Source organism: Oryctolagus cuniculus, chromosome 12 (assembly GCF_964237555.1).
Source record: "Oryctolagus cuniculus chromosome 12, mOryCun1.1, whole genome shotgun sequence".
In the NCBI taxonomy this organism is placed as follows: domain Eukaryota; kingdom Metazoa; phylum Chordata; class Mammalia; order Lagomorpha; family Leporidae; genus Oryctolagus; species Oryctolagus cuniculus.
In genome coordinates this window covers 32,904,809-33,048,987 of record NC_091443.1, presented here as the reverse complement: position 1 = coordinate 33,048,987, position 144,179 = coordinate 32,904,809, and the positions used below count along the sequence as shown (strand labels likewise).

At 36.5% G+C, this 144,179-nt stretch overlaps 2 pseudogenes; both read left to right on the top strand.

Moving 5' to 3' along the window:
* The first annotated feature begins 50,289 nt into the window (after positions 1-50,289).
* On the top strand, positions 50,290-88,260 carry LOC100350191 (phosducin-like protein 3 pseudogene; annotated as a pseudogene).
* Positions 88,261-88,316: 56 nt separating this feature from the next.
* LOC100350433 (transmembrane protein 11, mitochondrial-like) lies at positions 88,317-126,482 on the top strand (annotated as a pseudogene).
* Positions 126,483-144,179: the final 17,697 nt, after the last annotated feature.

The window sequence follows — 144,179 nt, the reverse complement described above, 5'->3', positions numbered from 1 at the left end:
ATCTCAGCATAAAATGAAGGTGGAGGTTCACAAGAGATTATTACTAATTACATTTGGATTGATTCATCTTTGTTGTTCCAGACATTAGAGGTATAACTTAATCTACTGCACAAATGAATAGCATAAGATGTACTGTCTTTTATATTGTCAACTCTTTCTTCTCTATACAACTGGCATCTAAGAACCATGCTCAGCATAGGAAGGCTTGCAACAAATAGTTTAGGATTCTCTCAGGAGTCCTAAACTTCCCTTTCCTTTACCTCTACTGGCTAGGTTAGAATTTAATATGAAATCCATTAGAGGCTGGCGCTGTGGCGTAACGGGTAAAGTCGCCACCTGCTGTGCCGGCATCCCATATGGGCGCCGGTTCGAGTCTCAGCTGCTCCACTTCTGATCCAGCTCTCTGCTATGGTCTGGGAAAGCAGTAGAAGATGGACCAAGCCCTTGGGTCCCTGCACCAGAGTGGGAGACCCAGAAGAAGCTCCTGGCTCCTGCCTTCAGATCAGCACAGTCCTGGCAGTTATGGCCATCTGGGGAGTGAACCAGTGGATGGAAGACCTCTCTCTTTGCCTCTCCTTCTCTCTGTATAACTCTGCTTTTCAAGTAAATAAATTAATCTTTAGAAAAGAAAAGAAAAGAAATCTATTACCCTCAGCTATTAATACTTGTCACTATATAAATATCTTAAATGGCAAAACAGAAGCTTCCATGTCCGCAACTTCAACTGATTATACTAACCCTCCTCCACCTATAAGGAAAAGTGAAAACAACTGACAAAAATCCATGAAATTGTTTTCAATTTTTTGAAGATTTATTTATTTATTTGAAAGTGAGGTTTGCACACAGAGAGAGAAGGAGAGGCAGAGAAAGAGAGAGATCTTCCATGAGCTGGTTCACTTCCAAATCAGCCACAATGGCCGGAGCTGAGCCAGTCCAAAGCCAGAAGCCAGGAGCTTCTTCCAGGTATCCCACATGGGTGCAGGGGCCCAAGGATTTGGGCCGTCTTCTACTGCTTTCCCAGATCGGAAGTGGAGCAGCCGGGACTGGAACTGTCACCCATATGTGATGCCGTCCCTGCAGTCGGCGGCTTTACCCACTACGCCACAGCGCTGACCCCTACAATTTTTTTTAAAGAACTATTTATTTCAAAGACAGAGTTAGAGAGAGAGAGAGAGAGAGAGAGAGAGAAATTGATCTTTCATCCTCTGGTTCATCAATCTCCAAATGGCTATAACGGCCAGAGCTGTCCAGTGTGAAGCTGGGGACCAGGAGCTTCATCCAGATCTCCCAGATGGGTGCAAGTGCCCAAGCACTTGGGTCATCTTCTGCTGCTTTCCCAGGCACATTAACAAAGAACTGGAGAAGCAGGGACTTAAACCAGCACAAATATGGGATGCCGATTACCTGCTACACCACAGTGGAGGCTCCCTGTTTACAAATTAAAGTTTATAGGAGCTCAGAGGACAGGTTCACATTGCCAGTTTTTTTGACAGTCAGGGAAAATTATGCTACCTTTTCAGACTCCACCACCTAAAGAGGAATCTATTGGATACTTGAGACAGTTTATACATTTTGCCTGGTCCTTTATGTCAGTGAAAGCTATTCAATATTCTTTGAGTGGGACCTAAACTGACAGGTTATGCTATAATCTAGGATACAAGCTTAACACAGGCTCTATTTTGGGAATCTCCAACTCCCACATAATTCCATATGTATAAAATGCAGAAATATCCAAAATTTATGTATTCTGTTAGAATGCATAAATAATTGGCTTTGGAATACAAAAACTGTAAGGAGATATAAGAAGAAAATATTTTATGAATGTAACTAACTTTTATTGCAGAAAATATGCTTTCTTTACTTTAATTGCTTAAAGGATTAATTTATAAATTTACTTGAGGTATGGATTCAAGTGGAAATTAAGTGTGGTTAGGAGAGGGGATGGGCTTTGTGAGTTTTGTCATGCCTTGGATTTTGCAAGTTGCTCTTGGATTACATGCCAACTTTAATTTATTTACATTCTAATGTGATGATAAAATGATTTGGCTCTGGAAAACCTGAAAATGAGCAAGACTTCTGTTATGGTCAAAAATGCCACTGCCTTCAGTTTGTTTTATTCAAGGCAAATCTGCAGTATCATTTCTCTAGCTATAGTTGAGGTACTATTACTTATTACCATTGAACTATTAAATGTGGAAAGAAATTGTGTATGCATTGAGACCAACACTTAGTGTTGATATTCTCAACTATTTTGCTCATGTATCCCCAAATGAGTAGTTTAAACTTGCTGTTTGGCAAAAGGAAAAAAATCCATGGTGTTTTCTGACCTACTTCCTATATGAGATAAATAGCTGGGAATCAGCAAGAGAGGTACCTGCTGTGTGACTAACAAATGGAGGGGACATGAAAAGGAAATCCAAAAATGAAGCTACAATATTTATTTAAACATGTAATTGAAATATTACATGTACATTTAAAAGCTTCTTCTTAGATATCCTTCCATGTTCATTATCTTCAATAAAAATATTTTTCCCAAATTAAATAGAGGTGATAGAATTCAGTAAGATAGCAGCTGAGTTGAAGACAAAAGCTTGGCCTACCACAGAGAACATGAAGAGAGTTGAAATAGAAACCTACACTAAGTAATAGAATCCATTATTTTTAGTTTCTCAAAATATGCATTTTATGTGAATATAATTTTTGAAAAAAGATCAGACATCTTAGAATTCTCAACAAAATACCCATTTTTAAGTGAAAGGCTACTTCTTCAAAACATTATAATTTTTTGCATTAGGAAACTAAATTTGTTTAATAACATTGATTTCTCAAAACAGAATAATGTCTATTTGTGATGTACAGATTTTGCATATTTTCAAAACTCTACCAAAATATCACCACCCTGTGTACATAAATTTATATGCTTTGTTACTCAAGGAACAAATGGGTTTACTTTATAAGGGTTATTTTTGATACTGGAGAGCATGGCTGGCTTCTCTGAGGATTTTAGCATGGTTTCATTTCTCATGTTACCTGCCATTTTACACTGCTATTGAGGTAAAATCACTGCTCTCAATTAACTAGATAACAATATTGAGGCAAAAGAGAACATGGAGATATCCAACCCAGTGTTTTCTTCAGATATCTCCACATGTCTGGCTTATCTGAGAACTTTGATAAAATGGAGATTTTGATTTAGCAGATAGAGTTGAGGGTGAGACCTGCTATCTGGGATTCCTAACAAATGGCAAGTAACGCCAGTACTCTAATCTACACATCACATACCTCTTATTTTCCAGTAAAATTGAAAATAAGTTAAAAAATACTGCTTTCTGCATGAGGAATGTACATCATGCCTGAGGAGACTTCAGGGCCATGGAAGTTCATTACCTCAAATTTTCCGGATGATGAAATGACTTCACAACCCAACCTGGGACAAACCCTAGATATAACGGGACAACACCTACATATAAAGTTCAGTGTCTCAGAAGGGTAATTCTCATCCTAAACTTGGATCCGTTTTAAATTGAAAAGTAGTGTTTTTTAGCTGTGTCTGCTGCAAGAAATTTCCATTACCTGAAAGCCACAACTACTTCAGTACCAGTGGTGGTGCTACACTTGTGTCAGTAGTAGATTTTTTTAACTGTTGCATGGTTTAAAAGGAGAGAGGCAAAAGGGTAAAGAGATAAGGGAGAGGAAAGTTGTTCTACCTTTTTCAATTTTCTAGAATTAATTATGAATTAATTATCAGTAAAGTCAAAACTGTATCTTTCTCTAAGGTTTCTAAAATGCTGGCTGTCTATCCATGTAGCAAAGAAATCAATTTTGTTGGACTGGGGTTTCAGTTCTGGAAACCCATTATTCCCAGTTATTTTTTGAAAATTAGTTTTTGAAGAGTTTGAATGCTCAAATAATTAAAGCAATTTAAAATTATCTGTACTTCCATTTTTGAGTTTTTACTATTTAGATAATGCAAACTTCCAATTCATATATTTTTAATTTTTGTTATGGATACATATTGTGTATAAGTGATAAATGTTCTAATGCATGTTGCTTATGTTGAAATATAGGAATTGTAATTTTTTTAATTTTTCTTTTTTTCCTTCTTTATTTTACTGATGGCATTAGTGCACGTCTATAGACTTTGGAGGTTTTTACTAAATGGTTATGGACATACTGAGGAAAAGTCCAAACTTTATGACCAATCTATTTTATATCTGAAAATTCTATGCTTGGTTTTCACAAGGTTTTAAAGCTTAAGGGAGTATGAAAAGAAACAGCTGCCATATCTATTATTACACAACCAGTTGCTGAAAATCGCTGGACAGGTAGAGTTGATGGATCCAGTGGAAATTCTGGATTCAGTGTTAAGGCTTAAATTATGTTAGGTCACTTTTCCAAGCCCAGTGTTTCCCATTTGATGCAAGTATCAGAGAATATTATTTTGTCTTAAAGTATATAATGTGCTCAAATCATTCTCCATAGATAGATTGGGTGTTAACATATTTTATTTGAACAAAAAAATCAAATTTGTGGGCTTTTTCATTTATATGTGTGCATTCTCCCTCTCCTCTTTTAATGCACTAAAGGTGAATTTTATCTCATATATAAATGGAAATATTATATGTAATATAATTTATATATCACATTTATGTATCACATTATATACACATGTAATTTATACCTACTTCATTACTTGTGTTTATTTCTTATCATTACTGAAATGATAGAATGTGAAATCATAGTAAATGTCATCCTTTCAAGAGGAATCTTATACTTAAAATTATTTTTGAAGCTTTATAATAGCCCTTGCACACAAAGTGTTACTTTTTTATTATGAAAATAATGCCTGTTTACCAGGGAAAACATGAAAAACATGTGACAATAATAAAGCCTATGTTACAATTTCCCATTGATGGGCATTTTTAGAATTTTCTTTTATTCCCTCCATGATTCCCATCTAATATATACAAACATATATACTAAGCATTCACATGTTTTGCAAATTTATGTCTCACATGAAGACTTGAATAATGATATTATTTTATCATTACCATATGGCATGAAAATCATTTACAAATTGACTACATCTTGTTTTCTCTTTTAAATGAAGTATGAATTCTACAATTATCTTTGTACATTTTAAATTTCTATGTAATTATTTTTTATTTAGACATTATGCATTTCATATATTTAGAGTTTAGGACTTTATTGAAATTATAAATACTACTAACTTTCTGTGCAGGAAAGTCATGTCATTGCATTTTTCTACTAATATTTGTTATAGTGTCTCATTCAACTCATCATAATAAACAGAGAATATGAAATATCTTTTAAATTCATTCCTACTTCTTTACAATTACATTTTTAATTTTTGGAACTTTTCAATTATTGAACATATTTATAATCTTCATTAATTCTTTCTATTATTTGTGTTTCAAGACAGTTAAGCTGCTGCATGCAATGCCAACTTCTCATTTTAGAGTGTATGTTCCATTCCTGGCTTCTCTGCTTCTGTCCAGCTCCCTGAAGATGCACCTGTGAAGCAGTAGACAATGGCTCAAGTATTTGATTTCCTGCCACCCACATGGGTATCCTGATGAAGTTTCTGGTTCCTGACTTCATCCAGGCCCAGCCCCAGGTGTTGTGGCCATTTAGCAAGCCAATGAAGATCTCTATCACTTTCTCTCTTTCTCTCTCTGTGCCCCTCTGTGTCTGTCACTCTGCCTTTCAAATACATACATACATACATACATACTTTAAAATTATCATGGAAAATGGTATACATGTTATTATTTGGTGTAATGTTAAAATATTTTAATTGATTCATATTATACCTTTATTCAAACTTTGGTATTGTTGATAAATGCCTTGCAGATAAATACACAAATCATTTTAAAGATATATTTCTCCAGTTAAACACTGTGCAAAACAGAAACCTATAAAACTTTAATCCTTCAAAGAGTGAGAAACTCACAAAAGTGATGAAAAACTATTGCCAAAGAAATATGAAGTGTCCTTCAACAATACTGGCAGAGGCTCCTAATTGCAACATGGATCTGCTTCTGGATGGAACTTCTCAATAAGCTTACACTGCAACACATAATATGGTCAGTAGAGTTTATGAATCTTTGGATGCAGGTTATAAGGATCTTACAATATACATTGTGGGTCAAGTTTGAAAGCCTCAAGTGTTGCTTTAGAAATCGTATGAGAGTGTGTGTGTGTGTGTGTGTGTGTGTATGCAAGTGGCTGTCTATACTTCTGATTACTTGAAAAATACTTAGTGAATGACACTTTGGTAAGAATGGATTTGCAATTATTGAACTCAGAGAAGTGGAATCTCAGAAAGAGCATCATCCCCATCCTTGAAATACATAAACAGAAATAAATATACAGAAACATAAAATTAAGGATGTCCCTTGAACCAGTTGGAGAACTGTAATTACATGATGTACAATTAAACTGAAAAATGGAGGGAAACAACTATGTACAGGGAAAAAATATTAAAGCATTTACTTACCTAGTCCCAAAATTGTACAAAATCATATAATTCCATAGTTAATTCAAGTATACATCTTTAATCATCTGCTAAAGAAAGGTGAAACACTGGGGTGGTGGTTGGGGTAAACAGACATAAAATATCTATGCTTCTGTGTAAACTGTTGCATCCGGTGTTTTTCTCTTCATCCAACATTTTCCCTTCAACAAGTATTCACAGGGAAGACTAGAGAAATCCTTAAAATTGTTTCCATGGCACTGTCTGAAGAAAAGAGATAGACGTTATTGCCAATAATCCATCCCAAACAGCCCTGCAGTACACTGTATTGAAGCAATATCTAAATCTCCAGGAGAAAGGAGGAGTTGTTGGTTTCCTTTTGGTGTAAGTGATAATCTAGTGCAGCCAGAGGAGAGAATTAGAAGCAACAACAAGGCCTACTCAGATTATGTCATCTATCTCCACTAGGTCACAAAATACTTCATATAATAAATAGTCAAGTGCAATAAATTTGTATTCTGAGATGGTTGTCACAAAATCTCTGCACTGTTAGACAAGAACAGAATGAAGATGATACCAATTCTAGCCTATGGAAAGACAGGAATATGCTTTTGTACGAGCATTGCATCTGAAGGAAAGACAGCCAGGCAGGTTGAAAAATGCTCTCCAAAATTTTTCTATATTCTGAATCCAGCATTGTGAAATATTATATGGAACAGTATGAGATTTAGAATGCATGATTAGCTTAAGAAATTCTTTTTAAAATAGAGTGATTTTTTTTTCCTTGTTTATTTGACAGTGAGACACAGAGAAATACAAAAAGAGAGATTGCCTGTCCACTGGTAAACACCCCAAAAACCACAATAGACAGGATTAGGTCAGGGAAACAATCCAGGTACCCCATGTGAATTGTTGGAACCCATCACTTACTACCTCCCAGGGTCTGCCTTAGGAGGAACCCAGAATCTCAGGCAAATCAAAAGAAAAAATACAATCCAAAGGGAAAACACAAAATTTGGGATTGGAATAAAATATAATATAGATGTGAAAAAAATTAGAAAGGGAACTTAAAGAAGAAAATATAAATACAAATGACAATAGAATTCCCAACATAAATCAAGTAAATAAGAATAAAATAGAATGAAAATATCTGTAAATCAAATATCTGTAAAAGAAAATGAGGCTTCCAAGTAAAAATAGTCACCTTTCTATAGCTTTCCAAAGGAAATTTAAAAAATCAAGAAAAAAGGTAAATTTTTAGAGATATAAAAATATAAAACTGAAAGGAAGAAATAGATGTTGTGGTTATTAAAAACACAGTAAGTTAACACTCATTGCATGCAAAACTTTTCGCTCTTAAAAGCAAAAACTTAGAAGAAATAGACCAAGTTATCCAAAATTAAGATATTAAAACTAAATGAAAAGTAAATAGATAATCTGAAGAATAGTAAATAAATTAAATTTGTAATTTTCTATGAAATCAAATTCCAGGCTCAGATAATTTCTGCAGGAATTCTTACATCATGTAAAAGACTTAGTACTGATTTAGGATTATTTCTTCTAGAATATGAGACAATAAGATTTCAACTCATTTTATGATGCTAATATTATCCCACTATCAAAATAAGAAAAACCATGGGGATAACACCAGGGTACATCCCAATATCTTTCATAGGATTCAATGCACAACTATCAAGAAAATATGTCCAAAATGAAACCATTATAGTCTAAAAATAATTATACAGCGTAACTAAGTTGGATTCATTCCTGGTATACAAAGCTAGTTCAGTTTTTGAAAACCAAAGTAATCCACTGAAACAACACATTAAGAAAAAAATCATATGAAATTATACAGAATAAACAACTGAAAAACTTTATGATAAAACTAAGTAAACTAGTAAAATGTGATCCCTGTTAAACATAAGAGTAGGAATAAGAGAGGGAAGAGATGTACAATTTGGGACATGCTCAAGCTGCCTTGCCCCAAATGGTAAAGTTAGAAACATACCAGGGGACTCCAATTTAATCCCATCAAGGTGGCATGTACCAATGCCATCTCACCAGTCCAAGTGATCAATTTCAGTTCACAATTGATCATAATGAAAGGACTAAGAGTCAATGGAAGCACATAAACAAGTCTAGTACCTGCTAACACTAACTGATAGAATAAATAAAGGGGAGAGTGATCCAACATGGGAAGCGAGATACTCAGCAGACTCATAGAATGGCGGATGTCCTAAACAGCACTCTGGCCTCAGAATCAGCCCTAAAGGCATTCCGATCTGGCTGAAAAGCCCATGAGAGTATTTCAGGCATGGAAAGCCAAGACAATCTGGCAAAACAACAACAACAACAAAAACCTAAATGAAAGATCTCTGTGAGTGAGATCCCAGTGGAAAGAACAGGTCTTCAAAGAAGGAGGTACCTTTCTCTGAAGGGAGGAGAGAACCTCCACTTTGACTATGACCTTGTCTAAACAAGATAAGAGTCGGAGAACTTAAGGGGCTTCCATAGCCTTGGAAACTCATGACCGGTGCATAGGGAGATTACTGATGCCATAAACAGGAGTGTCAATTTGTAAAGTCAACAACAGGAGTCACTGTGCACTTACTCCTCATGTAGGATCTCTGTCCTTAATGTGCTGTACATTGAGATTTAATGCTATAACGAGTACTCAAACAGTATATTTCACTTTGTGTTTCTATGGGGGTACAAACTGTTGAAATCTTTACTTAATGCATACTAAACTGATCCTCTGTAAAAAAAAAAAAAAAGAAAAAAAAAAGAAATTATCAATTCCCAACTTGACTCTCACTGGGATTAAACATGACAATAGGTCTGATCTGATTTCATCATCATTTAAAAAATCATCTATTATTTTTCACTTTATGTTTGTGTGGGAGCAAACTGTTGAAATCTTTACTTAATGTATGCTAAACTGATTATCTGTATATAAAGAGAATCGAAAATGAATCCTCATGTGAATGGAAGGGGAGAGGGAGTGGGAAAGGGGAGGGATGCGGGTGGGAGGGACGTTATGGGGGGGAAGCCATTGTAATCCATTAGCTGTACTTTGGAAATTTATATTCATTAAATAAAAGTTAAAAAAAAAACTAGTAAATTTGGGAATACGATCTATTAAAAGCTAAAACAGAAACCAACATTGAACATTGTACTTAAGGATGAAAGACTGAGTGCTTGCTTTCTGAATTTCAGAACAAAACAATAATGTCTTTTTTTAGATGTATTTATTCATTTGAAAGGCAGAATTACAGAGAGAAAGGGAAAGGCAGAGACAGAGAGCTCTTCAGCTACTGCTACACTCCTAAGTACTTGGATTACCATTTGCTGCCTTCTTCAGGGTACTTACTGATATAAACCTTGATCAGAAGTTCAGTAACCTTGATTCCAACTGGCACTCTGATACGGGATACGGGCATTGCAAGATGACGTAGAACACTACACTACATCGCTGGCCCAACGTAGTTTTTTTGTTTTGTTTTGTTTAATAAGGATTTACAGTTGCTTTAACATCATTTACTCAAAAGGCTTTACTTCCTCTATTGACACTACTTTTTCATTGATGTCAACATTTAATCATATGTATTAGTGCCTATTTATTTCTGAATTTTCGTTCAATTACACTATAACACGTCTATCTTCCATAAGTATCACACTGTCTTAATTACTGTAGCTATACATTGGACTCTAAATTCAATATAGTGATTCCTTCACTTTATTGTTTTGCAAAATTATTTTACTATTCTAGGACCATAGTTTTTCCAGAAACATAGTAGAATTGGTCTATTCATTTAAGCAAAAAATATCCTTAAGGATTTTTTAAAGAATAATATTAACGTGCACATCATCTTTAAAATAATTGCTATCTATACTTTGCTAGTCTTCAAGTCACTGATTATAGTATATATCCATTTATTTGGATATTATTTAAGCTGTTTAGCAGGGGCTGGTGCTGTTGTGTAGTGGGTAAAGCTGTCATCCACAGTGCCGGCATCCCATATGGGTGCCAGTTTGTGTCCTGGCTGCTCCACTTCCAATCCGGCTCTCTGCTATAGCCTGGGAAAGCAGTAGAGGAAAGCTCATGAAAGGCTGGGGTGAAGCTCCTTGGCTCCTGGATTCGGATCAGTGCAGCTCCAATCATTGCATCCAACTGGGGAGTGCACTAGAGGATGGAAGACCTCTCTCTGCCTCGTCTTCTCTCTCTGTGTAACTCTGATTTTCAAATAAATAAATAAGTCAAAAAATAATTTTAGCAGATTTTTGTTATGTTCTCAACATAGATATCGCATAAGAGTTTTTAGGCTAAAACCAAAAGATTTCATTGCTCATAAATGTTCACTAATGATACTATGCTTTTAGCTTTGGCCTCCATATCTTTGTCAGTACATGCAAATGTCATTTTATGGTTGTGTATTGAACTTATATTTTGTGAATTTTTCTGAAAAAATGTACTAATATTTGAAGGCTGTTGAGATTTTTTGTTTTGTTTTGTTTTTATTTTTACAAAGACCAAATCATTCCCTATAAATTTAGAAAACAGATTTATGCTTTAGTTTTCAATCTATTGGAATTTTATTTAAATTATTTACCTTACGTCACTGCCTAGAATATCCAGTACATTGTTAAGAATGGACATTCTTGGCTGGCGCCGCAGCTCGATAGGCTAATCCTCCACCTGCGGCACCAGCACCCCGGGGTTCTAGTCCCGGTTGGGGCACCGGATTCTGTCCTGGTCGCTCCTCTTCCTGTCCAGCTCTCTGCTGTGGCCCAGGAGTGCAGTGGAGGATGGCCCAAGTCCTTGGGTCCTGAACCCCCATGGGAGACCAGGAAAAGCACCTGGCTCCTGGCTTCGGATCAGCTCAGTGTGCTGGCCGCAGCGGCCACTTGGCAGGGGGTGGTGGTGAAACAGGGAAAAAGGAAGACCTTTCTGTCTCTCTCTCTCTCACTGTCCACTCCACCTGTCAAAAAATAAAAAAAAAAAGAATGGACATTCTGTGGTCAGTGTTGTGGTGCACTGAGTTAAGCCCCTGCCTGCAGCTACAGCATCCTATATGGATACCAATTTGAGCCCTGTTTGCTCACTTCCTAATCACTCCTTGCTGATGCACCTGGTAAAGTAGCAGAGGATGGCCCAAGTGCTGGGGCCCCTGCACTCACATGAGAGATCATAATGGAGTTCTGGCTGCTGGCTTTGCCCAGGCCCAGACCAGGCTGTTGCAGCCATTGGGGGATGAACCAGCGAATGGAAAATAGCTCTTTCTTTTTTTCTCTCTCTGTTCAAAAGAATGAATAAATAAATAAACATTTTCTAAAAAATTCCACAGTGCTATTGATAGATTAATCCATTGGGAATACCAGAAGAAGGGTACATGAGAACTCTAAGCACTGTCTTTGAAAAATCCTATGCATCTGTAATTTTTTTCAAATTAATTTTTTTGAATAGGCAAATGGTCTGATTAGGTGTTTTCTACAAAAAAGATAGATGGCAAATGGGTACATGAAGTATATCAATATCACTGTTATTAGGGAAATGCAAATAGTAACACAATGAGATACCAATACTTATGAGAAAGGCTACAATAAAATAGGCAGACGGTAAGTTTAGGGATGGATCCCAGATAACTGGTACACACAGGCATGGCTATTGGAACACAAAATGGCAGAGTCATTTTCAAAAAAGATTTAATTCTTTATAAAATCCAACATGTATCTATTATGTGGCCCACAATTCTTATCCTTGATGCTCCAAGGGTAATACAAAGTTATATTCACACAAAGGTCTTTGGGTTTCCATAGTAGGTTTTACCACGGATTATGAACAACTTGAAAGGAGCTTTCCTTCAACAAGTGAATAAACAAATTATTGTGTGCATGTACACAATGAAATATTGATAGAAAAATTGATGATTCATATGTATTTTGTTGTCAAAGAAGACAGCCCCAAAACTTTACATATTGAATTATTTATTTTTTTAACATTTAGAAAAATGGAAAATCAAAGGAACAAAAGCAGATCATAATTTCCGGAAGTTGTGGGGAAAGCTCTACACAGGCCATTTTAGGTAATAGAAATGTCGAAGGCTGTGTTTTGGGGTGATAGAATCGTTCTGGTAAATTTTGGCATGATACATTATGATGTTGGATACATTCCTATGAATCTGTCAAAACTTATAGAAGTGTACATCAAAAAGAGATCTTTACCATATGCAAATGGACAAAAACCATCAGGGGCTTGACAAGCATTGGGGTTAATGAAAACTGTTACAAACAAAGCTAACTCTGTTACAAATATTTAATGATATCTCAATTGAAAGGGTCGGAAAAAGCAGAGGCTGCATAAGTAATTTCATAAGTAACTTATTTTAACTAGATACTACAAACCTAAAGTCAAAAAGAGGGCCGGCACCAAGGCTCCTTGGTTAACCCTCCACCTGCGGCGCTGGCATTCCATATGGGCTCTTGGTTCTAGTCCCTGTTGCTCCTCGACCAGTCCAGCTCTCTGCTGTGACCTGGGAGGGCAGTGGAGGATGGCCCAAGTGCTTGGGCCCTTGCACCCATATAGGAGACCAGGAAGAAACACCTAGCTCCTGGCTTCGGATCAGTGCAGCGCCGGCCATAGCAGCCATTTGGGGGGTGAACCAACAGAAGGAAGACCTTTCTGTCTGTCTCTCTCACTGTCTATAACTCTACCTGTCAAGTAAAATAAAATAAAGTCAAAAAGAGCATACAAAATAACTATACTGTAGTTATTAAAATTATTTCTTCAGCAGTATGGATAATTTTGACCCTAGTTTACATGCATACAATGGTTGATCAAATAAGTAAAACAGTATAGTACTATGTAAATTTAAGGATAATGGGATTCAAGTTTCACATTGTCAGAGCAAATAACTGCAACAGGCAAGAGGTAAGTCTAGAAAAATCCTTGTGTAACTAAATATATTTGGATATGTCTATGTGAAATCATTTAAATTGTACATAGATGATAGATGAGTAGATAAATCCTGAAATAACTATATAGGTATTCAGACATTCATTAATTAGTGAACATATATATGTTTTCTAGCTTCAGTTACTGAAAAGGTAAAAAGTAATGACAACTTAATTGCGATGACAATATTAAAGGTCCATTTCTTGGTTTTTAAAGATCATTCTATAATAAAATCTAGTCTTTCTATGAAAATTATTGATTCTAAACTAGGGCAGAAGCTAAACAAAGTAGGCTTGGGGTATCTTCTGAAGCAAAAACAAAAAGATGGAAACGTGAGAAAGACACAGGAGATATTAAAAGAGCTTGAAACTGAAAAACTGGCAAACCTGAGCAAACAAATATCTATAGTGTCATACTACTACCATAAGATAGAATATATATCCATATGTCTATATTTGTTGGATGATTTAATGAATAAAATATGTACATAAGAGGGATGGTAATTGTGGCACAATGGGATAAGCACCAATTAGGATGCCCGCATCTGCTTTCTGAAAGCCTGGGTTTGAGTCCTGCCAATGTTTCCAATGCAGCTTCCTGCTAATGTGAACCCTGGGAGGCAACAGATGTTGGCTCAGTTACTTGGATTCTTGCTACCCATGTGGGAATCCAGAAAGGATTTTTTGGTTCTTGGCTTCAGCTTTGCTTAAGCTCAACCATTGAAGGTGTGAGGGAGTGAAATTGTGTAAAAAAGATCTATCTCTCTCTCACCCTGACTCTCTCTTTCTTACTCTCTTTCTCATTGCCTTTCAAATAAAATAAATGAATAAATAAACTTTTATATAGCAGACAAATAGAGATAAATCTTCCTGATTGAAGGAGTCCAAATAATAACAGTAGAAAGAATGAGAGAAATTGAAAATCAGCATTAAGACAAAGAAGTAACCATTTACCTGCACCAAACTCCTGTACAAATGCCAAATTAATATGTGAGACTATTTATTAATTTATCTATTTTTATTTTAAAGGCAGAGTAAGAGAGAGAGAGAGAGAGATGAAGAGACACACACACACAGAGTATTCTTCCTTTTGCTGGTTCATTCCTCAAATGGCTGCAATGGCCAGAGCTGGGCCAGGCAGAAGCCTGGAGCTGGAATTCCATCTGAGTCTCCCACATTGGTAGCAGGGGTCAAAGCACATAGGCCATCTTCCACTGGTTTCCCAGGGCTGTATCAGGAAGCTGGATAAGAAAGAAGTGGGTCATCGAGGACTTGAACTAGTGTTCATATTGGATGCTGGTATGGCAGACAGTGGCATAGGCATAACCCAATGCAGCACAATATTGACCCTAGTGTGTGAGACTTTGAGAAACAGGATATTTGCAAAGACTTGCGTTATGTTCCCCAAATGTTTACTAATTACCATAATGATTTTAACAAAACCTCCCAAATGTTTAATATTCATCATTACAGAAGTTGGACCTGTTAAAAACAGAGACCCATTCAATTTAAGAGTGTTTAATTGGCCAATAAATGTGTTATACTTTAGAGTAGTATTCTGGGCCAGAGTTGGTTCCTGACACCTGCTCTTGCAATAATGGGTGAACCACTTTTATAACCTGAAGTATTGGAAATGTCAAACACAGAACTAGATTGGTACAGTCTAGCATTTACCTCTGTGGGAGATAATTTGGCAGCTTCCAGCATGGAATAGCTGAGGAATTTGCCAGCGCAATTAACTGAGGCTTGGTTGTTTAGCTACAAAATATACTGGGAGTCACAACTTGCCTGCACATCAGGCTATGTTGTAGTCATTATATGTAGAGTTTCCTTTGGGCCAACCCATTGTTCAAGTGTGGACTCTTGTTTAGGCCAATCTTTTCTGGTTCAACAGTACCTTAGTTCCTTCTTAAGTGTGGCCAGGATTTAATCATGTTCATCTGATGTATTAAAATTTGGAGAGGAAAAAAGAGTGACTTTGTAGCTGAGAAAATTGAGACACCTAGCTATTCACCAAGGAAGTCCCCATCACATGATATTATGTGTCCATAAGTGTGACACAAAGAAAGGGCATCTACCTATATAATACTTTCCCTCCAAACCATAACCCCAGTCTAATGAGAAAATATCAGAAACTACCAGAATGAATGGCATTACAGAAAACAACTAATCAGTACTTTCTAAAGCATAATATTCAAGAAAAACAGGCAAAATTGAGACCAGAAATTGTCATAAATTGGAAGTGATGAAGGAGACATGATGATTCAATGTGATGTGTCACTCTTGATTGGATCCTGGAACAGCGAAAACAAATGTTAGTGTAAAATGGTGGACGACATTCACGAAAAGTCTACTGATTAGTTAATACTTTTGTACAATTTTAAATTCTTTGGTTTGATATGTGCACCACGGTTATGTAAGATGAACATTGACATTAAGGGAAGCTGTCTGAACTATTGAAATTAACCCTTAACCCTCTGAATTAGCTTTACAAGTCTCCTGTAAGTCTAAAATTATTTCAGTGTAGAATGTTTGTAAAAGTAGAAAATCCTCAGATTCTGTTATTTTCATTTAATGTGCTGCTAGCAACACAGACTTTTTTCCCCTGAGATATAGGTGTCAAGTCTGTTTTCTTGCTTTACTTTATTGCCATCTGTCTTTTCCTAATTTAAGAAAAAATTTTGAGCCATGTGAAACAATTGCCTGTGTAAGAAGTCAACATACTTGATTACAACTTTGCCTCAAGGCCAGAACTCCTTATTTTCAGGAAACTCGTAATGGATTTTCTTTGCTCATAATTCTTTTCCATCATTATTTCACATTGCGATCCAGGCAACGTTAGCATCTCTTGTTTTGAAAGGCCCCACTTTATACTCTCCTTGAAAATGGGCTACTTCTTGACTCTGATAATCTCGTCCTTACAATGTCCTGCTAACCACAGCAAGTCAATGTTCAATATTCAGAAATATTCAAGTCAATATTCAGTAAAGTATCAAGTTTTTCCAACCTTTTTTCCCCTAAAGCTATAGGCTGAGTAACCAGTGGGTGTACTTTCCTAGTTCTCGCTGTGATACAATCGCCATGTCGGCAATGTTGGCTCTGTTTATGGAGGCCCTGGTGAGAACCTGGTTCCTAGTCATTTCCAGCTTGGGGCCACCACATTCCTCGGCTCATAGTCTCCATCCTCCATCCTCAAAGGCAGCTACAACACATCATGTCTTTCTCCTTCTGGACCATTCTAACCTCTACTCCTTTTTATTTCTAATCTAGGGCTTCCACATCATAACATTATCTTATACCACAATGACTAGCAGGACACTTTCATATGATTTTTCTAATTTAATGTCACTCATAAAACATGTTAGTATGCTAGATAACACCATTTTAATTTTTTAACTTTTGCTTATTTTATAATGTCATAGAAATTGGGAACAAGATGAACTTGGGTTGAAGGATGGTTACTGTTAGTAGCGATGAGAAGTAGATTCGGATGATAATTTAGAGTCAGAACTTCTAATGAATTGGCTTTGGGAATCAGGAAAATAGAAGAAATAATAATAGGTTCTTCTGTGATTTTCCCTGATCTATTGGGTGAAGGCTAAGATTCTTAATTGAAATAGAAATGACTAGAGAAAAGAGTTGTATCTGCATTTTACAGAAGTGATAATAAATTGTGTGAAGGATAGTAAAAAATGATTGAGAAACACATACATGAGATAGTGAACAAGTAATCAGACATAGAGAAGTTTAAAATGTAAAAATGCTAGGAAAATGAGATGATTGTAATTTAGAAAAATTCAAAATTATTATTCAAAATATACTTTGTCAAATTTCATGAGAATAATTTAATCAATTAGTGATTCTATTTGTGATTTCTACATTGATGTTAATAAACTGATTGTATAAATCAAATATTTAATGTGTACAAGACAATTAATATTAAATAATATTGAAAAGCAAAATGAGCTACTTTAACACAGTATTCAGAAATTTAAAGCATATTTTGTGCAGCTTTTATTAAAGAAAATATATATTCTTTACATGAAGTGGACAAAATAGTACATTTTCACGAACTCAGACTTTAATATATTTGCTTTCTCTAAGTAATTTTTTCTGTGATCTTTCACCTGTAGGGCAAATGAAAGGCAAGGTATTCTTGCCACTACAATGCCTTAGCTATTTTTTGTTTCTATTTATTAAGTATTTGTCAACTTCATTTGTTCAAAAATTCAGTCAAGAGACTTTGTAAATCAAATAATTTTATATGCTATAAAATTTTATTTGATTCTATAAAAATTTTAGAGTTGTCTTTCCAATTCTACATGTTGCTACAAAAACATAAAAATCACATAGGCACAGTAAAATTTAAGTATCTTTTGAGGTTTTGACAATCTACTGTTTCATGTATTCCCTAAGGCAAATGAGAATACATACAGTTTATATGCTGTATGTAACAAAGTATTAAAATCAAAATATAAACTTTTCATATCATTTGATATCTTAGCAGATTGCACTTTGTGATACCCAGGACACATAACATGAATACGTGTTTGCATCACTTGACTTATTAAATATATGCAGTATATATGTTTCAAAATGCCTGGACCATTTCATACCGTAATTAAATATGACAGAATGGAATTTTTAAGTATTCATTGATGATGCTAGCAGTTACAGTGTAAGGCATTTGAACAAATATATGGACAGAATAAATAATACATTATTATTAAAATTAATTCTGTATTTATATATGTTAACAAAATATAGGAAAACCCTATGCAATTTGTTGTTGAGGTATATTTTAACTTAATAACCAACCTAAACAATAATAAGAATAATGTAGGCCACTCATATACTATGAATTCTAAATTAAGTCTTAGAAAAATGAATCCACACTCTAAACAGTAAAAACAAGTACAAATGTTGAGGGAAATTTCTATACAGATTTCGTTATTCTCAAAAAAAGGAATAATATATTATTTTACATTCTGAAATAAATTGGTATTTTACATTATGTCAGTAATTCCCCTTGGGGGTTCAACCTATTTCATGTTAATATTAAGATATTATTTTTGTTAAAATGCACAATGTCCATCGTAACTAACTTTGTTAAGTCATATGTATATTTAAAACCCTTTACACATTACATTATCTTTATGATAAATATGGCTATAACCCACATTAACAAAAACTCTTTAGGAATTTTAATTTATCAAAAAATGTGATGGAGACCAGAGACTGAAAAAAAATTAGAGATTCAATGCTGCAGAAAAATTACCATTTCTTGAAAATAAAAGATTATGCATAATCATGTTCTGTCAGTACTGCTCCTAGGATACATTTAATTATATATGTTAATTAAGTTTGGCTAAAGTAACTAAGTGCTATTTTGCAGAGAAAAACAGAAGAGTAAAGGTAAGCAAATGGGAACTTGCTGGCATACACAGGTATTGTAGTAGACTTCTAAGTCAGAGGTACAGATCACACCCGATATATGTCATACACATCCTTGTTTTCAGCTTCTTTCAGTGATAAAAAATCATGAAATTCAGTAATATGACAAAGAGGAAATCTTTTCATAGAATTTAAAAATAAAAATAAAAATGGAAATATTCCCACTACAGAAAGTTTTCCTTGCCACCTTGAACAAAAATAAAAAGAATAGATCATCTTGCCCAAATGCAGAAGAGCTAAATTCAAGATGCCATCAATTAAAATAAAGATCATGAATTTTAAGATACAACACTTATATTCTGTGCATTTAACATCAAACATGAAGAGCTAATTTCAACTCTTGTAAGTGCAATCAGTGATGATGGAATGTTACAAGGTCAAATACCAAGCACTGGGAATAAGTAAATTAACATATTTTGGAAGATATAGAATGCAAAGAGATGACAATTTATCAGTTTCAAAGTAAAACTTTGGGAAATTTGACAAAATCTTAAAAGACTAGAATTTAAGTACTAATTTTTTCATGTATTATAAAACACTTGCTATTATTAAACAAAACCTTTTTGGGTTTTAGACTGCATTTCAAAAAATCAATGATACTTCAGATAAATTATTCCTATGGACAGCTAAGTACAAAGAAGGTCTTCAAGCCGTGCATTTAAGAGCACCTGCAAAGCTCTCAACTGAAACACACTACACTAAAACCCTAATCACTCACTCTGGTAATGGGGCAAAATAGCACAAATATACATGTTTTTAAATCTCTAATCTCAATTATAATTTTGACTTCACCTTGATAAGCATAACAACCATATTATAAAATGTTTGGCATGATCCTGTATAATTTATAAAAAAGAACTTGGGACAATAATTGCCTAGAAGCACATTTCAAAGTAAACACCTGTGTCACATCACTAATGGCATTTCTCACTAGGACTCAGAACTGGACAGCTCCAATATTATGGACAAAACCTGCTCTATATACATTCTACTTTGTAGACAGTATACAGTGTGTCACAATGGCTTTACAATGGAATCAGTTCGACTAGTTGAGAAACAACTTTTGTATTATATTTTAAGAATATTTTCTTAAGTATTCGAGCCTTAAGGAGCAGAAAAAATCATTTAGTTTTCAATATCCTAATTATGACAATCATTAAGCTTATTTTTAGCATTTATACTTAAATTACTATGCATATAGAATTGAAAAGACTGAGCCCATCCATTCAATGAAGATCTCTCTCTCTCTCTCTGTCTCTCTCTCTCTTTCTGTAACTCTGCCTTTCAAATAAATGAATAAATGCTAAAAAAAGAGAGAAAAAAAAGTTTGAATTTCCTTAAAAAAACTCACAAATTATCCATAATTTAAAATATCATCAATTGACATAATAGAATTGCATATTAACTATGATAGCTTTCTATTTTCTATTATCTAAATTATTATATACTCTCAAAAATAATAGTTATATAAAATTTAATGTATAAAATCTACTGAATACAAGATTTTAACTGCAGTATAATCTACAAGTGTATTAATTGGTACTGTAGGTAGTGCTTTTGTAACTTGAATATGAATTCATTACAATATATGTTTGTTGAAATCTCCACTTTTTATTTTATAAAAAGGCAAAAATAGTTTCAATAGCTTAAAGTATAATTTCAAGTTAATTTTTAGATTAATAAATTTTACTCCAATTGTTAATTTTGAATTCTGGTCACAGAGGAGCATCTTATATACACTTTTTTTTCAAAGCAATATTGATAAATGATTTTTACAATGCTTATTCACTGGGCAAAGTTATACAAATTAAAAGGATATGTAATGTTTCATTCAAGTTGTTGTATATTTAGATTATAAATTTGATGGTATATTGAAAATTATTTGAGTGGTGTTAGATACTCCAATTAACAGGTTTATGGGCAGAAGATCATAAAGTCATAAAGTCAAAAATAAAGATCATAAAGATCATAAAGTCAAAAATAAAAAATGCACAGCATAGTATTTTTCAAATTGTTTCAGTTTAACATTACCATTTTTCAGTCAAACAATTTAGAATCCAATGTGGTGAAATTGTTTTAGATCACACAACTAAGACAGAGATGCACTTGACCAGTACCTTACTGTACCCTAGCCTCTGTGACTTCTAATGTTCTCCATATCATTTCATCTTTTCAAATTGTTTTCTCTTTGTTACATAAAATGTGTCTATTTAAACAACAGTTGGTTTTTTCAAACATCAGGTATTAACTCCAAAATATATATCTATTGGTAAATATGCAACACTGACCAAAAATGTTTTGAATATTGATGTATTTATAAAACTAAGTAGATCAATCCCATTCACAATAGCTACAAAAACAATCAAATACCTTGGAATACACTTAACCAAGGACATTAAAGATCTCTACGATGAAAATTACAAAACCTTAAAGAAAGAAATAGAAGAGGATACCAAAAAATGGAAAAATCTTCCATGCTCATGGATTGGAAGAATCAACATCATCAAAATGTCCATTCTCCCAAAAGCAATTTATAGATTCAATGCAATCCCAATCAAGATACCAAAGACATTCTTCGCAGATCTAGAAAAAATGATGCTGAAATACGTATGGAGGCACAAGAGACCTCGAATAGCTAAAGCAATCTTGTACAACAAAAACAAAGCCGGAGGCATCACAATACCAGACTTCAGGACATACTACAGGGCAGTTGTAATCAAAACAGCATGGTACTGGTACAGAAATAGATGGATAGACCAATGGAAGAGAATTGAAACACCAGAAATCAATCCAAACATCTATAGCCAACTTATATTTGATCAAGGATCTAAAACTAATTCCTGGAGCAAGGACAGTCTATTCAATAAATGGTGCTGGGAAAACTGGATTTCCACGTGCAGAAGCATGAAGCAAGACCCCTACCTTACACCTTACACAAAAATCCATTCAACGTGGATTAAAGACCTAAATCTACGTCCTGACACCATTAAGTTATTAGAGAACATTGGAGAAACCCTTCAAGATATTGGCACAGGCAAAGAATTTCTGGAAAAGACCCGGGAGGCACAGGCAGTCAAAGCCAAAATCAGCTATTGGGATTGCATCAAATTGAGAAGTTTCTGTACTGCAAAAGAAACAGACAGGAGAGTGAAGAGACAACCGACAGAATGGGAAAAAAATATTTGCAAACTATGCAACAGATAAAGGGTTAATAACCAGAATCTACAAAGAGATCAAGAAACTCCACAAAAACAAAACCAACAACCCACTTAAGAGATGGGCCAAGGACTTCAATAGACATTTTTCAAAAGAGGAAATCCAAATGGCCAACAGGCACATGAAAAAATGTTCAAGGTCACTAGCAATCAGGGAAATGCAAATCAAAAGCACAATGAGGTTTCACCTCACCCCGGTTAGAATGGCTCACATACAGAAATCTACCAACAACAGATGCTGGCGAGGATGTGGGGAAAAAGGGACACTAACCCACTGTTGGTGGGAATGCAAACTGGTCAAGCCACTATGGAAGTCAGTCTGGAGATTCCTCAGACACCTCAATATAACCCTACCGTTCGACCCAGCCATCCCACTCCTTGGAATTTACCCAAAGGAGTTTAAATTGATAAACAAAAAAGCGGTCTGCACCCTAATGTTTATTGCAGCACAATTCACAATAGCCAAGACCTGGAACCGACCTAAATGCCCATCAATGGTAGACTGGATAAAGAAATTATGGGATATGTATTCTTTAGAATACTATACCGCAGTAAGAAACAACGAAATCCAGTCATTTGCAACAAAATGGAGGAATCTGGAACACATCATGCTGAGTGAAGTAAGCCAGTCCCAAAGGGACAAATACCATATGTTCTCCCTGATCGGTGACAACTGACTGAACACCAAAAAGGAAACCTCCTGAAGTGAAATGGACACTATGAGAAATGGTGTCTTGATCAGCATAGCCCTGACTGCTAATGGACAACTTAATACATTATCCCTCATAGTAAAAAAAAAAAAAAAAAAAAAAAAACTAAGTATCAACATATACCACTATCATACATGCAAATAAAAACTTTGCCCACTGAATAATGTTAGATTAAAGAGAATAACTAACCAATATAACTAGGTAAAAATTTAAATTTGCATATGTAAATGAATAGTAGTATATATTGACTATAATTTGGGAATTAATAGCATTTTCCCATTTTGAAAAGAATAGACTTATTCCTACAATTCACACCAATGGTGAAAAGGCAAGGAGAGGATTTCTTAAGAAAACTCAGTACCCAAAAACTATTAAGGATTGATAAATTCGAATACCCATAATGAAAATTTCTGCTCAGAAATTCACCAGAAGAAAATAAAAATAAAAACCAAGCCATGGACTGTAGAAGCTGCTTCTAAGTACAGTTGTTGGCCTCTGATATTTTGGGTAGAAGGAACTACTCATATTACTAATATGTTGTTCCAATAACTAGTTTTCCTTGTTTATAAGCCTCCTGGACTCAAGGTCTACCTGAGGGCATTGCAATCAATTCTCCTTCCTTCTCTTGCATGACACTGGATGACAACTATTTACTGTGTCCATTGCTTTCCATGTTGCCACTTTTCTTAAACCTGGTTTTCATATAAATACCCTAAGAAGCTCTTCTAGTCATTATTTCTTAGACTTCTGAAACTGGAGTTTCCTATTTAAAAAAAAAAAAAAAACACACAGTCTTTGATGTAGCTTTCTTCAACATTTGTATTGGTTTTGTTTTCTATTGCTAAAAATTTAATCAAAGTATACCCATTAAAGACACATGTAAATTTTCTATTTTCTATATTGTTTTTAATACTGATTTTTTTGTTAATTTTTTTCATTTCTACACTTTTTAAACAAGGTAAGAAAATATGGGTATTTTCTGAAACCTCAAAAAAATTTCATCCTTTTGGAATACAGTGAAATAGTGACATGTATTTCCTTTGAAAAATTAATGGGCAGAAGGGCCAGCATTTTGGCGTAGTGGATTAAGCCACTACCTGTGATGCTGGTATCCCATATGGGTACCCATTTGTGTTTCAGCTGCTTCACTTCCCATCCAGCTCCCTGCCATGGCCTAGAAGAGGTATCAGAGGATGGTCCAGATGTCTGAGTCTCCCATGGTGGGAAATGGCCAGTGTTTGGGCCCCTGTCACCTACCTGGGAGACCTAGGTGAAGCTCCTGATGCCTGCCTCAGTGTTAGCTGTTGTAGCCATCTGGGGAGTAAACCAGTTGGGGGAGAATCTCTCTCTTTCCTCTCTCTCTGCAACTCTGACATTCAAATAAATAAGCCCCTTTTTAAAAAAAGAAAATTAATGGGCAGATGGAATATCTAGAGTCGCATACTTCTTTTTATTAATGGAAGATATTACATAGAATAGTATATTAGAAATTAAATAATAAAAACTACAATACATAGAGCCAGCAGTTACAAATTACTCTTATGTTCAAATTACATTTTATTCAAAAGGCTCAGATAGAAGTTAATGTTTTTGTTATAGGGTATAATGTAATTTACAGTATTTTAAAAATATATTTGAATAAAGGTTTTCTTTGAATTATAGTTTTCTAACTAGAGCAAAATTCAAAAATCATTGCACTTAGAAAATATTGTAGAAAAGATGATGCTGGTAAGAAGTTCTGGCAACCACTTCCCCACAGAGACACTGATGTGAATTGGTATATGCACACTGCTACCCTTCACAAAAGATCCAGGAGATAGACCAGTGAATGTGGACAGTTTGTGGACTTACCTTACTATCAGAGGGAGGCCTAGGTACCCTGATGAGACACACTTGTTTTTGCTGGTAGCACCACCAGCCTCTTGCTAGTCAGTGTGCACCCTGAATATTGTACAGGGCCTGGTGACCAAGAGACCAATGTGTGACCCACTCAGGGTCTGCCTAAGTAGATGAAGTACTGCTTCTTTTACTCCCCCTCCTATCTTGGGGAGAACACAGGGAAACACAGGACTGCTATGGAACACGGTGCCACTCTGATAAAACCTAACATTGAGTAGCTTCTAGAGGTCTTTGTCCCCAGGACAGTGCCTGCAGACAGAGCCTCTGGCCCTGTGTCCATGCCCAGTGGAGTTCCATGGTCCTGCCTGAGTAATCTTACGTCTCAGCAAGCCATAAGCCTACCTTGGCAGCAGAGGATCATGGCACACCTCAGCAGCAGAACAGATTGCCTACAGTTCCTAGGACAATCACAAAGAAAGCCAGTTACTAAAGCAAGGGCTGCAATGCACAGAGAAGCTTGGAGCTCAACAGCATAAGGAATTTCTGGGGAAACCACAACCTCTCCGGAGGACAACTATCTGGGAATTACGACCTCCCAATACTTAGATGATGATTTCAAAAGAGCTGCTTTAAAGAAACTCAAGGAAATTCAAGAGGACTGAGAAACATCTCCATATCCTAACAGAGAGATTTGATACAGAGGGTAGTAATTGAAGAAACCAAGCAGAAATCTTCCATCTGAAAAATACACTAAGTGAAATTTTAAAATGCAATAGAAGGCATCAACAGTAGAAATGATCAAACAGGAAAAATAATCAGTGAGTGCAAAACCAGCTATTTGAAAATACAAATTTGGAGGAGGAAAAATTTAAAAAGAAAGTTAAGGGTAGTACAGGAAGCTTATGAGAAATAAGGAATAACATAAAAAGAGCAAATATTTGAATAAAAAGGCAAAAATGCCAAGGAAGTAGGGAGCACATTCAAAGAGAAAGTAATAGAAAAATTCTATGAAATACAATTATAACAATAAAATGCTAAGAAGCAGCAATATTTGATCTTTCTAAGAAAGAGGTCAAATAAAACATCAAAAATTCAAACTGCAGGGAGGAGTGGAACATAAATCTAGGGTGCTTTCTTAGGATTTCTTGTCTCTAGTTTTTGAATGTCTCTTTTTCTATTTTTATAAATAATATTGATATAATTTCATGATAGCTTATTATCATCAAATGTGTTTTTTGGAAGCTTCAAAAAAAGCACAAAGTAAAGTTTATACATAAACATTACATAATAAGCAATTAATAATAGTACACCATTAGAGATAAACACTTAAACACAAACAAAGGTGGTAATTTAGGATCACAGAACAGAAGTAAATAATAAAAATATAAAACAATTTTTAAAGTGGCAGTAGCAATAGCTTATCTATTTATAATTACCTTAAATGTCAGTGGATTAAATTCTCTAATTAAAAGACATACAGTGACCAAATGGATTTTTTAAAATGACCCAGGTATATTCTACTAACAAAAAATTCATTTTACCTCAAAGGTGACATATGGCCAGAAAGTTAAAGGATGGGGACAGTCACTGTGGCTGGTAAAGCCTCTGCCTGCAGTGCCAGCATCCCATGTGGGCGCTAGCTTAAGTCCCAGCTGCTCCACTTGCGTCTTGCTCTCTGCTATGGCCTGGGAAAGTAGTGGAAGATGTACCAAGTCCTTGGACCCCTGCACTCAAATGGGAGACCCCAAAGAAGCTCCTGGCTCCTGGCTTCAGATCAGCGCAGCCCTGGCCATTGTGGCCATTTGGGGAATGAACCAGCAGATGGAAAACTCTCTCTCTCTGCCTCTGCTTCTGTCTCTCTCTAACTCTGTGTTTCAACTAAATAAATAAATCTTTTAAAAAAGAAAGAAAGTTAAAGGGTGGAACAAGATATTTGACTCAAATGAAACCCAAAAGAAATCAGGAGTAACCATAATTCCATCAGATAATGTACAAAATGTAAACCGAAATCAGTAAAAGAAACAATGAAGGCCATTACATAATTATAAAGAGTTTAATTCAGTAAGAGAAAATTGCACTTACAAGTAAATATGCACCTAATACTGGAGTATTCAAATTCATAAAGAAAATATGATTAGAAGTGAAGGAGGATTTAAAAGGCTAATACAATAAAAGATATAGTTTTGTACTCCACTTTTAGAAGCGGACACATCTAAGGAAAATCATGAAATAAATAGCAGGATTAAATTCTACCTTGGATCAATTGCACTTAACAGATATCTTCAGAATTTTCCTTTCCACAGCTTCAGAATGCTCATCATTCTCAGCATCACATGGCATTTGCTAGCAGAGATCATATGGTAGATCATAAGACAAGTCTAAACCAATTTAAATTAAATATTTTTTCAGAATACAATGCAATGAAGCTAGAAATCAAAGAAAGAAAAATGTTCTAAATCACATAAACACACAGAAATTTAAGAACTTACTCTTAAACACAAATTGGATCAAGGAAGAAATCAAGAGAGAAATTTTCAAAAAAATCTTCAAACACATCCAAACTTCTGAAGCACAGCAAAAGCAGTGCTAAGATGGAAGTACACAACAATCAATATCTGTTTCCCAAAAATAGAAAGATCTCAAATGAACAATTTATCACTACACCTCAAGGAACCAGAAAAAACAAGAACAAATCTAATCAAAAATGGTAGAAGGAAAGAAATAATAATACCCAGAGCACAAATAAATGACATAGAGACTCAAAATACAATACAACAAAATCAATGAAACAGAGTTTGCTCTTAAAAGATAAACAACATTGATGAACCCTTAGATTAAAGAAGAGGCATGTTTCAAATAAATGGAATTAGACATGAAAATAGATACATTATCTCTGGCATTATAGAAATACAAAGGATTATCAGAGATTACTACAAACAACAAAAAGGCAACAAATTTGATAACTTTAGAATAGGCAAATTCTTAGACACATACATGCTAACCTGACTGAATTGTGAGGTAATAGAAAAATTAAACAGACAAATAACAAATAATGGATTTTAAATATTCTTGTAATCATACATTCGCTAAAATATACCCCTTTCACCCTGTAACATAGACAAAAAGTACATTGTTAAACACCAAAATAAATAGAAATATGCAACTTTTGGGCCCTCTAGAGTTTGTATTTTGACCAAACTAAAGAAAATACAAAGTGTCCATTTCTGGTTGACAAAGTAGATAACTGATATAAACTTTATTTCCACAGACGATATTAAAAATGAATGAAACGTTTGGTTAGTTGTCTTAAAACGTGATATCAAAGACACGACAGAGCGGCAAGAAATGACTGTGTCACATCAAAGGAGAGGGCAGAAACCTCAAGACATGAGCCTCCCATGAGTGTTTCACGTGCCCCATGGGTGTTTGATGACATGTGTGAGGCAAGCGAGAGTCTGCACTGCACTTTCGAGGTCTTAAGGGATTACAGGAAAAAAAATGACAATATCCAGAGCCTGACACAAGTGATAAATTATGAATGAACTTAGCACCAGGATGCCAAAGTGTTGCAACACTCCAGAGAATAATCCATATACTTACAATTTTGGATTTAGGTATCTGGTATTGCAAGTGATTCAAGGTATCATGGACGAATAAAGATAATTTACTTCTTAAATTATGACAAACACATTTTAAGTAAAATACTGTGTAGTATTCCAATTTGGCCTGACAAACATGAAGCTAGTTAAAATTAGCAGGAATAAGGTAAATAGCAAACCTTTAAAACCATTAACAGAGAACTAATACATTAGGTAATCATTTTGCATGACATAAATAATTTCATATGTCACGTTAGGGAGACAACATTTAGCATAAAAATTTAGGAAACAATCAAAATTATAATAGGTAGTGAAATAGATTTTAAATTGTGCCAAACAGGCTCAAGACACATTGGTTAATATCACAGTAGATTTTCCATGTAAGTGCATAAATAATCACAATAGTACCTAATTTGAAGTCTGGAGAGATCTAAAACTGGAATAAAGTTTACATATTATACAGTGGAAAAGATAAAGTATGTGCAAATGGAGCCTCATGGGAGGAAGGAAAAATATAATTGAGAAAATATTTGAGGAGAAAATGACTGAGAATTGTATAGACATGGTGAAAGACTTTGAAGACAAAGAGTAAGAAGCTCAGAGAGACCAATAAAAATGAACTAAAATAACAATATAGCTACATTTTGCTGATACTCCAGAAAAACAAACACAAAAAGAAAAATCTTTTGTGGGGAGGATATAAAGGAAGTATGCTTGTTTTTTGTTAAAAGTTTCCAAACTGACTTAAAAAAATAGAAGCCTTTTTGCATCACCAGCAGCAATAAGTCCTTCTTGTAGAATTTGGTGTTGTCAGTGTTCTGGATTTTGACCATTCTAATGGGCTTATAGTGGTACTGCCTTTGTTTTTTTTTTTTTTTTTAATATGAAAGAAACAAATTTCATTTATACAGTATTAAAAACATAATAATTCCCACCCTTAATCCCTCCCTCACTCTACCCCCTCCTTCCTTTTGTATTTTTCTTTTAATTGTTCATGACATACTTTCAGTTTATTATCACTAGCTTAATCTTTCAGTAAATAAAGAATACAGTGAATAGCCAGTGCTGTAGCATAACAGGTTAAACAAGTTATGAGTCCTGGCTGCTGTACTACTCATGCAGCTCCCTGCTAATTCACCTGGGAAAGTGACAGAAGATGACCCAAGTGCTTGGACCCCTGCATGCATGTGGCAGACCCAGAAGAAGCTCCAGGTTCCAGGTTTCCAGCTTCTGCCTGCCCCAACCTGGGTCATATCAGCCATCCGGGGAGTGAAACAGTGAATGGAAGATTTGTCTCTCAGTCTGCCTCAGTTTCTCTCTCTGAAATTCTGCCTTTCAAATAATAAATAAATAAATAAATAAAAACTTAAAAAAATTCAACAAGAAAAAATAGAAAAACCACTGTTCCTCAGGAGTACAGACAAGGGCTATAAACAATAATCAACTTTCAAAATGTCAGTTTCACTCAACTACCTTACATTTCTGTACTCTGTATATTAGTTACCACAAATTAGAGAAAACTTATGATATTTGTCTTTTGGGAATTAGCTAATTTCACTGAGCATAATGGTCTCCAATTGCATCAATTTTGTTGTAAAAGACAGAATTTCATCTTTTTTTATGACTGGTAGTATTGCATCCTGAATATATACCACATTTTCTTTATCCAATCATCAGTTGATGGATATCTGGGTTGATTCCATATCTTAGCTAGTCCTTCTAAAAATTTTAATTGATAGTCTGTTTAATTTTTAATGATTTATTTATTTGTTAAAAATCAGGGGCACAAAGGGAGAGACAAGGTCTTCCATCCACTAGTTCACACACCAGATGAATGCAACAGCCGGGAATCAGCCAGGCTGAAGCCAGGAGCCAAGCACTTCTTCTAGGTCACCCACATGGATATCAGAGGCCCAAACTATGTAACTGGATTGTTTGTCTTGTTGCTGTTGAGCTTCTTGAGCACTTTATAGATTCTGAATATTAATCCTATAACAGTTACATATTTTGCAAATATTCTCTTGATTCTGCATGTTGTCTCATCACTTTGCTGAGTGTTTCCTTTGCAGTGCAGAAGCTTCTCAGCTGTATGAAATCACATTTATCAATTTTGGCTTTGATTTCCTGTGCTTCTGAAGTCTCTCAACTCATTCAGGAATCCTAGGAGACCATTTGCTGAGTTATTTGATAGTATCACATAAATCTCCAGCACTGTTGTTTTTTTTTTTTTAAGATTTATTGATTTATTTGAGAGTCAGAGTTACACAGAGAGAGAAGAAGAGGCAGAAAGAGAGAGAGGTCTGCTACCAGCTGGTCACTCCCCAATTGGCCACAATGACTGGAGCTGTACCTATCCAGAGCCAGGAGTTTCTTCCAGGTCCCCATGGGTGGGTGCAGGGGCCCAAGGATTTGGGCCATCTTCTACTGCTTTCTCCGGCTATAGCAGAGAGCTGGATTGGAAGTGGAACATCCATGACTTAAACCAGAACCCATATGGGATGCCAGCACTGTAGGCGGTGGCTTTACCCACCATGCCACTGCTGGCCCCCAGAACTGTTTTTAATTTTTCTAATTTCTTCTTCTCCTTCCTCTTCCTCCTCCTTTTCTTTTTCTCCTTCTCCTTCTTCTTCTTTGTGATCTGACTAAAAATTTCCAAAGATTTTACTTCTAGTTAAGATATCCTTTGTTCTGGCAAGTCTATAGTTAAGGTTTTCCACATTTTTGTATTTGATCTATTGAATTCTTTTCTAATATTTCATTTTGATTGCTCTTTAAAATCTCAATCTCAGGGAAAAATTTTTTTCATGTCATGTATGAATTTATTTAATTCCTGGATTTCCTTCTGATTCCTTCTGACTAATCCTATGATTAATCTTTTCAATTCCCTTTCCAGCATTTTGTCAATCTCTTCATGTTCATATTCTAATATTTAAGTGTTGTTGTGTTCCTTTAGGGACATCATGTTGTCTTCCTTATTCTTGTTTCTTGAATTTCTGCATTTATTGCTAAGCATTTGTGGAGATTCTTGTTTCCTTTTTCTAATGACTTTCATCTATGGACTATGCCTCTATGGCTTAATGGAACATCTACACTTTCAGGGAATACCCAGAGCCTTGAGCTGAATACGGCCAGGGAGCTCTGGTCAGTGCCCCAGGGTGGGACGAGTATCCGAGTGATACCCAAGTTGGGCATGGTAGATCTCTTGTTAACAGAAGGGGGGTTTGGTCACTTCTGTTGGCATGATCACACTCTCACCTCTTCTCTTCCAAGGTAATCAATGCCCAGGTGCTAGCACTCAGTGGATGTAATACTCATCTGTGCTGCCATATGAACCACACAAAGGCTCTGAGCAGTCCTCACTGTGAGCACAAATCCAAGGCAATGAAAAACCCAGGCAATCAGGGAGCTCTGAGCATGTGGAGACCACACAGTGTTTCCCCCAAGAACCGGCTACACCCTGTTCCCTCTTGTGCAGACCCAAAGTCCCCACAGTCTCAGCCTACAAAACTCCCAGTCACAGTGTGCAGAGGATCTGCTCTGTCCCACTATCTCGTCTGGTCCACAGAGAGGCAGACATTCCCAAAGCCAGTTTCCTGTGGGTGCTCCACCTAGGCAGTTTGAGCCCTGCAGACTGTGGTGTGTTGGGAGGCCAGATGTGTCTCACAGTTCCATGTGGGTGTCCAGCCCCTTGTTAATCCTTCCTTCCAGATTCAAGGTCATTGGGGAATGTTATTTTTTCCCTCTGCTAGGATCTCTGGATCACACTTGTACACAAGAGCCTCTGGCCAAATGTTGCCTTTTCCCCACCAGTTGCACTGGAGCTGCTGCTGCCAGTGCTGCTGAGAAGGTGGCATCTTACCTCAGCTAGTTGCTGTGCACATGCACAAGGGCTTCAGCTGCTGCTGCTTATGCCCACAATGTCCTCCCGCTCTCATCCAGTCGCCACGTGCCATTTTTGGAGTGATGGGGTAAGAGAAACATGCCCCCCCTTTTTTTTTACCAGATCCAAGGTGCTCTCTCCCCCTTAAGGCTCCAGGCTGGACCCATGCCATACTCTCCCTCAGTCTATATCAGTAATGGCAGGTGTGCTGCAATCTGATAGCACTTCGTATGCCAATCCACAATGTTCCTCTTCCTTACAGAGAACTCCCACTGTGGTTTTCTCTCTAAATCTCCCCTGAGAATGTACTTACTACACTTTCAGGTTTTTTGTTTGCTTTTACTGCTTATCCCTAGCCTAACACAGTACGCCATTCCTTATTCTACCACCTTGGAATTCCCCTTAATTTTTAACATACCTTTATCTACCCTCTGGTCATTTTAGGCCTTTTAAAATATTTATTTGGTTATTTGAAAGGCAGAGAGAGAGAGAGAATATTTTCCATTTATTGGTTCATTCTATAAATAGCTGCTACAGACAGGGTTGGACCAGGCAAAAGCCAGGGCCAGGAACACCATGCAGGTCTCTCCCATATGTGGCCGGGACCTACATACTTGGACCGTCATCTGCTGTTTCTCTAGGCTCATTAACAAGGAGCTGGATAAGAAGCACAGCAGCTGAGACTTGAGTCAGCACTGGGATTTAGGATGCCAATGTCACAAGCAGTTGTATAACTCGCTGTACAGCATGGCCAGTCCTCTTAGGTCTTTTAAAATCACTTAGTTTCTGCTTTGAAAGAAAAGTATGTAATCACCATCATTTTTCCAAAAATGAATGTTTGCTTCATAGCACCAAATTATTGCTCAATTTATTTTTTGTGTGCCTTTCTGCACAAATATTTCTATTTAGTTATCTATCACAGTCAATTTTTTTATTTTTTAAAGTTTTACTTAAGTTTAGATTTTCAGAAAATTTGCATAAATAGTACAGAAATTACCAATTATCTCTCAGTCAGATTCCCCAATTGTTTACATCCTGTATATAAAACTGTTATAACTAAGAAGGCATGGTATATTGCATTATTAATAATTGAATCCTACATTTTATTATATTTATTTCATCCATTTTCCAGTAGTTTTGTCCTTTGTTTTAAGATCCGATCCCACAGTACATTATAATTCATTTTCACGGCTCCTGAGACTCCACTGGCCTCTGAAACTTCTGATTCTTTATTCAGCTCTTGGCTTGTTTGCCTCCTTTATGAATTTGACAGTGTCTAGGAGCACTGATCATGTATCCTGCGGAACATTTTCTAATCTGAATTTGTCTGATGTTTTCTCATGTTTAAGTGAGTTAAATTCAATAGAAAAAATTCTCACAGTTTTGTAAAACTCAATTGAAAATGCCATTTTATGAACATCTATATGCATTGTGTACCCAGTTAATGACAACTATCAACTCTGACCATGTGGCCAACAGTACATGTAACATGCTGTCAATTATAAAACATTTCTGTTTTCAAAGATTAAAATATGTTAATAGGCACATAATGGAATATATGAAGTAGAAGAACATTTTATCGCTTTAATATTCTTTAGTGACCAGGTTACAGACAGCCTGAGACAGACATTACCTGACTGTGACACACATATAAGACCAATAAATTCTGCACTGAATTGGCAAGGAAATTATATCTCAGCAGGGATGGGAGTTACGCCAACTCATGTAGTCCTTTCTGGGCAGTTTCCAGTTTAGCATAAGGCACACACAGATTATGGGGTTAATTATGACCATTAAGAAATAAATTAATGAGAGTAGGCAAAGACAGAGTTTCTAACAGAAAGAAATGACCAACAAATATAGAAATTAGAACCCCTCAACTGCATGAAGTTAAGAGTTTATCGGTGATCCAGGCAAGGAAGGTGTATTTCAAATTTAAAAGCACCTGATGGAATTCAATTTCAAGCAGTAACTTCCTTAAAGGAAGGCACATTTGTATGTCTTTATCAAAAGCAAAGGTGTCCTAACTATTTTACTAGAAGGCAAATAAATTCATCGGAATCACATTTCACTCAATTCCTCTGTAAAACTAATGGGAAAGTTACAATTCCTCTGTAAAACTAATGGGAGGCCGGCGCCGCGGCTCACTAAACTAATCCTCTGCCTAGCGGTGCCGGTACACCAGGTTCTAATCCCAGTCAGGGCGCCGGATTCTGTCCCGGTTGCCCCTCTTCCAGGCCAGCTCTCTGCCGTGGCCAGGGAGTGCAGTGGAGGATGGCCCAAGTGCTTGGGCCCTGCACCTGCATGGGAGACCAGGAGAAGTACCTGGCTCCTGCCATCTGATCAGCGCGGTGCGCTGGCCGCAGTGCACCTGCCGCGGCGGCCATTGGAGGGTGAACCAAGGGCAAAGGAAGACCTTTCTCTCTGTCTCTCTCTCTCACTATCCACTCTGCCTGTCAAAAAAAATAATAATAAATAAAAAAAAAACTAATGGGAAAGTTATTATAAATGATAAACATCAGAGAACATTTGTATACTTATTAGACTCATGAGTATATTGTAATTAATTATACATGAAATGATTAACAACTGTACGAAATCAAGAAGATGCTAATGTATGCACATGAGCACTATTTGTGTCCACCCTGAATAACAAATCCGGATTCATTTACCTGAGGAAATGTATTTCACAAGAAGAATAATTTAAACTATGGATACCAAAAATACACAAACTGATAAGTAGGTATGACTGTCCTTGGCAATGGGATAGAGGGAACTTTTTTGAATAAAAGGGAGATATCAGAGTCTGATATTTAACTTTTAAATCGTTAACAAACCTTAAATGTAAGAGCAAATAAAGGATGCTAAAGCAATGATAGTTGTTGAATAGCTTTTCTTTGAATGACGGATTGTAAAAGAGTAAAATAACATGAAAAATCTAAGTAGAAAACTTCCATAGGGCTTGAATTTTAATTAAATTTTGGATTGCCAGTATTTTTTAAAATACTTTTAAATTGCTGGGTGTGGAGGGAGAGGAATGAATGGTGCGACACAGAAGACATTAAAAGTTATGAAATTACTCTGCATGATGTTATAATGTTGGATGTATATTACTATATTTTTCCCAAACCTACAGACTGCAGAGCCTAAGAATGAACAGCAATGTAAACCATAGATCCTGGGTCTCATGATGTGTCAGTGTAGGTACTTCAGTTCTAACAAATGTATCGCTCTGGTAGGAATGTTGATAGTGGAGGAGGCCATGTATGTATAAGAGTAGAATGTATATGGAAAATCTCAACTTTGACACTAATTTTTTATGAATCTAAAATTCATTTAATTTAAAAGAATAAGTTACCAACTAGAATTCTGAAGTCAGATCCTCTGACCAAATGTTCATCAATCTGCTCATAGTCAATGAAAACTTTCATTTAAATTTATATGGATTCTGGAATCTATGAAAGTTGGAATATAAATATAAAAAGAGTATTTCAATGAAAGTAAAGAGTTGAATATCATGTCATAAACTTGAATGAAAATAAAGTTGTTGTTTCACTCAAAAACAAAACCTATTTGACAAATGTTATCCTTAAACATCTTGATGACAATGAATCAAAATAGATAATATTTTTTTACAAAACTGATCCATTTAAGAAGACTAATTTGGTAAAGAAATGTAAGATTCAATAACATACTTTAATGTTTACTTTGAGAATACTGATGTTATTTGGTAGCAATGGGAAACCATTAAAGGTCATTCAATGAGTTAGATATAACAATGTAGCCATTAGTTTTAATTCAGAATATGATTAGAGTAAGTTAAACTAAAAAATGGTACAGAGTTGTGAAAGTTCTTGCTAAATTTATGTTAATGAAGGTAGCATGTAATTGGAATTCTCTCTTGAAAGTAAGAGCATTCCTAAGGAGGAGAAATATTTCTTTTATCTTGTACTTTTTTATAACATTTATGCTTATTTTCATTTTACTGCAAAACATACTTGGTTTTACCATAAGATTATCAATTGATACTTTCATGAAGTTGCTCCATTTTTATTCCACAGTTTTTTTTTTTTTCTTTTCTCCCAGCATTTGATGGTATAATCTGGAATATGTGTGCCAATTTGCAAAACCAAAACTAGAAAAAAAGAATGATGTTTGAATTGATCAGAAAAGTACTGCAATTTCCTATGCAGTGATAAGAGAAGGGATAGAAATTGCATTGTATTTACTGTCAAACAAAAAATAATGTAGTTAGAGGTGAAATTTAATAAGAAAGTGATCTTAAAGACAGATCCTAGTTTTTCTGCTTGGAAGACTAGGGAGAACAGAAGAGTAAGGCCACCAGCAGAAGGAAACATGGAGCCTTCTGATGAGAGGAGAGCTATTTTTACCATCTCCCCAAATGGATCGTTCAGAATAACACTATCTGGAGAAAGTTCTGTCTTCTTTTTATAAAATCTTAAAATGATGTTTTATTCCTTCTGAGCTTCTATACTATAAAAAGTGAAGGGGTTAATTTGTCTCCTGATTTGTCTCCTGCTGGCTGGAAGGTCTAAACAGCATGATTCCAGAGTCCTGTCCTGGGTCAACATGGCAGAGAAGTAGCAAGGGATTGACTGTGTGTAAAGAAGATGGGCACCTTTGGCAGCTTAGCATTGTAACATCCACTCTTATGAGAACTAAACCAATCAGAGGAGAGCTAACCCATTCTCATGAGGCAACATTAATCCAGTTATGAAGGTGGAGGGCTCACGACCTCGTTACCTTCCTCTAAACCCTGCCTCTTCAAGGATCTACTACCTCAACAGCACAGCACTAGGGACCAAGTATTCAGCACAGGAATCTTTGAGGGGGAAAAAAGAGATCCAAAATCTCTACTCATGTTGTATTCTTCCAGCTCTTTAGCAACAACAGAAATAACAAAAACTCTTCTTTTTATTAATCAACGCTTAGACATATGAGTCAGTAACACATTATTATTAATATTCATTTAAGTTACTGTGCACAAAGTAAAATATTTCTTATTCTGTCCTTCTTGTCTTTTTTTTTTTTTGATTTATCTATTTATTTGAAAGGCAGAGTTACAAAGAGAGAAGGAGAGAGAGATAGAGAGATTTTCCATCTGCTGATTCACTCCCCAGATGGCCACAATGGCCACAGCTGGGCAATCCCAACCCAGGAACTAGGAACTTCTTCTGCATCTCCCACATGGGTCCAGGGGCCTAAGGACTTGAGCCATCTCCCACTGCTTTTCCCAGGCCATTAACAGGGAGCCAAATTGGAAGTGGGGCAGCCATGAACTGATGCCCATACAGAATGGCAGTATCACATGAGGTAGTTTTATCTGCTATGCCACAACACTAGCCCCTTCTCTGTCCATCTAATTCCACCTTTCATCAGGTTTTTAAGACAGACCAACTACAACTATCTTGCTTCTCTTATTTGCCCTGCTTTGAATTATTTATTGCCAGAATTGAAATGAATACATAAAGCTAGAAAGACCTACTTGGAAGGTTTTTTTTTTAAATAAAATTTAGTACAATTAGATTTATTGTGTTCATATTATTTTAATTATTCATGCAGCAGCACTGGTACAACTGTAAATACTAATGAAAATTAAATACTTATTTAATGTTAAGAACATGACAGGTGCTATTCCAAATATTTCATATAGAAAGATAGATATTAACCAAACTTACAGCTTCTTTGTTACTTTGGAAAAATGACTACATTTTATCAGTGAGAAACCTGAGAAAGAGGTTCTGTAAATGAACCAATGGTATATGTTAAATAAAGTGGAGGACCGGGATCTAAATCCATACTCCATCACTTAAGACACTTAAATTCCATGATATGAACAAAACAAAGACTGTTTACACTTTCATTTTACTTCCTAAATTTATCTTAATTTGCAGGACTGTATTTACGTTTCACAATTTCTAAGCATTTGTGTAATGCTATATAAGATTAGGAGTTGGCATTGTGATGTAGTAAGTTAAGCCTATGCAGAGGACGCTGGAATCCCATAGGAATGCAGGTTCAAGACCCAGCTGTTTCCAGTTTCCTGCTAACGCACCTGAGAAAACAGTAGAAGATGACTGAAGTGCTTGGGCCCCTGCACCCATGTCTGTCAGAGACCCAGATGAAGCTTTTGTCTCCTGGCTTCCATCAGGCCTAGCCCCAACCATTGTAGCCATCTGGGGAATGTACCAAGGGTGAAAATCTCTCACTGTCTCTCCTTCTCTCTCTAATTATACTTTGCAAATAAAAAAAATAAATCTTTAGAAAAAGAGATTAATATTTGTTTTCTAATAAAAACATGTCTGATCAAGTCCATAGTTCAAAAACTACTTTGTCACTCTTACATGTGCCATAACTTGAAATCAATATATTTAGTATCATAGCCATGTCCTTTGAAAGGTTTCCAATATAACAAATTTCATAACAAATGCTTTATATAGCATATATGTTATAAGCACAATATAATTTATAGCTTATTTTAATTACTCTTTAAATTTAAGATGGAAATTGACTTAATAGATTTACATAACTTGGGGAGAATTTTCCCATAAATTACTATTGTGTCTAGCTAATTTATAGAGTTATTCAAGTCCTGTATAACTGTTAAATTCCTACTGAGTTATCTATTCTTTATTAACTGGAATATTGAATTCTCAACCAATTATGTTGCAGTCATCATTGTTTTCTTTAATTTTATCAGTGTTTGCTCTATATATGTTGGGTTGCTTTTTGGTGTATAGCTAATTATAATTGTTATTTTCCTTAAAAATGTCTCTACTATTTCTAGTGTCACATTTTCTTAAAGTATATTTACTTGATTTTATTTTTGTTACTCAGGTTCATCTATGGGTGAATACTGTGTGGTATATTTTTGCATCCTTTTATTTTCAGCCCATTTTGAACTTGAATATAAAGTTTACCTTTTATAACTACAATTATATATTTTCTTCCTAGTCAAACCTGACAATCTCCATCTTTGTATTGGAGTATTTAATCCATTTACTTTCATTGTTATTGACATAGTTTCAGTATGCCATCATTTTTGCTATTTGTTTTCTAAATGCCTCAAATTGTGTTTCTCTATTATTCCTTAGTGGCATTATTTTTTATCACTAATAGATATTTCATACTGTGCCATTTTCTTTTATTGATTTGTTTAAATTACCATTTTGCACTATTTTCTTAATCTGTGTTTTGCTTTAGAGATTAAATACAAAACATAAAATTTCAGAATCTGTATTAACCACATTAACTTGATCCCAAAAAAGTGCAGCTATCTAACTACAGTAAAATCCAACACTTCAATTTCTGCCTGTACCTGTGCATCTGTGTATGTGCATGTGTGTAAAGACAGTGAAAAATGTAACATAGATGGGCTAGGAGTTAAGATTCTGTGATTTGTAGCTCTAATTTACCTGTGCGAAGGTAGCTGGCAGGTAAACTTAGACATTTTTATATCCTCTTTCCTAATATCCTGTATTTTATGGAATTTTCCTAAGAGTTATTTGTATAATACACTTTTTTTTGCATTAGACATGATTATAGGAAGATTTGGGGGGACAAAATAAATAAGGAGAGGCTGCTATCAATTATTGTTTGATAACGTGAAGCTTCAGAGCTTACCTGTGAGTGTCAGATTAAGAAAAGCTAGGAGGAGTTCTATCCCAGTTGGCCAAACCCTGTTCTATTATTATAATCCGTGCCTCAGCTTTATCCCTGCCTGCTCTTGGCCCCAAGGTCATTGTGGGTTATTACAGATAAACTAACTCAAATAAAAACACATGTCCTTAAAGACCAAGTCCTCGGGCAAAGAGCCTCGCCACCTTTTACAGGAGTTCAACTTTCCTGAGAGGCCTTTCCATTATCATCAGTGAGGCACTGAGATGGAGAATCGGTCCAACATTTTTGCTAATTATTTGCTAATTGTTTTCTTTCTTATTGCATCTCACTTGGGCTTAAACTATTTCCCCTTAGAAGTTATGCTTACTCATTATTAATAGTCATGATTAAACAATTTGAAAATCATCATAGTATTAGAGGTAATCACAAATAATGTATTTATCAGTCAATGTTCATACTTTGCAACATACTTAATCTCCAGACTTCCTCATAATATCAAACTAATTTCATCTGTCTTTAAGTCAAAATGTGATGCTATTTAAAGGCTTATGAAAATTGTTACATTATCTGCAAGTACAGTCAATATTTGTAACTAAATTTTTAACTACAAAAGTAATCTTAAAAATTGTAAATACAGGATACATCTTCTCTTAGTTGACTTTAAAATTCATATTTCATATATAAATAACAGTACTTGTTTTTATATAAATAGGTGTTTTGTTAATAAAATATTTAGAAATAATTAGTTTAACAACTTACCTACTTTATAAAAATCAGAACTGATGAATAATGTGTATTCTATATAGCAATATTATAATCTTTTAAGGGTCTTGGAATAGAATTGTATGCAGTAATTTTAAAGACAATGTTTGAAAATGCACTACTGCTATAATATCAGCCTCAGATTTTTAACATTAGATTACATTAAGGATGATAATGTTCAATAACGTCACTCTAAACCAAGTAAAACTTGTATGAATTCCTATTCCACTGGATTTCTGATACAATCAAATTTTGACTACACCATCATTATTCTTCCTGTGCCTTCCACCACCACCTTCTGTTTTTCAAAGAGAATTCATAAGGATATAGGTCAACCAGATGCCCTCTTCCAAAGACCACTGTTATCAGTCCATGTCAGTCATGGTAATTCTGTTCCATTTTACAAGATATGCCTACACTAAATTTTTCGAGACAAGGAGCTGCGGTGTTATTCAGGTCTGTTCGAAGATAGAGAAAGAATGTTTAAAGTTTTCTAGGAAAGCCTCATTAAAAAATAGCAATGGCATCAACAAAAACTTAAGACGCTGCTTTTTCATACAAAGATGCTAATGATAGCAGATTATACCTGGAGCTGTGATACCCATCTTGTAACTAGCATGAAGAGTGAAGACAATGCACTAATATGTGAAGAGTGGAAAGCAGGAAACAGCTTGTTTTCCTTCTGGCATGTTTCAGCTTCTGTAAAACCCTGTACTGTCTGAGTCCTTAGTAAACAGTAAGGTCGTTGGTATTTTACATCAAAATGTGAAAGGTTTCCTGTTGCAGCTAAAAACTCTCCTAACACTGAACCACTATCCAATTAATTGGTAGTGAAAAAGAACTCATAATTTTAAAATGTCTTCATTCATTTTACTCTGTAGTTATAAGAATAGAAAAGGAATCTTATATGATAAAGACATCCATGTAAAGTTCGCTTCATAAAGATGCTATTTGTAAGATTCAAAACTTAATTTTGCTAAATTTTAATCTATTATTCATGTTGCAATCATTTAAGCAAGCTTTATTCTAGATACCTATGAAAATCAACAATAAAATATTTTGAGAACTCATCAGATATAAAAAAAACAAGAGTTTAAAAAAATAAAAAAAATTCCTTTTGATGAAATTTCAGTTTGTAGAAAAGTCTTTTATGATACAGATCTTCATGTACACCAAAAAGAAACAAAGCAAGAACAAGAACAAAATATTAACAGAGTTTCAATGAAGAAGATAATTGAAATCCTTATAGGAATCATAATCATAGCTAGTCCTTAAAAATTATTAGTTATTAGTTTTGTATGGAAGAAAAATACATCCCTTATATTAATTCCATTCAGTAGGACTCCATGGAATTCCCTATGCGTTATTTTGTGTGTATGATTTCAATAAGAATAAACTAAATTCATTACCGAATTATAAAATACAGATTACATTAGTTACATAAGCATCCAGAATCCAGGACTGGATCAGTTCTTGATCAAGCAGGGTGTATCTATTCATCAATAGTCACGGGCCTAGAATCATATTTTTACTTTTAAGAGACATAGAAATGTTTTCATGTCTTCAAAAACAAAAAAAAATTTTAGGTCATTGAAAAACCTTTTAATATATAATATTAACATTCATTCTATAACTGTTACTATGTACAGTACAAATTACTTTAACAATTTTATGTACATTGGTAAAACATGTTAATTGCTACTTCATACAGGGATCACTTACTCTTTCCTTTTCTGTCCCATTCACAAGTACATGCTTATAAACAGACATAGATACACACATGTTATACATGTATATGGGTGCATGTATATTCATATACAAAGACTGTAAAATGTAAAAATAATTATAAGGCAAAGAATATCTTCTACGAACATTATAAAGCCTCCACATTTTGTTTGTGTGTGTGTACTTCAGTGTGTGTGTGTGTGTGTGTGTGTAAACAGAGAGAGACAGACAAAGACAGAGAAAGTCAAAATGAAAAGAAGAGCAAAGTGCCTGGGGTTTGGGAAAGTCAGAATGCTGCCATGTGCCTCTGGAGTTACGGTATGTCATGACATTCGCTCCATGTGTATTCAGGAGCTACAGTTTCTGAGGACTTCACTGGGGCTGCAGGTTCCAATCCCAAGCTCATGCACACAACTATTACACAGAGACTCTGCTTCCTCTACACCGGGTCTACTGCTCACGATTGCCCTTCCCAGAGTGAGTCATTTCAAAGAAATGCTTGAAGGAACAAGTGAAACATGAGCTGTGCTATTTTCTGATCTAGTCTTGAAAGGGGTATGCTGGGGCCGGCACTGTGGCGCAGCGGGTTAAAGCCCTGACCTGAAGCACTGAAATCCCATATGGGCGCTGGTTCTAGTCCCGGCTGCTCCTCTTCCCATCCAGCTCTATGCTATGGCCTGGGATAGCAGTGGAAGAAGGCCCAAGTGCTTGGGTCCCTGCACCCGCATGGGAAACCTGGAGGAAGCTCCTGGCTCCTGGCTTCGGATTGGTGCATCTCCGACCATTGTGGCCATCTGGGGAGTGAACCATCGGATGGAAGACCTCTCTCTCTCTCTGCCTCTCCTCCTTCTGTGTAACTCTGACTTTCAAATAAATAAATATTAAAAAAAAAAAAAAACAGAAAGTGGTGTGCCATTATTTCTGTCATATTCTACTGCCCAAGTCTGGCAATGCAGGAGGGATTATTCAAAGTGTGACTATCAGAAAGAATTTACTATTGAGTACCATCATGGAGCCTAGCACAATACCATGGCTGTCAGGTGAGTCGTGGAGCAATATCAGCCTATGTGAGGTAGGAATTATAAAAATGAACTTCAATTATAAAAATGTTCCTCCAGAATTTGCAGCCTAAGTTTTATTAGGATATGTAACACATGCATAACCTAACAAATCAGATCTTAGCATATTTTACATGATTGAATTTAAGTGAAATAATGTTATACAGTAATTAAATGCCATCACTGCTTAGTGAGCACATATCAGCTTTTAATTTTTTTAAAAAATTCTATCCACTGGAAAGAACTATGCCATTTATTTTATAAGTCAAACGCTCCAAATAGAAGATTAACACTATTATCATTGTTCATATTTTTCATATGTTTTTGCTTATCATTACATCAACTATTCTATGAAACAAAAAATAGCACAAAAAGCAGCAAAGACTAAACTGATGAAATGGAATTCTCTGATGATATTCTCTTTTTTAAAAGAAGTGCTGTGAACTCCTAACATCAACAAGTTGAGATTCAGGTCTTCAACACAATTCTCCTTATTCCAGACTCCGACTTTCCTGTCAGTTTGTTCTGTCTGCCAGATTTATCTTTCCTTCCTAGGAGACTGAAAATAGAGGATATAGTTCCCCTGTTTTTTAAAACGAAAAAGTGAACACAAATTTTACACCTGTAGGTGAAGTTAGTGCAAACCTTGTTCTTTTTTATTTTTTTTGCTATAATTGCAGACTTCTTTGCTGCTTAGCTCTAACAAAGCCCTTACTCCTTTACTAAATAATAGAAGGTGAATGGATCTCTTGAGTGATTCAAGGTGAGTATATTAACACAGACAAGATTTAAAACTGGAAGATGCTGACTCGGGTTTTTAGTGAAGTAGCCACTGTTTCTTGAAATGTAGTTAAAAGTCACCAGAATCAATCCTGAGATATCAGGCATCAGAGTTGCAAACAGTAGATGATGAACGGTCTCTAAAGTTTCTTCCTCTCATGTCCTAAAAACTTTCATTTAATATTACACATACACATACATACGTGTATATACATATATATTTGTTGCAAAACCACTTAAAATGTTAGTCATATACACTTAATATTAACTTATACCACAAATATATTTAAAATAAGCCAATATATCTTTGTAATTTGCTCCTATATTTTCATATTTTTTCATTATTAAAGTAACCTTTCTGTGACATCGAATGCAATGATATTTCTGAAGATTTTTGCATCCTATTTATCATTTTCCCCTTTTTTGCATTTCTGAACTTTATAGCTAATGAATTTATGAATGCAGTCATTTAAGGATTCCACATACATTCAATGTATATATGATGTCAGTGTGAACTGTTAACTCAGGAAAATATATGTAGAAAGAGGCCTCATTGGCTAACTGTTCACTACATATCTAAAGGATGCAGCAATCTTAGCTGAAGTGATCAAGGATAAACACCCAGTTAAATTGCTGTTTTAAACAACTTTGTATGTTGATAAGAATAAATGGAAATATATTTTTGTGTACAGATCTCTCATTTACCTCTAGTCTGCCCCATTGAGATGAATAGTGAAATGATTGAAATATTATAAATGCCTTAAAAGAAGACCATAGGGTTAAGCACATGGTATAGTAGTTCTTGCTGCTTTCCCTAGTGTAGTGCAGAAGGGTTAGAACGATGCTAAGCAGTACTTTCAGCACACAATTCCACTCACTGACAAAACAGAAAAAGAAGACAAACTGGCAGGAGCTAACAGCATCTAATTGGAGGAGCAAGAGCAAGCCATGGGACAGATGGAGAACAAACTATTTGGATCAATTTTCATATGGCAAATCAACAGCTTTGAGAAGCAGCTGTGCTGGGCATCAGACATTTTTCAGTGCCTAAACCAAGTGGAAAACTCTTACTTCTGTGGTTCCTCCCTTATGAAATACCAAATAGCACTGCAAAGACCAGGAGGAGCCACACCATATGTGTTAAGAGAGACAGGACAACAACAAGATGGTGCTGAAATTATGGTCCTGGCAACATAGCTTCAACTAATCAGTAAAGCCAAGTAGAAGAAAGTGTCTGGTTTGGAACTGGCAGCTCTCTCCCTGTACTCCTCAGGGCTGATGGGTCACTGAATGGAAAACAAACAAACAAACAAACAAGGAGGTGGGGTGTTCTAATCAACCAGTCCATCAGCATAACATCTCAGTTGTAGAATGTATTTTGGAATAGTTTGAAGATTTTATACTTCCCCTTTGCTCTCTTTTCCCATATCTATGTTTAGTTCAACTGAGTATTTTTAAAGCTAATGCTTCAAAGTATAGCCTTTTTCATAGACATTGTGAAAATGAAGGGAGAAATATTGAAGACCCAAGTCTATGATTCCCTAATTTTCAGCTCAAGAAAAGATACTGTCACGCACCTTTGTAGTCTTTACCTCACCTTGGTGTAATTATTTGCTCATGCAGTATTTATTGCTTCTCTTGGAACCAGAATGAGAGAATAGCTAAAATAAAATAAAATAAAATGTCATAGTTATTCCAAGAAAAAACATACTGAATGCCACGAACAATAAGAAGTGTTAAATACTGTCAAATTTATGTCCTGCAATATTTAAGATTATTTTTGTTCTTTGATATCTTTAAGGTACAGATTATTATATTAAAAATATTAAACTCTTTGTGTGTGACATTTTCTCACAGTGCTTAGCCTGAAAAGATATGAGGTTTCTTTTAGAATTTCAAGAAAAAATAGAATTACATGATAACTTGATTTGGGTGCCAAAAAATAAGGTGGGGGTAACAATTCATATGTGGAATCTCCAAAAAGTTCATAGGAAATATACATTACGCAAGAACTATGCATGGAGTTTAGAGGCCAGAAATGTATTTTAATCCTATTTTCATAAACTTTTGAAGTACTCTTATATAAAAATAATCTGACTGGGGCCAGCACTGTGGCATAGTAGGCTAAGCCTCTGTCTGTGGTGCCGGTGTCCAATATGGGTGTCAATTCCTATCCTGGCTCCTCCTCTTCTAATCCAGCTTTCATCTTATGGCCTGGGAAAGCAGTGGAAAATGGCCCAAGACCTTGGCCCCTGCACCTTCACGGGAGACCTAGAGGAAGCTCCTGGCTCCTGGCTTCAGGTCAGCCCAGCTCCTTCCATTTAGGGAGTGAACCAGCAGGTGGAGGATCTCTTTCTCTCTGCCTCTCCTTCTGTCTGTAACTTGCCTTTCAAACAAATAAATAAAATGTTTAAAAAAATCTGATTGTAACAAATCAAAATCAATATGGCTCAGTAGACTTAGTGCTGACACATGTTAGGAAAACAGTGTCACTCATTACTAAGGTTCTTTACCATATTTGTAAAGCTGACAGAGTCCTCAGTAATACTCAGAAAATGGAATACTGCTTTTATACATTAACTTATCGTGGTTGTTTACCATCCAATTATACCAGATTGTAAGGATTCTTGAAATTTTCCACTCTACTTCCTGTGACCCACAGTTAGGCATGGAAATCTTTGCTGAGAGTGAAAGTTGTGGAGTTCAAGCTCAATGCTCCCTATGGACAACACTCAGCCGTTGCCTCAGGTACTTACTCCCGCCCTCCCTTGTGTGTTTTCTGAGAGCCAGCAATAGTGTACTTTTTGCATTGCCATCTGTTTGGAGGCTTAGGGAATCACTCTTCTCTCTCTCACCATTTTAAAGCCATCGACATCTTTCTCTTCTATGTTACTAAAATACCACAGGAATGTTAACTGTTGAGAAATCAGGAACAAGGGTTGTAGTGATAATCACAAACATGCTGTTATCCTCACAACATGTGTCTCCTCTGGGGCCAAGAAACCAGCAACCTCAGCATCAACCTGACAGGAAGAGAGTGAATTCAGGAAAAATTAAGCAAATTAGTATTTCAGATTGTAATTATTGTATTGTAAAATACAATACAATGGCACCCAAATCAAGTTATCATGTAATTCTATTTTTTCTTGAAATTCTAAAAGAAACCTCATATCTTTTCAGGCTAAGCACTGTGAGAAAATGTCACACACAAAGAGTTTAATATTTTTAATATAATAATCTGTACCTTAAAGATATCAAAGAACAAAAATAATCTTGTACAAATACAAAAATATTGTAAAATATTGTAATTATCCAATCCACTTGCATCAGTGAAATAAAAATAAAATCATTGTGAAATATTTTAATTTACCAGGATATTAGACTTTGTTTATTACTATTTTATTACTATAATAAATTGAACTTAAATGTTTATGGCAGTGATATATATACTTCTTGAAAATTTATCACAGATTACCTATTAAATGTTGAGTCGAGTCTTATTCTATAATTATGTTATTCATTGTCAAATTATTTTTACAATTATAAGCTTAATAAGATCCATCATTAAATAAATGCCTGTAATTTGCCAAAAATATATCAGTAAGTTTACATACCCTCTAACAATAACCCTTGACAAGGCTAAAGCCATTTCATAGTTCCAATATCTCATATTATAGTCAATTAAATGAAATTCACATAGTAACTAGAGGAATCTTGATTCAATCCCAAGTCTTGCATTGCATGGTATCATTTTCCAGGAATTCATCATGGTGATGTATTCACAGTTACTTTTTAATCAAAAAGAGTAATAATTTCTATATCAGTTTTAAAACAACATATTTTGTTGGGAAGCATCAATTTCTGTTACTTTTAAAAATTAGTATGGAATAGTCGTGATTATCTTTAATTTTTATTAAAAAAATATTGATGGTGCCAGCATTGTGGTGTAGTGGGTTAAGCAGCCACTTATAATGCCAATATCCCATATGAGCACTCATTTGAGTCCCTACTGCTCCACTTCCAATCCAACTCCCTGCTAATGCACTTGGGAAAGCAGCAGAAGATGGCCCAAGTGCTTGAGCCCCTGCAACCATGTGGGAGATAATAAAGAAGCTCCTGGCTCTTGGCTTCATTCTGGCCCATCCACAGGGGTCATAGCCATTTGTGGAGTGAACCAGAAGATGGAATCTCTCTCTTTCTCTCCCTTGCTCTCTGTAACACTGCCTTTCAAATAAATAAAATAAATCTTCAAAAAATTGACACATTGTACATATTTATAAAGTGCCCTATAATTTTCAAACTTATATATATTGTGTAATGTCCCAGAGTAAAAATATCTATCTCCTTAAAAGCATATTACTGCTTTATGGTGAAACTTTGCAAAACCATTTATTTTAGTTTTTTTCTTAATTCTCTTTAGCACATTTGATATTATGGTTTCCTCTACTTTCTTATGTATGTGTTCCTTTAGTCTATTCAATAAATGGTGCTGGGAAAATTGGATTTCCACGTGCAGAATCATGAAGCAAGACCCCTACCTTACACCTTACACAAAAATCCACTCAACATGGATTAAAGACCTAAATCTACGACCTGACACCATCAAGTTACTAGAGAACATTGGAGAAACCCTTCAAGATATTGGCACAGGCAAAGAATTTCTGGGAAAGACCCGGGAGGCACAGGCAGTCAAAGCCAAAATCAACTATTGGGATTGCATCAAATTGAGAAGTTTCTGTACTGCAAAAGAAACAGTCAGGAGAGTGAAAAGACAACCGACAGAATGGGAAAAAATATTTGCAAACTATGCAACAGATAAAGGGTTAATAACCAGAATCTACAAAGAGATCAAGAAACTCCACAAAAACAAAACCAACAACCCACTTAAGAGATGGGCCAAGGACCTCAATAAACATTTTTCAAAAGAGGAAATCCAAATGGCCAACAGGCACATGAAAAAATGTTCAAGGTCACTAGCAATCAGGGAAATGCAAATCAAAAGCACAATGAGGTTTCACCTCACCCCGGTTAGAATGGCTCACATGCAGAAATCTACCAACAACAGATGCTGGCGAGGATGTGGGGAAAAAGGGACACTAACCCACTGTTGGTGGGAATGCAAACTGGTCAAGCCACTATGGAAGTCAGTCTGGAGATTCCTCAGAAACCTGAAGATAACCCTACCGTTCGACCCAGCCATCCCACTCCTTGGAATTTACCCAAAGGAATTTAAATTGGCAAATAAAAAAGAGGTCTGCACCCTAATGTTTATTGCAGCTCAATTCACAATAGCTAAGACCTGGAACCAACCTAAATGCCCATCTATGATAGACTGGATAAAGAAATTATGGGATATGTACTCTTTAGTTTTTGAAAGCATCTTGATTGAAATAGTGATAGGAGCTGATGTCTTGGTGCAACCACTTAAGCCAGCATTAGCAATGCTGACATCCTCTATTGGAGTGTAGATTTCAGTCCTGGCTGCTTTGCTTCTGATCCAGCTTCTTGATAATGTGCTTGGAAGAGAGCAGAAGATGGCCCAGGCCAAAATATTTGGGCCTCTGTCACCTATGTGGGAGACCAGGACGGAGTTCCTGGATCCTGGCTTTGGCTTCCTCCAAATCTGTCTGTTTCAGCCACTGGGGAGTGAACCAGCAGATGGAAGAGCTCTCTTTCCCTTTTGTTGTTGCTATGATTTTAAGATAAATAAATTAATAAACCTTTTTTTTTTATTTTTTGACAGGCGTGAGTGGACAGTGAGAGAGAGAGACAGAGAGAAAGGTCCTCCCTGGCCGTTGGTTCACCCTTCAATGGCTGCCGCGGCTGGTGCACTGCGGCCAGCACACTGCAATGATCCGATGGCAGGAGCCAGGTACTTATCCTTTTTAAAGATAGTGAGGATATTTGTGATTGTTTTGAAAGATAACATTTTGTTTTATTTATTAAATTTAACTCATCATTTTTGTCTTACATTTATAGATTGTCATTTTTTCATTCTGTTTTTGATAGCAAAAGTGAAATATTTAATTATTTTTATCATTATTATTTATCAGATAAAGTTGTGAAAGAAATATAACCTTTTCCAAAGAGTTTTTAGAATTGTTGAATGTATTTGAAATGCCCATGGTACATATAAACAGGTTGTGCTTATTTTGTTTCCCTCTTTGGACAATTGTTTTATGCAACCACCAAATGTTTACTGAGGCTTTAATGATACAGGACTGTTCTTTGGACTATGGATACAGTGAAATAAATGACAGAGTATCTATTAGAGAAGTGAGTATTGGCACCAGTTTGTTACTTTTTCTTGTAAATCTTGGAAGGTTAAAATTTTTGTTTGCTTTATTTTTTTATTTTTTTAATTTTTTGACAGGCAGAGTGGACAGTGAGAGAGAGAGACAGAGAGAAAGGTCTTCCTTTGCCGTTGGTTCACCCTCCAATAGCCGCCACGGCTGGCGCGCTGCGGCTGGCGCACGGCCCTGATCCGATGGCAGGAGCCAGGTGCTTCTCCTGGTCTCCCATGGGGTGCAGGGCCCAAGCACTTGGGCCATCCTCCACTGCACTTCCTGGCCACAGCAGAGAGCTGGCCTGGAAGGGGGGCAACCAGGACTGAATCCGGCGCCCCGACCGGGACTAGAACCCGGTGTGCCGGCACCGCAAGGTGGAGGATTAGCCTAGTGAGCCGCGGCGCTGGCCTTTGTTTGCTTTTTTTGAAAGTTCATTCAGTCTACTACAATACATTTCCCCTAAACCTGAAGTTTAACATCACACAATTTAGGAAATGACTATTTTGTATGACTTTTAAAATAAATAAGTGCTTTTATATTGTTTCTTGAATCTAAAGGTTTATGGGCCCAGGATTTTTAAAGTTTTAATGAAATCAAACTATCTCTTAGTATTCAAAATGTTGTTATTAATTCTGCATCTGTGCAGCATCATGTCAGGTATTAGAAACTTCATGACTGTCAAATATTTAAGTCACAACAGTCATTCTGCCATGAAATGGTTTCATGAAAAGATACTATCTAGTATCTAGCAGAATTTTCTTTTCTATTTGGACAAAATAATAAATATTTATTTTTATTTAAATTAGAATTGCAAGCTGTATAACTGCCATATGATACTTTGTTTACAAAACTGAACAAAATGTAGCACTCTCCACATATGTCTTTTTCATTCAAACATCAAAAACTCTTCATGGGATATACAATACTATAGATTTCTTAAGGCAAAATGTGTGTATTTTCTGTCATTTTGACTAAAGTTGATACCACACAGGTGAAAATGTGCTATAGTAGAGTTTGCTATTTGAGGGGCAATGACAGATACATGATGCTACACATTTCTTTCCAGATGGCCTAGTGAAGAGGCTTTTTGGTTTTTGTTTTTTGTTTGTTTGTTTGTTTGTTTGTAATTAACCCAGCTGAACCCTGTCTTTATTCTTAGGTGTTGCTGAGGGTGTTAGTACACAGCTATTGGACCTCACACGAATATCTGGAAGAGAGAGTGCTAATAATGATAGATGAGGAATTTAGGCTTACGTGGAGTTATTTTGTAAAAGGTAAAAATAATGCATGTGCAGTTTTCAAGACCATCTTTTTTGTTGTTCAAGGAAATAGTCATGTTCAATTGAGGTTGCTTAGTTGTCCACAACAGATCTATATTCTAGTAACACAAAAATAATTAAGCTCTTTATAGTTAAGCCTTCCTTAAATTGGATGTTCTAAAATAAATTTTGACTCTATGGTTTCTGAAAAAATATTTTATGTTCTTTTATATACATATTAATATATAAGAGAATTTTATATAATATTATAAAGTATAAACTTATATACTTATGTATTTACATAATATATATATATTTATATAATATAAAAAGAGCACTTTTGCATATTATATATAAAAACGTATGTACAAGCTATGAACTAGAACATTCTTCAGACTTAGTTGCTATTTTGAGGGTACAAGTTCATGAAGCTATGAACTTTCTGATTTTGAAATTGAGTTATTAAAAGCATAGCAAAATAACTTCAAGTAAGGAAGTATGGAATATTATTCAGCCATAAAATGAATCAAATCCTGTCTTTTGCAACAAAATGGATGCAAACAGAAACCATTACATTTAGTGAAATAAGCCAGTCCCCAAAATGACAAATACCATATGCTTTCCCTGATCTGCAGTAAGTAATAGAGTACCAAAAATGTCAGAGTGAAATTGACATTTTGAGATCTTATGATTGTTTACAGCCTGTGTCTACTATTGAGAAACAGTGTTTTTTTCTTTTTGCTATTTGTTGAACTCTTTACTTAGTGTAGAGTTAATCTTATGAATGTAAAGAAAACTGAAAATAGATCATTGTAAAAGCTTAAGAGAGGGAATAAAAGAGAAAAGAGGAGGAAGCGTGGGAGGGTGAGTAGAAGGGAGGGTAAAATGGGAAGTATCACTGTGTTCCTAAATCTGTATTAATGAAATACATGAAACTTATTTACCTTTTACAAAAAAAGAAATTTCCATTGCCATTTCAATATTTAAAGTGAACTATTACTTCATTAAAGCTTCATTCTATTTTTCCTATCAGAGAATATATTGAAAGAAAATAAAGTATATCAGTCATGTGAAAGAAAGTAATTTTTATTATCTACAAAAATAAACAGCTCCTGGTTTTTGTTTAACATTTCTATTAAAAACATTGCTTTTCTAAGTAAAAAGTAGAAGTAAAGATATTCTTTATAATATCTTTTTTGAATAAATAATGCATGATACTAGGAATTGTCTCAGGAAATAGAAAATAGATATATAGAAGTAGAAAATAATTATTGTCCACAATTCAAAAAATCTGAAATCATCAATTTTGCTAATTTGTAAAATAATGAGACAGTACTTAAAAAAGATTTTAAACATATATCCATGTTAAGTACAGTAAAATAATTATCTACAATACTTAATATTTCAATCTAATGATTACAAATTATAAAATATTCCTTTTAATAATCATTAATATTAGTGCTGTTTTCTATTTTAAAACATCTTGTGACTTATCAGAGCAACAAAATCGATATCAGAAATATTTTTAAAATTATAGCAGAAAATTATATCCAATTTTATCAATGATAAGAATATTTAATCAATTTTAACTTAATAATCTGAACCAGTTGTTTCAAAATTTATTCTTAGATATTTGTTTAAATGGATTGTATCTATTAATACTTACCATAATATAAGTTAATAAGATTTTTAAATATATAGACCTTCCATGGGTTCTGATTCCTTGAGTAATCCTGAGAAACACACCTCCTCTGTTTTTCACAAGAAAAATGAAAAGGTATTTCATGCAAATACTTCTATAGATATAAGAGACTTAAAATTTTATTCTATACAAGTCCATTACTTGAAAAATGGCTAAGCAGAAATTTTCCTCCATCTTTTCATATTTTTACAGTGATAAAATATTCAATTATATATTGTTATGAGGCCTGAGGCCAGATTCCCACCATCCCATGTATTACTGTTAGACACTATATGCAGAATTTCCTTTTCATTTATTAAACAAAGAAAAGTATCACAGGATAATATCAATCTTGTCACATTACAACAATTACTTGTCAGTTTGTATAATGATTTTTCCTTTAAATTTTTGATGAAACAAGCATCAGTCTCATTGAATTCATCCTGTAGTTTCTGAGTTTCTACGCATTAGGATCCTAATTAGATGAGAGATTGAAATCTTCAGAAAAATTACATTAGTATCTTTAACATTCATAAAGCCTCTGAATGCCAGCTTAGTTATTTTGACCTATTCAACAGTTCTTCAGTGTTTTGCCTTGTTTATTTGTCAACAATAAAATACTGTTTTTTTGTTTTGTTTTGTTTTGTTTTGTTTTTTTTTTGACAGGCAGAGTTAGTGAGAGAGAGAGACAGAGAGAAAGGTCTTCCTTTGCCATTGGTTCACCCCCCAAATGGCTGCTACGGCCGGCGCTCTGTGCCTATCCAAAGCCAGGAGCCAGGTGCTTCCTCATGGTCTCCCATGCGGGTGCAGGGCCCAAGCACCTGGGCCATCCTCCACTGCCTTCCCAGGCAACAGCAGAGAGCTGGACTGGAAGAGGAGCAACTGGGACAGAATCCGGCGCCTCAGCTGGGACTAGAACCCAGGGTGCTGGCACTGCAGGCCAAAGATTAGCCTAGTGAGCCACGCGCCAGCCAAAATACTGTTTCTTTACCACATGATGATGCTGTACAGAAAGCTTTCAATGACAGGATAAATGGGGTTTTAACCCTCCTATTTATTAATTATATAATATTAAACATCTAATTCTTCCATTTTCATATGGCATAAATATTTATTGTCTTTCCTTTCTGGTTAATGGTTTGGTTATAGAGGAAAAAACATCCACCCTACTCCCTAAATAGACAAATTTTATGAAGTTATGCTGGCCTTCTCTCCATTGTCCTTTTAGTTCTTTCTGAAGGTGTGGCTAGTTAAATTGAAGGCAGATTGCATTGATTGATTTGAAACAATTATTTTAGAAAGATTACTTTTGCTTTCAATTCGTTGCACAAAATTAAGATTGCATATGTTCCTATATACTGAAATGGATGCTGTCATTGCCAATAATAGCAATAATTTTAAAAGTTGTATATTGCTCTTGATTACTTGACTTCAAGTGTTGACTACTTTGATTTCAAAAATTGCTTCTTTGGACAACTAAATGATCACCTTGTAGCCACTTGCAATCTAAAAGTATAAAAATTATTGAATATTTCAAAAACACAATAATGTTAAAAATTCTGAGAATTACTTTGTTGGCACAGGTATTGAGATTCCTAATTCATATTAAAATAATAATTTGTTTAGTGAGTGCAGATTCAGAAATACAAAATATTATCCTTGCAAGATGGTAATTTTCTTTTTTAGAAATGTATGAATTAGTAAAAAGCACGTGGAAGAATTTTGGTATGTAGTGATCATCTGAAAAAAATGAATTATTTCAACTGCTTAAGCTGATTATGGTAACAGGATTCCACTGCATCCTTCATATTTTTCATGAGGAAAATAAAAGGCTTTTTATAATTCAGATCAGACACAGGTGTTCATTACCTTTTCAGAGAACATAGTTACAATGGCACTTATCTGAAATAATGGAAAAATGAAAAGGATTCAAAGAATTACACAGACAGATTGGTTAAAATGCAAGAATATTTTTGTCACATTCTACAATGTGCTTGGTTCAATTTTGTCATGTAATTCTTCAGGCGAGTATTGTTAAATGAGAGCAGAAAAAAACATATTTTATCCATAAGAAGACTCTTATTCAGCAAACCGCTATTTCTCTGAAGAACATAATTTTAAGGACCTTGATTTCATCCTATGAATACAAAAGTAAGAAGACAACCATAAAGCCCTCCTTACACCATTTAAGAAGGTCGAATTTCAGTTACATGCTGAATTTGGCAGTGTCTTAAAGTAATTATCTGGAGATATATATTTGAGAAATCCTTAAATAGCAGTTATAATTAGTCTCACAAAAGGAGTTATCATTCTGTCTAGAGTTTGTAAATTGAGACAGTTCTGTTTTAATTATATAACTAGACAATATAAAATTCAGAGCATATCTGATCATTAGCTTGGGGAATCTGGCCTCAAAGTGAATTCGATGCTGTTTTCTCTCTCTCTCTCTCTTCCTCTGTGGTATTTGTTAGTTTTCTACTGTTGATGCAGAGTGACAATAAAGATGTTATCAGTTGCCTGGAAATGTTTTGATCAGTACTTGCCTGGCACAGAAAACAAGAAGCATCAGAAACAATCACAGTCTCTTGGGTTGTCTTCCTCCATAAATTTATATTTGTTGTCAAACAAGATTTGGAATAGCCACGACATCTATTTCTTGAGGGAAAGACATTTTAATTTTTCAAGAGCTTTATGATTGCAGTGAGATAGGGATGTATTTATCACTGCCTAATATTCAATCGACTGCAGAATACTTTGGGAATTCCACATTGTCCAACATGGATTTGGGAAAGAACATCTTTAAGGAAGCTTCAGTCAACATTTGTGCTGACAAATTGACCCTGGTGTTATCTGGAAGACATTCCTGAGGTTTGATTTCTCAACGGTTTTCTGATCTGAATGAGGAATGCTACTACTGCAGGCAACAACAGCAGACTTACACATTTTACCTTTTCTAGTTTTAGGAAACAACATATTTTGGAACAAGCTAGACTACATCTATGGGAATGAATTAATGAGTTCAAATTGATGATGGTATATGTAATGTTTACAAGCAAAAAGCTTTACAAGAATCCCCTAATTGGTACCACAAAGATCAATAGGCTATAGCGATCTATGTGTTTGTGTGTGTGTGTGTGTGTGTATGTATATATATACTAATGGCTCATTAAATATTAAAGCATCCATTTTTATTTCCTGGTCAAATGTCTTTTCTTTCATTATTTTTAAAATTCTTCAGTGATTTCATGGTCCCTCTTGGATGATGTTTCCTCTGCCCAGGTTAATATATAACCATCCACAAATTTCAAATTTCAAAAAATCAGAAATAAATTAGGTAACCAGTAAACAGAAGATTTTGTGAAATATAGCAATACAACAAATGCATTATATATATATATATATTAGCTATGTCTTCTTTGATAATCTAAATTTTTCAACTTTATTCCATGTGAGAAAATGTATGTTCTAAATTAAATAAATGGAATGGTATATAATAGAGAGCTGACTGATAGTCAAGAATGGAATACAAACATATATTATATTTTTAAAAAAGAGATTTTTGTCATTCTATTTCTTTTCAAATAAGTAAAAGTGTCAATGAGAAAATTTCCATATAAAATTATTTATGATGCATATTGCACTACTATATTTCCAAAAGAATTCTGGGACATAATGCTCTGATTGAATAAAAGTCTAGATTTTGTGAGTTATTTGTGAGAGTACTTCAAAAAGTTCATGGAAAATGCAATTCAAAGATAGATTTACTAATGGCAGAAAATTTTGCAACATCAAGGCATACCCTGGAATCTTCAAACAGTTCATGGAAAATGTGTATTCTGGGGAAGATACTCAAGACATCAGGGACAACATGCAGAACTCCAGTCAGACACTGACTGGAATGACATCCTGCTCTCAAAGGAAAGGAGGTGGAAGAGGAGGCGGAGCAGGTGCTCCATCAGTCAGTAGTGAAATGTACGAACATGTGACTTGGAGAGAAGTGAAACTAATGAACTTAAATTTAAGGAAGAGGATGAACTTGATATCAAAATGCTCAGGCAGCAAAGACTAGCTGAATGGAGAGCAAATCAACCAAAGAGCAAATCTGGAGAAATTTTGAAGATTTTAGGAAAGGAATTTGTCCAAGATACTATCTAAATTCGTAAGGGCTTGTGGGTAGTCTGTCACCTATGCAAAGAAAGGATTTCCCCCTCTGTGCTCTGATAAAGCAACACTTCTGTGGACCTGCCAGGAAGATTCCTGATATGAAATATATCAAAGCCATTTTAACAACCTGTGTACCCAGTTATCCTGATAGGAATCCACCTACAATATTCATTTACCCTGCAGGGGACACACAAAGTTGAGTTTACCGGTCCTCTGCTGTTTGGGGGCACAGACTTAAGGAGAGATGAGCTGGAGTGGGAAGTGGCTAAGTCTGGGGGAATGAAGAAAGACCTGGAGGAAAACCCCAAGAAGCCAACTGAAGCCGATTGAAGATAAGATGCTGTCCTCATTGAGGTGCTCTGTCCCCGTGAGGAGGGGCAGGGACTCTGAGGTGACAGGCTGCAGGTGAGCTCACTTGCTGAACTCTACATATGCCAGGTTGTCTGCTTATTTTTTGTAAAGAAGCAGCAAGAGTGAATCATTTGGGCTTTTAGCCTTTTATAAATGTTTAAAATCTCCCACATTTCAGAAATAATCATTGCTGGGAATTATATTAAATCATTGGGCCTATATTTTAAAATTAGCATTGTTTCCTTATTAAAAAAATTAAAGACTGCTGTTAGTAGGGAAAGAAAAAAATGCATATTCTGAAAAATTGTGCATGTATATCAAAAAATTTTAATTCAATTTTATCCACAAACCTTTTGAAATACTAGCTTATAAATGCACTATTCACATCCCCACAAAAATATAGGGTTTATAAGCACAAATTTTCATTTGTAACAAAATCAAGTTACAGGACAAACTTTCCAATTTATTGGTTTTATCACTTTGAAGAGCTTTGAATTACACTAAGCCTCTATTTTTTTGTTTGTTTTGTTCGTTTGTGTCCTAGCACATTTATTTAATTTAAAGATGTGTGGTGTGTCAAAGGTTTAGTGTAGCAACTAAGATATTATCTGTGTAAAAGAACCTGAGTTCCAGTTTCAGCTCCATTTCTGCTTCCAGCTTCCTGCTAATGAGCACACTGGGAGACAGGAGGTGGTGAATCCCTGAAATACAATTGGGAAACATTACGAGGAGTCAGATCTCCTAATGTCAGCTTGGTCTAGGGCTGCCTGCCACTAGCATTTGAGGAGTGGACCAATGGATGGAAGATCTCTGCTTGTATTTAATGCCTTTTAAATAAATAAAAATTAAGTGAGTAATATTTAAAGATACATGGTAATGACTAGATAAAATGGCTGAGAGATATGAAAAACATACTGCAGCTCCTGGCATATGCTATGAATTCAATATTGATAATGATATATAAATCCTAAATTTTATTATAAATTTTATTTATTATTTATTTATTTATTATAAATTTATTTATTATAAATTTTATTATAAAATATGCTGACTACATAATATTATATACTCAGAATTTATATTTATGTGAAAATCTGTTATTCAAATAGTTAATCTTTAATTTAACTTTTCTAGAGAACAATGTTTTGATTTTCAGCATTTTATTGTTGGATGTAAGATTAATGGAAATATTAGATCAGATACTACATTCTACAAAGTTCAAAGAATGATAAAATACTTTCCTTTAAATCTTATTTGTCAATAGGAGAGTCTTGACATTGTTCTGTCATTAATCAGAAGGGGCTATAAATCAGGAGTCCACAAGACCAGCGTCACGATCAATGATTCACTACAAGAATTTCCAGGTCTCGGAAAAGCTGATATACTCGAAGTTGTAGTTTTTACAGTGAAAGAATCTAGATTAAAATCAGCAAAAGCACATGGATCGAAGTCCCAGACAAAGCAGATGCAAGCTTCCAGTTATCCTCATTCGGTGGAGTTGTGTGTCTCTTCTCAATTTTTTTCAGCTGTATGTGACATATTTGTGATTGTTTTCAACCAAGGCAACTATCCCAAGCTTTAGTTTGCAGTTGTTTATTGGTGGGTCAAACATGAATTCATGCATCATCTGTATAACTTACATCAGAATACTCAACTTCAGCCAATAAGGATTTTAGGAGATGCTTATGGGGCTTGCTCTGTGGCATAGTAGGCTAAGCCGCCTGAGGCGCCTGCATCCAAATGGGTGTCAGATTGTGTCCCGGCTCCGCAGATCCAGCTCTCTGCCTATGGAGAGGGAAAGATGGTCCAAGTGCATGGGCCCCTGCACACCCATGGGAGATCCGGAAGTTCTTGGCTTCTGGCTTTGGATAGGCCAGGCTCCAGCCACTGCTGCCATCTGGGGAGTGAACCAGCACATGGTTGGAAGATTTTTCTCTCTGTCTCTTCCTCTCTCTGTCTATAGCTCTACCTCTCAAACAAAAAATGAAAAATCTTTTTAAAAAGATGCTTATCATTATTAAACACAAACAAACTGCAAACAGAAAGTATAATAAGGTATCACTTCATACCTATTATCTTAGCCATTATAAAAATAGGGAAAATAGCAAGTGTTTATTAGGATGTGAGGAAATCAGAAATTGGAACACTTGTACACTGTTAGTGAGAATGTAAATGGTGCAGGTATTATGAAAAAAAAAGTGTGAAGATACCACAAAAGTGTATAAAACTACCCTATGATTCAGCAAGATCACTTCTGGGAATTGACTTCAAATGCTTGATATCAGAATCTCAAAGAAATATATGCACTTCCAGGCTCAAAGAAGGATTATTCATTATTGTAAAGACTTTAAATATTGACCCATGCAGAGATAAAATCTGTACTATGCATGCAATGGAGTTTTTATTCCACTTTAAAGAAGAAGAAATTCTACCATATGGAACATCATATGTGAAACTTTAGGACATTATGGTATGTGAAATGAGACAAATACATTGCATAATTCCACATATAAGAAGTATCTAAAATAGTTATAATAGAAGGAATTAGAATGGTGGTTTCCTGGAGCCAAGGGGAGGGAGAAATGCAAACTTATTGTTCAATGAATATAATCACATTTACATAAGATGAATTAGTTCTAGAGATTTGGCTATACAAAATTATGCTTGTTTACAATATTATATAATACACTTACACTATGCTGCAAGTGAATCTTATATTATCTGTTCCTACCAAAATATATATAAAAAGTCTCTATCCCCCATATATTGGTAATTTGGTGATATTTGTAGCTTTAATATTCTTATTTAGAAATATTTGTTTGTTTGAAAGACATAATTACAGAATTATTAGAGAGAGGAAGAGATAAAGAGAGAGACTGACTGAAAGAGACCCATCTATCGAAGCAATCTCAAATGGCAGTGATGGTAAAGGCTGGGAACTAGGCTGGAGACAGGGCCGAAGCCAGGAGCCTGGAATTCTATCTGGGTCTCCCATGTGGGTAGCATGGGTCCAAGTACTGGGGTTCTCTTCTGCTGCCTCCACAACTTTAGCAATCTTTTCTAACCCATAACCTTAAGATGCATTGCAATTTACTCACATCTTTTAAAATATATTTCAACAGTTTTTATAGATACCATTATAGTCTTCTACTTATTTTTAATAATGTATACTCATTGATTTTCTTTTTGATATTACTATAAATAAAATCATCTGCTTAACTCCATTTTTAAAATATTTATGTTTTCATATAGAGATAGAATTAATGTTTGAAATTTTATTTTGTGTATTCTATCCTCAGTACATTTATTTATCCTAATATTTTTCTAATGAGTTGTTCAGCATGTTCCATGTGAAAATAATATCATCTAAAATAAAGATAACATTACTTCTGAGTTTCCAATCTAGGTAATTTCTGTTTCTAGTTCTTGCCTAATTGTCCTACACAGTATTGCAAGTACAAAGATGAATGTAAATATCAAGAAAGAACATCACTGTCTTCTTGATGTTATTGGTGGTCAGTCCTCTACTATTACATGTGATATTGCCTGTGGGTTTTTCTTAGATGCTTTTATTTGGTTGAAGAATTTCCTACTTTTTATATCATTGGATATTTTTGTCATTCTATATTTTGTTTGTTAATTTTTCAGTTACATTTTCCCTATGACCTTCACAGTTTAGTCTTTACCATCCATTTTCAAGTTCATTGACTTGCTTCTATAAATTCAAATGTATTATTGAGGTCATCTGCTAAAATTTGTATTTTGATTATTGTACACACAAATTCCAGTATTTCTAATAGCTTCCTTTTTTTTTTTTTTTTTTTTTTTTTTTTTTTTTGACAGGCAGAATGGACAGTGAGAGAGAGAGACAGAGAGAAAGGTCTTCCTTTGCCGTTGGTTCACCCTCCAACGGCTGCCGCGGCCAGGGCGCTGCAGCCGGCGCACCACGCTGATTCGATGGCAGGAGCCAGGTATTTATCCTGGTCTCCTATGGGGTGCAGGGCCCAAGGACTTGGGCCATCCTCCACTGCACTCCCTGGCCACAGCAGAGAGCTGGCCTGGAAGAGGGGCAACCAGGACAGAATCTGGCACCCTGACCGGGACTAGAACCCAGTGTGCCAGCGCCGCTAGGTGGAGGATTAGCCTAGTGAGCCACGGTGCCGGCCTATAATAGCTTCCTTTTAACTGCTTATATCTCTATTGATAATTAAGACATTGTAAGTACACCCAATTTTAATTACTTTACTATTTTATTTATATTTATTTACTTGAAAGGAAAGGAGAGATAGGAAGATAAACAGAAATCTCTATGTACTTGTTCACTCCCAGATGTCCTCAAGAGCCATAGCTGGGCCAGGCCAAAGCCAGGATCCAGAAACACAATATAAGCCTAGTTCATGGTGGAATAGACTCAACCACATCCGGCATCTCATTTTGCCTCCCACAATACACATCAGCAAGAAGCTGGAATGGAGAGCGGATCTGTAACTTGAACTCAAGAACCCTGCTGTGTGATACAGGCATCCCAAATGGCATCTTAACCACTACACCAAACACCAATCCATACATTATTGTAATTCTTCAAGCATAATTTTCTTTAATTCTTGTACATGTTTTCCATAGCTCCTTTGAATTTCTTTGTCTCTTAAGTCTACCATATAGGTCACTTTAAGGTACTTTCTAGCACATTTTTTTTTGTCTCCTATGTATCAGTCACATGTTCTTATTTCTGTCTGTCTTAATTTTTGGTAGAAACTGAATATTAAATATTAGCTACTGCTCATTCTGATCCCACCAGGGATTCACTGGGGTTTTTAAAAATTCCTCTTTGGCTAGTTACTTGGCTGAGGTAATTCTGTGAATTTTTCTTCTTTTTCAGTGTGATGCTTTAGATGTTCCTGTTCATATTTTTCATTGTTTAATCTTTTAGTTGAACTACCTAGCTACCAGCTATCACTCCTGTCTTATGAAAAATAATTTATTTGTTAAAGCTGACAGCTTAAGTCCCTAAGCCAATTGGATTTTTTTTTTCTTTAGCACTGAATATGTGTGTATGATTTAGAGGAGGCTCTTACAATCCAGAGAATTTACTTGTTTGTGATGTGAGACAAGTCAGGGAGATAGACTAAATTCATGAGCTGGAAGCCACACCCCCCACTCTGTGTAATCATATCTACCTGAAGTAGCGGTCCTCTCCGATTTCATACCCACCTATCAATCACATGACCCTAGGAAGTACTTCCCCTTACCTGGGACCTGGGGGTGGTACCATGTAAAAACTTATATTTTCTAAGCTCATAAGTAGCTGGGTAAAGAGAAAATGTTCTCTCTCCTGTGGCCCCAGAGTGAGCAGGGTGCGAAAGTCCCTCTTAACCTTTCCTGGACTAATCTCCCTAAATAAAGCTCACAGGTGAGCTTTGTAAATAAATGTTGTCCTGTTGCACATTGTGCTTGTGCCTATACTTGGAATTCTTCTCTAAGTAAAAGGCAACAGTATTGAGTAGATATTTAAGCCTAACCTATCCACAACATATCGGTGAGTTAGCCAGGAGAAAAATTCGTTTAAGAAAAGGCAGTGTAATGAGCAAAGTTCAAGCATTTATGCCTCAGAAATGTGTGGTTTCTAAATCCTGAAACTGCCTGGTTCTCCAGCCTTTCTTCTCTCACTCTGGTGGCTTGGGAAGGTCAGCTAACAGGTGAATCTGAATGCCTTTTATGTTTCTAATTTTGATAGTTCTTGGGGAACAGAGGCCAATACAGACTGTTAGCATTAATGGAATTTGGGTGGAAAAGTGGGGGAAATGAGGGGCCCATTTGTGAGTGCCTGTTGATATTTAAATGTGTCCAAGGTGCTTGTAAACTGTTTTAATGATAATTTATGTATTTGTGGAAGTTAAAATTTAAGCATTTTGTCATATGGATTGCTTTTACTATTCTGACCCTTGCTTTGCCTCATGTTTTTGGTTTTAAAATTAGGCATGCTACAGCAACTTTTCATTTTCTGGTTTCACATAGCACAAACTAGAGAGAACAGGTTGTGTTGCCAAGTAAACGCGGACAGCCTCAGAAAAGTGGGAGTCCTGGCAGAGGGTCCACTGCCTGAAGCAGAGGGCGGGACTTCTATCCCAATATGGCAACTTCCAGTAAAATTACCTGGTTGCCAAGATGGCAGACCCCATGGGGAGCTTTGCCATGCTGAGAAAACAGGAATCAAATCGCACCCACAAGAGGCCACGTGCACACACACACAAATAGCCAGTCACATGTTACATGCCTGGTTTGCAATATAATACATTTTATTTTAGTTTGTTAGTTTGGCTTTGTGCCAGTATTCCCTGAGGCCTCCTGAGAGTGAATATCAGATGTGGTAGTGTTTTCTGTGGTCTTCTGGGATGGCATTCCCAGAACAGGCAGTGTTTCCTTTTTATTTTACTTTGTTACTTTAGCTTTACATTTGTTATTAATAATAGGGAGCCCCCTCAATGGGCTGAGTAAGATGTTAAAATTATAGCTAATGTAATTTATCTGAATTACAAGCTTAAGGATAATTATGCTTGTGGAGAGTCAGGTCTATTTTTGTATTCTCAGGTCCTACAAAGAGAATGTTCAGCTGTATAGTTCTGCATAGATTTCTCTGAAATCACATCTGTAGTTTGAAAACTTGCCATGAGATCTCAAACCCCATTAAATGGATGGTAAAAATAGCATTTTAGTAATAATATAGATAGGATTAAAGAGGAGAAAATCCTCCAACATGAGAAGTGGTCCATACGGCAGACTCATGGAATGGCAATTTTTGGAAATAACACTTGGTAGCTTTGGGATCTGCAGGAGGGAAGGCCTACACTTCCAGGAATGGAAAGTCCTTGTCAAGGTCCTCACGGGTGCCTAAAGGTCAACCAATGAGGATCAGACCCACCTCAAACTTTAACCCCCATGCCATGCCCTAAATCTATAAAAGGAGCTCTCCCAATCTCTGATGCTCGACTTCCCTGGCACCCGCTCTGTTGGGACTGAGGAACCTCACCAGGGAGCACAATCCCAATAAAAGCCTGTGAATCAATTGATTCGTCTGCCTGGGAAGATTTGTTACGCGTCAGACACCTTGCAACACTCAGTGGCCTCAGAATCAGCCCCAAAAGCATTCTCGTCTGGTTGAAAAGCTCATGAGAGTATTTCAGGCATGGATAGTCAGGACACTGTTCCAAAGTGTGTCCCTCCATGGAGGACCTCTGTGGTTCAGGTCTCAATGGAAAGAAATGGTCATGAAAGAAGCATGTACTCTTCTCTGAGGATTTCCACTTTGCTCATAGCCTTGTCTAAATACTGAAAGGATTGGTGTATTCCTGAGGCTTCTACAGTCTATGTATCTCATATCAAAAACCTTGGGTGATCACTGACGTCATACATAAAAGGGTTAAGCGGGTTAATTGTTAAATTAACAGCAGGAGACACTGTGTACTAACATCCCAAGCAAGAATTCTATCCTCAAAGAGTTTTATTATTAGAGTCAATAAGGTCAACCTTATTCTCAAAGATTTACTTTGTTTTGGTTTTATAAGTAGAGGATATTCTTATCTCACCGATTTTTAGTTCTGTCTGAGTGTCCAATCCCATTGCTTGGAAGAGATTTTTATCATCCTTACTTGCTTCCTTAAATTGAATTAAGTTTCTCAAGCTCTTGGCTCTGTGTAAGTCTTCAGTAATACTCCTATCTTGCCTGTTTTAAAGTCAAAGAAGAGTACAAAATTGTTTGAAACCTCAGGGCTATTAATGAGACAGTTGCTTCAATGCATTTAATTGTGTTAAACCTTTACCTAAAGGATATTTTTTTCTGCATCCCATTAAATCCAGAATCTAGCAAAACAAGGATGAAGAATTTCTCCCAATGAAAGCTCAGGTTTCCAAATAAGAGGTAGGTTACTTGGGATATATTCTGATCCCAGGAAAGCGTGCTCTTTCAGTCAAGAGAAAGGAAGCTATTCCATGTATAGGGCCACCACAGATGAAAAAGCAGCTAAGGAATTATTTGGGAATGGCAGGAATGTATAAAATATGAATTCCAGGATTTGGGTTAATAGTCAAACCTTTGTATGAAGCTTTTTTTTAAAGATTTATTTATTTGACCCACTGTTGGTGGGAATGCAAACTGGTCAAGCTACTATGGAAGTCAGTCTGGAGATTCCTCAGAAACCTGAAGATAACCCTACCGTTCGACCCAGCCATCCCACTCCTTGGAATTTACCCAAAGGAATTTAAATTGGCAAACAAAAAAGAGGTCTGCACCCTAATGTTTATTGCAGCTCAATTCACAATAGCTAAGACCTGGAACCAACCTAAATGCCCATTAACGATAGACTGGATAAAGAAATTATGGGATATGTACTCTTTAGAATACTATACCGCAGTAAGAAACAACGAAATCCAGTCATTTGCAACAAAATGGAGGAATCTGGAACACATCATGCTGAGTGAAATAAGCCAGTCCCAAAGGGACAAATACCATATGTTCTCCCTGATCGGTGACGACTGACTGAACACCAAGGGGAAACCTGTTGGAGTGAGGTGGACACTATGGGAAACGGTGGCTTGATCAGCATAGCCCTGACTGTTAATGAACAACTTAATACATTATCCCTCTTAGTAGTTTTTTTATCTGTTCTACTTAATATGACTGGTTTAGATCTGTAATTGATGCACAGTTATTCTTAAGTGTTGAAAATTAACTGAAATGTGATCCCTGCTGAACATGGTGGTGGGAATGGGAGAGGGAAGAGATGTATAATTTGGGACATGCTCAGGCTGACTTGCCCCAAGTGGTGGAGTTGGAAGCATACCAGGGGATTCCAATTCAATCCCATCGAGGTGGCATGTACCAATGCCATCTCACTGTTCCAGGTGATCAGTTTCAGTTCACAGTTGGTCATGGTGGAGGGACTGGGAGTCAAAGGGAGCACATAGACAAGTCTAGTACCTGCTAACGCTAACCGGAGGAGTAAATAAAGGGGAGAGTGATCCAACATGGGAAGTGAGATACTCAGCAGACTCATAGAATGGCAGATGTCCTAAATAGCACTCTGGCCTCAGAATCAGCCCTAAAGGCATTCGGAGCTGGCTGAAAAGCCCATGAGAGTATTTCAGGCATGGAAAGCCAAGACACTCTGGCAAAAGATCTCTGTGAGTGAGATCCCAGTGGAAAGAACAGGTCTTCAAAGAAGGAGGTACCTTTCTCTGAAGGGAGGAGAGAACCTCCACTTTGACTATGAGCTTGTCTAAACAAGATAAGAGTCGGAGAACTCAGAGGGCTTCCATAGCCTTGGAAACTCATGACTGGAGCATAGGGAGATTACTGATGCCATAGATAGGAGTGTCAATTGGTAAAATCAACAACAGGAGTCACTGTGCACTTACTCCTCATGTAGGATCTCTATCCTTAATGTGCTGTACATTGAGATTTAATGCTATAACGAGTACTCAAACAATATATTTCACTTTGTGTTTCTATGGGGGTGCAAACTGTTGAAATCCTTACTTAATGCATACTAAACTGATCCTCTGTAAAAAAAAAAAAAAAAAAAAGAAAGAAATTTTCAATTCCCAACTTGACTCTCACTGGGATTAAACATGACAATAGGTCTGCTCTGATTTCATCATCATTTAAAAAAAATCATCTATTATTTTTCACTTTATGTTTCTGTGTGGGAGCAAACTGTTGAAATCCATGCTTGATGTATACTAAGCTGATCTTCTGTATATTAAGATAATCAAAAATGAATCTTGATGTGAATGGAAGGGGAGAGGGAGTGGGAAAGGGGAGGGTTGTGGGTGGGAGGGACGGTATGGGGGGGAAGCCATTGTAATCCATAAGTCGTACTTTGGAAATTTATATGCATTAAATAAAAGTTTAAAAAAAAATTAAAAAAAATTAAAAAAAAGAATAAGATTATAAATGCAAAATCCACTAAAAAAAAAGATTTATTTATTTGAAAATCAGAGTTACACAGAGAAGGAGAGGCAGAGAGAGTCTTCCATCTGCTGGCTCACTCCCCAATTTGCCACAGCTGGAGCTTCACCCATCTGAAGCCAGGAACCAGGAGCTTCCTCCAGGTCTCCCATGTGGGTGCAGGGGTCCACAGACTTGGGCCATCTTCCACTGCCTTCCCAGGACACAACAGAGAGCTGGATCAAAAGTGGAGCAGCCGGGACTAGAACCGGCACCCATATGGGATGCTGTCACTGCAGGCAGCAGCCTCACTCACTACTCCACAGTGCTGGCCCCTATATGAAGCTTTAAAAGGTCCTAATATAGACCCAGTTTGCTGGGCCGAGGAGCTATAAAAACTGTTCCAAAGAATTAAAGAGATATTAATGGAAGTGTCAGCATTAGGAATCCCTTATGTGAATAAGCAATTTACCTTGTTTATAGCAGAAAAACATGGGATTGCTCTAGGAGCATTGACTCAGAAATTGGTTCCATCTCCATGACCAGTGGCCTATTTCTCTAAACAGCTAGATTCAGTGGCTACAGGGTAGCCTGTATTCTTAAGGGCTATTGCTACCACAGCACTATTGGTGGAAGAAGCCACTAAACTGACTTTAGGCCAACCACTTGAAGTTCAAACTCCACAATAGGGGCAAGGGGTCTTGGAAATTAAAGGACATTAATGGCTAACTGGAGGATGTCTCACAAAAATATCAGACACTATTATTAGACTCACTTGAGATAACTTTTAAAGTGTGCCAAGTCCTCAACCCAATGACTCTGTTGCCATCTGAGGGAACTGAAGAGCTAACTCTTTTGTAGAAACTATAGAACAAATATATTCTAGTAGATCTGACCAGCAAGACGAGTCTCTAAAGAATCCATGTGTTGAATGGCTCACTGATGGCAGTAGTTACATGAAGGAAGGAATTAGAAAGGCAGGCAATGCCATAGTAGATCTTACCCAGGTAATAATGCTCAGGCATTGCCAAGTAAAACTTCAGCTCAAGAGGCTGAACTTATTGCATTAATTAGTTTTACAATTAAGAAAATGTTATCAAGTTTATATATATATATATATTTCAAATATACTTTCCATGTGTTAGATGCACTTGTAGCAAATTGGAGAGAGAGGAGCTTATTGACTGCACACAATTCCCCCGTTAACATGAAATGGAGCTCTTAGCTCTACTTCAGGCAGTACTGAAACCTTCAGAAGTGGCTGTCATTCACTCTAAGGGAGACAGCCATGTGAGCAAGGAAAGTGCCCTAGCAAATAAGGCAGCAAAAAGAGTTGCCGCACAGAGAGCTCTGGAAATGGCTCTGACACCTCAGCCTGTAATAACGACTGAAGAGCCTCAGTGTCCTGAGGCTCAGATTGGATGGGCTCAACAATGAGGTTAGACTAACCATGCTAGTGGATGGTGGACTTTAGATCACAAAGTTACGCTCCCAATGACCTCTCAATAGAAAAAAAATGAAGGAAATACATGACTCTACCCATCTGCAAAGAGGTACTTTAGTGCAAATAGTCTTGAGTGTTTGGAGGGAAAGAATTACATGCAGAATCAAGAGAAGTAATTCATTCTTGTCCCGTTTGTTTATAACATAACCCTAGTGTCCATGTAAGGCCACTTCTTTGCTGACTCCTGTACAATGGAGAGAAACATACCTAGGTGAAGATTGTCAGATTGACTTTACTAATATGGCTCCAGCAAACAATTACAAATATCATATAGTTTTTATTGATACTTCCACAGGATGGATAGAAGCTTTTCCAACTTGAACAGAAAAGGCACAAGAGGAATCCAAAGAGACATAGTACCATGCTTTGGAATTCCACAGTCACTCCAGAGTGACAATGAACCTTCACTTGTTTCTAAAATAACTGAACAGACAGCTGCTGCCCTAGGAGTTTCTTACCATCTCCATGCCTCTCAGAGACCTTGATCATCAGGGGAAGTAAAAAAGGCTAATCACAGTCTTAAGAAATGTCTAGCTAAGTTTGCCAAGGGACCTCAGAAATATGACAAACTATTGCCTATTGCCCTCCACAGGATGGGAATAGCACCTAAGGCTGTGCTCAGAACTTAGTACATATGAGATGCTATACTGAAGGCCCTTGCCCACCTCTGACATCCTCTTTGATTCAGAGACTCAAGGTCAGGTAAAGTATATCATTAATTTAGGCCAGGTACAAATTCTCTGACGGAGTATGGTAATAAAGTTCTCCCAGTGCCAGACCTGAAAACTCATGTGCAGATTATTTCCCTAGGAGATGTAGTTTTATTAAAAACTTGGACGGAAGGATTCCCTTAAGACCAGTTATAGCCTAAATGGAAGGAACCCTACCAGGTGTTGCTAAGCACACCTACCTCAGGAAAATTGCAGGGCATCCCAAGCTGGGTACATTTGTTAAGCATTCAACTTCTACCTCTTGAGTCTTTGCAGGTACACTCAAAAGTTAAGTTTGCCTACTTCTGTGAACAAATCAAAGATCTCAAATAACTCTTCAAAAGCCAAAATGGTCACTAAATTTTTTGCTTTTGTTACATCAAGACTGCTACACTGTAGGGCAGGCAAGTAGTACCTAGTTCTTCTTTTGTTTCTGTCTGTGAGCTGTTATTGGCAGGGAAACTACTTATTGAATTCTTCTATTATAACACTAGAAGATCCTGGTATGCCACATGAAGATGATTTTAAAAATCTGACCATTGCTTTATGCAATCTGTTTTACATTCAGGCCAAATTTTACAACAAGTACTTAAATCTGTGGATATTCAGTCTAAGGTGGTTATGAACAACTGAAAGGGCTTACAGATAGAACAAGGAGAAACATGTATAGTGATTAATGGGATCTATTCTACTTTCACAATAGTATGTTTACTCAAAGACATTAAAAATCTCTACTCTCAGGTTAAATGGTTGTTTGGTTTTTTTTTATTTATTTTTTGACAGGCAGAGTGGACAGTGAGAGAGAGAGACAGAGAGAAAGGTCTTCCTTTGCCGTTGGTTCACCCTCCAATGGCCGCCGATGGTTTTATAATCTGCACAAGGACAGCCTATCACCACCCACTATCCGGCAAACAATAAAATGTTTTCTTCCCATCTGAAATTGTACTCAACTTGCAGTTTGTTCTCTTCCAGTTTTGCTCATACTGATTGATAAACTTGTGTGTTTCAGAATTCAACAACTTCTAAAAGTAATGAAGACCATGTGGGGGACACAGCCATTGGTGATGACTAAAAATTCTCCAGCTTATGAAATAGATTCATTAGGTGAGGTAGGAAGAGATCTCTAGACCCAAGATAGGCAGGGCCTACACCCATGATCAGCAGGAAGTAGACACAGAAGATAAGATGAATCTGCACCGCTCAGCATCCCCTTTAGATTAAAGGTCAGAAATCTCTGAGGGTAGAATAATATGGGACAAATCAGGAAATAGATTACATTCATGAGCTGGAAGCAACACCTCCCCCAATCTATGTAATCATATCCACCCACCTGTCAATAACATGACCCTTTTCCCGGGAAGTACTTTTCCTTACCTGGGACCTGGGGGCAGTGTCATGTAAATACTTACGTTTTCTAAGCTCATAAGAAGCTGGGTAAAAAGAAAATGCTTTCTCTATCCTTGTGAACACAGAGTGAGCAGGGTATAAAAGTCCCTTTTACCTTTCCTCACCCAGCCTCCCTCAATAAAGCCCACAAGTGAGCATGTATTTTCCTCACTTTGTAAATAAATGTTGTCATGTTGCATGGCATGTTATGCATGTGCTTAGAATTCTGCTCTATGTAAAAAAAAAAAAAAAAAACAAGAGTAGGGGCCTACGCTGTAGCACTGCAGTTAATGGTTAATGCCTGGCCTGAAGTGCCAGCATCCCATATGGGCACCGGTTCTAGTCCCGGCTGCTCCTCTTCTGATCCAGCTCTCTGCTATGGCCTGGGAAAGCAGTAGAAGATGGCCCAAGTCTTTGGGCCCCTGCACCCTTGTGGGAGACCCAGAAGAAGCATCTGGCTCCTGGCTTCAGATTGGCCATTGTGGCCAATTGGGGAGTGAATCATCAGATGGAAGACCTCTCTCTCTGTCTGTCTTTGCCTCTCCTCCCTCTGTGTAACTCTGATTTTAAAATAAATAAATAATTCTTAAAAAAAAAAAAAAAAAAAAAAAAAAAAAAAAAAAACAAGAGTCTGGAATAGAAATTTAGGCCAAACCTATCCCACAATATTTGTAGTTACAAGCTAAGCTAGGAACAGGTAACTTGGAGGTTCCTTCTCTGTTTATGTTTGAGAGGTAGTTAAAGTAACATCTTTCCCCAAAGACATGTACATCCTAATTTTCAGGACATGTGGTGAATACAGGATGCTATCTGGCAAAGGGAAGATTAAAGTTGCATATGGAGTTTGCAATGGGAGATTACCCTGGTTTTCCCAGATGGTCAACATGTAATGACAAGGGTATTAGGAGAAGGATGAAAAAGAGAACTAGAGAGACTGGAGAATGGGCATCACCCTGGCATTGCTGAATTTCAAAATATGAAGGAGGTCATGTGCTGAGAAATCAGAAAGCCTTTAGAAACTGAAAAAAAAAAAAGTAAACAAAAACCAAGGAGAATGATTTTTGTCTAGAGTTGGATAAAAGGAATGCAACCCCCTGACAGCTTGATTTTATCCTACCACAGACTGCCACAGACTGCCTACTTAAATCATTTGTGAAACCTTGGTCCCATGTTTAGGATAATTCCTAAACCTGTATGAGTAGGAGCCCTGTCTTCCTAATTGCTCACACCCTATAGCTTTCCTAAGTCACAGCTGGGGAAAGGAAGTAAAATTGAATCCCAATGAGTGAAATGTAACAGGTTTTCCTGTTCCTACTGAGATTTAACAGATTTTATTGAAATGAGTATCTTTTTTTTTTAATTTGCCCTTCAGATCGTCCCCACAGACTATGTTTTTTAAAATTTTTTCCTTACTATTTTAACAATTTTTATCAACCAAGTTTTGTTTGGGGAGATAATTAGCCAAGTTCATTTCAAAAGAGGCACCACTCTGCTATCATGTAACTAGCTGTAGGCCTGTGGCCCTGCTCATGTGTGGTTCCATATATGGCACTCCACCTTGTGATGGAATGCAGTGAATCCACTAAGCTACTGACCTCTTTGCTGTACAGATTCTCAAGGCTGTCAATGCAATATCCATTAGCATAACAGAAGTATTCTACAGATAGTATGTAAAATTATCTACTGTAGATGGCATTACATTTATTCAGAATCCTAAATACTTATAATTGGGATTAAGAGTTTGATTCTACTATATAAGATTTTAATTTTCTACACATATGCAAGAAGTTAGTGTATGTACAATAACAGTATTTATTTTTCTAAATGTAGGAATTTGCTTAAATAAAATAAAATACTACTATATATCTAGAAGTAATAAATCTCATAAAATATTCTTCTGTTGTAAGACTGGAAGAACATTGCCTCTTGCTTAGATAATTTTTGATAATAAACACATATCTGCATCAGTTTCTAGAACATTACTCTGATTTGTGCGATGTTTTAGAAGGAAGGAAATAACCCCAACCAGACATAGATCAGATTTTACTGTTAGTCTCTACAATGTATTATCTGTTTTTATGAAATTAATAATTTTAGAAATGTGCCAGGGGATTCCAATACAATCCCATCAAGGTGGCATGCACCAATGCCACCTCACTAGTCCAAGTGATCAATTTCAGTTCACAATTGATCACACTGATAGGTCTAAGAGTCAAAGGGATCACATAAACAAGACTAGTGTCTGCTAATACTAACTGATAGAATCAAAAAGGGAGAGAACAATCCAACATGGGAAGTGGGATACACAGCACACTCATAGAATGGCGGATGTCCTAAATAGCACTCTGGCCTCAGAATCAGCCCTTAAGGCATTTGGATCTGGCTTTAGAGCCCATGAGAGCATTTTAGGCATGGAAAGCCAAGACACTCTGAGAAAAAAAAAAAAAAAACAAAACCCTAAATGAAAGATCTCTGGAAGTGAGATCCCAGTGGAAAGAACAGGTCATCAAAGAAGGAAGCACCTTTCTCTGAAGGGAGGAGAGAATTTCCACTTTGACTATGACCTTGTCTGAATAAGATCAAAGTCTGCGAACCCTTAAGGCTTCCATAGCCTTGGCAACTCATGACTAGAGCCTAGGGTGATTACTGATGCCATAAACAAGAGTGTCAAATTGTTAAGTCAACAACAGGAATCACTGTGCACTTACTCTTCATGTGGGATCTCTGTCCTTAATGTGCTGTCCAATGTGAATTAATGCTATAACTAGTACTGAAACAGTATTTTACACTTTATGTTCTGTGTGGCTGCAAACTGCTGAAATTTTTACTTAATATATGCTAAACTGATCTTCTGTATAAAAAGATAATTGAAAATGAATCTTGATGTGAATGGAATGGGAGAGGGAGCGGGAGATGGGAGGGGTGCGGGTGGGAGGGAAGTTATGGGGGGGAAGCCATTGTAAGCCATAAACTGTACTTTGGAAATTATTTTACTAAATAAAAGTTTTAAAAAAATTAACTGAATAAAATAATATACAAAATAAAATAAATCTTTAGTAAACTTCAGATTGATAAAATGAACAAATTCAAGTAAGATGTATTATTATTATTGTAAGCTTTATCAAAGAATGTTTTCATTGTATGTTTTATAGAAATGTATTGAAAATCTTTTTTTTTTTTTTGACAGGCAGAGTGGACACTGAGAGAGAGAGACAGAGAGAAAGGTCTTCCTTTGCTGTTGGTTCACCCTCCAATGGCCACTGCGTCCGGCGCTCTGTGGCCGGTACACTGCGCTGATCCGAAGGCAGGAGCCAGGTGCTTCTCCTGGTCTCCCATGGGTGCAGGGCCCAAGCACTTGGGCCATCCTCCACTGCACTCCCGGGCCATAGCAGAGAGTTGGCCTGGAAGAGGGGCAACTGGGACAGAATCCGGCACCCTGACCGGGACTAGAACCCAGTGTGCCGGCACCACAGGTGGAAGATTAACCTATTGAGCCATGGCGCTGACCTGAAAATCTTTCATGATTGTACTTTGTTTAAGGTTCTATGAGCAGAAATGGTCAGAAGGTAAAATTAAGAGTAGAATCTGTAAAATTACTTTAAATTAAAAAATGTAAAATTTTTAGCAAAGGTAATTTTTCTAATTATGCAATAGAAGTATAGTAGACTAATTGACTAATCATATTAAAATGCAACCTAATTGTGCCAAACCTTTTAGAATTGATATTCCTAGTGAACCACCGATTTTAATTATGTTTACTTTCCCAATCTCTCTAAATCAGGCTTGATTGGATTTAATTAGGAGTTTAGATATGTCTTTACACTTTAAATTAATCAAAACCCAAGTAATTTAATATTTAAGACATTAATCAAGAAAATAGAGCTGCATTTCAAAAATCAATCATTACTACATTGTTGTTAACCATCTACACGACATTTCTGTTTGGGTAGAATTATTTATACAGTAGCATGCAATGGATAGTGCCCAAACAAAATTATTTGAAATTATCATTTACATGAAAGTGTATGTCTTTATTAAATTCAATTAATACAGGTTTGTATTTACATAAAAATGACTTAGTCTTCCAGTACTTTCAGTAAAATTGCAGTTGTATTACGTAAGCAATATAGATATAGGACAGCAGGAAAGCAAAATTTATTTAAAGAAAAGGGCAACAGAAAGCACACACTCAGACTGGAGTGTGGGCAAACACAGGCTAGAATGAATTCAATTCATAAAGCTGGAGGTTGTCTATGAGGTAAATTGTGGTGCCTGGGGAAACAATTAATTGAATATTCAAATGGAGTGGAGTTCCTGCCAGAGCTTGAATATGCCAACTGCCACGCTCTTTTTTGGAAGTGTCATGGTGTCTGGGTATGATGGGAGTGAGTGTGCTGACTGTGCTTGACGGGCAATGAAGTTCAGATGCATGATGGTGAGTGGGTGTGCTGAGCTGGCAGCGTGTTCCATGTTTCCAGCCAGTGCCTGCTCTTAAGAGCAGAACTCTGGCAGCTAAGGTTTGCACAGAAGGAGTTTGAGTTTTGGCAGAGCAGGGCTGTGGCTGCAGGTGTGGCTGGCAGACCTCATTTTCTTGTCACTCACAAGCTACCTGCCTATATCAAAACCAGAGCTGAATCCCTCTGGGGCCTTTAAAAAACAATGTAGAAAGGAAGTGCTGCCTGCTCAGGTATACAATCCTTAAACAGAGTTTCATTAAGCCTGCTCACTCCTTTACATACCTAATTTGCACGTGCATCAGAATTGTGGAATGGGGCCCCGCAGTCATTCCAATGGTGGTATTGATGGTAACACAGGGCAGAATGGGAGAGATGTATGACTGCTGGCCTAAGGGAAAATTTGGACCAAAGTGGCAACATAAAATGTCTTACATATTATGATGCAACAATTCCATATCTATCGATTGGCACTAGTCAATCCTTTTCACACAGACAGTTCACAAAGAAGAGATGCTTCCTTACAGCTTCATAATGAAAAACAAAGATGTATTTAAAGCATCTCGTACAATAGACTCCTCAGTGTGAGAAAGGGTTTGACATGTAGGAGCGTCTTACAACGGAACACTGTAAATTAAATGTACAAGTTGTATATTTATATGTAGAGTAGAACATCATATAGCAAAATGTAAAATGCCCTAAAAACCCACTTGTTATTCATAAAGCATCTCTATTTGGTTAAATTACCAACATCTAAAAGGAAAGACATCAACTTCAGGTGAGTGTTTACCACCTGCAAAAAAGAGTAAGGAAAAGGACTGGGGACAGATGTCACAGAGAATTACAAATTAGCTCTGAATATATTTATTTTTAATATGTTAATCAAAACTTTAACTTATTCAAAGTGGGAAGGATGCTTACTTGAGATCTCAACTATTTTTACTACTACTTTTCAAAAGTAGTTTTTATTTGCTTAGGGAAAATTGGCTTTTAAAAGATGTAGTGGAGGGTAAAACACTCAGATCTCACCTAGAGGACATTATTTCAAAAAGTGAATTCTCTATGGGGGCCAGGTTACAAAGGCAGATAAAGATGAGGAACCATTTTTATTAGGAATGATGTGAACATTTTAAAATTAGGTGTGGTTAAATACTTATTTTACCTTTAAATTTAATGCAATTACTGAAATGAAATGTAAGAAAACAGTTTACAGCATAATTGCTGAAATACACACTATTTAGATGAAGAAATAACAACATAATAAATTTTAAATGATCAAAATTAATTCACAGGAGACTTACAATGAAAAAAATGGTAAACATATAAAATGAATCCAACTCGATTGTAATCATTAAAAAATTAAAAATATATTAAATGCAGAATATAATATTCTATTAATATACACGTAAAATAAATAGTTATTATTTCCATCCATGGTCTCACTTCTCAGAAGGCTACAATATCCAGGGCTGGGCCAGGTTGAAGCCAGGAGCCAGGCACTCCATCAGGATCTGCCAGAAGCACCTTCCCAGGTATATTACCAAGTAGAACAAAAACCAGTACTGGGATATGTGATGCTGGCAACCCAAGAAGTGATAAAACCATTGTATCAAAATGCCCACCCCTGGAAATTACTATTTTATGTGGTTTATCCTCAAAGTATTCCTAGGTATCCTACCTATGTGTGTGCCACATTAATCCATTTACATGTTTTCCTCTTATGTTATTAACAGTTACTCTCTGAATGTAATTTTGTCTTTCTGTTTATAGACCGCCATCTTCCACAATGCAGCCCACTTACTTCAGCTTAGATCCTAAGATTGAGATAGAAGTATTTTGAGCCTTAGGTATGCTTCATTCCTTTTACCCTATGCTCTTTCCAGTGTTGTTAAGTCAAGGTGGATTTTAGAATATAATGGGACTTTGAAAGTTATTGTCTTTCCTATCACTTTATTTATGCATTGAAGAAAAGAAAGCCAGAGATGGAAAATGAGACAATAAAAATCAAATATTTTGCTGGGAAATTACACCTAGAAACTAGTTTTCTAGACTGGTAGTCAATATTTTCAGTTTTATCTTCCTAAATTTGTTTCATATATCTCGATTACTAGTTCATAGGGCATAAAATATATTAAAGTTTTTCAAAGATACTATCAATAGCTTGACAAATTCTTTGTAACAATTTATGTTCCCACCAGTACAGAATGAGAAAAACATGCTGAATCAGCAATTGAAATGTGACACTCAAATATTTCCCCAAAGATTTCTTTAATTATCAGACTTTAATTAAAAAAGCCATATCATCTATGAAGCTCTCCCAATTACTTTAGTTCAAAAAAGTTACCACTCATCTAGAACAGTATGAATATTTCAATACATTCTTGTTGATAGGATTATTGCCCTACTTTTAGATATAACATGATTTAATATTCTATTCTGTTGCTACAAGTTTTTGCTTAAATAATTAAATAAATTTCTAATAAAATCTATGCCAGAAAAAGATCATGCTGTTATTTTTAACTCGGAAAATAGTGACTTCTAGATATTCATAAAAATAATGTGTGTATTTTGACATATATTTTCCTCCCAGAGACCAGTACTTTCTTGTCAGACTGGATTTCTTATAAATGCTAAATCACTTTCTTCAGTATTGTTTTTCCTGATTCTTGGATTTTATGGATGTATAATTATTGGTTTTTAAAATTCCTATGGGCTGGCGTTCTGGCACAGCAGGTTAAACCAAGCATCTGCAACCCTAGCATCCCTTATGTGCACTTGTTCAAGTCCCAGCTGTTGCCCTTCTGATCTAGCTCACTAATAATGGGCCTGGAAAAGCCGCAGAAGATAGCCTAAGTACTTGGACCACTGCCACCTATATGGATAAGAAACCTAGATGGAATTCCAGGCTCCTGACTTCAGCCTGGCCTAGCCTGACCCGATGTGGCTGTTTGGGGAGTGAACCAAAAGATAGAAGATACTTTTCTCCTCTCTCTCTCTCTCTCTCTCTCTCTTTCAAATAAGTAAATCTTTTTTTAAAAAAAAGATAGCTATAACATGCTTACAGTAATTATGTATGTATTTCAAGAATTTGACAAAATGTTGATTCAACAGTAAGAAAAATTATAAGTTCCATTTTGAAGTGGTAATAATTTTCTTAAAGATTATATTTTATTAATTACTTTTCATTTTATTTAAAAAGCAAAGAGATAAAAATCTTCAAGCCACTTGTTCACTTTGTAAATACTTGCAAAAGCCAGTGTTGGTCCAGTCTGAAGCCAGGGTGGATGGCTAGCAAGGACCCAAAAATATGAACCGTAATCTGCTGCTTTCCCAGGGTAGGTATTATCAGGAAATTGAATCAAAAGTGGAATAACTGAGAATCAAACCAATGCTGTCTTAACTGCTTTACCAAATGACTGCCCTGGAGATTCTATTTTAGTGAATAATTATTATATAATCAGTGTAGATATCTTCATTACTGGCTTAGAATATTTGATTTGCAGGTACTGCAGCTACTATAAGCTCAACTATAATGGTAACTTTTATTAACATGATTGTTTTCATGTCAATATGGCTCACAAGTGTTTACTACATGACATAATTCACTGTATAAATGGAAGAAATATAATGCTTTGTTATTACATATCTGTAATTACGTATCTGTAGCTCCTAATATTTACCCTTTGCTGTGTTTTGCATTCTAATATTTATTCAATGAGTTACTCACAACTGACTATATAATATCCCATTGCTTCAATTCTCTATATGCTCAATAAAGGTAAATGTTGTTTCCATAGAGGTAATGAATATATATTGGATATCAGACACTATTTTGAATACTTGCTTAGTGATTGAATTTTGGCCAATATAATTTTTTAGAAATAACTATTTATTTGAGAATTTAACATTCCTCCAGATTTTCTTGAACCTACCATGTAACCCTTGTCCTGCATGCTTTTGGCCAGGTGCTAGATGGGGTTCCACTGTAGGAACAACCTAACTACTCAGATGTGGCATTTCTCTTTCTCATTAGGAAATTACTAGAAATATGTGCCTTCCTTACTTAGTGTTGTGTACTTATAGTCACAAAAAGGTTTACTTGACATTTTTGGAGCAGAATAATACTCAAATTTTAAAGCTTTTTATTTTAATTTTTATTATTTATTTATTTTTAATAGATTCAATGTGATTTGTAGTTATAATTCTAAGAACATAATATTCCTTCCTTCTCTCCTTCCCTTCCTCCCCCCAAATTTATCATCTGATTTATATTTTAATTTATTTACTATTATCTATATTTTTCTCTACTATATTTAATAGCAAAATTAAAGCATCAGATAAGATCTCTATGTTTGTCTGGAAATCCATTTAGCTAGCATTATAGTACTTTACTTTTGAAGGAAACAAATACATTTATATTAAGCTGAATGTTAAACTGAATGTTAGCTGAGTATCAACAGATAACCCCTGAAATCTGGTGTCAAATGCAAATAAAATTTTTATTTGTTTCATGCAGATATGAGTTTGGTCAAAGATGGGGATGGTAAATTCAGAAGGGAAGTCTTTATCTGGTTATTTATGGATGATGGATAATAGAGGGTTAAGTATCTTTCAAGGTTGTATTAGTGATGTCCACACACGGATGGGAGAATAAATAGTGAGGATTCCAAGGAGATGTTCACGGGCCAAGTGCAAAGAGCATGCATCTCATCCATCAAAATTCCTGATGTCTTAATTCAATGCTGTAAGCTTACCAAGATGCAAGAGGGAATAGGGAATGCAGTTTCTGGCTGAATAACCACTTTCCGAAATCAAATCAGTGCTATGGAAAAAGAAGACAAGTCTTTACTGGCCATGTAACTGACTTAGAAAAGTTGAAGATGACATGTATAATTGAAGAAGATTGATAGCCTGTATTTCAATCAAAATGTAAACTTTGTTCACAATAGATTGATACAAAATAACTAAAAATTGAATAATCTGTAGCATTCACAGATTTTCTATAAAATAAGTGTAGAATTATCAGTCTCTACCTTGTTAGATATTAGTTAAGAGGCTATATGGACACACACAAATATGGCAATAGGATCTTCCATTCTAGTTTACATGCCTATTTATAGTGTGACATTTCTGCTCAGCAAATCAACAGGGAGTCTATTTTCCCTTTAATCTGAGCTGCATTTGTGAGCTGTGTTGATCAACAGAATGTGGTTTAAATGAGTATGCAACGTCCAAGGCTGGGTTTCCAGCACCTGCTTTTACTCTTTTGGAACACTGCCCTCACATGGGGAAGGACCAGAGTAAGAAATATTTGGAAAGAAAGAAGCCCAATGTTCCCAGATTTCTCAGATAAATCCAACACATAAACTGTGATTCTGAGCACGGACCAGAGGATTCCTCCCAATCCCACAGAACCATGAGAAATCATAAACCATTTTGACTCAACTTTCATTGTGGATTATTATGTGGTAAAAGTTACCTGAAGATTTTTTTTCTTGATTTTTACACAATAAACTCTTTAAACGAGGAAAGTAATAGCACCCCTGGCAAGAAAATTTTTCTCTATTTGGCTAATGTCTTCCAATTGATAAAATAATAGAAATAATATTTAAGTGCTGATATCAATCTTCTCTTAACAGAGTACATATGTATTCTAAGGTAAGTCATAGATTTTTGTAAAACTTGATTTTCTTCAAGTATGATACGGCTCACTCAGGTTCACTAATTTCCCACCACTGTATAGCATCTCATTACAATAATGTGCCAAAAGTTATTAATTCATTTCTTCTAGAGATATTTGAATTATTTCTAAGCTTCTGTTCTTAGAAGAAATACCTCAGTGCATATTCATGTACTTGTCTAGTGATTCATATATGCAAGCATTTTTCTAGAGTTCCTAATGTTAGAATTATTTCAGATAAAGCAAGAATATTCCTCTCTCACTCCTAATCACTCCTAATGGGTGGCTCCAATGGCCAGGTCTGGGACAGGCCAAAGACAGCAGCTTCATGCGGGTCTCCCATGTGGGCGGCAGGGACCAAGCACTTGGGCCATCTTCTGCTGCTTTTCCCAGAGCTGAATCAGAAGTGGAGCAGCCGGGACAGGAATCAGTGCCCAAATGGGATGCCAGTGCCGAATCCACAGTACTATCCCTGCCCCCTGTCATGTCAGAAGACATGAAGAGTACCTAATAAGACAAGATATGTAGAGGAAATTATAATTGATAAAAATATAATCGATTTTCAAATTATATTTGTAATAAAACATTTTTGTACACTGTTGTGACTTCCATGTTGTCTATCAGCCACAGATAACTAGGTAGGAAATGTCTCTCCAAACCAAATGACGTGTGTTCAAATTTTTGTTCTACAAATTCCGAATTGTGTGAGCTGAGCAAATCATTACACCTGTTTATGACACAATGTGCTAACCAGAATAAAAGGTGGGGGAGGTGATGTATTCCTAGTTACAGGGTTATTCAAATTCAGTGAAGTCATGCATTTCATGTCTGAAGACTTCATTTAACTCTGTTTCTTTGTGTGCCCTGGAGGAAGGTAGCAATTTACCACAAAACACATCAGATATTCATCCACCATTCATTTGTATGTTTCTATCATCCTACTAGCGTATGTAGAAATGGGATGCATCAGCAGTATACCACTGAGCCACAATGTTAGCCCCAGTAAACCAATTCTTGAATGGCTATATTTTATCTAAAATAAATTATGTATTTCACAAATGCATAAAATATATACATCATAGTTTTACTGAATATTGACTTATATACTTAATATATTTTATTAATAACCTATTTTCCCTTAAGATATTTGACTTTTATATGTAAACACCAAAAATGACAACAAAAACAGTGCATTTATAACTAGAATTCCAATATTTTTGTTATGAAACATGCATAGAAAATTCAAACAAAACAGATCTTATCAATTTGTTTCTAGAATAATATCACCATTCATTTTTTGAAAATCTGATACTTCAAGCAAATATTTGTGCAACATATAATGTCAAGGGATTTTAGCACATATTTACACAAATAATGGGAAATATAAAATGTAATAATTATTCATCTAAGATTAAGAAGGACCAATTTCACAACTGACATTAATTTTGACATAAAATTCACATATATACTTGAGTTTTTACATAGCTCAGCATTTTTAATCCTGAATTATAAAATATTAGTAATATTTGCTTTGCCAAAATGGTGTTAAAAGATCTATAGGTAATGTCAACTGAATTCATGAAAGAATAATAAAAACCATGAATAATTAACAGCATACCAGAACTTACAAGTTGTGATTACAACCTAAGCAATAAACTTTCAGTTGTTCAGAATAAATGAATGAGTTATTGAGGTAGACAAAAGTATAATAAATCATAGTCAATCTGTAGTGTCATTTAACTGTGAGTGGAATCATTCATCTTTTGACATTATAAATCATATAATAGCTTTTTGTATATAACTGTGATTCATTCTGTATTTTTCTGCTCATAGCGTTACATTTGTATCAGTGCATTTCCATAATAAAGCCATATTCTCATTCATTTATAATTCTGTGATTGAAATCCTTTGAACTATGAAACTTGAATTGTAGGAATTTTTCAGAAGACATTTAAAATGAATATGTGAATGGTTTCTTTCACAAGAAGGAGATATTTTATCTGAGAAGAGTTTGTTAATCAAATGTTTTAATTATTGATAGTTTTAATTTCTTTCACACTTTTCTACCTTTCAGTGACTTTTTCTTTTGAGGGAGAAAAATACAGCCTGGATGTTGTTGAAATACACACTCCAAGTTTCATTATCAATAGACAAGCATTGTATTAGCTTTATTATTGCAAAGTTAATATCAGACCATATTGACACACTGTTTTGTTGGCAGAGTATAATCTCAAGTTTTATGAAAATAATTTATAAGCAGTAAAATAAGTATAAAATAATTAACTAAATAAATAAAATCATAAATAACAAAATCATAAAATAAGTATAAGACCAGCAACAAGTGGTTTTTCTTTTTCTTTTGAATATTAATTATAGACAAAATAAATTGCAACAAAATATTCATTACCAAAAATTGTATTTTAATTACTTACAATGTAGTTAAATAGAAAAAATTGATATTAACAAGCATTAATATCAATAAATGCTTCAATTCTTAAAGGTTAAATTCAAAGTAACACTTCTAGCACAATAGTAGTAAAATAAAGAGTAAAACATTTAAAAGTATTATTTAAATACTGTTAAAATATAATAAATATTCTACAGAAAATGACAAAATTTTAATGTTTGAGTTATGTACTGTGTGTGTAATGTAGTTTACAATCTCCTAGGAATTATTTTAAACTCTAGATCACATCATTTTATTGACTTAATCATCCATGTATTTCCTGGGTATATGGCATCCAAAATTATTTTATATTTTAGATTTTATAAAATCAGGAATATTTATGGAACACACTCTTGTGGTTTGTCTTTACCTGCTATGCCACAATGCTAGCCCCTGTTTACTGACTCTTGAGCTAGAAGAATGAACATTGTGGAAGGTGGTTACAGAAAACAAAGATAAGTAGACATAGAAATAGAAGCTCTTCATCAATAAAAACTAACCAAAGAGATTAATAGTGTATAGTAATGAAATTATGCAAATTGAATAACTAGACAGAATCAAACCATTTTATAAAGTGTCCATGAATTAATATAAAACAACCCACTATGTATATAATTAGTTTTCAAAGAATTTGAGAGGAAGAATACTAAAACAATTATTTTTTTTCACCACTTTATATATTTTACTCTATTCTATTCATATTTTACTCTATTTCTGAATAGATTTATTTATCAACCAAAGAGGAGCTTGGTCTGCTTCTTTGTTTGTATCTCCCCTCTGGCATCTTCTGTAATTTTCTCCTTTGATTTTCTACAATTCAAATATAGTATGAATAAGTGTAGATTTTGAGGCTGTGTTTTATTCTGCTTTGTGTTTGCTGTGTTTCTTGAGTCTGTGGTTTGATTCCTATAACTAATTTTGAAAAAAAAAAAAGAACTAAAATTTATTTATTTCTCTAAGTTTCAGTCTTGGAACTCTTCCTTCCTTCCATCTTTCCTTCCTTCCTTCCTTCCTCTCTCTCTCTTTCTCTCTCTCTTTTTCTTTCTCTCTCTCTTTAAAGTTTATTTATTTATTTGAGTGAGGCAGAGCCACAGAGAGAGAGAGGGAGAGACAGAAAGGTCTTCCATTAGCTAGCTCACTCCCCCAAACAGCCCTTCATCCAAGCCAGGAGCCAGGAGCCTCCTCTGGGTCTCACATGTGGCTGCAGGGGCCTAGACATTTGGGCCATCCTCCACCACTTTTCCAGGCCACCAGCAAAGAGCTGGATCAGAAGAGGAGCATCCAGGACAGGAACTGAACTGGTGCCTATAATGGAATGCCAGCAACCCCATTTTTAAGCAGGTGGAGGCCTAACCCACCATGCCAGAGTGCAGACCCCTTGTTTTGGAAGTTTCCCTTGTCATTTCTTCGAATTCCCTGATTTATTCATATGAATTCATGGAAAGCATCCTTCCTCTCTGTTGCAGTGTTTTTGGTTTCGTACCCTTCCTTTTGACTCTTTATTAGAGATTGCTTCTCTCTGCATTACCCCTATGTTCTTGCATACTGTTGCTCTTGCATTAGAACTCTGAACACACTCATTACAGTTTTTTGAAAATGGGGTCTGATGATTCCAACACCTCTGCTACTTCTGAATCGGGGTCTGATGCCTTCTTTGACTCTTCAGAGTATGTTTTTGTTTTGCAACATACTTTTTGATCATAGCTGGATGGGATGTGAACGATTGGGTAAAAGGACAAAGGTAAACAGTCCTTTAGTGTGAGATTTTGTATTTGGTTAGGAACTAGTTTGTCCTTACTGCTGGCTGTAGTTACAGGTAGCAGAGGCTGAAATTTCATTCTTCTTTTTTTTTTTTTTTTTTTTTTTACTAGAACAAAAAAAAAAATACTATAATGGATAAAGTATTACATTGTACATCAACCGTCAGGACAAGAGCTGATCAAGTCACTGTTTCTCATAGTGTCCATTTCACTTCAACAGGTTTCCCCTTTGGTGCTCAGTTAGTTGTCGGCAATCAGGGAGAACATATGATATTTGTCCCTTTGGGACTGGCTACTTCACTCAGCATGATGTTTTCCAAATTCCTCCATCTTGTGCAAATGACCGGGTTTCATTGATTTTGACTGCTGTATAGTATTTGATAGAGTACATGTCCCATAATTTCTTTATCCAGTCTAATTATGATGGGCATTTGGGTTGGTTCCAGGTCTTAGCTATTGTGAATTGAGCTGCGATAAACATTAATGTGCAGACAGCTTGTTTGTTTGCCAATTTCGTTTCCTTTGGGTAAATTCCAAGGAGTGGGATGGCTGGGTTGAATGGTAGGGTTATCTTCAGGTTTCTGAGGAATCTCCAGACTGACTTCCATAGTGGCTTAACCAGTTTGCATTCCCACCAACAGTGGGTTAGTGTCCCTTTTTCCCCACATCCTCTCCAGCATCTATTGTTCGTAGATTGCTGAATGTGAGCCATTGTAGCCGGGGTGAGGTGAAACCTCATTGTGGTTTTGATTTGCATTTCCCTGATTGCTAGTGATTTCATTCTTGTCTCTGCTATTGCTCGAGTTTTTGTAAAGATTATTTTTTAAAGATTTATTCATTTATTTGAAAGTCAGAGTTACACAGAGATAAAATAAGAGACATGGAGAGAGAGAGAGGTCTTCCATCAGCTGGTTCACTCCCCAGTTGGACAAAATGGCCAAGCTGCACCAATCTCAAGCCAGAAGCCAGGAGCCAGGAGCCAGGAGCCAGGAGATTCTTTCGGGTCTCCCAAAAGGGAGCAGGGGCCCAAGGACTTCTACTGCTTTCCCAGACCATAGCACTGGATCAGAAGTTGAGCAGCCAGGACTTGACCTGGTACCCATATGGGATGCAGGCACAGTAGGCGGAGGCCTCACCCGCTATGCTGCAGCGCCAGCACCCTCTAAAGATTTCTTAAATAAACTCTGAGATGTTCAGTTCTTTCACTTATATTTTCAGTTACCAAATAAGCTCATGCAGGGGTAGGGCTTGAGAGGGAGGGAAACACTCTGCAATCCTATTGTTAAGTCTAAGACTTATTGCCTGTGTGCCCTTGGACTATGACCGTACCAACTACTCTTCAAGATTTGTCCTCTTTTGTTCCTTAGGAAAGACAGAAAGGCTGGGGGCCTGAGTTACGTTTTTCCGGGTGCCCAGATCCCTTAGACTCTGGCAGTACTCCAGTAAGTTTGTCTGTGATGAAGTCTGGCATTACTAAAGAGAATAAAAAAGAAAGGGAGATGTGAGGATGGTGGAAGCCAGGAATGGAGAGTGAGTAGGATGGAAAGTATAATTATGCTGTTAAATGTATATACGTGGGCCAGTGCTATGGCATAGGTTAAGCCTCTTTATGCAGTGCTGGCATCCCATATGGGCACTGGTTCGAGTCCCAGCTGTTCCACTTTCCATCCAACATCCTACTAATGAGCCTGGGAAGGCAGCATGGGATGGCCCAAGTGCTTGTGCCCCTGCACTCATGTAGGAGAACTGGAGGAAGCTCCTGACTTCAGTCTGGCCCAGTCCCATCCATGCAGCCATTTGGGGATTGAACCAGTGGAGGGAAGATTTCTCTCTCTCTCTCTCTCTCTCCGTATTTCTGCCTTTTGAATAAGCAGATAAATATTTTTAAAAAATCAAAAAAAATGACATACATGAAATTTGTTCTTTTTATATAGATGAAAAATTATAAAAAGCCAAAAAATACAGAGAATAAAATATTCTAAGCATGTTATAAAAAATGGCTAGTTTTCTCTTCCTGTGGGTGCAGAAGATTTGTACTTGGTCTTTTCCATGCTATCTCATAGGTTTGCAGGTGGTAAACTCCATGAATGCATGGGGATCAGCCTTAATACCCAAACTCCTGGGATTTTTTAATTCACAAACCTATCGACACTGAGCCTCCAGCAAGTCCTCAATTGTTTAAGTTTCCTGGTAAAATTTCCAGTGAAGGTTTCGATTCCCAAGCTGGAGTTCTAGTCAGCTGCAAAGCATTCTGTCTGCCTGCCTTTCTCTCCAGTGTTGGAAGCAGTAGCTTTGGATCGAAGAGATTTTCCGTGTGCTCAGCAGTGTTCCTTATTCTAACACATGTTGTGATCACTTTTGTCTTGGTGTGGGCCACCGTGACAAAAATACTGTGTACCTGGGGGTTTAAGTACAATGACCATCTATTTCTCACAGTTATAGAGGCTGGAAAATCCACGATCAAGCTGCCAGCAGAGCCGATGACGGCTGAGCGTTCTGATTTTGTGCTCCTCCCTGTGACTTAAGTGGCAAAAAACGAGTTCATCTCCCTGTGTCTCTTGTAAAAGCACTAATCTCACTCATGGGCTCTCCACTCTCAAGACCTAATTACCTCACAAAGGATCCACTTCAGAATATCCTATCATTTTTAGGTGAGAAGGTACAAAAATATTCAGTCCATAGCAGCTCTTAAGTTTCCATCATGACAGACAGGAAAGAGGATGTCTCAAGCCCATTTGAAAATTCAATGGCTAAATTTTGGCCAGGATGTTCCAGAAACATCATGGGAAATACGTATTATGAAAAAGCTGCATGTGTTTAAAATTTTTTTTGCACCAAGATAAACTTCTTTATTTTCTACTTTATCACAACGTTTTGAACTCACCTTATATGTAAAGAAAATAGATCCAAGGCATTGGTGTTGGGTTGTGAGGGCTGCCATAGCAAAATATCATGGACTGATATCATGGACTTCACCAAGGGAAGTTTTGTTTTTCTCAAGGTTTTGGAAGAGGCCGTGATGAGGCTGTTGTCCAGGCTTATTCATGGGCATCTTCCCTGCTGTCTTCCCATTGTCTGCCAGTTGTACATTTCTGCATTGCAATTTCCTTTTCTGATCTATATAGCAGCCACATTGGGTTAGGGCCCATCCTAATAACCTTGTTTAATTCAATCAACCCAATTAAAGACACTATTTCCAAAGTACAGTCACATTCTGAGACACTGGGGGCTAGATCTCCAACTCTCATGTGAGTTTAATGGATGATGGAGCTATAGCATCCCACAATACAGATCATAATATATTTTTTAAAAAGCAACAATGAAGACGAAAACAAATCTTAAATTGAGCCAAAAATCAAACAGGTTCATTGTGTACAGAGGATAGAGACTAAAAATAACCACAGAATTCTCATCTAGTCTGACACATGAGAAATAGGAAGCCAGAAAACATAGCCAGTTCTCCCGACAGGGCACTTATTGATTTCATGGGTAACAGTAAAGGTAGGATTTCTATGCTCTGTACTTTAAAAGCTAGAAAATCCCCCACAGTCTCTCAATGCATAGGAGTTATATACCTGCTATACTGACGAGGCCTGCTCCAATATTTTGATAGATATGAAAGTCACATAGTCAAGGGGAAAGTATGGGGGAAGGGAAAGACCCATGCAAACAAATCAGAATCCTGCACCATCTCAGCTCTCACTGCAGTGTCCATAGTCTTTTATTCTGCTAACATTTTTATTCTTTTATTCTGCAAATATTTCTCCTGCAAAATATTCTTTTTATTCTACAGATACTCAAGAATATAAAAGACATATCTAGCCTATTTCTTGATGTCACACAAGGGACTAGAAATTTGCAGCCCAAAATTACACAAAAACTAGATTTCTCTTTTCTCCAAGCCTCTGACAAGAAAATATATTATCTTTCCCTAAAAGTTCCCAATGCAGAGACATCTTCCTAAGCCTGAGAGAGGAGTTAATTTGTCTTCTGTGTACCTAGAAAAGTCTACTTGATGTTTCTGCCCCAAAACAATGTGTAGCAGATTCTTTTCAGAGGAATTAACTTTCAAAATGTTGTTCAGGAAGAAAATACATCCAGCACTCCAGGGGGGCTAGACGCAGAGCAACTTCATCTCTCAAAAGAGCATACAAACAAGTTGACAATCACATACAAGTAGAAACTGATTTTCTGGTTTCTCACAAAAAGTTATTATGGACAGAATCAGTACTAGCTTGGTATCTGCAGTAATGAGCCCTCATCAAATAACTGCTCACTTACAGTAAGTCACAGATTTGCTGGAAACAAGGACGTGGTGAATATTTATTTATGGAAAAAAGAAAGTGGTGAATGTTTCTTAGTGGAGGAAATAGATAGTAAATAACAATGGTGGGAACCTCAGTTGAAAAATCTATAAACTTTATATTAGACCACCCAGAAAATTTTAAATAAAGCATAAAAAGAGTTTCTGAAATGCATCAGATAAAAATATCAGTTAGAAAGAAGAGAAAATGTGAAACAAAGAAGGGAAAAATAAGAGAGTTGGAAGATGAATTAGACCTATGACACAAATAATAATAATTTATATCAATATATAATGAATAATGAAAACTAAGTATTTGGAAACAATAAAACATTTCTCTAAACTAGAAAAATTACTTGCATGTTTTACAGGTCTATAAATTACAAAGGAACATCGTTGAAAACAAACACATAGATACCTTAGCAAAAATCATGAGTTTTAAGATTAAAATCATTTTGAAAATTAAAAAATCCCACACAAAAGAAAGTCATGTATTTACAGGAAGGAACATCAAAGATAGAGCCAATCACATTGTAATTTCTTTGTCATATATACATATAAAAATACAGAGAGGTGAAGACATATAAGAATACAGAGGACATTTTACTCATGTATCTGAGAAAAATCCTTATTCTAAGATATTCCAACCAAAATCAAAATAAATTAAAAAAGTAAATGTACTTTACAGTTTTTAATTATTTAATATAAATTAAAATGCTTGAATAATGTCTTTCAAACAACATATTTTGTCACCAAAGATTTAAATCGCCTCCATAAAACACAGGAGCTGGACCAAGGGAATTTCCAGGACAGAATAGGTTGGATAGCAGGATCGTAGAAAAATTTAACTGATTTTAATACTGCTTTGAGAAATAATCTTTCTGGAAGTGAGGATTATTTTTGAAATTTTCCTGAATTACTTAACAAACATTTATATTATGATGGTTAGAATTTGGAAGAGATTTTTACTAGAAATATTAGTAAGAGCCAGATACTGTAGGATTTATTGAATTATTTAAATATCAATGATTTAAAGATATACAGGGACCAGCATTGTTTCATGGGGGAAAAACCATTGTCTGCGGTGCCCGCATCCCATATGCGCACTGGTTCATGTCCACTTCTGATCCAGCTCCCTGTTAATGAGCCTGGAAAAGTGGTGGAGGATGGCCAAAGTATCGGCCACTGCCACCCACGTGAGAGACTAGATTAAAGCTCCTGGCTCTTGGTTTCCGCCTGGCCAAGCCCTAGCCATTTCGGCGATCTAGGAAGTGAGCCAGTGGATAGAAGATCTTTTTCTTCCCCCACAAACATTTTGTTTAAGGAATACAAACTTCATGCATTTCATAAATACAACTTTAGGAACACAATGATTCTTCCCACTGTATCCGCCATCCCACTCACACTCCCACCCTTCTTCCTCCTCCCTCTCCTACTCCCATTCTTGTTTTTTACTAAGATCTATTTTCAATTAACTTTATACACATATGATCAACTCTATACTAAGTAAAGAGTTCAACACATAGTACGGGAGAAAAAAGATCTTTGTCCCTCTCTCTCTCTCTCTATCTCTCTGTAACTCTGACTTTCAAATTAATAAGAGAGAGAGAGAGAGAGAGAGAGAGAGAGAGAGGTAAGGCGTACTAGGGCAGACTATCCTTTTTTTTTTTTTTTTTTGAGGAGTCCAGTAGACAAGCCTGGGTTTCCCATAAATCCTTCCTTTCCTCCATTAGAATTCACTCCAGATTGCAGTAGATAAGCAAAGTTCTCTCAGACCAATTCATGTGGAAACATTATTTATATAGTCATTTCAGCTACAGAGCATATTCATTTCAAGTTCAATTATTTATACAGCTTATATTATTATACTCCATTATCCATCAACCATCATGTGCAGCTAAATGAGTTCATAATTAACAGGTTTGTTTTGCTTTGTTTATCATGGAGAAACATGACGATGTTTCTCCATTCCCCGATCCCTGAAATGAGAGTCCTAGAGAGACCTGATATATTCTACTAAAACCACTTAATGGTAAGAAAAATGTGATAACTTTTGTGTAGTAAGCATAGTCACTATTTTTTTAAGAGATTTATTTATTTATTTTAAAGTCAGAACTACAGAGAGGCAAAGGCAGAGAGAGAGAGGTGTTCCATCTGCTGGTTCACTACCCAAATGGCCTCAAATGCCAGAGCTGTGCCGATCCAAAGCCGGGAGCCAGGAGCCAGGAGCTTCTTTTGAGTCTCCTACGTGCATGCAGGGGCCCAAGGACTTGGGCCATCTTCTACTGCTTTCCCAGGCCATAGCGAGAGCTGGACCAGAAGTGGAGCAGCCAGGACTCGAACCGGATGCCAGCACTACAGGAGGCAGCTTTAACCATTACACCACAGCGGCGAACCTGCATTGTCCATATTTTAAAGCAAGGTGGTGATTAATATGTTTATATGGGAATTTGACTAAGTCATTTCTCACTCCTCAGCCATCCCTGGTCCAGAGAAAGATTACAGGCTGTTTCAGCTCTTTCCTTGCAACTGTAGAATCTAAAAGTAACAAGAGGATAAATCAGAATATATTAAAGCCTGAACAACTAACAAAAAATAAGGAAAATGAAAAAAAGATAAAAGGTAAATATGTAATTGCAAATGAGGAAATATGATTGGGGTGGGAGTTGTGACTCAGAAAGGGTTAAGTATCGAGTGCAAGCCAGCATTCCTATGGAGTGCCGGTTCCGTAGAGTCCAGGCAGCTCTGCTGCTTCTGATCCAGCATCCTACAATGTGCCTGGGAAGGCAGGAGATGCACAAGTGCCTGAGCCGCTGCCCCCAAGTGGAAGATCAGGAAGAAGATTCTGGCTCCCGGCTTTGGACTGGCACAGAGCTGGCTGTTCTGGTCATTTGGGGACTCTCTCTCTCTCTCTCTCTCACACACACACACACACATCACTCTCTGTCTCCTTTGTATGTGTTTGTGTGTGTGTCTTCCTCTATCTCCATCACGCTGCTTTCAAATAAATGAAAGAATCTTTAAAAAATATGATTTAATGAATATTTATATTTATTGTACTAATCATGAAGAGGATTAATTCATTAAGGAAATAGTAACAAAAAGATTCAAGTAGAAAGTAATGAAAATTAAGGCTATGTGAACAAAAAGTTAACAAACTGAATGAATATAAATCTATATATGATTGATAAAGTGCATTGTTATGGATACACAGTTAATTAATTTGACAATATAGACAAAAGGAAGGCTCGAAGAAAGTGAAAACCTGTAAGAACAATACAACACATAATATTTAAGAATAAAAGAGTAGCTAAATTTAAAATAACGTAAAATTAAATTAATTATGTGATTGAACATTTTAAAATGAAGCACAATATAATTCAAGTATGGAAAGAAAATCATACTAAAATTACAAAGTATTCAGAACTAATTTTAATAATACTATGCATTGATAAAGGTAGGTAAAATTTGAGTAGAAATTAGAGATATTGTAATCAAATTCATTTTATAAAGACTGCATTGAAATTTTAAGTGTTATAGAAGATTAAAGTGCAACAAAATAGCTAACTAGAAAGAGAAAAATAGTGGCATTAGGGGAAAAAGTCATAAAACAACCAAAAAAAAAAAAACAAACCAAAACAAGAGCAAGAGTTTGAGAGAGAAGTAGAAAAAAAGCATAAGTGACAAGTAAGCATTGAGGTTGCCATGCAGCCTACAGGCTAAAAGAGCCACGTTCCACTTCAGAGTGCCTGGGTTCAACTCAAGACTCAGACTCCTGATTCCAGCTTCCCGCCAGTGTGGTCTCTAGGAAGCAGCAATGATGTTCAAGTAATTGGGATCCTGGTATTCATGAGCCCCATCTAGCCTTTCTCATCACTTAGGGGGCCAACTAGCAGACGGGAACACGACTCCCTTTCTCAGCTTCTCACATAAAAATAAAAAATAATTTTTAAATGTCTGCAATAGATGCATGTCCAGGAAATTCTTAACAAACAAGAAAGAAAAAAATTAATATAAAGAAGAACAAAGGGGGCATGTTTTATTGCTTAATAACCCTTTGCTAATGAAAATGTTAAGGATGTTTGATTTTTGTAATGTATCTATTTTGAAAGTCATATATTTAAGAGATCAAAAATAGCTTATAGATATTTGACTACAATAACATCTTTTCTCTGTGAAATATATTTGTTCTAATCTTGGTAAAATGGAAAATCTATTTTTTAACAACAGTTATTGTTTAAGGGTAAAAATATTAACTGCGTGGGTCAATTTATTTGCTGTATTGTTCCCTTTGTTCATTAAAATGAATATGTAAGTTGGCAGAGGAATTTTTTGCTGCTAAATGTAAATGAGAAGCGAAAGAAAGCAGAAGTCATAACTCATAAATTAAGTGATGCAAACTTCAATATAACTACACATATTATGAACTTTCATTGTTATACTATGGTATATTGCAAAAACATAAAGTAAAATGCTTGACATTTATTTTTATTTTTTTTTATTTTTAACTTTTATTTAATGAATATAAACTTCCAAAGTACAGCTTATGGATTACTATGGCTTCCCCCCCATAACGTCCCTCCCACCTGCAACCTTCCCATCTCCCGCTCCCCTCGCCTTCCATTCACATCAAGATTCATTTTCGATTCTCTTTATATACAGAAGATCAGTTTAGCATACATTAAGTAAAGATTTCAACAGTTTGCTCCCACACAGAAACATAAAGTGAAAAATACTGTTTGAGTACTAGTTATAGCATTAAATCTCAATGTACAGCACACTAAGGACAGAGATCCTACCTGAGGAGTAAGTGCACAGTGACTTGTGTTGTTGACTTAACAAATTGACACTCTTGTTTATGGGCATCAGTAATCACCCTAGGCTCTTGTCATGAGTTGCCAAGGCTATGGAAGCCTTTTGAGTTCTCCAACTCTGATCATATTTAGAGAAGGCCGTGGTCAAAGTGGAAGTTCTCTCCTGCCTTCAGAGAAAGGTACTTCCTTCTTTGATGACCTGTTCTTTCCACTGGGATCTCACTCGTGGAGATCTTTCATTTAGTTTTTTTTTTTTTTTTTTTTTCCCCAGAGTGTCTTGGCTTTCCATGCCTGAAATACTCTCATGGGCTTTTCAGCTGGTAATTATTACTTTGTTTATTCTCTTTTGCATCACATGAAAATTTTCAACATACCCGAAAATATTACAGATTTTCTGACAGCAGGAAACCTTCACATAAACATGACAGATTGATAAATTGCTATTTATCATTAAAAATTCTGCCATTTCCAGTCAGTTAGCATGACAGTGTTTATGTCCCAACCAATTTGAATAAATTTTATACAATGTTATATTTAACATTATATGCAACATTTTAATAATGTCAAAGATGTCAGTGCATGTGTTTAGCAATTCTATCAAAAGACATTTACTTTCATTGAATATGATAAATCCCTTACAAATCATACCTACTCATTGTCCAGATTACATAATAATACATATTTAATGCACTTCTTCCTTCATTTTTTATGTTATGATCCTGAGTAGAATGGTTACTAATACTTTGAAGGATTTTATATCCTTGCACACTGTTAGATAATGTAGATAGCATTTTGAAATAGTGGTTGAATAGGTTAGGTTCTTTCATGCCAAAAGAAATCATCAAACTAAATACCAAATTGGATATTCATGAGAAGTTTATTTGTCAGTAAGTATTAATAATCCTTTCCTTCTTAGGTTTAATGTTTTTTCCACTCTTGCCTGGTATTTTTTATTAATGACTTGTTTGTGTAGAAGAAAAAACTTCCACATAACTGACAGTGCATTGAGTCACTTCTGTCCCATGTTTGTATATACTGAGTTTCATTTATGAAATGAGATGATCAACATCTTGTGGGCTGTCAGTCTCTTTGAATACAATTAGCTGTGATATAAACTTTCTAAATACCGGCTCTTCAGTCTCTGTGTTAGTTTTACTTGTGATAGTTACTTCTTGAAATAGTATAAAATAATATTGTTAAATACTAAAAAATTATAATTTGGGAAAGATAATTCAATGTTTTCTAAAATTACAAATGAAATATTTAGAAAAAGTTCCAAATGTTTTAAACTTACTATTAAATGCCAGGAAAATTAATGGAAAAATAAATGCAGAATATAAGAAATCTATAGCAAAATTATTTTATTATAAAAGTCTTAAATTTCTTGATGATCTCTGGAAATAAAAAGAATTAAAATATTAGAACGTTTGTTAGGTGTGTGTTTTCTAAAAGAATTTTACTAGAGAATTATCACTATGTAAATCATTTTAAAGGAATTCCTTGTCTATACAAAACCTTGGTAAAAAAATGTATTTACAAACTTTCTATTAAAATAATGCACTTAAGTTAATATACACTTTTAAAATAAAATCATTATATCAATTTATCTGTTGAAATATCACTAGTATTCATAAAACTGCAAAATTTATTTGATAGAGTGGTTCAATTATTTACCCCATATATATATATATATATCCTATATATATATATTCATCATATAACAGCATCTTTTGCTTCTGTTTTATTGTGGTTGTACTGGTCCATGTAATAGTTAGAACCTCTCACTCTCTTTGTGTAGTCATCCTGTAAAAATCCTAGCTATATATGGTCTTCAAAAATGCAAGTTTTATTATATCATCCCCTGACTAAAATCATTAATTCTTCTTTGTTTTTCTGAAAATAAATCATAAAACTATTACACCATCTTGAAGTAATGTAGTACTTTTCCTCAAGTAAGAGTACTATTACTCTCTAAACTCCTTTCTACTCATTGTTCAGTTACACTTGATTTGTCCTGTCTTAGAGGTTCCCTGGTCTCAGAATTTAGGCCAGGCTCCCTACTTTATACTACATTAATTTGGTGCATTTCTCTTGAACAGAGCATCAGGACTTGGGATGCCATGCACACCCTCCTATTTTATTTATGCTTCTTTGCATTAGTAGTCTGCTAAGATTCACTATGCTTTTTAACTTGTAACTGCATCTCCAATATCTAACAGGTTATCTGACATATAGTGGGAATTCTAGTAATAGTTCTGAGGGTGGGGATTTGGGCTAGCACTTAAGATTTTTTTTTTAATTGTTCTTGTTTTGAAACTGGAAGTCCATTAAAAAATGCATCAGTAACTCAATACTATGAATTCTGTAACCATTTAAGTCAAGATTCAACCTGATACTCTAACCCACTAATTACATGAAATTACAAAACTCCCAAATTCCCTACAATGCAATCAGTAAATCAGCATAAAAGATATCAGTATGGTAGTCTGTCCAAAATGTTGAACTAACTGCTACATGTGTGTATTTAAGTTTAATATTCAAGCCAGACATTGAATTTTCATTAGTCTTTGATTAAATGGTTCTATTAGCAATTGTACATTACTGAATTCCTCACATCATTATTTGAAGTGAATCATCAAGATCTGTCAAATTTTTCCTTTGCAGTATGTAGTTTGGAAGGAATCCAGTAGTCTGTAGTCTTGAGTGTTACCTTAGAAATGTTTTATTCATAATGAGAGGAAGTACCAACTGACAAATTTGCCATTATATTTTGCCAGTATTGAAAGTGTTACACAGGGATTGTGAGGTTTATCCAGGGCCAGAGTGCTAGTTATTGACTAGTTGGCTGAAAATTAAGTTTCAGTTGCCTGATTCTTAACCCAATTGGCTGTACAGCTTTTCTTGGGAACACTGGTGCTAAAAGATTCAGGCTGTTTCAATTTATTCTTTTAATTAAAACATAGAACTGGAGAAAAAAACAAATGAAAGAGATGAGAGAAGGGCTTAAAATATCTGCTAGTTTGCCCTCAAGATTCCTTGCTACAGTTCTGCAGTGAGGCTCCACCAACATAGCTCTTGAACAACTGCCACTTTTTCTTTTTCATTATGCAACGTGCCACATTTACAGGCTCGGAATGGTATTTCAGATTCCCTTTCCCCAACATATCATCATTAGAAGGAACACATTATTCCAAGTACTGACATCTAGAAAATGCAATGTGTTCTTTTTCTTTAACTTTTATTTAATGAATATAAATTTCCAAAGTACAGCTTATGGATTACTATGGCTTCCCCCCAAAAAACTTCCCTCCCACCGCAACCCTCCCATCTCCCGCTCCCTCTCCCTTTCCATTCACATCAAGATTCATTTTCAATTCTCTTTATATACAGAAGATCAATTTAGCATACATTAAGTAAAGATTTCAACAGTATGCATCCCCATAGACACAAAGTGAAAAATACTGTTTGAGTACTAGTTATAGCATTAAATCACAATGTACGCCACATTAAGGACAGAGATCCTACATGAGGAGTAAGTGCACAGTGACTCCTGTTGTTGACTTAACAATTTGACACTCTTGTTTATGGGCATCAGTAATCACCCTAGGCTCTTGTCATGGGTAACCAAGGCTATGGAAGCCTTTTGAGTTCACTGACTCTGATCATATTTAGTCAAGTTCGTAGTCAGAGTGGAAGTTCTTTCCTCCCTTCAGAGAAAGGTACTTCCTTCTTTGATGACCTGTTCTTTCCACAGGGGTCTCACTCATGGAGATCTTTCATTTAGGTTTTTTTTTTTTTTCCAGAGCGTCTTGGCTTTCCATGCCTGAAATACTCTCATGGGCTTTTCAGCCAGATCCGAATGCCTTAAGGGCTGATTCTGAGGCCAGAGTGCTGTTTAGGACATCTGCCATTCTATGAGTAAGCTGTGTATCCTGCTTCCCATGTTGGATCGTTCTCTCCCTTTTTTATTCTATCAGTTAGTATTAGCAGACATTATTCTTGTTTATGTGATCCCTTTGGCTCTTAGTCCTATCATGATCAATTGTGAACAGAAATTGATCACTGGGACTAGTGAGATGGCATTGGTACATGCCACTTTGATGGGATTCAATTGGAATCCCCTGGTATGTTTCTAACTCTACCGTTTGGGGCAAGTCAGCTTGAGCATGTCCCAAATTGCACATCTCTTCCCTCTCTTATTCCCACTCTTATATTTAACAGCAATCACTTTTCAGTTAAGTTTTAACACTTAAGAATAACTGTGTATTGATTACAGTATTCAACCAAAGGTATTAAGTAGAACAAACAAACAAAAATACTAAGAGGGATAACGTATTAAGTTGTTCATCAACAGTCAGGGTGAGGGCTGATCAAGTCACCATTTTTCATAGTGTTCATTTCTCTTTAACAGGTTTCCTTTTTGGTGCTCGGTTAGTTGTCACCGATCAGGGAGAACATATGATATTTGTGCCTTTGGGACTGGTTTATTTCACTCAGCATAATGTTTTCCAAATTCCCAACAGGGATCACTTTTCAGTTAAAATTTAAATAATTGTGTTAATTACAGAATTCAACCAGTAGTACTAGAACAAAAAAAAATACTAAAATGGATGAAGTATTACATTCTACATCAACCGTCAGGACAAGAGTCACTGTTTCTCATAGTGTCCATTTCACTTCAACAGGTTTCCCCTTTGGTGCTCAGTTAGTTGTCGCTGATCAGGGAGAACATATGATATTTGTCCCTTTGGGACTGGCTAGTTCACTCAGCATGATGTTTTCCAAATTCCTCCATCCTGTTGCAAATGACTGGGTTTCATTGATTTTGACTGCTGTATAGTATTCTATAGAGTATATGTCCCATAATTTCTTTATCCAGTCTACTGTTGATGGGCATTTGGGTTGGTTCCAGGTCTTAGCTATTGTGAATTGAGCTGCAATAAACATTAATGTGCAGACAGCTTGCTTGTTTGCCAATTTCGTTTCCTTTGGGTAAATTCCAAGGAGTGGGATGGCTGGGTCAAATGGTAGGGTTATCTTCAGGTTTCTGAGGAATCTCCAGACTGACTTCCATAGTGGCTTAACCAGTTTGCATTCTCACCAACAGTGGGTTAGTGTCCCTTTTTCCCCGTATCCTCGTCTGCCTCTGTTGTTGGTAGATTTCTGAATGTGAGCCATTCTAACTGGGGTGAGGTGAAACCTCATTGTGGTTTTGATTTGCATTTCCCTGATTGCTAGTGATCTTGAACATTTTTTCATGTGTCTGTTGGCCATTTGGATTTCCTCTTTTGAAAAATGTCTGTTGATGTCCTTGGCCCATCTCTTAAGTGGGTTGTTTATTTTGATGTTGTGGAGTTTCTTGATTTCTTTGTAGAGTCTTATTCAAAAGAAACAGTTAAGAAAGTGAAGAGGCAACCAACAGAATGGGAAAAATATTTGCAAACTATGCAATGTGTTCTTTTACTTCATTATATTCTCTCATTTGGAATGAGAACCCATATATTAAAGAATTGTGCAACAGTTCCTGTACTTGGCACATATTTCATTCAGAAACTATTAAATATGGATAGTTACTTAATAGTAAAATTGCCTCAACAGAATAGAATTAATACATGAGGGGAAATAGCTCAGATCTATGTGATTTATACATGTGAAACATTCTCTCTAACAGACAGACCATTCTTGTTTTTAAGATACTAGAAAAGCAAATTTGAGATAATTATTTCATTTTACAATATGCAACCATTGAATGAAAACAAGGAGGCTTCTTGTTAATCTTGAAAGATGAATGAGACCTACATGAATTTTATCTCAAGTAGCTTACGTCTTTAAGGTGAGACAGAAAAGAGATACGTAGTCATATAAAACACTGGTGCTGGTAAGTGGTAAGGATACAAAAGGAAAAGCCCAAGACATTGGCAACTGCTATTCCATGAATACAGTATGTTATTTACAAAACCAGGGTAGACTGTGGTTTTTCGGTCGTTTAAAACTATAATGAAATTAAGCACATATTTAATAGGAAAAATGAATTAATTTAGATAGAAACCATATATATATATATATATACACGCATATATAATGGCAACAGGATAGTTTATTGCCCTGGTCAATTCACTTAATATGTCTTCTTAAATGTTGCGATGGTTTGAATGTGTCTCCAAGAAGTTCCTGTGTTAGAAACTTTATCAGCAAATTCCTATGTTGATGTATTTGGAGATAAGGTGCTTGAGAAGTTATTAGAGGTAGCTGAAGCCGTGAGAGTGGAGCCCATGATGTGATTAGAGACTTCAGGAGAAGAGGAAGAGACGTCTGAATTTGCATGCTTCAGCTTCCGCTCCATGGGGTGCCCTTCACCATGTAATGATACAGCCAGAAGGCACTTGTCAGATGTAAGCGCTATGACTTGGATTTCTCAACCTACAGAGCTATGAAAATAAATCCCTGTTCTTTATAAATTGCTTACTATCAGATACTCTGTGATAGCTGTACACAATTGACTAAGATCAATGTCTATCACACATACATATTTAACCCAATCAAACTCAATAATTAACCCAATGATAATTGAAAATTATATGGCAGTGTGAGAAGACTTCACTGCCCTTGCCTAGTATTCAAATAATCCAAGTCTAATAGAAAGATGCTTAGGTTACATTTACCTGCATTAAAAATGCCAGTAACACAAGTATATTTTTATGTAAATACATGTCTGCAAATTCTGAAGTCAAAAATAACTTAAATCAGTAGCGTGCAAAGTTGCTAACATAAATTCTGCAGACAGAATTGTTTTGTGTGAATATGAGCTTTGCCACTGCATTAGTCTCTTTTGTGTCACTATAATGAAATCTCTGTGGGAGGCTACTTTTTAAAGAAAAGAGATTTATTTTGGCTAATGTGTCTAGAGGTCTTAGGTCAAGGGCCCATATCTGGCAGAGAGAAGAAATGTGGTTCAGAACATCACGTAGAAACAAAGTCTGTATATGTGTGTACGTGTGTGAATGTGATTTCTGGCTTCTTAATCTCTTCTAATAAAACAACCAGTGCTCTATCATGGGGCTGCATATTGATGACCTCATGTGATTCTAATTGTTCCCAGAGAAGGCCCCACCTCTAAACATCATAATCTGATTTAGATTCCCCTCTTAATGCCTCAAAATGATGATTAACTTTCAACACAAAAGACTTAGGGGACATACTCAATCCAAATGCCAACTATAGCAGCCATGTAACCAACCTAATGACATTTAGTAACAGTTAGCTCATGTATTAAAATTAGGAAAATGTTATCTTCCTCACACAGTTTTTATGTAAGAAGAACTGAGTTAATACATATATGAATGTATTGAAACAGTGCCAGGTTCATGTTAAACATTCAAAACAAAATATGGTGATTATGAAGCTAAGATTGATAATGATGCTAGAATATTAGGAGTTAATAAAATTTAAGTTTTGCAGTATAAAATCAGCATATGAAACCATGGACTATGGAGTTTGCATCCCCTGCATTGATATTTATATCAGTTAATGTCCAATCAGGAGTGAAGAACCATACAGTACTTTGAAAAAAGAAGTTTAATATAAAGAGCTGTTAATTATAGCAGAACAACAGAGGAAGGGGGAATTGGCCAGCATGAAGTAAAAAGAATCCCAATACAGAAACAGAGACATTAGGGTTGAGAGGGAATATCTGAGGAAGACTCCTGATTTTGGAGTTAGCATAGTTGTGGCTCACTGGATTGCAAAGAAATACTTATGGTTTACTCTCTATGGTGAAAATGACCAAAAACTGCCCTTTAGGGTGGTTGGCAAAGCTTTTCCCTCTTTAGTGCTGTGGGTCATCATTCCTGCAGGAGCAGGGCGCTGAGCAAGCAAGGTGTCATGCAGGGGTCAGAGAAATTCTGCAGCAACACTGCAGGGTGGTGGGAGAAGGTGTTGGGAAGCAGCTGGCAGCGGAGTGCTCACAGCTGTGCACTGCAGGAGTTGGGATTTGAAGAAGCTGCAAGCACTGAGGGAGCCGGAGTGACTCTGCTACCAAACTACCTGCAGAAGGGCTCCTAAGTGCGGCTGGCTCCTGTCTCCCAAAGGAACAAACATTGTAGAGGATGCACGTACTTATCGGAGCCTGTGTGAGCAGAGCTGAACTGAGAAGAAAATCTCCTATCTGTAATGTCTCTCCAGCCCTTTTCCTGACAAAGCTGCATACCATCTGGCACAGGAAAAATACATTTGGAGGGTCAAATATCATCTTCATAGAGCAGCATGATTTTGGAGCTGCAAAGTGTTAAATCAATAACAGGCACAATATTGCAAACCCAATTTGCAGATGAAAACTTCCCATTTCTATTCCTTTCTCTAATTTATTGAACATATTTCATTCCAGTGTGCATCCTAGAAATCTTCAGGAAACAGCAAATCAGAATTTAGTGTTTGAATTTATAATATATAAGACAAAAGTATCACCAAAACAAAGTTTGAGTAAAGGAAGTTTAAAGGGAAGTGTGCCCTGTGTAGCCTGTAGGCATAGTGTGAAGGAGGAGTAGAGACCATGCAACATTAGACAAATGGACTAAGCTCTAATTAACTCAGATTTCTCCTTAAGTAGTTTCCACAGTAATGCCAGTGTCAATTACCTTCAAAGTTAATGTAATTTTATGACATCTTTAATTGAGAATTCCCCCTGAATTAAAAACCACTTAAAAAGGCCAGGCATTTGGTTTGACAGTGAAGTCACTGTTGGGGATGCCTGCATCCCATATCAGAGTGTCTCGTTTGAGTCCAGTTTTTTTGTGTCCAAGATTCCTTCCTGGTAGTGCACTGGAAAATAGCAAATGATGATGATTCAAATATTTGGATTCCTGACATCCAAGTAGGAGACCCAGATTGAGTTTTGGGTTCCTGGCTTTGTCTTGACCCAATTCTGACTGTTGGACACATTTGGGGAATGAACCAATACATGGCAGATACATCTGTCTCTCCACATCTCTGCCTTTCAAATAAAGATGAAAGCAAACTAAATTAAATTTTTAAAACTGCATAATAACAACTAACACGGTGAGATGTGATGTGAATTCTCCAACAAATGGAACTATCATTAGCCTAATATCCATATGACAAAAGAATCATGTCAGCTTTCCATTAATTAGCATGTATTCCAAACACACCAAATATACATGTTTAATAGCATACACCATTCTTTTAAACTGCTTTATGTATTTCCCACTTTTACCACCTGTGCCTAGATATTATTTCTATTTTATTCATTAATTATATGCTATTATTTCAAATAAAGCTTCTTTACCATGTATGGATGTTACTCTCTCTATGACAAAGGATATCCTTGAATTGAATGAAATGACAACCACATGTTTAAATATCTGTATTCATTTATAAATTTCTTGCTCATAGAGAAGAAGACATACTGTATTATTTACTCTTTGGTTATGCACATTGAAGAGTGCTTGGTACATTGTTAAGGTTCAGCAAATATTTACTGGATAAAAAAATGAATGCATGATAGATGGGACAATGTTAAAAAAATTCGTGTGGCTGACTTTTTTAGGATGATCAAAGAGAATATTATCGAGATGGCATGTGAACTGAATCATAGAGATGGGCTAGGGCAGGGGGTAATTCGAGCGAAGGAAAAAATTATTCTAAATTGCCAAAAAGAAAATCTGAAATGATTTCCAAACCTTGAACTTATGTGTTTCACCTGGAACATTAATGCAAAGGCTATTTTGAAATACATTCAGTCTGAAACTAAAACCTAAAACCATTCTAAAATGCTAAGTAAAACCAAAAATCTAAACAATAGATATAGGTGGTAAATATTTTACACAGTAGTTAAGATGCCATACAAAACACCCACAGCCCAGGGGAGAGTGCCAGAGTCCCAAGTTGCAAATATGATCCTCATTCCAGCTTGCTGATAATGTACAACCTGGGAAGCAGCACTGGTGGCCAAAGGGCCTGGGGCCCTGCCACCCATGTAGGAAACCTGGCTGGGGTTCTGGGACTTGGACTTGGACCTGACCCAGACTGGTTAATGTAAGCACTTGAGGAGTGCGCCAGTGGATGGAATTTTCTGTCTGTTTGCCTTTCTCTTTATCTATCTGTTTCCCTCTTTCAAACAAGTAAAAATTTAAAAAATAAATGCAAGGTAAAATTTGTGCTTAAGCTATTATTTTCCTAGGAATTAGATGCAAAGAGGGAGTGGGAAAAGGGAGGGTTGCGGGTGGGAGGGACGTTATGGGGGGGAAGCCATTGTAACCCATAAGTTGTACTTTGGAAATTTATATTCATTAAATAAAAGTTAAAAAAAAGAAAAAAATATATAAAATACTTTTGAGTAAATATGAATAAAATAAACATTTATTATGCATTCACATTTGACCATTTATTAGAATAAAGCAATACTCTATCATCTAACAAATTTTAGCATGAATATTTAAACCATAAGTTTCAGTTAATTATTTTCTTTAAAATAAGCAAAACATTGCATTTCAGCTTCTATTCAATCTTCAAACACCATAATACAAAATGTGATCTATCTGTGTATTTCTGAGACTCAAAGACAACACATTTTTCAGGATAAATAAAGCATAATTGCCAAATCTTTCCTTAAAAATTTATAAATTACACTCATATTTCTCCTTAACTATATAGCAGTGGAAGTTGCAGTGCTTCTTAATGGAAAAGGTAATGTTTCTACTTATCTTTATCAAATGTAAAGATAAAAACAACATTTGTGAATGCTTCAGTCATGCACTAAACTGTGACATTGATGAGAGGAATAATGGTATCATATCTGTCCTGTCATTTCTGTGTTAGATTCATTGACCTGAACACTGAAAATGCACATGTAATGAAGAAGAAATCGTTATGAATCACACTTAGCGATTGATCATTTTATTCTATGCTGTGTACATTGTTTGAATTATCACATTTAATTCTTGCAGCAGCTCATTAAATAAATAGTGATACCTATCTCTTTTTATGGATGGAGATAAGGAAGTTGAAAGATGAAAAGGTTTTGGTAACCACTTTTTCTACCAGTGGAAAACAAGAAGACAATTTAAAACATAATTACTGGCCAGCACCGCGGCTTAATAGGCTAATCCTCCGCCTGGGGTGCTGGCACATGAGTTCTAGTCCTGGTCGGGGTGCCGGATTCTGTCCTGGTTGCCCCTCTTCCAGGCCAGCTCTCTCCTGTGGCCAGGGAGTGCAGTGGAGGATGGCCCAGGTGCTTGGGCCCTACACCCGCATGGGAAACCAGGAGAGGCACCTGGCTCCTACCATCGGATCAGCGCGGTGCGCTGGCCGCAGCGGCCATTGGGGGGTGAACCAACGGAAAAGGAAGACCTTTCTGTCTCTCTCTCTCACTGTCCACTCTGCCTGTCAAAAAAAAAGTAATAATTATTTTGTTTTGAAATTTGAGGCTACCTATTTGTACAGTGACTTACATATATTTTTAACTTTTCAGATGACAAAACTAGCACACATAAATCAAGTATAATTCAAGGTTGTTTGAATATTTATTTGGCAATAAACACAAATTGACGTTTAATGTAATTCATCTGTATACAATATCTATTGAAAAGTGATTCTCCCTGGGTCTCTAGTGTTTTGGTGTATCTTGTAGAAAAGATAAAATATTTCAATTGCCCAAGCTGGTCTTTCCTCTCCTGTAATACTGTCTACTCCATTTATGATCATCCGGTCCACTTTATGTCCGTCCCCCTGAAGAAATGGGGACCCATGGAAGGACACTTAAGTGTCTGTGGGGCTACTGTTGCTTAACAAGTTGTCCATCTTTGACTCAGCAATCCTATGTCATCTACCTGTGTCCATAAAACTCGGACCAGCTAATTCATTTGTTTGAAAACAGTGTGAAATCATAGCTCTTTTATAATCCTAATCTATATACAAATATTGTATAATTTTTAAAATAAATTTTATGAATGTGCTTATTAGGCAGCTTTTAATTACTTTAGCTAAAGTACCAAAGAGAATCTTGGAGAGGAAAATATTTGTTTTGGCTTAAGTTCAAAGATGCACACTGGTGGGGCATCTGATGGAGTCTGGTGATGGCAGAGGTGGGCACAGAAGAAACAGCACATGATGAGAGATGAGCAGCAGGGAGAGAAACGAGGCTGGACTCAGCTTAAATAACCAACCCCTTGGCAAGAACTACCTTCTAAGGGAAAGCATGCAATGACCTAAAGACCTCCCACATGTCAGTTGCCAAAATTAGATTAAGTCTTCATCTTTAATCCATCAACATTTAATATAAGACTTCAGAGTATAAATATCTGCCTGAGTTTGGGAGCCACATCCCTCTCAATCCATTAACACTTAGTTTTCTGTAAGGAATTTGCTCTTTTGTCTAATATGTTTAAGGATTTTAAGGATTAAAACTTTGAGTGTTTGGAATACTTGATGAAAATTTGTAAGACACTATTTAATATTTAATAGATTTGGGGCAATAAGGATTATTTTTAAAACAGACCAATAATTCTCAGCAGGAGCCAATTTGTTACGGAGAGAATGTCTGGTAATATATGGATATTTTTGATTGTCACAAGCGGGTTTAAAGTGGATGAGTTGCAAATGACATTTGCTAGCTTTTAGTGGAGACAAGACCAAGAATTCTGTTAAGAGAACAGACTTCCAGAACAAAGAATTGTTTGGCCCCAGATGCATGCTAATGATGAGCAATGTGTGTGTGTGTGTGTGTGTATAATCTACATCTGAAAATAAGAGATACAGATACAATTCTCTCCATAAGTTTAAACTTTATATTATGAAAATATTAATTTCTACCTCTATGTCTATAATAATATGTATATATACAACAGTCCATTAAAATGTAGCCACAATATAAACAAGAGAAAATACTTAGCAGAAAGTCCTAGTTTAAATCTATTCAATGATTTTACTATGTGTCTACACTTACATGTACTAGTGTAAGATAGACATATCTTATTTCTATTGCTGTTAAAAATATGCAGCTAGTAATGCATGTGAAAAGTTCAAAAAGTTATTGTCTACATAGACTAGGGGAATTGATATGAACATTAGAAAAATAATTGTCTTGTGTTTTGTTCCCTAAGCCTATACCGTTACTATAGAAACAACAGTTGTATATATCTATTTGATAATAAAGCCATCTGTCAAGCAAATGCTGGCATTCCATAATTTGAATGCTTTATTTCTCAAAATTGTTCCAGAATATTTGAGAATGACCTTCTTGTCAGTACAACATTTAGATATCTATGACTTTAAAAAATTAAAGTTTTAAAATCGGTTGACCAGTGTGCATGTATACATATACAAGTATGTGTGCAATTATGTGCATTATATGAATATATGACACACCCATTCTCACAAAACCAGGCAAAAAATAAATAACTCCATTATAGGATAAAATATTATTTGTCAAAATTGACATAATTGGTATGATATTAATTAGTTCATAATCATAGACTTAAAGTGTCTCTATTCATCTCCTGTGTTAACAATATCCATCTACATAGTTATTAACAATTTTATTTTCAGCAGAAAATTAATTTTGTTCAAAAACACTTTTTAAAATCTCAGTAGAGGGGTCGGTGTTGTGGTGTAGCTGGTAAAGCCATCTCCTGGGTTGCTAGCATCCCATATGGCTGCTGGTTTGAGGCCTGACCTCTCCACTTCTGATACAGCCCCATACTAAAGGCCTGGGAAAACAGCGGAAGAGGACTCAAGTGCTTGGGGCCCTGCTGCCTACATGGGAGATCGAAAAGAAGCTCCTGGCTCCTAGCTTTGGCCCGGCACAGCCCTGGTCATTACAACCATTTGGGGAGTGGAGCAGCAGATGGAACATCTCTCTCTCTCTCTCTCTCTGTCTTTCTCTCTTTGTCACTTCTCTTTCTGCAACTCTTTCAAATAAATAAATAACTCTTTTTAAAAAAGAAGCACAATAGAGACCTCACTTGCTTCTATTACTTAGTTGGGTAATAAATTAATTTGTTGACCAAAATGATAATGTTGAGAACCGCTCATCTGAAAAATAAAATCCAAAATACTCCAAACACCGAAACTTTAATGAATCATTTATTTCTTTTGTTTTATTTATTGGCATGTGAAAACATGTTAGAAAAAGAGATCCAGTTTCATCTGCTGGTTCACTCCCCAGATGCCCACAATAGCCAGGGTTGGATCAGGACAAGCCAGAAACCTATAACTGAATCTAAGTCTCCTACATGTGTGACAGGAACCCAACTGTCTGAGCCATCACCTGCTGTCTCCAAGGCTACAAATTAGCAAGAAGCAAAGTTAGAAATGGAGGTTGGACTCTGATATGGGATGCAGGTGTGTCAAGTAAAATCTTAAACTACACAGATACTTGCCTTCAAACATTTGAGCACCAACATGACACCACAAGCACTAAATTTCACACCTGGCCTCATATTAACAGTTGTCAAAATGCGAGTGCACTAACAGTATTCCAATAAATATCATAAGATATGTGTATAAGGTATTTGTGAAACGTAAATACGCTTTGCATAAGTGAATTCTGTATGAAGGCTCAGATGTAATCTATAAGACGTCTCATTATATACAAGCAAAGATTTAAAAGTCTAATAAATAAAATCCAAAATGCTTTTGGTCCCAAGTATTTGGATCAGGGATACTGTACCTGTATTTACAAATCAATTGACTACAGCTTTTGTAAATAGTAATAACATATACTGGATTCCAAAGAAAAAAGAATTATTAATTGCTATACTTATGATTTATGGAAACCCTAATATTAACCTATTTTACAATAAAAATAATAGTTTTCCTTTTACTCATAGACTTTTCTTGTTGAATATATTTTACATAGAATTTATAAAAACAGCATCTTTTTAGCCACTGAATGACCACTTTCAAGTAATTTTTTTTTCAAAATTATGAGAATTTTTATATAAATATAAGTTCACATATGTCTTTGATAGTTGTTATTTTACCATGCGACCAAAGAAGTTTCTATTCTGTGTGAATGTGCATGTTTGCATAGTTCCCATTATAAAAAATATAATTCAATAATCATCTAAAGGGAGTGTTGAGGAAAAAGTATCAAGAATCATAAATTAAGAGATTATTTCAATATTTAATTATGTCTAAAAAGGAAAAATATTCTAATAGATGTTATATTACACATCAAAATTTCTTTACCAGAAAGCATTACCAAGTGAAGGCTGAGATTTTTTACAATAAAAGCTACTGTAGGCCAGCGCCGCAGCTCACTAGGCTAATCCTCCGCCTTGCAGCGCCGGCACACTGGGTTCTAGTCCTGGTCGGGGCGCCGGATTCTGTCCCGGTTGCCCCTCTTCCAGGCCAGCTCTCTGCTGTGGCCCGGGAGTGCAGTGGAGGATGGCCCTAGTACTTGGGCCCTGCACCCCATGGGAGACCAGGATAAGCACCTGGCTCCTGCCGTCGGATCAGCGTGGTGCACTGGCCGCAGCGCGCCGGCCGCAGCGGCCATTGGAGGGTGAACCAACGGCAAAAGGAAGACCTTTCTCTCTGTCTCTCTCTCTCTCACTGTCCACTCTGCCTATCAAAAAAAAAAAAAAAAAAGCCACTGTAGGTGACAAAGAAGTTCACTGCTATTTAATAATTCATATTTGGAGTTTAGAAATGAGAACCATGAAGTCAGAGTAACTTGGATAAGTACATACATGCAGTTAGTGAGACAGCCATGAATGATAAAGCTGCTCCAGTACTATTGTTCCAATATGTTTTCCAGACCACATGCATGTATTTTATCCACATGCCCTTTGCAACCTCTAGTCCACATTTTCATATTTATCAAAATTATCAGACAATGACAATGTCGCTGATATCATGTCTTTCTCCTACCATCATTGGTGTCTGACAACCTTCATAATACCCCCCAAGAGTAGAACCTTCACCCTTTTCTTGAGGGATTTTCCAGCACTGTTTTTCTCTGGTACTGGGTTATTTTCATCTTTATCGGTGCACAGAAGCCATAGACTCATATTCAAATATACAACTCAAACAGTTTAGAAGCATTAGAGACCTAAATGCAATGTTAGATTGTTCCCTAGTGAAATAGAATTTTCCACTAAAAAGTAGATATATTAAAATGAATCACCCAGGATATGAAAGTCTATTTGCAGCTGGGCCATTATTTTCTATTAGAATCCACTTAATCTTCTAGGGTTCTGCATTTTTCCACAGTCAAAATTATTCCACACATATTTCAGGTGGCCACTCACAACCAACACAGAAAAATGCATTTACGGCCCAACACATGGTTCAGATCAACATTTTTGCTTTTCATATTTTAGGCTACTTCCTAGGGAAAAGTCCTAACTATGCACTTTAACCAATCAAAATTCATGAGAGGATTATGTGTTAAACTCATTTAAGGACTTTCCTTTTTATGCACTACAGTTAATAAAGCTGAAACTATTCTTGGCAAGCGATCTTGGATCCAACTTTCTTTTTTTCTTTGTCAGGGAAAATATCACCTGTGTAAAAGAATTCCAGGGCGTCTGCATAAGCAATCCTCAGAGAACCTACCTTGAGCCATTTTATCAAAAGTGCTCATTTACAGGGGTCGATCTTGGTTTTTGATGTTGCTATCTCATGGTTGTGCTAGTACTGATGAGGAAATCAGTAAATGCCTTTTATGGAATATACGTATTTTCTGAAAATAAAACCTTTAGTTACACTTCAATGTGTAGATATTTTTGGAAATATGCATTTTATTTTTCAGTTATGTTTCTATTCATATACTATACAAATAATTTTAAAATAAAACATCATATGCCTTTAGAGTTCAGAATTTTATCAATATTATATTTCCAAAATATCTCAGGAATCCTTTTTCCTTAGAAATGTCTATAATTCAAAAAAATTAAATATATTAGCTATTTAAACATTTGTATAGTTTTCTAAACTCTCAATTTGTTTCAATAATTATTCACCTCTATATTAACTAGAATACATTGTAAAGTGTGTTGATGCCCCCCATCCAATTTTAGCTACATTTCCTGTGTTTTTCTATGCCTTAGTTTTGTTAATCAAATAACAGCTAATGTTCGAGGAGGTATTTTCTTTTTTTTTTTTTTTTCATTTGACAGGTAGAGTCATAAACAGTGAGAGAGAGAGAGACAGAGAGAAAGGCCTTCCCTCTGCTGGAGGTATTTTCTTTAAAAAACATTAAGAATGTTAAGAATAAAAAGTTATAGCATAATTCATTTATTTCAATATAAAACATGATTTTGACTAAAATATTTCTTTTGATTTAAGACTATCTTAAACATGAGATTTCTAAATCATGATGTACATAAATTACAAATCACTCATTATAATGTGAATATGACCAATTGCTTGTATTATTGGATTTTTCCATATACAACAAACAAGTCTAAAAATAGAAGTGCTTACAAATTAAAACCAACAAGTTGTCAAAGTGAGAAAATCATTGAGATAAATATGAAGCTACAAGTCACCTATATACCAGCAGTATTTATGGTTAGTTTCTGTGTTGTGGATTAAACAATTGAACAATAATAGAAATATCCTTTAGAAGATGTTAAATGAACAATATACATAATATTAAAGAACAAACTTAAGTAGGTTGGTGATTCTTTGGTAAGTTTTCATAGAATATAGTAATTTAAATATCATAACTTTTAGTTAATCAATTTGACATGAAAAGTGTTAAAAGAAACAAGTGCATAACTGTATTTTAGACAAGCAAGCATAACTCAATCTAATTTTAAACAAAGTATGAGAAGGCATAAAAATTCATTGCTAGTTTTTTAAATGAAATAATCTCAGAGCTAAAATATCAAATGATTGAGATAATTTGAAAGAGATAGTGTCAGAGAAAAATTTATAAATTTATTAAACATGCTAAAACAGAAAGAAAAGAATGAAAATAACTTTTATCATCAAGTGGATCTGAAAGATATATAAAAACAATATATGTATATCATTTTATGCAAACTTATTAAGTCATAGATGACACCAAAATATATTAGAATAGGTAGCAATTTATTATTAGAATTTTGAAAATCATTTTACATGTTAAGAGTACACAATGATGTAGGAAAAAGAGAAAATGAAAATGTTTTAGATTTCAAGAAAATAGTTGATAAGTCTTAGACACAGGACCCATTTGTTCATTGAACAGAGAAAATGTAAAAGTTCCTTTAATGTGAAATTTAGTTGGAAATATAGGAATTATACTACGCTAATACCCAAATAAAAACAAATGACCCAATCTAAGCTAAGCTTTCTTGTTTCAGTTGGTCCACAAAGAATTCTCTGAGGGTTAACAAAAATATAAATATTAAACCAAAAAATTAACAAATGTAAGGTACATCAAACATTCTAAAATTAAGAAACATAGCAAGTTTCTAGGGATGAGTTAGAGAAGAAACTAAGCATTTTATAAAATGTTTCGGAAATTTCAATATGACTATAAATAATATAACTTATAAAAGTGCTACCAACCACAGAGCAAATGAGTTGAATAAGAAAGAATGCTAAGTAAAGCAAAATACTTTAACTTCAGTGTCCATGGCCTTATATGGAGACGTAAAGAACAGAAGTGTTTCTGTTGAACATTAAAACCTGGGCATGTTGGAAAATAACAAAGACATTAAAAGTCTGAAAAGGAAAGTAAATTATTTGAAACATAGACACATGTTCAAAGAACTACTGGTTCTTTGAAGAAAGCAAAAGCTGAGCTCCTGGAAGAGAATCTATAATTAAGAATGTGAATGCGCTTAGGATGCTGCCCATCAGCGAGGAGTTCCACACAGGGGCAGGGAGATGCACAGGGCCAGTGCTGCAGCCACAACAGACACTGAAAAGCAGGGGCCCAGGGTGGGGGAACCCAGAATTCGCAAGTAGCCCAGGTAGGACAGAGGGAGGCAAACGCAGCAGACCTGATGCTGAGGACCACCGTGACATTCCTGTACCTCATGATGTTTCCAGAATAATAGGTCTCCCACCTGGGTACAGGGGTCCAAACACTTGGGCAATCTTTCACTGCTTTCCCAGGCACATTAGCAGGGAGCTGGATCTGAAGTGGAGCAGCCAGGACTCAAATTGTTGCCTATACGGGATGCCACAGCACTGGCCCCACTTCTGATATGTTGACAGTCAAAAATATGTTCTCAAATATGCTTAAAAATTCCATATGAATAAAGTAAATAATGTATTTACCTGTAATGCATTTGAATTTTAAAAGAAACTGTCGCTCCCCATCTTCGTGGAGGAACGACACAGGACCCTGCGTTGTTCTTTTGTCTGCTCGGCCCTCCCTGGGTTTGCTGCTGGTTCTTCCCGGGTTGGCTACTGTCCCTTCCACCTCCGTGGAAGGGTGTTCCCCCTGCCACTTTCCCCACTTCCGCGAGGGAGCGGCACACCGCCGGCCGGCTCTCTCGGGGGCTGCTCAGGTGTTCCTTCAGATAGATGTTCCTGGTGCATGTTGTCTCTCTCCTCCTTTATAGTCCTCTTCCACCAATCCCAACTCTGCTACCCACACGCCGAGTATGCTGCTCTCCTCCAATCAGGAGCAGGTCCTGCTGTTTATTGGTTGAACTGGAGGCAGCTGTGTAGAAGCTGTTTCCTCCTCTCCCAGCGCCATATTATGGGAGAGCAGATGCATAGAATAAGTCTTAATTCCAGTAACTTAGTCTAGTCCGAGTTGCTCCCAGTTGCTCCCCACAGAAACACTATTATTAAGAAATATTACAATAAAACAAGACTTAGAAATGAACTTTTGGGAAGGCAATTGGCCTAGAAGCTAAGTTGTAACATGGGATGCTTGCATTCTGTAATAGTGAGATTGGTTTGATTCTCAGCTCCTCCACGTCCAATCCATATTCCGGATGGTACACAACTGGGTAGACAGCGAATGCTGGCTCAAGTGCTTTGGTCTTGCATTGAGTGCCAGATCCTGTCACTGGCCTAGCACAGCAGTGGTTGTTGTGGGTGTCTGGAGAGTGATCCAGCCTCCACCCCACTCTGTCACTTTCTTTTTCTTACAATTAAAATAACTCAATTAAAATGTTAATAGAGAAGTCTAAGTATTATGCATCTCAAGAAATGGAATCTCATTGAAATACAATTAATAAATAATTATTTTAGGGGGGCGGAGCCAAGATGGCGGAATAGTGAGGGCGCGCACCAATAGTCCGGGAAAATTTAGTTTAATAAAAGGGGAGTTACGGTAGCCGCAGAAAAAAGAACCAGGAAAAAATTGCACAGGAATCGTGAATCGGAGGACCTACTGGGAGAACAAGGTCGCCCACCGCATGGAAGCAAAGTCGCGGGACCCAGCCGCAGAAGCCCCAGTGCTCCAAGGGGAGTGCATGCCACACAGACAACAGCGGGGAGACTTGGGACGCTCAGGGCTCCGAGTCCACACATCGGCGCTGGAAGGGGAGGTGAGCTCAATAACCCGAGACATTGGTGGGGAAACGGGGGTCAGAATCTAGAGGGGGGCCGGAAAGTGCAGCAAACTCACTACCGGAAAGAAGGAAAAAAAAAAGCTTCGGGGTTTCTCTTCCCCCTAACCTTGCAAAGGTTACAAGGCTGCAAGGCTAGAATTCCCAAGAGACAAAGAGCAGGCCTGCGCTCTGGATTTACAAATCAATGGGGGAGAGCTAAGGAACTGAGTCACTACAATTCAGTAGCCTAGGCAACCCAGTGGGAGTCCAGAGGAGCCAAAGACTGGAAGCTAAATACCATCAATTCTGCACAGCCCTGCCCTGCGGTGTTACTTACCCCCTGAATAAATAAAATAAATAAATAAATAAAAAGAGAGAGATTTACCACGCATAACCTGAGGGTGTCACCTTTGCACACCCTTAACCTGGAAGAACCAGGCAGAGCTCTCAGGCTGCACCCATCTCAAGCCTCCAAGGCTCCTCCAACAGCAGGCAGTCCACTTAACACGGACACAGTATAAATAAAAAAAAAAAGAAAAAAGAAAAAAAAAAAGCACAGTGACGCAAGAAGAATTAACTATGCCGAGTAACAAACACAGAAATAGAGGGAGCAAGATCAACGATGACACTATGATGCCTCCAAATAAGCAAAACACCCCAAGCCAAGAGTATGAAGATGATGAGATAGAAGAAATGCAAGATACGGATTTCAAAAAATTTATGATAAGAACATTTAGAAGTTTTCAAAAGCAAATCCTTGAACTACAGAAATCCTTAATGGACAAGATTGAAAATCTCTCTCGTGAAAACGAAATTTTAAGGAAGAGTCAAAATGAAACTCAGAAACTAGTAGAACAGGAAAGTGTTATAGTGAAGAGAAATCAAAATGAAATGAAGAGCTCAATAGATCAAATGACAAACACATTAGAAAGCCTTAAAAACAGAATGGGTGAAGCAGAAGAGAGAATATCGGACTTAGAAGATAGAGCACAGGAAAACATACAGTCAAACCAAAGAAAAGAAGAGGAAATTAGAAACCTAAAAAATATTGTTGGGAATCTACAGGATACTATCAAAAAAACCAACATTCGAGTTCTAGGAGTTCCTGAAGGCATGGAGAGAGAGAAAGGATTGGAAGGCCTTTTTAGTGAGATACTAGCAGAGAACTTTCCAGGTTTGGAGAAGGACAGAGATATCCTAGTACAGGAAGCTCATAGAACCCCCAATAAACATGACCAAAAGAGATCCTCACCACGACACGTGGTAATTAAACTTACCACAGTGAAACATAAAGAAAAGATCCTAAAATGTGCAAGAGAGAAACGTCAGATTACTCTCAGAGGATCTCCAATCAGACTCACAGCTGACTTCTCATCAGAAACCCTACAAGCTAGGAGGGAATGGCGAGACATAGCACAGGTGCTAAGAGAGAAAAATTGCCAGCCCAGAATATTATATCCTGCTAAGCTCTCATTTGTGAATGAAGGTGAAATAAAGACCTTTCATAGCAAACAGAAATTGAAAGACTTTGTGGCCACTCGCCCGGCCCTGCAAAAAATACTTAAAGATGTGCTACACTCAGAAACACAGAAACACGGCCATCAATATGAAAGAAGGGAAAGGAAGAACACCTACCAGTAAAAGAGCATGGGAAGCTCAAAACATATACTAGAAAATATTTCCAGGAAAATGGCAGGGCAAAGTTACCACGTATCAATAGTCACATTGAACATTAATGGTCTGAATTCTTCAGTTAAAAGACACCGTTTAGCTGACTGGCTCACAGAACACAACCCAACTATTTGTTGCCTATAAGAAACACATCTCTCTAACAAAGAGGCATGCAGACTGAAAGTGAAAGGTTGGAAAAAGATATTCCATGCCAACAGAAACCAAAAAAAAGCAGGTGTAGCCATATTAATATCAGACAAAATAAACTTTAATACAAAAACTGTTAAGAGAGACAAAGAGGGACACTATATAATGATTAAGGGTTCAATTCAACAGGAAGATGTAACTATTATAAATGTATATGCACCTAATTACAGGGCACCGGTCTATTTAAAAGATATGTTAAGGGACTTAAAGGGAGATTTAGATTCCAATACAATAGTACTGGGGGACTTCAATACTCCACTCTCAGAAATAGACAGATCATCCGGACAGAAGATCAACAAGGAAACAGCAGATTTAAATGACACTATTGCCCAAATGGATCTAACAGATATATACAGAACTTTCAACCCTACATCTACAGACTTCACATTCTTCTCAGCAGCGCATGGAACCTTCTCTAGGATCGACCACATACTAGGCCATAAAGCAAGTCTCAGCAAATTTAAAAGAATTAGAATCATACCATGCAGCTTCTCAGACCACAGCGGGATGAAGCTGGAAATTAGCAACTCAGGAAACCCCAGAAAGTATGCAAACACATGGAGACTGAACAACATGCTCCTGAATGAACACTGGGTCATTCAAGAAATCAAAAGAGAAATCAAAAACTTTCTGGAAGTAAATGAAGACAACAACACAACATATCAAAACTTATGGGATACAGCAAAAGCAGTATTGAGAGGCAAATTTATAGCAATAGGTGCCTATACCAAGAAATTGGAAAGGTACCAAATAAATGAGCTTTCAGCGCACCTCAAGGACCTAGAAGAACTGCAGCAAACCAAACCCAAATCTAGTAGGAGAAGAGAAATAATTAAAACCAGAGAAGAAATTAATAGGATTGAATCCAAAAAAACATTACAAAAAATCAGCCAAGCGAGAAGCTGGTTTTTTGAAAAAATAAACAAAATTGACACCCCATTGGCCCAACTGACTAAAAAAAGAAGAGAAAAGACCCAAATCAATAAAATCAGAGATGAAAAAGGAAACGTAACAACAGACACCACAGAAATAAAAAGAATCATCAGAAATTACTACAAGGACCTGTACGCCAGCAAACAGGAAAACCTATCAGAAATGGATAGATTCCTGGACACATGCAACCTACCTAAATTGAACCATGAAGACATCGAAAACCTAAATAGACCCATAACTGAAACAGAAATTGAAACAGTAATAAAGGCCCTCCCAACAAAGAAAAGCCCAGGACCAGATGGATTCACCGCTGAATTCTACCAGACATTTAAAGAAGAACTAATCCCATTTCTTCTCAAACTATTCAGAACAATCGAAAAAGAGGGACTCCTCCCAAATTCTTTCTATGAAGCCAGCATCACCTTAATCCCTAAGCCAGAGAAAGATGCAGCACTGAAAGAAAATTACAGACCAATATCCCTGATGAACATAGACGCAAAAATCCTCAATAAAATTCTGGCCAATAGAATACAACAACACATCAGGAAAATCATCCACCCAGACCAAGTGGGATTCATCCCTGGTATGCAGGGATGGTTCAACATTCGCAAATCAATCAATGTGATTCACCACATTAACAGACTGCAGAAGAAAAACCATATGATTATCTCAATTGATGCAGAGAAAGCATTTGATAAAATTCAACACCCTTTCATGATGAAAACTCTAAGCAAATTGGGTATAGAAGGAACATTCCTCAATATAATCAAAGCAATTTATAAAAAACCCACAGCCAGCATCCTATTGAATGGGGAAAAGTTGGAAGCATTTCCACTGAAATCTGGCACCAGGCAGGGATGCCCACTCTCACCACTGCTATTTAACATAGTTCTGGAAGTTTTAGCCAGAGCCATCAGACAAGAAAAAGAAATCAAAGGAATACAAATCAAGAAGGAAGAAGTCAAACTATCCCTCTTTGCAGACGATATGATTCTGTACTTAGAGGATCCAAAGAACTCTACTAAGAGACTATTGGAACTCATAGAGGAGTTTGGCAAAGTGGCAGGATATAAAATCAATGCACAAAAATCAACAGCCTTTGTATACACAGACAATGCCACAGCTGAGGAAGAACTTCTAAGATCAATCCCATTCACAATAGCTACAAAAACAATCAAATACCTTGGAATAAACTTAACCAAGGACGTTAAAGATCTCTACGATGAAAATTACAAAACCTTAAAGAAAGAAATAGAAGAGGATACCAAAAAATGGAAAAATCTTCCATGCTCATGGATTGGAAGAATCAACATCATCAAAATGTCCATTCTCCCAAAAGCAATTTATAGATTCAATGCAATCCCAATCAAGATACCAAAGACATTCTTCGCAGATCTAGAAAAAATGATGCTGAAATTCATATGGAGGCACAAGAGACCTCGAATAGCTAAAGCAATCTTGTACAACAAAAACAAAGCCGGAGGCATCACAATACCAGATTTCAGGACATACTACAGGGCAGTTGTAATCAAAACAGCATGGTACTGGTACAGAAACAGATGGATAGACCAATGGAACAGAATTGAAACACCAGAAATCAACCCAAACATCTACAGCCAACTTATATTTGATCAAGGATCTAAAACTAATTCCTGGAGCAAGGACAGTCTATTCAATAAATGGTGCTGGGAAAACTGGATTTCCACGTGCAGAATCATGAAGCAAGACCCCTACCTTACACCTTACACAAAAATCCACTCAACGTGGATTAAAGACCTAAATCTTCGTCCTGACACCATTAAGTTATTAGAGAACATTGGAGAAACCCTTCAAGATATTGGCACAGGCAAAGAATTTCTGGAAAAGACCCGGGAGGCACAGACAGTCAAAGCCAAAATCAGCTATTGGGATTGCATCAAATTGAGAAGTTTCTGTACTGCAAAAGAAACAGTCAGGAGAGTGAAGAGACAACCGACAGAATGGGAAAAAATATTTGCAAACTATGCAACAGATAAAGGGTTAATAACCAGAATCTACAAAGAGATCAAGAAACTCCACAAAAACAAAACCAACAACCCACTTAAGAGATGGGCCAAGGACTTCAATAGACATTTTTCAAAAGAGGAAATCCAAATGGCCAACAGGCACATGAAAAAATGTTCAAGGTCACTAGCAATCAGGGAAATGCAAATCAAAACCACAATGAGGTTTCACCTCACCCCGGTTAGAATGGCTCACATACAGAAATCTACCAACAACAGATGCTGGCGAGGATGTGGGGAAAAAGGGACACTAACCCACTGTTGGTGGGAATGCAAACTGGTCAAGCCACTATGGAAATCAGTCTGGAGATTCCTCAGAAACCTGAATATAACCCTACCATTCGACCCAGCCATCCCACTCCTTGGAATTTACCCAAAGGAGTTTAAATTGATAAACAAAAAAGCGGTCTGCACCCTAATGTTTATTGCAGCACAATTCACAATAGCCAAGACCTGGAACCGACCTAAATGCCCATCAACGGTAGACTGGATAAAGAAATTATGGGATATGTATTCTTTAGAGTACTATACCGCAGTAAGAAACAACGAAATCCAGTCATTTGCAACAAAATGGAGGAATCTGGAACACATCATGCTGAGTGAAGTAAGCCAGTCCCAAAGGGACAAATACCATATGTTCTCCCTGATCGGTGACAACTGACTCAACACCAAAAAGGAAACCTCGTGAAGTGAAATGGACACTATGAGAAATGGTGACTTGATCAGCATAGCTCTGACTGCTAATGGACAACTTAATACATTATCCCTCACAGTATTTTTTTTTGTCTGTTCTACTTAATATGACTGGTTTAATTCTGTAATTATCACACAGTTATTCTTAAGTGTTGAAAATTAACTGAAATGTGATCCCTGTTAAACATACGAGTGGGAATAAGAGAGGGAAGAGATGTATAATTTGGGACATGCTCGGGCTGACTTGCCCCAATTGGTAGAGTTGGAAACATACCAGGGGATTCCAATTCAATCCCATCAAGGTGGCATGTGCCAATGCCATCTCACTACTCCAAGTGATCAATTTCAGTTCACAATTGATCATAATGAAAGGACTAAGAGTCAAAGGGAGCACATAAACAAGTCTAGTATCTGCTAACACCAACCGATAGAATAAATAAAGGGGAGAGTGATCCAACATGGGAAGTGAGATACTCAGCAGACTCATAGAATGGCGGATGTCCTAAATAGCACTCTGGCCTCAGAATCAGCCCTAAAGGCACTCGGATCTGGCTGAAAAGCCCATGAGAGTATTTCAGGCATGGAAAGCCAAGACACTCTGGCAAAAAGATCTCTGCGAGTGAGATCCCAGTGGAAAGAACAGGTCTTCAAAGAGGGAGGTGCCTTTCTCTGAAGGGAGGAGAGAACCTCCACTTTGACTATGACCTTGTCTAAACAAGATAAGAGTCGGAGAACTCAAGGGGCTTCCATAGCCTTGGAAACTCATAACTGGTGCATAGGGAGATTACTGATGCCATAAGCAGGAGTGTCAATTGGTAAAGTCAACAACAGGAGTCACTGTGCACTTACTCCTCATGTAGGATCTCGGTCCTTAACGTGCTGTACACTGAGGCTTAATGCTATAACTAGTACTCAAACAGTATTTTTCACTTTGTGTTTCTATGGTGGTGCAAACGACTGAAATCTTTACTTAATGTACACTAAACTGATCTTCTGTAAAAAAAAAAAAAAAAAAAAAGAAAGAAATTTTCAATTCCCAACTTGACTCTCACTGGGATTAAACATGACAATAGGTCTGATCTGATTTCATCATCATTTAAAAAAAAATCATCTATTATTTTTCACTTTATGTTTCTGTGTGGGAGCAAACTGTTGAAATCCTTACTTAAGGTATACTAAGCTGATCTTCTGTATATTAAGATAATCGAAAATGAATCTTGATGTGAATGGAAGGGGAGAGGGAGTGGGAAAGGGGAGGGTTGTTGGTGGGAGGGACGGTATGGGGGGGGAAGCCATTGTAACCCATGAGTCGTACTTTGAAAATTTATATTCATTAAATAAAAGATAAAAAAAAATAATTATTTTAAAGCTGCATAATGTATGTGTGTTGAGACATTTTTATTAAGTAAATGGTGAGAGACAAAATTAAGGAAATTGGAAGGGATTGCAAGTAGATAGATATTATACTGAGAGTAATGAAGAATGCTGGAAGACTTCAACAGAGGATAAAATATTTTAAGGATTCATATTTTAGAAAGATAACCTGGGCCAGTGCCGTAGCACAGTAGGTTAATCCTCTGCCTGTGGCGCCGGCATCCCATATGGGCACATTTCTAGTCCTGGCTGCTCCTCTTCCAATCCAGCTCTCTGCTATGGCCTGGGATAGCAGTAAAGGATGGCCAAGGTGCTTGGGCCCCTGCACCCACATAGGAGACCAGGAAGAAGTACCTGGCTCCTGGCTTCGAATCGGTGCAGCTCTGGCCGTTGCGGCCATTTGGGGAGTGAACCAACAGAAGGAAGACTTTTCTCTCTGTCTCTTCCTCTCACTATCTGTAACTCTACCTCTCAAATAAATAAATACAATCTTAAAAAAAAGAAAGATAACCTGAGCTGAGATAAAATCAATGACAGTAAGCTAAGAATAAATTTGTAGGGCCCATTGAAGATTCTACTTTAACAAGACAGAAGAGAGATGGTGGGTAACGGTAGTGAAGGTAAGACAGGCAAAGGGATCTCTGTGACATGCACAAGATATGCTCCAATTATTGTTTGTATGTGTATTTAGATACATGAAGGTGTTCCAGATGCTTCACATTCTATAAAAAATGACAATTATCATGAAAGTCATACATACCAATGGATTTTCAAACAATTACAGGTGAACGTTCCTACTCCAAACACCCAGATCTGAAAGTGCTGTAGTTTAATTGTGTGGTTATATCAGTTTGCATCAGATCAATTGCTCTTGCAATTGACCCTACAAGAACTGGATGGTAGGTTTGGCTTCGTACATGTATCTGGAGATGTTCCAATATCCCCTGGGGTGAATGACTTGGTTACATCCACGTATTTTACATCATCCTGAAGACACGAATTGACATGGGCCTCTTCCTCCAGTGACTGAATTCCAAAAGCATCAAGAAAACAACCTCAGAGCAGAAGCTATAAAATCTCATCTTGTGACATGTTGCTGAAGTCTCATTCGACAAAATAAGTCACCAATCTGGCCCAGCTCCCTTTAGGAGAACACTACAAAGTGTGTGAGGAGCAGGGCGGAGGTGATATTCATATTTTATTACTTACCACAATTTCTCATGCATCGTGGGTAATGAAAATGTTTGGATAAGTTCTCATAGGACATCTCAGAGAGAAGATGCTGATGAGATTTGGGCTGTAAATATTAAGTGATGCTAGTGAAAAGCTTGAGGGAGCATCATTTTGCTTTAGGTTAAATACTGCCAGAGAGTAGCAGGGTTGATATTCTGCTTTTTCTGTAGGCATGGGAGGAGTAAAGCAGGTCTAAGGCTCTTTTTGGAAAAGAAGCTGGACGGCAAAGATTTATGGTCAGTCTTGCAGTTTCTCACAGAGATCTTTTTGTCTGGATTTAGACATGATCACTGATATGTCTATTTTTTTTAACGTGTATTCATTTATTAATCTTCTTGAAAGGCAGAGTAGCAGAAAGAGAATTTTTCATGCAGTTTCAAATCCAATTTCCTGCAATAGCTAGGAGCTGGGGCTTGGCTAGATTGAAGTCAGACTCCTAGAATTCAATTTGGGCCTCCAACATGGGTGGCAGGGTCCAAAGTATTTGAAGGGTCACCTGTTTCCTCCCTGGGTGTGCATTACTAGGTGCTAGAATTCTAAACAGAACTGAGACAGCAACCCAGGCACTCTGATTTGGGATGTGAGTGTCCCAAGCGGCACCAAACACTTGGCCCCATTATTTTTCTCATTGCTCCTTTTAAAAGCACAGTGAAGGTTTACCCTTTATTCCTCTGGTGAATTTCCCTTCAGTAGCATTAGGTTAGGTACTGAAATGTGGCATCTCTGCTACCGCAGAGAGTCTTTGGAGATTCTGTGTCACAGTTCATTCAAGGAGTTAATGACTTTTCTCACTGAAGAGATAAGCTACAGGGATCCTCTAACCACCATTTCCCTTTAGAAAAAAATGCAAATAGAAAGGAATAACATGCATGTATAAGAGCATTCGAAACACTGAAAGTGCAGGACCTAAAGGGATCCCTGAAGAAAATACAAGATTCTAGAGAGCAGAAGTAGAAAGTCCTCACAAAATCAGTCTTCATGTTGCCCTACATAGGAAAGAGTGCTCACAACAGAAGGCCACACGGAGATGTGTGTGTCTACTATCATCATTTCCAGGCTTCACCTCCTTCTCCTTCCCTTCTATTCACTCTAGGGTTCAGAGATATATGCATTGCTCCCTTTCAAGCTTTTCCATCAGAACACATGCATCCCTCCTACTCCTTGACAAATTGTCTTCTCTTTCTGGGGGAACATGTTGTTTTGTGATTCCACTCATAATTGTCTTTCTCACCTAACATCAGATGCCTTATTCAAGATCACACCTGTGTGTTTGCTTTCAGAGCGATTTGTAAGGGCTCAGGGTGGGTTATAATATCTATTCATTGGAAATGAACCAAATTCTAATCCAATGCGTCCTGAATGAAGGGCAGCAAGTCAGCAGGCTTCTTTACTTGGTAACCCATTAAGTTAGCAACCCTGCTCAAAATATTAGTTTCTCTGTGGCAGCAGCCTAATGGCATATGAAAGCAGGAGCTGTCCCTTTGTTTGGGTGGAACTGCCTTGTCTTGCAAGCACAATGGTAGGCCATTATTGGTTCCATCTGTGGCCTGGGCCACAAAGACAACATAATAATGGCTGTTCTTTTATTTGGGAAAGAGCAGTAGCTCTGATGCCAGGTTTTCCTTTGAGGAGGGGCCTTGCGAGCGATGCCAATTCTTTCCTTAGCAACAGTCTTGCTATTGGCAGAGTGGCAGAAATACCTGGGGAAAAGAAGGCTCAGTCTTTGAATCTTTTTTGAAATTACTCTGAAATCTAAAATAAATGTGTTCAAAGACCTAGAATAAGTCTTCTCTCATCTAATCAACCCTAGGGAAATATACTACTTCCAATTCTATACTTCATTCAGAAGTATATAAGGAAAGAAAAACAAAAAAAAATTAATCATATTATTTTGATAAATTTACGTTCAGGGTGGATAACAGGAGTTTAAAAAGTCTAAAACATTGATCAACTATGAAACAAAACATGTTTTTAAAACTATGATTTATTTTCTTTAAACTTACCATTGATTGACTCTATCATGTCTTTCTGTTTGTTATTTTTTCCTTATACTCTGTATAATTTTTCAAGCAAACTATGCATGAAATATAATTAACCAAGTTAGAAACGTGCTTGAGTTCTGAAAACTAAAATTTCACAAATGTAAATTTGTATAGTTATATGTTATCATATATAAACATATCATACATATATATTCTACTGCCTTATAATACTCTACAGGAAATAATCCAATACTTAGACTAGAATTTAGAGCATGTTTCTTAATAGGGTAGTACTTCTTGCACTGATGCATTGTGCAAATGCATGAGTTATTTTCAGTTGCCATATTTGTGGTGAAAGGGGCTATTCATGGTAAATATTGGTAAAAATATGCGTTATTGCAGTACAATGAGGATTTTTGTCTTCCTCAATTTTGTGCCATGACAGCCATGCAGTAAGTCATATGTTTAGAACTAGTTTTAGAATCTTATTTCATATGAAAAGTTAAGATAATTTTACATTGTTTTAGTATACAGTGTTTAGGAACTGACGCTGTGGGGTAGCAGGTAAAGCCACTGCCTGTGGTGCTGGCATCAAACAGGGATCGAGCCCACGCGCATCAGCGGAGAGACGGCGAGCTGGATCACCGTGGGCAACTGCCTGCACCAGAGGGCTGTGCTGGCGGGCACCGCGTGCCTCTGCACGCCCTGGGCGCTGCCAGCTGGATTACTCGCGCTACATCTCCCTGCCTGCCGGTGAGCTGAGCCTGGCCTGCTGCACGCTCTACGGCATCCTGTGGCAGTTCGAGCGTGCTGCAAGTACCAGGTGGAGTTGGACGCCTACAAACTGTCGCGCCTGGCGCTGCACACGCTCACCTCGTCCATGCCCGTGGTGCTGGTGCGCAAGGACCACCTGCACAGGAAGAGACTGCACAACACGGTGGCCCAGGCCGCCCTGCTGTACTGTGTAAAGAAGGTCTACAAGCTGTATGACTGCCGGCTCCGCGCGGCAGTGCGTCCTGCCGAGGTGTGAGGTTCCATAGATCATGGGTGTGCCAAGGGGTTTTCAGCTCGTGAAACTAAGAGGAGGCTTCCCGCAACCCGGAAGGGCCAAGGCCGCGTGGGGTGCGCGCTTGGGGGGGCTTCATGTGAGCTGTTAAATTGCACCATCCAGAGCCAAGCAGAAGCTGCTGACCATTAAAATGATGACAATTTCAAAAAAAAAAAAAAAAATTCCCAGCTGCTCCTCATCAGATCCTGCTCTCCTCTATGGCTTTGGGAAAGCAGTTGATGATGTCCCAAGTGCTTGGGCCCCTTCACTGTCGTAGGAGACCCGGAAGAAGCTCCTGGCTCCAGCTTTGGACTGGCCCATCTCCAGTGTGAACCAGCAGATGGAAGACTCTCTTTCTCTCTGCCTATCTTTCAAATAAATAATCATAAAAAATACAGTGCTTATATTGGGACCACAATATTGGGTAAGTGCATCCAATCCCGCTTTGTTTGATAATTTGACTGACATTCTAAATTTCAGAATTAATGTCAGTAATTACAATAAACTTTGAGATACAGTGTTGATAAAACCTACTTGAATCAGCTGTTATTTATAACTTTCATTTTCAAAGGTCATACACACACACACTTAGCCAATCTTAGCCCTTTTGTTAAAGTGTTAACATACAAAATAAATATATGATTAATACATCATATGTGGTAAGCACAATATTTACATATATTCTATGTAAATTGATCAAATAGGGCAAATAACATTTTCATTTCTTTATCTTTACTTTGTAGTTTACCAGTCGCTCTCTTCCAGTTCTTTATATAGTATCCGATACATTATTGTGTAAAAATGTGCAATCTGTTGAATATTCCCTCACTTTCAATGGGCATAGTTTGAAAAATTATGACTACTTCACTATGTAAACTAGTTGGTAGAAATGACTGTTACTAAACAGACTGAGGGACTTTCCTTGTCTTCTAACTCTATTCCCTTTCCTTCCCCTCTGCTCACTTTTTGTGACAAATCACAGGGAAACTCAGTTACCTATCCCAAAAATCTGAGAGCTATTCTTTGTCAAAGTGGGAATGAAATGTTGAATACTAATATTGTAATTTTGCTAACTGTGGTTGCTTTTTCAAAGTATAACTTGCATGTTCATGAATTTCATAAAAATTTTTCTCTCTTCTCTACAGAAAATGAGAGAAAAATATTATCTCACACTCATGGAAAACCTTATCTTCAAAATTCATTTAAATACCTGCAACTGTAATGCTGTATTAATCAAATACATGTGCACGGGAACTGAACATTTTTATTCTAATCATGCTATGAAATTTGTAAATCTCTTAAAATAGTTAAATTGTTTTAGAGTATGATAATGTCAGAATACAAAGTCAAAAAAGGAAAGAAGAAATTTTTTGTTTCATTTAAAATTTATTTCACATGATTCTTCTCAGCATGCAGTACACTTTTTACAGAAATAAAAACTTTCCCATTCCTCATTCACATTATAAATTAATTTACAAATATAGAATTGTTAGAAACAATATTTATAAAATTCTGCATGATTTTTCACATACAAAAATATCCATTGAAGCCAATTTTTGTACATACAGTATGGTAATTTCTTTGGTCATTTTTCTCTATACCAGTTAAAAAGTAATGTGATGTCATTTGCATGTCAAAAAGCTTATCTAAAAAGAATTTTCTGTATGTGTATTTCAAAATAAACTATTTTTAAAAAATAATGCTGTGAATCTCCAAAAATCATAAACAGGATAGAGTTAAAGTATCATTTACAATATGCTTGAGTTCCTGTTTCTAAAAAGACTTAAACTCTAAACTAGCAATGCTCACAAAGACTCAGACACATGGTAGAAAAAGCGACTCACAGAACTAATCTCAATGGAACACTGTCCCCATAAATTCATCTGCAATCCAACAGACTCTAACAGACCCAACAGTGGCTGAGCGGGTCCCGTGTCCCAGCTACTCTGCTGGGCACTGGGAGGTGATTATAAAAATGACTTGAATGAAGACACCTCTGAGAAGTAAAAAGGAATGCTAAAATAAATGATATCACATATATTCTTTACACATTTGATCAGATGGTTTAATGCATTAAAAACTAAAAGTCCCACTTAAAAGCTGTTTGTTAATAAAATTCTGGTAGTGCTTCGTTGGAAGATAAAATATCCAAGGCACAAGCTAGGAGGGTGAGGATGGCAGGCTGAGCATAGGAAGCAGGCAGTGGGCACTCCGGCCCCTGAGCTGTGGCTGCAGGAGTAAGACAGCGGGGTTGCTTACGCCTGGTGCACAGCAAAGAGCACACGCGATGCTTATTTCACCCCGAATCTTTGGCCTAAGAAGAGCTAGCTCCATTCCTACCCCCTCAGCATTCACACCAGCGCAAGAAAGCTGACTTGTTTTTCGGGAACTTGAACACACAGGCTACAAGCTGCCACCTCTGAAGCCAGACTGCCTGCATCCCATCTTGCCTCCAGCCTCCTGTGTGACCCTGGGCAAGTTTTCTAACATCTCACAGTTTCATTTCCCTCGGATGGAAAATGAGGGGGAGCCATCACTCCCGACTCCCAAGGCTGCTGTGTTCACTGAGTTGACACCTGTCAAATGTCTACAGCACTGCTTGACAGACAGAGCAGCTTCCGGCGGTAGTGCTGTTAGTATTGACCTTGTACCAGACACTGAGAATGAGCAGAGGTGACCTGTGAGCTAGTCCTAGGACAGTAGGAGCAAAACTGATTTGAGACAAAGGACACACAGTTGGAGGTTTCCTATTAAAATCCCAGACGGCTGGCTTTCCCGAGAAATCACAGCTCATCAGTCCTAAACAACCCTTACCGCATCATCTGCTGGCTGCTGTTGGGTTCCCCTCCCCAACAACTTTATGGGCTTACGTTTTTAAGTCACCTGTACACATATACAACCCTGGTATGTAGTGAGTGATGAACGAGACATGGTCCCTGCCCACATAGGGCTCACAGAACAGGGGGAGAAGAAATTTCTCAAAATTATTTAAAATTTTTCAAAATCATTCAAAAATTTTCAAAATTGTTTGTTTTGGGAGGAATATGCATGCACACACACCGATAGACAAAGGGAGAGAATGAGTCCATCCACAGGTTCATTCTCCAAATGCTTGTAATAGCAGGAGAGCCAAAGCCAAGAGACTCAGTCCAGGTCTCCCTTGTGACAGCAGGAATCACTACCTCCCAGGAACCACATTAATAGGAAACTGGAGTCAAGAGCCAGATGCAGGGATCAAAACAAGGTACTCTGATATGGGGCATGGGTGACCTAACTATTTATGCATAACCCCTGTCCCTGGCTACTCCATTCAACAGCTGATTGTACTTAGTATTAGAAATAATTGCTTCATATTATTGTATAATTGCATTTTGAGTTGCTAATGAGAATAATAATCCTCTAACACACTTTATTATAAGGTAAAGCGATAATATTGAATTATATCTCGGTAAAATCGAGCACTGCTTTTTGGAATGTGACATTTACACAGTACATTTACTATTTTAATAAATATTTTTATTTTTAATATAAAACTTACATTTAAAATACAATGCAATTCTATTTAACAATAGTTATTACAAATCTCCACTTCTATGAATCCAACTTGTTTAGCTTCCACATACAAATAAAGATGTGCAATACAGGTCTTTCTAGCCTGGCTTATTCCTCTAGGTTAATCCATATTGTCCTAAATGAATTTCATTCAAGACTGAGTAGTATTCCTTTTTGCACATATATACCACTTTTTGTAATCCAATCATTTGATATTGTACTCTTGGGGTGATTTTACATCTTGACTGTTTTAAATAGTGCTACAATAAACATAGAAGGCAAAAGTCCCTTCAACACATTGATTTCAATTCCTTTAAATATATTCTCAGAAGTGGCATTCATGGGTTACATGGTAGGATATTTATTTTTATTTTATTGAAGAAATTCCTTTATTAAGGAACCTCCATAATATTCTCTAAAACAGCCACATTAATTTACACTCCCATGAAAAAGTGTACAAGAGTTGATTTCTCTATAATACTTGTTATCTTCAATTGTTTTAATGCAAGCCACTCTAAAAGGTGTGAGGTAATATCTCATTGTGATATTTATTTGAATTTCTCTGATGATTAGTGGTGCTGAGCATTTTTCATTGAATCCATTGAATCCATTTGTATTTTTTTTGAGAAGTGTTTCTTCAGATCCTTTACCCATTATTTTATTTGAAAGAGTTACAGAGAGGCAGATGCAGAGAGAGAGAGAGAGAGAGAGAGAGAGAGAGAGAGAGAGAGATCTTCCATCCACTGGTTCACTCTCTAGATGGCCTTGATGGCAAGAGGTACACCAAGCCAAAACCAGAAGGCAGGAGCTTCTTCCAGGTATCCTACGAGGGTGTAGGGACCCAAAGACTTGAGCCATGTTTTGCTGCTTTCCCAGGCCATAGCAGAGAGCTGAATCAGAAGCAGAACAGCGGGGACTTGAACCAGCACCTATATGGGATGCCTGCACTGCAGGCGGCGGCTTTACCAGCTATGCCACAGCACTAGCCCCCATTGCTCATGTTTGAAAATTGGGCTATTTGTTCACTTGCTATTAAGATGCCTTAGTAGCTTATATATAATGGTATATCAAACATTTATCAGAAAATTTTATCCAATATTCTGTCCTCATTCTGTGGATTGTCTCTGATTTGTTTCCTGTTTCTTTTGTTAGTACAGTGTTGCAGTTGATTTCTCAACAATGTTGCAGTGAATTCATTTCTGAGAGGAGAAGCGTGGTGGGGGCAAGAGGCACGGAGTCACCACACAGACCCTGGGAGTCGGGTGAAAGCGAGCTTGAGGCAAGCAACATGCAAACTCATTTATTTCAGTTGGTACAACAGCTAATATAGCCAAGACCAGCCAAGGGGCAGTCTATGCCCCAACCAATCACAGCCTGTTGCCAGGCAGTTTCCAAAGCCATCCAATCACAGCCTGTTGCCAGGCAGGCTCCGTTGCCAGGTGGGTTTCAAAGCCATTCCTGAGTAACTGACTCTCACTTGCTAGCAGCCACCTTGACATGGCCTTCTCATTCCACCACAGTAACAGAAACATCTCAGTTTGAAACAATCTTATTGATAGAATTTTGGTTTTGTTTCCTGAACTTTAAGGGTCATATCCAAAAAGTCCTGTCTGGATAAGTACTGCAAAGCTTTCCCTCCACATTTTCTTCTAGTAGTTTTACCATTTCATTTTTTTTGTGTGTGTGTAAGTTTTTATACCACTTCAACTGAAAATTATTTAAATAGGTGAAGTATCAAGAGAAATCATAAAGCCTATGCCTTACTACAACAAATAAAGAAATTAAAACTTAAATTTATACTTCCTTCAATTGTAAGCTGGAAGCTCAAAGGCATTTGCAAACTAGTTTCACAAAATTAACAACAAGAACAACAAAAAAAAACCAACATATTATACACAGAAGCACGTGGGTGAGCTCAGGAAGCATATTTCTCTTTGCATGTTGAGACCCTCCCAACCTAAATACCTGCATTGAGATAGGGACATCAGTATTAATACAACAAATATTTAGTATACCATCCAAAATACATACAAAAAGTAGTAAGATTTCTATAGGCAAATGGAATTTATCTCAACAATATAAGTAATTTAGTTAATGCGAGTCAACTATTTGGCATAATTAAATTTTCCAGCCTTCTTCTTCTTCTTCTTCTTCTTCTTCTTCTTCTTCTTCTTCTTCTTCTTCTTCTTCTTCTTTTTGACAGGCAGAGTGGACAGTGAGAGAGAGAGACAGAGAGAAAGGTCTTCCTTTACCATTGGTTCACTCCACAATGGCCGCTGCAGCCGGCGCACTGTGCAGATCCAAAGCCAGGAGCCAGGTGTTTCTCCTGGTCTCCCATAGGGTGCAGGGCCCAAGCACTTGGGCCATCCTCCACTGCACTCCTGGGCCACAGCAGAGAGCTGGCCTGGAAGAGGGGCAACCGGGACAGAATACGGCGCCCTGACCGGGATTAGAACCTGGGGTGCTGGCGCCGCAGGCGGAGGATTAGCCTATTGAGCTGCGGGACCAGCCCAGTTTTCTGACAATAAAGATTTTCAATCATCAAAGGAAAAAACTTGGGGTGGACATTTATCTAGCTGTTAAGATGCCAGCCCAGAGGCCTGCATCCTACATCAAGGTGCCTGAGTTTGAGCTACATTTCCAGCTCATGTCTGCTTCTTCTGGCTAATGCCAGAATGTATAATGTAATTCTGAATGTGTAATTTCAAGATGTGCAATGTTGCCAGGCATTTTTTAATCGAAGATAACATGAAAATTAATAACAAAATTAATAACAAAGCATCTATTCACTCAAGACTTCATCCTCTCAGATTTTATAATCTCAGAAGATACTTCTTTTATGTATAGCTGTGTGATAATTTCATATATCACTTGTGGTTGAAGTGCAGAAAAAAAGTACATGCTTTTGTAAATGCTACTGATTTGCTTGCCTATAGTTACATTTTTTTCACTAAATAGCTTGCATTTTTACAACATTTCATATTCTATATTCTTTATGAATATTGAACAGGTTGGTTTGATCTATTAAATTATTAATTCTGAAATTACAGAATTAATTTCTAAACTACATAGCAATTTTTAAATTTTCCTATGTATTTATTATTTACTTGAAGAGTATGTTGTCTTATTTAAAGTTAGATTTTTTTTTTCCCAGAATGCCCATGCAGTCTTAGAACCTGTAGCCATTTTACATTGGTTTCTTTCACATAGCAACATGTATACAAAATTCCTACATGCCTTTTTGTTGTTTCATAGCTCATTTTTTCTACCTTTAAATACTATTCGATTGTGTATATGTAATATGGTTTGTTTATCCCTTCACTTACTGAATGATATCTTGGTTATTTACAGTTATTTCAATTATGAATTAAATTGGCATAAATATTTTCGTGTGGAAAAGTTTTTCAACTCATTCAGGCAAGGATCTAGGATTTCAATTGCTGAATCATATGGTAAGACAATGGGTAGCATTGCAAGAAACTATCAATCTATTTTCAAAGGTGGACTAGTCATTATTCACTCCCATTAGCAATTAGAAAAAGCTTCTATTGATTCACATATTTTCCAGCATTTAGTACTGCCAGTATTTTGGATTTAAGCCATTTGGAATGCAGTGTATTGGGATCTCTGCTATTCTAATTTTCAGTTGTTTAATAATGTTGAGTATCTTTTCAGTTGTTTATTTACCAGTTTGTATCTTCTTTGGTGTGGCTTCTATTCAGACTTCAACACCAATTTTAATTGGATTGTTTGATTACAAGAGTTAGGTTGGGAGATGAGGTGAGAAGGGATAAATAGGTACCGCTTAGTTGGATTTTAGGGCTAGGAACTTAGTCTGTTAATATAATTTGGGATACATGATATTGTATATTTACCAGATCCACAGAACAGAACAAAACATTAAAGGTGAACTTTAAATGAACCAGAAACATTACATAATAATAATACATGAATAATGTCTCATATGTTGTAACGTATGCACCACAACAAAGCAATGTGCTATTATAGTGGACAATTCTATGCAGGGAAGAGGGAATATTTGAAAACTTGACCCTGTCTGCTCAGTTTTCTATAATCCTAAAACTACTCCAACAATGAAGTCTGTGAGTTAAGAAAAAAGCTTGATTTTATAAATATTTTTGGCTTAGAGACCTTTAATAAAGTGGGCCTAGATAAAGACATGAGGTAACATTCATCACAATGACACAGCATTGTACTTGACACATTCATTGAATATATACTTGGCTAACAGCTTGATTAATATTATGAAGAATGATTCTATGTTAAGTTGGTATATAAGAGTTCACGAATGCTCCAAACTTGATTAGTACCGAATAAATCCTTTTCTGAGATTTATAATCATGAGATACATAAGCGTGATAGTTAAGATATTTTTGTCTAGAGACAACAAAATGGCTAGCTGTCTGTGAAAAACCTTTTATCTCTATTTCTAGGTAAAAAGAAAATCTTGAAAATTGATCTCTGGGGATGCAGAAGTGAGTTAAATGGAAAAGAAAAGAATGTTGATATTACTATTGCTTGTAGTGGAAATGTCACAGGGAGCCTGCAACTCTGCTATTTAACCTAACCTTTTCCTGCACTGGCCATTTGTTTCTTTAATTTCCTGACAACAGAATGGTGCACTTTTCTTAGCTTAAATTAGAAATCTCTCCTAAACATTTATCTCTACTGTAACTCCCTATATATACTTCAGGATTTTGGGGGGATCAAGTACTTAATAGAATATGAATTTTTAAAAAATACAGTGACTATTGATGGTAGATATGACATAATTATACAATTTTTTTTCTTTCTCATAGTCATGCATTATACACTGAAGAGTAAAATACATGAAATAACACCTGGGATGAATTATTATATGTACTATTATGCATATTAGTAGTATATGTACAATAAAAGTGTACATAAAGGCTGAAAGCCAGTGTTGTGGTACAGTGAGCTAAGCTGCCAACTGTGATGCTGGCATCCCATATCAGAGTACATGTTGGAGTCCCAAGTACTTCGTTTTGGATCTAAGTCCTTGCTAATACACCTGGGAAAGCAATGGAGGTGGCACAAGTTTTTGGGTCCCTGGTACCCATGTGGAAGACTGAAATGGTATCCCAGGCTCCTGTCTTTGTCCTGGCCCAGACTCAGCAGTGGCAGGTATTTGGGGAGTGAACCTGTGGGTGGAAGATCGTCTCTCTCTCTCTCTTACTCTCACTCTCACTCTTTCCCACTCTCCTTCAAATAAACAAATAAATATGTCTGTCAAAAAAAAAAAGAATAAATAAGGTGAAAGATTAAGTGGTAGAGTAAGGAGGGAGCTTACTGCTCGAATCTGGGAAAGATAGTTTTAAAAAAGTGGAGAGAGTGCAGTCTCAGGGAAGAGTTAATGAGAAAACTATATAAATTGCAGGAATACAGTGAACCTATGTGGAGGACAAAGATGCACACAACTTAGAACTCCATCAACCAAGAGTCTCCGCACCAGCATTGGAGAGCAAGATGAGATCAGACTTTAGCAGCCCAAGCCACTAGCAAAAAACTACAGGAAGAGCCTAGAGGCAGTCCAGCTTGAAGCCCCTTGGGGCATTGTGTACCTACCAAATCAGAGGAGAAAAAACAAGGAGGGGGCACAGTTCCTCCCTCCCTGATCATCCTGCAAAGGTGTCCTAAACAAGTTGACAGAGAGCAGGTGGAATTTTGGAAATATGTAACTACTGTGCCAGCTTGTGTACGCACATAGCAACCATCCGAGCAGACTCCTGAGTCTGGTTGGGGGAACAGATTGTGGGTTGGATGCTCCTGACTGTGGGAGGCTTATGTGCTGGGTCTGTGAAAATACTGAGGCTATGTGGGAGGACTTAGGGTGTGGCTGGGACTTAGGGCAGTCACTGTGGAAGGCTCCACACTATCAGGGTTCCCTGGTTATCTGGCAAGGGACATTGCTGGGGAATCTGAGCTTACACTGAGGACTGCGGACTGCACAGGTCTTTCGTGTGGTCCTTATGGTAGAGTGATCGAATAATAGACTCACTGGAGCTAGTGTCCAGGCACTGTTCTCCTTTGAGGAGAGGAACTCAGCTGAGTCTATACACCAACAGACAAGAACAAACCTCCCCTCTGATAACAAACATAAAAAAGATTTACCATGCCAAACCTGGGTGTGTCACCTCAGACAAGCCTTTCACCATAGAGCACTGAATAGAGCTCCTTTGCCACTCCTACCACACACTTCTTGATATTCCCTGAAAGCAGATGACTATACTAATTCAATCAGACAGAGTCCACAAGTAAGCTGCCATCCTGCAAAATCAATGAAGAAACCAATGCCACAAGTGCCAAATAACACATGCAGCAATCCAAGAAACAAGAACAAGGAAGACAACAAGACAAAAAGATACCCCCAAAACAGCACAACACCTCAATACGAGATTGTGAAGATGATGAGACTAAAGAAATGCCAGAAATGGTATTCACAAAAATGATCATAGGATTAATTAGATGTCATCAGAAGCAAATGAAAGAACTAATGAAATCCATACATGACATGAACAAAAATTTCCCCCAAGAAATTGAGATCTTAAAGAGAAATCAAAATGAAATCTTGGAAATGAAGACTTCAATAGAAAAAATAGAAAGTACAGTGGAGAGCCTTAACAACAGAATGGTGAAGCAGAAAGAATATCGAACTCAAGACAAAGCACAGGAAATTTTACGTCAGACCAAACACAAGAAGAATAAATTAGAAAACTAAAAAACACTGTTGAGAATTTACAGGATGTGATCAAACAACCCAACACACCAGTTCTAGGAGTTCCTGAAGACATGGAAAGAGAAAAAGCATTAGAAGACCTTTTTAGTGAAATAATAATAGAAAATTCCCCCAATTTGGAGAAAGAAAGGAGCATCCAAGTACAGGAAGCACATAGAACTCCTAATAGACATGACCAGAAAAGATTTTCATCATGACACATTTTAATCAAACTCTCCACAGTAAAACAAAAATAAAAGTTTCTAAAATGCACATGAAAGTACACCAGAATACTTTCAGAGGATATCCAATTAGACTCATGCGGACTTCTCATCAGAAACCTTAGAGGCTAGAAAAGAGTGGCAAGATATCATCCAAGTCTTAAGAGAAAAAAACTGCCAATCCCGAATACTATACCCTGCAAAGCTCTCTTTTATGAATGAAGACAAAAGAAAGACCTTGCATGACAAACAGAAGCTGAAAGATTTTGTCACTACCTGTTCAGCCATGCAGAAGATGCTACACACAGAAACACAGAAACATAATCATCACTATGTAAGATGGTAAAGTAAAGAAAGTTTGCAGTATAAGTACAAATGAAATCTAAAGTAAAAAAATAGTAATATCTATGGAAAAAATGTCATGGCAAAGTCATTACTTATCAATAATCATCATGAATGTAAATAGTTTTAACTCTACAGTTAAAAGACACAGAGTGGCTGAATGGATTAAAAAACAAAACCCATCTATTTGCTGCCTACAAGAAACACATTTCATCAACGAAGATTCATGCACACTGAAAGTGAAAGGATGGAAAAAGATATTCCATGCTAATAGACAGCAAAAATGAGCTGGTGTAGCCATTCTAATATCAGACAAAATAGACTTTAAAACAAAAACTGTTAAAAGAGACAACGAAGGACACTATGTAATGATTAAGGGATCAATTCAACAGGAAGATGTGACTATTATAAACACACATACACCTAATTACAGGGCAGCTGGCTATTTAAAAGAATTATTAAGAGATTTAAAGGGAGACATAGATTCAAATACAATAGTAATGGAGGATTTCAATACCCAACTTTCAGCAATGCACAGATCAACAAGACAATATCAACAAGGAAACAACAGAGTTAATTGACACTATAGACGAAATGGATCCAAGAGCTATCTACAGAACTTTTCATCCTACAGTTACAGAATACACATTCTTCTCACAAATGATGGAACTTTCCCAATGTTTGACCACATGCTAGGCCATAAAGCAAGTCTCAGCAAATTCAAAAAAATTGAAATCACATAATTCACCTTCTGAGACCACAATGTAGTGAAGCTGGAAATGAGCAACTTAGGAATTTCTAGAATAAATGCAAACACATGGAGACTGAACAACATGCTACTGAATGAACACTGGGTCACAGAAGAAATCAAAAAGAAATCAAAAAAAATTCTGGAAACAAATGAAGATGACAAAACAATATGTTAAAACTTATGGAATACAGTAAAAGCATATTAAGAAAAAAGTTTATAGCAAGTAATGCATACACCAAGAAAATGGAAAGGCATTAAATAAATGAGCTATCAATGCATCTCAAGGATCTAGAAAAACAAGAGCAAAGTGAACCCAAAACTAGTAGGAGAAAATAAATAAATAAAATTAGGGAAGAAATCAATAAAATTGAAACAAACAAAAAATCAATAGAAAAGATCAGTAAAATGAAGAGCTGGCTTTTTGAAAAATAAACAAAATTGACATACCATTGGCCCAACTAAACAAAAAAAGAAGAGAGAAGATTCAAATCAATAAGATTAGAGATGAAAAACGAAATGTAGCAATAGACATCACAGAAATAAAAAGAATCATCAGAAATTACTACAAAGAGCTGCATGTAACTTAGGAGAAATGAATAGATTTTTGGACACATACAATATATCTAAATTGAGCCAAAAAGACATAGAAAACCTATAAGACCCATTATCAAGAAGGAAATTTAATCAGTAATAAAGACAATCCCAAGAAAGAAAAGCTCAGGACCAGATGGCTTCACTGATGAATTCTTCCAGACATTTAAAGAAAAACTAACTCCAATTCTTCTCAAGTTATTCAAAACAATTGAAAGGGAGAATATCCTCTCAAATTCTTTATATGAAGCCAACATCAGCTTAATTCCAAAACCTGAAAGAAGATACAATAGAGAAAGAGATCTACAGATCAATTTCCCTGATGAACACAGACCAAAAAAAAAAAAATACTCAACAAACTTCTGGCCAATCAAATCCAACAATAAATCAGATATATCATTCACCCAGAGCAAGTGAAATTTATCCCTAGTATGCAGTGTTGTTTCAAGATTCACAGATCAATCAATGTGATTTTATTATCAAATCACAATCTAAGCATTTGATTATCCCAATAGATACAGAGAAAATATTTGATAAAAGACAGCACCCTTTCATTATGAAAACTCTAAGCAAACTGGATATAGAAGGAGATTTTCTCAACACAATCAAAGCAATTTATAACAAACCTATGGCCAGTGTGCTATTAAATGGAGAAAAGTTGGAAGCATTGAGATCTATAAAAAGACAAGCATGCCAAACTCTAACCATTGCTGGAAGTTTTAGCTAGAGCCATAGATAAGAAAAAGATATCAAAAAGATATCAAAAGGAATCAAATTGGGAATGAGGAAGTCAAACTATCCCTATTTGCAGATGACATGGTTCTAAATATAGGGGATCCAAAATACTCCACCAAGAGACTATTGGAATTCATAGAAGAATTTAGTATAGTAGAAGGATATAAAATCAATACACAAAATTCAACAGCCTTTGTATACACAGAAAATGCCATGGCTGAAAAAGAACTTCCAAAATCAATCCCATTCACAATAGCTACACTATGAGAAACAGTGACTTGATCAGCTCTTGTCCTGACTGTTGATGTACAATGTAATACTTTATCCATGTTAGTATTTTTTTTTGTTCTGGTACTATTGGTTGCACTCTGTGATTAACACACAATTACTCTTAGGTGTTTAAATTTTAACTGAAAAGTGATCCCTGTTAAATATAAGAGTGGGAATAAGAGAGGCAGGAGATGTACAATTTGGGACATGCTCAATCAGACTTGTCCCAAATGGTGGAGTTAGAAATGTGCCAGCGGATTCCAATAAAATCCCATCAAGGTGGCATGTACCAATGCCATCTCACTAGTCCCAGTGATCAATTTCTGTTCACAATTGATCACACTGATAGGTCTAAGTCAAAGGGATCACACAAACAAGGCTAGTGTCTGCTAATACTAACTGATAGAATCAAAAAGGGAGAGAACAATCCATCATGGGAAGTGGGATACACAGCAGACTCATAGAATGGCAGATGTCTTAAATAGCACTCTGGCCTCATAATCAGCGCTTAAGGCATTTGGATCTGGCTTTAGAGCCCATGAGAGCATTTTAGGCATGGAAAGCCAAGACACTCTGGGGAAAAAAAAAAAAAAAAACACCTAAATGAAAGATCTCTGCAAATGAGATCCCAGTGGAAAGAACCGGCCGTCAAAGAAGGAGGTAGTTTTTTTCTGAAGGGAAGAGAGAACTTCCACTTTGACTATGACCCTGTCAGAATAAGATGGAAGTTGGCAAACTCAAAAGGCTTCCATAGCCTTGGCAACTCATGACTAGAGCCTAAGGAGGTTACTGACGCCATATACAAGTGTGTCAAATTGTTAAGTTAACAACAGGAGTTACTGTGTACTTTCTTCTCATGTGGGATCTGTCCTTAATGTGTTGTCCAATGTGAATTAATGCTATAACTAGTACTGAAACAGTATTTTACACTTTGTGTTTTTGTGTGGGTGGAAACTGATGAAATATTTACTTAATATATACTGAATCGATCTTCTGTATATAAAGATAATTGAAAATGAATCTTGATGTGAATGGAATGGGAGAGGGAGTGGGAGATGGGAGGGGTGCGAGTGGGAATGAAATTATGGGGGGGAGGAAGTCAATGTAATCCATTAACTGTACTTTGGAAATTTATATTTACTAAATAAAAAAAGGAAAAAAAGAATGTGAATTTGGTTTAGCTCTAATTGTATATTGCAAACTCTAGGCAATATATATATATATATATATATATATATATATATATATTTCCCTGCTATTTTTCTTCCTTGTGAGTCAGCGGGGCAAATTAAATTTTTTGATAATTTAAAATGAAATAAACAGGAATAAAAATTTTCATTGCCCTAAACTATAAAACATCCAATGTGCGTGTATATATCTTAAAAGATAATTCCAAGATGAAAGGCACAGGAGCAAGAGTTAAATTATTAAAGTCTTCAAATGTTTGTGCTTATGTCACAAGATTACTTTGAAAAGACTATGTAGAAACAAGTAGAGACATTTCAAGTAATTGTTTCAGACATATGTTAAAGTGAATTTTCATCTCCTTTTCAATCCAGAGTAAATATTTTAAAGCTTTAACATTGTATGTCAGTTTTGTGGAACTTAAAGGATTTGTTATCCACCCAAGTGGTTACTAGTGACATTTCTATAAATTATGTAAGGTTTGAAGGAACAAACCTCACAACTGCAGGTAAATGATGATTTTACAAAATATATGAGGTGCCTATTATAAATAAAAAAAAATCTATTCGAAGGACGAGTTTCTAACTTCTTCCATAGGCCAGTGTTCTATTTTACCAAATCTTGTGGAATCCTATTTTAAATCAGCACTACAAAATGTGAAAAATTTGCAACATGATATGGCAGTGTAAGTTTTATTTACATATTTATTTTTCTTAAAATATTAACAATGGTAAAGCATCATCTTCATTAAGCATACAATGAAGGTAAAGTGAATACCAAGAACCGACTGATTTGACCAGCAAAGAAAAAAAAAATGAGTCACCTTTACGATTAGAGAATTTATTGATTATATACACAGAAATAGTAAGAACATGCCAAAGGTGCCAGCCTCCATGATTCTTGGCACCCACACAAGCAAAAGATAATTCTAAAATAAAAGGGGCTAGATGATGGTAATGGACGCTATGAGATTGTCCATTACTGAGGAGACAATTCTAGGCTATAGGTAAAACATTTTTTGTTCAAATATAGTCTCAGGTAGACTAGACTAGCTTTATCTGGGTCTCTCACATGGGTGCAGAGGTGCTAGCACATGGGCCATCTTCCACTGCTTTCCTAGGTGCATTAGCAGAGAGCTGGACCACAAGAAAAGCAGCTGGGACTTGAACCAGAATACATATGGGCTGCTGGAGTTGCAGGCAATGGTTTAGCCTTCTGTGCAACAACACTTGTCCCTGATCCAGCTCTTCTCTAAAGGTCTGGGAAAGCAGTAGAAGATGACCCATGTGTCTGGTCCCTTGCCAGAGACTAGGAATAAACTTCTGGTTTGGCCTGGCCTGGAGTTGGACATTGTGACCATCAGGGGAATGAACCAGGAGATGGAAGATCCCTCTATCTTCCCCCACCCCACCCCATATAACTCTGTCTTACAAAATAAATTAATCCTTGAAAAAAATCTTCTCACCTGATGGTAAATATCACCTGGTTCTATATAGAGTGCCATGAGGATAGAGACATTAGGCTTATTACTGAGCTATCTAGACAGAGCGCAGAGTCACACTAGTGAGAGGAGAAATTCAGTGAATAAGAATGCAGCTGAAGGAGGAGCTGTGTGCATATATACATGCAATCCTCAAATCTTTGGTTGATCTCTGAAATCTGCAGGTGAGAGACAAGTCCGAGAACCACAACCAGAAGATGTGAAATAATATTTCAGTAGGTATCTACAACTCATGACGCACAGCTTGCAGTTTCAGATAAGACGTTCCTTAAGCATCCACCTCAAGTGCACAAAAGGATAACCAAGCTGAATGAAAATAAAACAATACTTTAAAGGTGCATAAGAGGCTGGCACCACGGCCCATAGGCTAATCCTCCACCTGCGGCTCCAGCACACAGGGTTCTAGTCCCGGTCGGGGTGCCGGATTCTGTCCCGGTTGCCCCTCTTCCAGTCCAGCTCTCTGCTGTGGCCCAGGAGTGCAGAGGAGGATGGCCCAGGTGCTTGGGCCCTGCACCCGCATGGGAAACCAGGAGAGGCACCTGGCTCCTGGCTTCGGATCAGCGTGGTGCGCTGGCCGTGGCGTCCATTGGAAGGTGAACCAACGGTAAAGGAAGACCATTCTCTCATCTCTCTTTCTCTCACTGTGCACTCTTCCTGTCAAAAAATATAAAAATTAAAAAAAAGGTATATAAGAGTCCAGAATCTCTACAATATATTGCAACAATGCCCAAGATACAATTAAAATTACTAATTTATAACAAAATTGATGATTTAACCATAATCAAAAGCATGTAAATAACTGGAGGGTGACCTTGAGAAGGCATAGGGGTTGGCAACAGTGAACAGATATTTTAAAGCTGTTATTAAAGGAAAATTGAAATATGGTAATTCTGAAAGAAATAATAGAGAATATGAGCAGAAAATTTGAAACATTGGAAAAACGTATTAGAAAAATATGTCTTAGCTATATATTTGAAAGTCAGAGAGATTGGTAAAGACCAGGAGAAAGATCTTCCATTTACTGGTTCATTCTAAAGACGGTTGCAACAGTTGGGGTTGGGCAAGGTCAAAACCAGTAGCCTAAAACTTCTGTGTGGGTGGCAGGGTCTCAGACACTTGGGTCACCTTCTGCTGCTTTCCCAGGCATATTACTGAGGAGCTGGGATGGAAATAGAGTATCTGGGAACCAAATTGGGGATCATCTGTGATGGCAGAGTCACAGGGAGTAGCTTAACCTGCTGTGCCACAATGCCAGCCCCAAAGTCTGATGTTTTCAAGATTTGTATACTTATTTGACAGGCAGAGTGACAGAGAGAGGGCCACCAGGAAATCTTTAATGCACCAGTGTCTGGTTTTACTCCTCCTAGGTTTACATAATGAACCAAGCTACTAGCTCATGAACAAATCAAATTTCCTTAACGTATGTAAAGTAAAATTTCTCTTAAGCCTCTTCTATCAATCTTCATTTTCTGTGGCCTTTCCACCTTCTTCCTTTGCTATTCTCTTAACTAATGAAGCTTATTCTATAAACTAATTTGACTCCTAAACTCCTTTCCCCTCCCCAGAGCTAATAAAAATGGCATGTTAGTATAACAAATCATACCAAGTCTTCAGTACAGTGAAAACATTATTTAGATTATTATAGAAATTATTAATGTAAGGACTTACCATGGGTGATTTTTTTGGCCATGTAGTCATTTGAATCATTTGTTTAAGATTTTCTCCATCACCTTCTTAATTTTAGGTCTTTGGTTTATATTTACTGATCAACGCA